Source organism: Sebastes umbrosus, chromosome 1, assembly GCF_015220745.1.
Source record: "Sebastes umbrosus isolate fSebUmb1 chromosome 1, fSebUmb1.pri, whole genome shotgun sequence".
Taxonomy (NCBI): Eukaryota; Metazoa; Chordata; class Actinopteri; order Perciformes; family Sebastidae; genus Sebastes; species Sebastes umbrosus.
The window spans coordinates 31,765,987-31,910,165 of NC_051269.1; the positions used below are offsets into that span (position 1 = coordinate 31,765,987).

Genomic DNA, 144,179 nt, shown 5'->3' on the forward strand with positions numbered 1-144,179 from the left:
CTTTTGCAACAAAATGTGTGCAGTGAGGCGTGTGCATTGGAGGGGTGTGTCTACTCTGCAGTACAGTGGTAGGCTGAGAGGAAGGCAGGCAGCAGCAGTGTGCCTCTGCATGCATGGCGATCTGCTTTGCAATGCATGACCGAGTAAGCTAAAAAAAACAAAACAATACACGATTAAACAACTACACCATCACACTGGGAAAATATTGCAGATGTTTTGTGCTATTCACCAAGATAAAATCAGTATTTTTTAGCAATCCACATATATATTTAGGTGGCATTTGTTCATTCACGCTTGTGTGCACATAAGAGCTCTGGTATGTGGTGTAAATGGTGTGTGTGTGTGTGTGTAATACAATACAAGATTAAACAACTACACCATCACACTGGGAAAACATTGCTGATGTTTTGTGCTATTCATTAATATAAAATCTCTGTTTTTTAGCACCCACATTTATATTTAGGTGGCATTTGTTCATTCACGCTTGTGTGCACATAAGAGCTCTGGTATGTGGTGTAAATGGTGTGTGTGTGTGGGGCCAGTGGAGGGGGCCTGGGTGAAGGTCAGGGGTGTGTCTATAATGTAAACACAGTAAAGGCGACAGATATGAAGGGGAGAGGGAAAGAGAGAGGAGGGCCTCATCCGGTTCTATATATCCTCTTCCAACTAATCGTTCTTAGCTCCCTGCAGCAGCCTGAAAAACAAGAGAGAGATCTGTGCAGACTGTAAAGAGAATACATTATGTAGGCTGTGCAAATTATTGAAAATATCTTGTGACCCATGCCATTCAAGCAGTACACATTTATTTCTGAGGTTTTACACGGCCTTAAGTGTTTTGTATAAAATGATATAGCTTTAAGGAAATACATTTCAAAAATAGATTTACCATGTCCCATCTTATATATCTAATAGCCTATGTTTGTGTTACTTTGACTTTAACTTTGAAAAAATAATTAAATTCTGGAAACAGCAGTGCACCAAAACAGATAGTGAGTCAATTTTCAAAAAACAGATTATCACCAATAAGATGTATAGGCGAGACGTTTGCTCCTATACTTTGGCTGTTCAGGGTGATATGGGTTGGATTCCTGACTCAGTGAGGCCAAAATGTGAAATGATAAGACTGTGGAATTGTTTTTAATATGTCATATATTATTAGATTAGATTAGATTCCACTTTATTGTCATTGCACATAATACAAGTACATCGCAATGTTGCATCTAACCAGAGTGCAAACTAGTAAAGTGCTGATTAAGACAATATATACAAATGAGGATATATGTGGTGTATGTCCTTTGTAAGGTGCAAAGGATCGACATGTACTATATTCTGATGAATAAGAGCTTAACCATAAGTTGCATACTGATTAGATATTGTATAAAAAAATGTGTATAAGAGTATTCTGATAATATGTCAGAATACAGGGTCAATAAGAAGGTTTTTCTTTGGAGTAAATCACATAATTCTCCATGGGCTGCAGAACTTCATGCTGTTTTTGAGGAAGCTCGTTACAATATATGTATAGTAATAATTTATCATGCAGCTTGAACACAATTAGAAGAAAGTTACTTGCTACATTTGAGGAAAAATGGTTGAAAGATATAGTGTAAAAATTACGAATATATATTCGAATCAAGCACAATTATGACACTGAATCTTATGTTATAGTAACCTTATCAAGGAGTCAAAGGTCTTTAGATGCACAGTTGAGAACAGGAATCCTTCTTCTGGCCTTTGAAGTTGGCAGATTTAAAGACATCTAGGAGGACAACACGTTGTGTGAATTGTACAAATTAGGAGAAGTTGAAAATGAATCATTATTTTCTTTTGTGTCGTACATACTATGATGAATTAAGAATGTCTATTTTAAATGAAATGTCTGTTCAAAATCAAGAAATGTTTCGATGCACCGACGATGACAGAATGGACAGAATTTGAATGCTTTAATTGGCTATACCTTTGTTTCTCAAGCTTGGAAAAAACATCAGGATTCGTTTAGTATTTACTCTTCTTCTTTATTTTCTAAATAATGGTATGCGCATATTCATCATCACACTACATCATGACACAATAATAATAGAAATCAAATCATGTAGGCTGGAACTATAGTTTATTGCGTCTACCCTTTTCTCAATTTACAGAATGTATGAACAAGCTACTAAGTCACCTCTGTTGTGTTTATCAAATGTGTATCAGGTTTATTGCGTTCTCACAAAACCTCCAATTAGGCCATCCCCTGCATTGAGCCGCACCATGCTGGAGCTACAGTGTGTCGTACAATGTTTTTCTGCGTTCTAAATACCCCGTTGGCACTGCCTTGCCTCTAAAATGACAAGAATTTTCACAACAAACATTCCCTAAATATCCCAGTCCACTCCACATTTCGTTATATATTTTGTACCCTCTATGTGGCTAAAGAGTACTGACCACTCAACAATTGCAGCCATGCCATAAACCCCAAGCATGCATGTGCAAAGTCTAGTGTCAACAAAACTTTGTTGTGTCCCTATTCTGTCTCAACCTCAAAATTAGCATAACCTGAGCACCTCAGATGTATGTCATAAGCTTGTTGACTGTTGATTAATGTACAGTAACTGTTAAGTAAAGTGTGTGTGGGTGTTTATGCTCGCGGAGAGTTGATCCTTGTCCTGCGGCTTGGGCGCTTTCGAAGTCTGGCACTAGCCCTGGATCAAGCCGTTCTGCTAACGGGGATTTATTTGGCTCCACAACACCCATGTCAGACATGTATCCTGGCACAGCCATTTTGTGTCCTCACATGCTCCGGGCCCTACACGGTAAGCCGGTGCACTGTTTGGAAACCAGGAGAGTGGTAATCATAAATCACTAAAACTATGGGAAGTAGTATTAGTGGCACCGGTGCAGGGAGATAAGTAATTTGCATAGATACAGAGCAGGACAGTACGTGTAAACATCAGTTGAACACACATATTATATCCACATCCAAGCAGTAATGTGGCTGCAGATTTAGAGGAGATGCATTTATTGTAAAGTGGAACATTGGTCCATTATGGTGCATTATGACGTTGTTACTCCTGCCACACTAAGATGAATTAAAACATTAAAGGTAAGGAGAATCATTTTCTGCAGTGGCAGACTGTGCAGAGTGAAATTACATAGGACTGCAGGTTTGCAAAATACTGCTCATGTATTTCAAAACTAAACAGCAAGGTCATAAACAGTAGCAGGATAACAGGAATAAAACAAGTTCTGTCAGTGAAAATAGTTTGTCAGGGTACAAAACTGTCATGTTGCACAAAAGCAATGTAGCACAAATCAGGTTTCACAAGGCTTTTAAGTCAGAGAAAAGCTGACGTACACATGCACACACATATACAGAACAGCTTTATCAGGTACAGGCACATCATATAAGATAAGAAATATAACAGTATGTTAATTCATCTCCAAGAAAAATGTGATCAAACATCATGTGTCTAAAATCTTTCTTGACTTTGTCAGCTGTATCCAATTCGACTGTTATCAGGCCATTAAATAGGCATTATCAATCGCTATAAGCTCTAATCGGCTGCGATTACTTACTGAGGACAAACACGAAGCCACAAAGGGGAAGCCCAGCTGTGAGTCACCTCCCTCCCTCCCAAATCAGCTGAACACATGTTTTGAGAATTACAGTAAGGATGACCCAGTATGTCTAAGAGCACTCACTGTGTCCAGAGCTAATGTGAGCAGAGCCCTCAGGTGCACCAACCCACCTTAAAGCACCTGAGAGCATCTCTGGCCAGATTGTGAAACCATGTGCTGATCAGCAGGCAGATGTCCCAGTGCGTACACTCAGTCTTTGCCCTTTACTCCAGTTTGTAATGTTTCAGTGCAATACAATATGCATTCATGTTGTGCCTATGGGATATCCTGCCTGAGGGACTACCACCCTGTTGCACTTACGTCTGTCATCATGGGATGCTGCTGGCTGCTGGTCATAACCCACATAGACTCACTTCCCCTGGGCTATCCATACAGTCTGCAGTTAGCAAATATATCAACTAGTTCCATCACCTTCTTCACCCCACACTGCTCTGCCACATCTGGATATAAAGCGCATATATGTGAGAATACTGTTGATTACAGCACAGCCTTCATATAATTCTCCTCATCCTCAGGGACTATATGTGCGAGCACCACCATGTGCAACTGAAAGATTGGCACTTTCTCCACTCGTTCTCAGCACTGCGGACATCCAAGACTGCGTGCCAAACTCATGCCATCACACATAACTGTGAGACACAGCACACTTTCATCAGTTTGAGAACGACACCACAGCCATCAGTACAGTCAAGTTTTCATGAAAGAAGACAGAAAATCTGATTATTTCTGGCTTGCAGTAATAGCCCGATGTCTGAAACATCCTCTACTAAACAGTAGGTTATTTGTAAAATTTAGACCCATGTTCAACATTAGGAATAATAGATTTCTTATATAACAAAATTCAGAATACACTTGCTGCTTGTAAGCAGAGGTTTAAGAGTAGGCTTGGCCTTCAGACTTACTCATTGGCACTTATTTATTTATAAGTCCTTCTTTGGTCTGCTCCCCTCCTATCTTTGTGGGTATATCTCCACTAAAACTAGTGATTATTGTGTGCACTCAAATGACACCCTCTTACTCTCTGTCCCTGTATGGCTCGCACATAAATGGGCAAACAGGCCTTTATGTTCTCTGCCGCTGCAGACTGGAACTGTTTGCAGACCGATTTAGAGATAGATAGGTTGATATCAATTACAGCTTTTAAAATTTAGTGAAGGGTCTGGAGGCCAAATCAATCCATAGCAAGATATGTTTCTTCTTGTCTGTCTTCCTGGGCACCTGACTTTGTAGTAGATACTGTATGTTGTGTTTTATTTGTTTTTAACATTTGTGTGTAGGTTGTATACTGTGACTTGACACTGCATGTTTGTTGTTTAAAATGTGTTTTAAAGCTGCAGTGGGTAGAAATGGAGCAAATATGATTAAAAAGGTTATTTTTATAAAACAGGTAGTCTGAAATAAAATCATGTGCCTCTGTGTCCTCCGGTGCTCCTAATGACATCTACAAGATTTCACAGACCGGAGGAAAACAACCAATCAGAGCCTGTGATTGGCCAAAGTCTCCCGTCACAGGCTAGATTTTTTAAAGCCTGAAAACAGAGCCATGAAGAGTGGTGCAGAAGTCTAGTTTTCTCTCAGGAAACTTGAATTACAATATGTTGAAAGGTCATTATGGATTTTTTTGCGCAATGATGCCAAAAACATTCTGCCTACTGCAGGTTTAAATGTTTGTGTGTATGTTATCTGAAATACATTATGGTTTGTTTAACGTCTTTTAAATGTTTGTGTGTATCTTGTTTGAAACTCCCCATTGCTGCTGTCTTGGGCAGGGCTCTCTTGAAAAAGAGATTTTCTAATCTAAATGAGTTTTCCCTGGTTAAATAAAGGTTAAATAAAATACAAAAAATAAAATTTGAATTTAGTGCATATAAACCCATTATTCTCTTTCTTGCAATATTTTCTAATAATCTAGTTTTGTGTGCTTATACAAACATCATATTTGACAGTGCCAAGTCTACATGTGAAGCAGAGGTGAGACTCTCAAATATGGTGCCAGGACAACAAGGTGAAAGAGATAATTGTGGACTTCAGGAAGCAGCAAAGACGAGGAAGAAACCCCCTCCTTCTCATCAATACACCCTCAGTGGAGACAATTTCAAGTTCCTTTAGATCAGCGATACTGCTTGATGCTGACATGTAAATAATTCAGCTTAGCTCTGTAGATCCTCACTACCTTCTACATGTGCTACATGGAGAGTCATCTGTAGCAGCGGCATCACTGTGTGATGTACAAGCAGCTCCGACCCTGGACTGTAAAGCTGTACAGCAGGTGATGTAAACAGCATTTCTCACAGGCAATAAACGATCAACCCTCCAGGACATTTGCCGCAGGAGATGCTTGAAGGAGGCCCACAGGATCATTCGAGACCACACTCTTCCTTGAGCCACAAACTATGCAGTCAGTCTTTTACCTTCTGGAAAACATTACCAGAGTATTATTTACAGAGCCAACAGGATCAGGACAGTTCGTCCTCAGTGCCATCAGACTGTTAAGTTTATAACCAAATGTCATTGTACTGTTTTGTACCATTTGTACTGTCTTCCACTGTATTGTATGTTCTTATAAAATAAAATAAAAGTTGATAAAATAAAAGTTGATAAAATAAAATAAAAGTTGATAAAATAAAGAAAGTTGATAAAATTAAATTAAATTAAATCAAATTAAATAAAAAAAAAATTGTAACACATAGTGGAGTTTATTACCATCTGAAATGTAGTGGAGTAAAACTATTAAGATTCACCAAATATTTAAATATTTAAATAAAGTACAAGAACCTCAAAACTGTACGAAACTGTAAGTAAACTACTACAATGTAAGGCTTAATAATATAAAATAATTAGTGGTGTCAATAAAATAATCAGTGAAGTAATGAAGTGTATCATAACAGAATTTTTTTCTCATGGCATTAATAATATACCAATACAAATTGTTAATAAAAAAAACAAGTAGGGAGTAGCCTTACTAGTGAATGATACACACAATGTGTTTAGTAGTACTGTGTGAGCTCATAGGGTTTTACTCATGTAAACAGATATCTCTTTCTTGTCTTCAAAGTTTTGTGTTGCAGCAAATATTGAGCATTGTTGGAATTCCTTTTTTTCTTCTTCCTCAAATATTGACTCAAGGGACCAAAGGTTATTTTTCTTTTTAATAATTCCTCAGAAGATATCCAAGAGGGGGGGGGGGGGTTGGGAGCTGTTCCTGGCCTCCTACAGTTCTTCATAAAGCACAGAAATAACAGGACTTGATTGAAAACAGGTATTACAGTTGCTACAGGATCCAGCTCTCAGATTTAGCGATGCAGCGGGACTGGCTGTGATCTTTCACTCAGAGGCAGAAAAATCTGAAACCTTATACCATTTTCCTCCAGAGGCTCGCTGGGAGCTGCAATATGGAGATCTGACTACCCAAGAGGATTAACTACACATGGTCCCTTTAGTTCCCTCTCCTGGGAGGATGAGGGACGACATGGCCACTGATTACTCTAATTTACTATACTGTATCCTCCTATCACACATGGGTCCCAAACATTACAGCGCCAAATCTTAGTGTTGCATTTTTTTTTTTTTTTTAAATGGCACGAGGAAGTCAGCCATGAAGGCGCCTGCCAATGAAATGTGCTGCTATGCAACCGGTTGAGCTGGTTCCAAGCACTCACACCAAATTGGAGTATTTATTGCTCCACAGCAAAACAGGAAAAATAAATAAGCATGATGATGTTATAATATTATAGTATATAATAAAGTGACTACCCCTCACTCATTACATCTCCCAACCCAGTCTGGATCAAGTGTTGAGAGAACAGATGGGCTTGAAAAACACTTAGTGTTTGGTTAATTATTAGGTGCTTTGGCACACTTACTAAAAGTAGGTCAAAAGTGGCCTGTTGGTTGTGTATAATGGACAAACCAACCAACCCAGGTACAATCTTTTACCCACAGCCACTGAGCAGCTGGGGGTTACTTAAAAGCACCTAGGTAGTTGGTGACTTTCTTATTTTGTTTTCCTAATCAGATGAAGGCTACTTTACTCAAGACTCCTTTTTTCCAAGGCAATGATATTTTTCTTTCCTAATTAGTTAAAGCAGCAGTGGGTAGAAATGGAGCAAAAATTATTAAAAAAAGTTATTTTTATAAAACGGTCACTATATCCTGACAGTAGTGCATGAAACCAGTAATCTGAAAAAACAACACGTGCCTCTGTGTCCTCTGGTGTCCTCAGGTGTCCTCAGGTGCTCCTAATGGCATCTGCAAGATTTCATAGACCGGAGGAAAACCCTCAATCAGAGCCGAGCTGGAGCCTTGCCATCTCTGAGCAGCTGTCAATCTCTCACAAACTCAAATCAACTACTAGGCAGCGCTGATCAAATATGAATCGATATTCTGTTACTGTAATAACTATTTCTCTCCTCAAATGTTTTCAGAAACATCTTGTAGTGAACTGTTTAGCTGTAAAGTGAGAAAGTTTGTGACCCGACATCCATGTTGAGATCAGTTGAGGTTCATACCAAGCACCGCCCACCAGCCGGAGCACAGCCAACAGGAACGCTCTCTCTGAAATGACCTGTGATTGGCCAAAGTCTCCCGTCACAGGCCAAATCAATCCGTAGCAAGATATGTTTTTTTCTTGTCTGTCTTCCTGGGCACCTGACTTTGTAGTAGATACTGTATGTTGTGTTTTGTGTATTTTTAACATTTGTGTTTGTGGTTGTATACTGTGACTTGACACTGCATGTTTGTTGTTTAAAATGTGATGTGTTTTAAAGCTGCAGTGGGTAGATATGGAGCAAATATGATTAAAAAAGGTCATTTTTATAAAATGGTCACAATATCTTGACAGTAATGCATGAGACAGGTAGTCTGAAATAAAATCATGTGCCTCTGTGTCCTCCGGTGCTTCTAATGGCATCTGCAAGATTTCAAAGACCGGAGGAAAACAACCAGTCAGAGCCTGTGATTGGCCAAAGTCTCCCGTCACAGGCTAGATTTTTTAATGTCTGAAAACAGAGCCACGAGGAGGTGCACAGGTCTAATTTTCTCTCAGAACACTTGAATTACAATATGCTGAAAGGGTTATTATGGAGTTTTTGCCCAATGATGCCAAAAACATTCTGCCTAATGCAGGTGTAAGCAATGCTTACATTTGGATGTTGCTTCCATGAAAAACAATGTTCAAATGTTTGCATCGCAATATTTTAGTCTATAAACTCACATAATTAATAAAATAGTTTGACACCTTTTAGCTCTTACATCCTCCTGGGAACCGATTAAAAAAAGTCTTCCAATTACTTTTTTGTGTGATTTCCTTCCTATTTAGGGTTAAAAGAAAATCTTACAATTTAGGCTTTTTGAACTTTATTTTTTATTTTGCAGCATGTCCACTTCAGTGGACCACAGGACCATTTCAGTGTGAAAAGACTAAAACAATGAACAGATTACGGCCGTAAAGTGATATTAAACCAAGAATACATTCAACTTGATTAAAAAAAAACACATGCCATAACACTGGAAAGCCCATGATGTCCTCTTTACAATACACCAGGGGTTGATAGAGTAAGTCAAAAGAGTAAAAGGATATGCATGTGGACAAAATGTCCATGGCCGAGGACACATGTGAATGGGCTGTGTCTCAGGAGGATATAATAATCCAAACCTTTATTTTGAAAAGAGAGCTTTTATTTTGAAAAGAGAGCTTTTATTTTGAGGAGCTGAAAACGGATATGGAGTAGCTAGCTATAGCAGCTAGCAGCTAGCATACATTCGTGAAAGTAATTGACGTGACCCTCAAACCTTCAGTAATTTATTTGATAACATATATATGCATCGGTCGGCTCGGTTAGACCTGACGTGGTCGACTGTCTGCACCTCCAGATGGATGCGTGTGTTAATAACAATCTACTTCTGATTCTGAGTTAGCTAGGTTAACCGTCGTTAGCTAACTAGCAATGACGAGAAATGTGGCAGTTGGCACTTTGATTTAAGAGTTTAATCTCTCTAATAGCGCACTGTTTGATGAGATAAAGACTCTGAGAGTTAACATCCTCAATCATAAACAACATAGACCTCAGAAAGAGACCAAAGCTTACTCATAACTACAGTCCTGTGGTTGACATAGGCGTGAATGGTCCCATGGTGTAATGGTTAGCACTCTGGACTTTGAATCCAGCGATCCGAGTTCAAATCTCGGTGGGACCTCATCCTTTTGACCCCGTCAACTTGTTAAAAGTTATGAACGCTTGTCATGAATTGAGTTGTTTCAAGTTGATAGGTAAGTGCAAACGCTGAGAATATGAGGGAAATCATACAAGAGTTTAATCTACCTACTACATTTACATGTGGTTTTAGCTGGTAACAACAAATATATGATTTGGTCTGCAAATACATAAAATATCTTAACATATTTTAAAGGAAGCCTTTAAATGATGAGGCATACACTTTGCATTTGATTCGTTGAGATTATGAGGGAAATGATACAAGACTTTAATTAGACCTACTATGTTTACATGCTCGTAGCTGGTAACTATAAAGGTAACAACAAATATATGATTGGGTCTGCAAATACTGAAAATATCTTAATATATTTTAAAGGAAGCCTTTAAATGATGAGGCATACACTTTAATTTGATTCGCTGAGAATATGAGGGAAATGATACAAGACTTTAATCAGACCTACTACATTTACATGCTCTTGGCTGGTAACAACAAATATATGATTTGGTCTGCAAATACTGAAAATATCTTAATATATTTTAAAGGAAGCCTTTAAATGATGAGGCATACACTTTAATTTGATTCGCTGAGAATATGAGGGAAATGATACAAGACTTTAATTAGACCTACTACATTTACATGCTCTTAGCTGGTAACTATAAAGGTAACAACAAATATATGATTGGGTCTGCAAATGCATAAAATATCTTAACATATTTTTACATGAAGCCTTTAAATGATGAGGCGTACACTTTGCATTTGATTCGCTGAGAATATGAGGGAAATGATACAAGACTTTAATCAGACCTACTACATTTACATGCTCTTAGCTGGTAACAACAAATATATGATTTGGTCTGTAAATACTGAAAATATCTTTAACATATTTTTACATGAAGCCTATAAATGATGAGGCACACACTTTTTTTGCATTTGATTTGATTTTTATTACTTAAAACTTCCTGTCAAATATGACATACACCGTTCTTCTCAGAGGCCTAAAATATATTACTTCTTTTTACATAAAAATCCATTATGAAAAATAATAATTGTGCTGAAGTCATCTAAATGATGTATCAGTTTATAGAAAACACACAAATACCAAACAACAAACATGTATTGAAAAAAAAACAACTTTAAAAAATATCTTAACACAATAATGAAGTCTTTGGCTTAAAGTGAAGCTCCATGCCGTGGATATTGGTTAGTTAAATATGGACTAATATGTGATATGGAAAGACTTTTCTGGTACCGACTCTTTTTATACTGACATCACCAACATTGCAGACATTGTATATTTTCTCACCACATTTTGAACTTCACAAAGTAAGTAAGTGTCCACATAGGTTTTTTTAATTATTATTATTTGCAGCTGTAGAAATGTTGTAAATATTCAGGTCCTGTCCACGATCTTTAAAATTACTTATTTGTTTACTCTGTTTTAATTAAGGTTGCCCTCCCTTTTACTTGCTTATGTAGTTTAGCCACATAACATTTTGTTTAGCAGGTTTAGCATAATACGCTACAACATCCGTGGTTATCACTCATCAACAAAAATACACTTATAATAGTATAGTTGCATCGAGAACAAAATGTAGATTTTTTAAAATATGTACCGATATCTAACCAACTGAGTTAAATTGTAGTCAAAGACACCCTCAGATTACTTCTTTTACTCTTTCTCACATTGCATAAGGTCCACTTTATGCCACTTTACACCTTAAAACATGGCTCTTATATTTTACTACTTAAAGACTTCTTAACGGTTTCTCCTTTACCTTTAACTGTTGATGTAGAGAAACTTTAATAACAGTGTGGTACATGGATTGTCACTTACGCAGCTTGTGAAGTTTGTTGTACATTATGAGAACTGTTTGAAACAGAATTACAAATAAAACAACTTTATCAACAGCAAAACAAACAAAAAAAAAACCCCAAACTCTTTTTTTAATCTCATTTGGCAAAGGTTACCAAAGTTCAGAGGTCAGTCTTTGGCTTATCAAACTATTTTTTTCTAACTGTTTGCTCTGTAAACTGGCATATAAACAATACATTGCGCTACAGAGCAGTGATTCTGTTATAAAAACAGTCATACAGCCGAGCACAGTGGTGCCACCTGCACTAATGCAAGAACAAAATGTAGTCACACGCACTTCATTAAAAATCATATTAACATCTTCCCCAGATCCCCAATAGTCCAGTTTTCAGATTCTCCTCCTCTCTCATCTGCGTAGCTGTGGTCCCAGCATGACTTTGTTGATAAAGTTGACAATGGCCACTGCAGGTTGCTCGGGGTCCATCTCTGCAAACAGGTGACATACGTTCTCCGTAGCGCTGCCTGTCCGCCTCGCCACGAAGCCAAACATCCTGCAGCAAAAAGGAGATGTGAGAGGTCAAGAGACGGGAGAGTTTATAATAATAATTGACACTGAAAGAATCCCAATTGAGCAACAAATCTGATTGTGATTAACTGCCATGCAAAGTAGCACACTGTACCAGTCGGTAATATCACTCGCCAAGAAAAAACACAGAGAAGCAAGCACTTACTTGCTTGACGTGCTATCAGAATTAGTCCACCTGAAGCACGGGCACACAAATAGAGACACGGAGACATAAACGTAGGAAAACATGAATGACAAAAGACATTCTCCTCTTAGAAAAGCAGACAAATCACAGAGGACTTATATTTACAAAATATAAGTCAATACAGGATGTATTTGTGCAGCAGCAGAAAGCACACAGATATCACTGCCTTAACTAAAGATAATCAGCAGTAACATGTACAAGCATGTATAGTTTTTTTTAATTAAATCATACTGTCATATGTCTCGGTGACCTACCTCTGGTCTTTGGGGTTGAGACTGCTGAAAGTCACGCTGTTGATTGGGTAGTGTCTCCTGAAAAATAGTCTGGATACACACACAAACAATATTATGACTCATTTGTCTTTGGCATTAGCTTTAAGTATCCTATTTAGAACATTTCCTGTCAAACTGGTGTACATACTGTGTCAGACCAGCCTGTTCTCATTCCCTGGGCGTCAAATACAGAGGCTTTGTCAGCGTTTAGTACCGCCGCACAAGACACCCTTTAGCGCCGGTATGAAACGCAACAGGCGTTTTTTATTAACTATAATATTAATTGTTTGTCAGTTTCACTCTCACTTTAGAATCAGTTGTTCGTTCGTGTCCTTTGTTCACAACATTCAGTGTCATTTTCAATGTTCAAACGTTGTAGTTTTAAGCCCAACCATGTCGTTCTTTCCTAAACCTAACTATAGTGGTTTTGATGCCAAAAATAAAGTGACGCCAAGCGGCGGGACAAAGTGGCGGTATGTGACGAGTTGGGATGAGAAAGTGTTGTACCTTCTTTTGCTGTCGGTGAGAGTGATGCCCTGAGAAGACACTTTGAAGTGGACCACTGTTGCCACTGGACGTGGACTGAGGGCCAAAGTACACTTGGTTGCCTTTGAGATTGCCTCAGGGCCCGTCAACGACTCGGTTTCCATAGAGTTCAGGTAGAGCACGTTGCAGGCTTGTGTACGAGAGAGATGAGAAAATATGGATTAACATAAACATGTATACTCTTATAGTTTTGGGAAACTATGAGGCTTGAGCAGTCTCTGCTGGTCAAAAGTAAGAACTGAAACTATATATACATATACATATACATATACATATATATATTTATTTTTTTCATATATATATATATATACATATATATATATATATGTATATATATATATATATTTTTTTTTTAATTAATTAATTTTATTTATTTATTTTTTATGTTTTATTTTTATTTACTTATTTTAGTGTATTTATTTAAATGTATTTATTTAGTATTTTTAGATTTCTATAAATTCATTTATTTATTAACATTTTTTTTTAAAATCTTTGTCTTTCTTGGTTATTGTTATTATTATTTCCAAGGGGGATGTGGGTGGGAGGGTTGTTCCATTTGGTTACTGTGCTTTTTCTTTCTTTCTTATTCTTAAAATCCCTCGGTATTGTGTGCTTTTCCACTATCGACTGTGGTGCCCTTTCTGTATTACACACGCATCAATAAAAAGGTTGAAACTAAGAACTGCAACTATTGCACTGCATGTGATATGTCCTCTATGTAAATCCATGTAACAGCAGAATCACTAAAAACAAAACAAGCCCATGTGCTACCTGCTCCTTGTTTGAGGAGATCAGCCGCCGTGCTGGTGTTTGTTGCACTCTGCGTCTCGTGAAGCTCCCCAACCAGATCTGAAACATGATAGTCTTCAGTTACATAACAATACCGTCTAAATTGTTGACGATCCAGTATATAGCTGTTATAATAACCTGCTATTTTTTGATGTGTTGAATTGTTCCCTCATAATAAATATGTCTTAGAAAGTCTTGGAATAAGAATCATGACATCTAAATGTAATGATAGTGATTTTACCTTTTTCTGGGACGCGAAGGGCACATGGCAGAGAGATGGGAGTGATTGAATGCTGGTACACCAGGGCAGATAAACTTCCTGAGACAAAGACAGGAAGAGAAAAGAGGTGAACACAGATGATGATTATGACAGATTAGAAGACATTAAAATGAAGATAACAGGGGACTGAGAAGGAAGTAAATAAAAACACTTTCTCTAGGTTTACAGGTAAAAAAAAAGATCAATTTCAATATCTCGTACATAATTAAAATATGTGAAATATATGCAGTTGTGTCTCTCCTATAACTGACCAAAGTAGGACTCGTTCTGACAGCCCTTGATCTTCACTCCCCGTGGCCCGGTCTCGATGAGGAAGTGTCTCACCAGCTGTTCAAGAGGGTCCCCTGGGAGAGAGGCGAGGAGGGTGAGAGGGAGGGAGTGAGGATGATAATAAAGACAGACTGTATAACGCAGAACATATTCTATAAGGATGCATGATCAAAAATACAAAAACGTGTACGATTCGAATCGGATGTTTTCTGTGATTTTTTACACTTATCTGATGGCAAGTATCTTCTTTGCAAACCCATCAGCAGTCATTTTTGGATGTTTAAACAGTCTGAATAAATGTATGAAAATCATGTAACTAATCAACCGTTGAAGTACACAATTTGGCATCAAATTTCTCTACATAGTTTGTTGAATGGGAGTGTGATGTGACCTTAGGCCTTTTTCACAGTAGGCATTTTGACTTGTCATAGTAGGAAAAGCACAGGTGTTGCTACTAACACTATCGATGGCTCTGTTGTATGCGGGTGTGAGGCATGGCGATGTGACAGTGAGCCAGCATGCAGAATACCAGGACCCTGGATCATGGATACCTTTGCTGCCGGTGATGTTGGCATTAGGAGGAGGCGTGGCCACCTTGAGGGCCAGGCCGTAGGCCCCCTGGAAGGAGTTACTGTCTCTGATGAGGAAAGTTCCTGGTCCCTTGTCCTTCAAAACAGCGATGGCTACGGTAGAGAAGATGCATTAGAGTATGGGTGTTGTCGTGTGAAATAAGAGACGCAACAATGACAACATATGGGTTACATGTCTTTTGTCACCCTGCTGTTATGATGTATGACGTTTCATTATACAGTATGACTTCATCATTAATGTTCAAACAAGATTGGATTGTTGCATATCCCTCATCATCCTCACCTTGGTCTCTGGAGATGCCTGGTTTGTACCAGTACTTGGAGCTGTCCTGGACAAACTTCGCATTGACCCTGATGTCTGATTCCTCCCTACAGTTGTGTTGTGAAGACCCGCGTCTCTGCTCTCCCACCAAGGGGGAGAAAGTAACGTGGTGCGTGGGGGAAGGAGCTGAGGAGCCCCGGTATAGTGAGTTGTGTCCGTTTAGGTATCCCGGTGTGGACGAAAGACGTTTCTTCTCGGGTAGCGGTGGCTGGACGGCGGGGATGGTGACTGCAGTGTACCCAGTGTATGGTACGTGAGGGACGTTTAGTAATGGGTAGTAATAGGATGCTAAGGGAAAGGTTGGTGTGTGATATCCGTCAGGCACAGGTGATGGTGGTTTGGTGTCGGCTGAGCTGTCTCTTTCCGGAGTCAGTCTTTGTCCCGCTGCGTCTGTAGAGCGCTGAGGAGAAGTCTGAAGGTCTGGGGAGCCAATAGGAGAATTTTGGGAAGTGGTGGAGGGGCTAGAACTGAGACTAGCAGAGGGGTTCATGGATACACTTCTGCTGCTGTCAGATGGGGTATCGCTAGGAAGGGCAGAGCCATTGAGCTGCACTTGGACCGGGGTGATGATGACGGTGGCATAGCTTGAAGGCTGTAATTTGTTAGATCCTTCTGCACTTCCTGTGATCTTGGCTGCTCCGTCAGAGCTCAAACTCTGCTCACTTGATGGTGTTGTGGAGTTTATAGATATGTTGGAGCTTTGTGTTTCTCTTGATACTGGTGTGACGGCTTTGCTGCTGTTTGTGCTGGACTCCAGATGTGGTGAAGTTGCTTGGCTTTGAAGAGGGCTATCAGCAGATACACTAAGGAAGAATGGACAAAATAAGATTATTAGCTACAAATCTGGATGAATTTTATTTTCAGCTAAAAAATATTCACCCACCTGTCTTCTGTGTGTGTGGGGCTGCTGCTACCAATGATTGTGTAGTCATGATCAGAGTCCAGTCCAGGGGTGCTTGACTGTCCATTAGAGTCTGATTTACCGTCTGAACCCTGGGATATGTCATCCTCCACATCAGCCTTGGCCTGTTCCCCTTCGAGAAGTGAGATAAAACAAGATGAGATGAAGATAGAGCAAAGAAATGAGAAAAATAAGAAGAACAAGCATGTTATTCCAGCGCGTTCTCATTCCCAGGGTGTCAAATACCGATGCTTTTTTACGGCCGTCGGCTTTTGATACCGCTGCACAAAGCACCCTTAAGGGCCAGTATGAGATGCACTGGGCTTTCCATTATCTACAATGTAAACCCATTCGCAGTAACAATAAACGCTCAGAGAAAGTGTTGTGGTGACGTAGTTTAAAGAGCAAAAGAGACACACTGGGTGGGTGTGAGGGGAGGTGGATGGGTCCAACAAACACAACGCTTTCAACAAGGAGTCCGCTGTTCATGTCCTGTGTGTTATGTTTTACTTTCACTTTACAATCAGCTGTTCATTCGTGTCACGTGTTTACAGCAGCACATTTTCACTGTAAAAGGCCCAAACATGTTGTTTCTCCTAAACCTAACTAAATAGTTTTGTTTGATTCACAACAATAAGCACGCGTTTACTGAGACCGAAAAGTGACGCTGAGGGGTCTGACAAAGCAAATGACGAGTTGGGATGAGAACGTGTTGGTTATTTCAATGTAAAAAAAAAGCAATCCCCACTGGATCCATCCATCTATCCAATCACCTTTGTGATGCTCAGCGTGCTGCTGTTCTCTAGATCCAGAGGGAGTCTCGGGCAGCCTGCCTCTCCCAGGAGAGGGGCTGCTAGCGGGCAAAGGCGAGGCTGATCCAGAGTGGTACCCCGAGGCGTAGCCCCGGCTCTCGTGGCTCTCGGCTGGGGAGGACTGATAAGGAGAGCAGGGACAGGAGTGGCGAGGCTGCGGAGGGGTGTGGTATCCACTGCTTGCTCCATCCCGCACATCCATCAGAGACTGGGGGCTGGGGTAGCCCTGATGAGGCCCGATGGCGTACCTAGGCTCCGGGGTTGGACTCTGATCCAAAGTGGAGTGGCAGACGCGAAACGCCGGCATGGCTGATTTGCACTGCCAGAACTCTGCCTCTCGCGCCACCTCCCATGGATTTTCACTTTCCCACAGCGGAGGCGCCTCTCTTGTTCGTTGTACTCCTTGGGACCAGTGTGGGCTTTCTGATTGGTCGGGGTGCAGTGGGTGGAATGCTCTAACTGAGGCTGATTGGTGCTCTCGCCTGCTGGAGCAGTCCCGACAGGGGCAACCAGAGGACGGTGGTGGAGAGCTGAAGTACATTTCCCTGTAGGGGCTAGAGGGCAGTGATTGATGGGAGAGATGAGAGGCCGGATTGTGGCTGGAATAATGGAGCAGGTGACACTCTTCCCCAGTGCAGAGTCTGTTTAAGGCTGGGAGGGTGTGGCTGTGTGGGTGGGTGTGTTCAGGGGTGGAGTAAGGGTAGCACGGCCTGAGGAGGCAGGGCAGGGGCGGGGGTGGCGGTGGACGTTCCCATGGTAACTCTGGCAAAGGATGGGCACTGTGTCGATGGCAGAGCTCCATATGAGTTGTATGAGGTGGCGGGGATTTGGATGGCAAGGCCGGCAGGGTTTGGCTTTTTGGATTCTTTTTGACGCTGTTGCAACGGCCAAGGCAATGACTGTCAGAAAGGCAGGGCTCTCGCTCCCTCTCCCATCCGCCATCGCCACACTTTGCTCGACCGCAACACGATTGCTCTCGCCTCAAACCCCCAGGACTTTGCGGGTCTCCGTCATCTAAAATCGCCGTCTCTCTATCCTTCTCTTTTCCTCTTCTTTTGTCTTTTGCCTCAACTTCCCCGTCTCCTTTCCTCGATGGACAGTCAGTGTTTTCTCTCTCCGGGCGTTTTATGGACGGAGTGGCGTCTTCCTGGTGATCAGAGGAGCGGCTAGAGTCAGAGGTGTAGGTGAGAGGCTGGGGCTGGCTGGGAGTTTGAGGCTTGACAGTTGGGCTGCTGGTGAGGCATCCGTTGGGTGACGGCACTGAAGCAGTCGAGCCCGGCCCGCGGCGCTTCCTCACCTGGGCATACAGGCTGCCGTCTAGAGGGCCCCTCGTATGAGAGATATCTGGTAGAAACAAGAAGGGAGTGTCATGTGATGTTTGACCCTCTTAACTTATTCTTCACACCCCTGTGTGTGTGTGCATGTTTCTTACTTTCAATGCTGTCTTGGTGGTGCAGGTTGAAGTTCTCATAAGAATCCCATCGGACCACAGGGTCCGAGGTGTTGTAGTCCACTTTGATGGAGGCGTCATTCTTGCGGTATTCTCGACCTTTGAAAGCAGACATTTAGTTATGAAGCATATGAAAATGTAAAAAGCAAGAGAAGCGGCGACAGTGTGATAATATTCACCTTTCATTTTTTCCGGCCCATTGGAGAAGATAAACTCGACTGTAGCGTCTGGAGGGAACCTGTCATCTGCAGAAAGATGAGCATAAAGGCAGCGACTAAAATATCCAGGCTGTAACTACAGAGACTGATAAAAAACATTCACAAGAAAGTGCTCTTATTCTGTGAAGTGGAAACACCAAAGTTAATAAATAAAGATCATCAACAAAGCATAACACTTTAAAGAATTGTATCTGAAATGAGTTTTTTCCTTTCGTGCACGAGTGTGGGTAATATTATTTATACATCGTATGCATGCGTCAGCATGTAGCACTTAGAGCATCTGTCATGAGACTGCTGCTTATTGAGCCATGTACAAGCATTTCTGTTTGATCTAAACTGACACTGTCTTTTGATATTTACCTCAAAATACAGACACAACACCACAATGGACTGAAAGATAAGTGGGTCTTGAATTATACAGCCGTGTAAACCATTTCAAGGAAGTAATAGAAATACACAGAAGGAAGTTCCTTTTATGCTTTCATTAGTTTACAATATTCACATTTTAGTGTAGTAAAGCACTAGTATAATTTAAACAACCTCCCTGCAGTGATGTAGTACCATAGTTTTCCTCATGCACATGTAGCATAAATACCCTTCAGTCTACTTTCTTCTGTAATGCCTTCATTCCATGCATTTCCTAAGAAACTATTGAGCCTCTGTTTTTTTATACCTGTGCAGGCCAGGTCCAGTTCAGTCTTGCCAAACCACAGCTGGGCTCCGTGGACAGTGCAGGTGTGGAACTGGACTCTGAACACCACCTCCCTCTCTGCTGCTCGACTCCGCCGGTCGTAGCACTTCACCTGCAGAGAAGGATGCAGGTAAGAGAGTGATGTACTTAAATACAAAGGCTCATTTCACATGAATTGTCCCAAAAAAGTTGATGTCGTAAATCAAATCTGAATGTGCTTTGGATCATATATTCTTTGGTGCGTGTCGCTGTTGTGGCAAGTTGGCAACTGATTACCCTCCGAGACAAAAAAAAGTACTTGCAAGTCTTTCTAGGTCGCTAAGGGCTCTGAATGTTTTTACCCTCTCAAAGAGACATGCAAAACAGCGTAAGAAAATAATTAAGCATGCATATTCATGGTCTACAGGGGATTTGGAGCTTAAGTGGTTTAAAAATAATCAAGCGCTTTTTCAAGGAAAAGTTACAAAAGTGCATCAAGGTGAGGAGAGAAGAAAAAATATATATATTTTTTTCAATTAAAGGGATAGTTTGGGTGCTTTGAAGTGGGGTTGTATGAGGTATTTATCCATAGTATGTGTATTACCTACACTAGATGATGGTCGGCACATCCTAGCTTGGAGATACAGATAGATGGACCGACACCAGTGCAAAGCAATACAGTGCTGTGGACGGGGCCAGCAGAAAAACGTATTTTAAACCACATAAAAGAAAGGCTCACGTAAAAAAAAAAAGATATACGTTTACACTATATTTAGAATATTGTCCAACGGCGAACTGAGCAGAAAGAGAAACGTATCTATACTGTTTTTGTCATCTGAGCCTGCTGGCTTTGGAGAGAGCATAGATAAGTTTCACTTTCAGTTCAGTTCCCCTTCGGAAAGGGCAGTCTGACGGAAAGATAAAGCGGTGAAAGTGTTGGTAAATATAGCGTACACTTAAACGGATATCGAGTTTTTGGGATGAGCCTTTCTTTTAGGTGGCTAAAATATGTTTTTCTGCCGTCCCCGTCCACAGCACTGTATTGCTTTGCTCCGGTGCCGCTACTCCTGTCTGTATCTCCAAGCTGTGAGATTGCCGACCGTCATCTACTGTAAATAATACACCTACTATGGATAAGTACCTCATTCAACCCCACTTCAAAACACCCGAACTATCCCTTTAAGGCCTTGCAGTTGTATTGCAGTGATATACTGTATGGATGGATATGGATAGGGTTTAAATCAAAATAAGGTTTCTAATTAGTGACACACAGTGCACAATAAGCTATTGCTCACCATAATGTCCCCCTTTAATAAAAGCGCTGGCTCCATAGTCACACACAGCTTCCTTGCCCTGGAGCTCTGGGGATCACTGGACAAACGCAGACATACACAGAATAAAAAAACAACTGCCACAGCAGCTCAAAACACACATAAAACCAGTAAAAACATGTCTCAGTTGGGTAAAACAGTGGTAAACAACATTAACTTTAACATAAGCACAGACCAACCTACACCTAAACACAGACAGCAGCCTGTATAGACAACATCTGTCAGTTGGACAGGGGAAGGAAAGAAGTCTGCCCGCAGGAGGTGAACTGAAAAAACACAGTGACTGGAGAACTTGTCATGTACTTACAAGATGCCTGAAGTGTAGACGAGCTGTAAGGACTGGTAGATTTTCAGGAATGGATAAAAACCTGCAGATACAGAAAAACTGTAAAGGGGGAGAGTTTGCTGACAAAGGCTTTATTGTTTTTTTCCCTTCAGCACTGTAAAACACTTGGTGTTCACTATTTGAAGCTAAGACTTACTGTAACTACACTGCAAGCTATTATACAACATTAGTTTGTGTAAAACTGACCTCCTCCCGCCTGGAAGTTTGGTAGTGATGGAATGAGGATCTGGTGGAGGAATAGAGGACTGCTGTTCATTTTGATGGTACCTGACAGCAACCCGCCAAAGTAGTAGATGTACCTGCAGAAGAGACGTGAGGAAACATAGTGATGAGAGCAGGGAGCCACTGAGGCGAGCAGCACAAGAGGAGGAGATACAAAGATATATGACTGTGTCTCACCTGTTCTGAGAGGGCTGTAGGGAAGAGGAGACTTTGTCCTCACAGAACTTTCTCATTGCTAGTGTGGTGAGAGCCTGGTCCGCTCTGTGGACACAACCAGAGGTGTATTAATACATGCTTTAATACAGATCTGTGCAAGCAAAAATTAGGAAGTGTTAGTGATGCTATAATAAACTAGAATATGGCTCGAGCATATTTCTAATAAATTGCATTGTGTGTACATTGTACATCCTAGTTTAAACGCTAGATGTAGACTCAATGTTGGGAAATTATCTCTGTCTTAACCTCTTGACAGAAACCAATACTTTACTTCTGCCTGTTCTGTTTGTTACATCTTAATGTGTTAACATTTGCATTGTAATCTTTTTAAGTGGGCACTTTGGCCATGAACACTGTATTAGAGTTTAAAAGTATTGAATTCATTTCAATTAAATTTATGAGCAGCAGATACAGAAATACTTTTTGTAATATGTGGGCACACCAACAAATTATTGTAATGTCAAATGTTATACTGTTTAGTAGTGTTGTAGTTATTTTGATAGCACAATGGGTTCGCTGGTGTAGAAACAGTGATTTTTTTGCAGTGTAACTGGTGAAAACTATGCATAAATTTACTATTGTTTGGCCCGTGACTCCTTCTATTTTTCTGTATATTAGTGTGTCTGGAGGTAATGAGGTGTATGCCTAAAGTAAATCATAACTGTTGTTGCTGACTTTGCCTACCAATATAATCTAATCTACAATAGGCATTTTTTACATTTACATTTCCTCTTTTAGAGCTCGCCAACAAAAATCAAGATGTGAAAGCACTGAGGACAGTGATCTAGAGCTGAAATGATGAGTCAATTAATTGATAAGTTGATTAACAGAAAATTAATCATCAACACATTTGATAATAAATTAATAATAAGTTAGTTTTTAAAGGAATAACGCCAAGAATTAATTGGTTTCAGCTTCCCTTGAATATTTGACAGTTTTTCTTAGTCTTTGTGATATTAACTGAATATATTTAGGGTTTGAACTATTGTTTGGACAAAACAAGCTATAGTTGCAGCCCTACAGTGATTACATTGACAGAACTACAAAAAGGTTTGGCCTTGATGACAACAAAATATAACTGTGAATAAAGACATTATGGAAACAAAAAGGTTGATTTGATTTCAGCACAAGAGAAATGTGTAACTCTAGTTATGCATGTTGGCAATTTTAGAGGTAGGTATCCAATTTTCCTTGATTGAAATGCAGCCTCGATGAAAATAGGTGAAAATTCGAAACGGATAATTGGTCTTCACACATGCTTGTATAACGAGTCTCTTGTTGGATCAATAATGATGCAGATTACCCTGCTGATATCTTGCTGTAGTGCATGTAGGCCGCCACAATGACCCCCGTCTTCCCTTTGTTTCCCTGTCAGGACACAGATCAAAGTGACGATGAAATAGCTTCTCCCACTGTTTTAAATTTTTCACAGCAAAAGCGAGCAGATGTGGATTCAGGTGGCACTGACCCTGCAGTGGAGGACCACCACGTTGTGGGGGTCAGAGGTCAGCCAGGTCTCCATGGCTTTACAAACAGCACAGATTCTGTCCAGGGGCGGGGCGTGAACATCAGGCCAGCCGTAGTCCTGCACCTGAACCGCAGAGGAAGACAGACGTTTTAAATTCTGCTTTTCGAATGAGTCAAACCTGTCCATTAACCGTAAAGTGTGATCTGTCATCTTTTAAAATGTAAATACCTTTGGGTTAAGTCTGGTGATGTCATGTCTCTTCTCTGATAAATTCAGTAGCTGGAAAAGGCAGAGACACATAAGAAGATATCACAAATCTATTTTTATAAATCAAGTGGGAGGAAATAAGGACTCAAAGCAATAACTTTTCTGAATAGTTGCACAAATATGCAATTAAAACCTGTTTAATTTGTTTTAATGAAACTTTTAATAGGAACCACGATCTCATTATTCAGTCTTTTTAATAGACCAGTCACGACATTAAGTTTATAACTCCTTATGTTTTCAGTTTTATGACTAACCAAGAACTTGTCTTGGTGCTTGGATTTCAGCATGGAGGCCACTTCCTGTAGGTTTCTGCGGTAGCGCTGCTCCTCCAGGTCCGGCAGGAAGAAGACAGAGATGATCCTCTCCGTGATGTAGGTGAGGTCAAAGTCGTAGTGGTGCTCCATCACGTGCTCCATCACTTGTTCCACACTTTTACTCCTGGACATTGTGAGAGAGTTCATTGTTTTAGTGCAGCCAAAACATCCATTAGGCGATTTAAGACTCCTTCATGTTTATTTTTACTACGCATTTCATTTCTGCATATCCATTTTACATATCAAATATCTTTTTTTTGAAGTGTGATTCAGGCTTCTCGGTACCTCGGTATGGAGCCTCTCTTCTTCTGAGATGTAGATTTAGTGGAGCCGTGCTGAGAAACAATCAGAGATGAGTAACTCTGCAACATGATTGGTTGCATTACATAATATAAAAACTACATGTACACACTCACCAGGTCTGGTGTTGAGGTGCAGGTGGGAGTCACCTGAAAGCAAATGAGCACATAGTTGGTGTTTGCAGCAGTTATATAACCAAATACACACACAGTGGGAATGAGCTAGCACATGCCAAGTCATGTGTTTGGTTTAACGCTCTTGGTCCTGCTCCAGCAGCGCAGATGAAGGGTTTGAAGGATGAATGGATGATGGAGAGAACGGTTAAGATTCACTCTCACTTGTCATCTGCTGCAGCTCGTCTGAAGAAGAGGCTGTCAGCACAGATCTGGCTGTTCCACATGATGTCAGACACACGCACACATACACACCCATACAGACTGGTGCACACTAACACACATGCACATAAAGTCAAACACTGCACGCATGTCTACAGAAATGTCAAGAACTGGAGGACGCTGCATTGAATTCTCTGAATTCTCCTTTTGCACACTGACTGGTGTTTATTGTGCTGACCAGGCAATTAAATAAGAAGAAGTGCTTAAAGATACGCAATAAAAATGATTGATTGTGTTTTGAGACTCGTAAAGAAGGAGAGGAGAGAGAGGGATAAAGTTTACTGGAGGAAGTCTCTACATGTGGCGTGCAGTCCTTGTACTCTGCCGGTGAGCCAATAGTAAATTGCCAAAACCACAAACACACGTATACACAGAGAAAGAGAGAGAGAGAGGGAAGCTAAGGTCATTCAAACCGGCTGCAGCCACTACTTCTGGATTGTTTATTATGAGGATAACAGTTGACCCTGAAGTGACAAACTAAGAGAAACTGGTATGTGTTACTTTTCCAACTCATTTTGATGGTCTCATGAGATGAAGTGATTTACAATGCAGATCACATCAAATGATTAAAAACAAGAAATGCATTAATAACGCGACCTAACTAACAGGAAATGAGCTGAGAAATGTAAACCTTGACAGGTGACACCCTGTCAACTTTTGACCTCTGACCTATTCCATGAGACTGATTGACAGCTGAGCCGCCCTCTGTGGGCGAGTGCTGACAGGTGTCAGGCAACAGGTTAACAAGTCAAATGCCTGCAATCACAACGATCTACAACTCAGGAACACAACAGCGACAGTGCAGAAAGTTTCCTGTTGACAGAACAAGGCAAGGCATACGATCAATACCGTGGGATATTTTCAAAACTACATTTTTGATTTCCATTTTTTTGATTGAGGTAATAATTTTAAGGATTAATTATCCCTGCTCTAACTTTGATAAAAAAATAAAGGCTCCTGATGCTCACTACGATTGATTGTCAAGCAAGTTTTAATCTGAGCACCAGAAAATGTAATTGTGAGGGTATCTGATGTCGGTCCCTGACAGTTCAGGTTGATTTTGTCTTTGTTCATCATGTCGGCAACACCAACATGATATTGTTGAAATAATAACATAGAAACTGAGGCAACCACTGATACATATATTTTATCATAGTGAGTGGCTGCTGCATCATGATCCTCATGCAGGACATGTGAGGGTTTCTGGACAATATTTGTCATTGTTTTGTGTTGTTAATTGATTTCCAATATTAAATATATACATACATTTGCATAAAGCAGCATATTTGCCCACTGCCATGTTGATAAGAGTATCAAATACTTGACTCCCTTGAAGGTACATATCATAACAGATCAAAAATGTGCAATTAATTTGTGATTAATCGCAATTAACTATGGACAATCATGGCCATGGACCATGAGAAATAGAACACAACTTATCATGAATCTTCAATTCATTTCGCTTCATTTTGGTGTTGTACATTTCCATGATAGGAGCAATGGCACCCTGGAACGTTACATTTGATTTGTTAGGTTTCTTTAAAAAAAAAAAAAATAGTTCAAAAAGATTTGCCATGAGAACAGGAGATGGGTTTTCTATTACATGACATAAACCCAAAGGATAGCTTTCTTATTTCATGGCACACACACTGTCAGGAGATGGCAAAAGACATTACAGAAGGGCACAAAGAAAGACTGGCAGAGTTTAGGAGAGAGTGATGATGGGGAAACATAAACAGACATGTGATCCAGGGAGGAATGACTAAAAGGAGGAATGAAGGAGAAAAGGGCATGCTGTAATTGGGTACTGCGTGGTAGAGAACAAACAACAAAATATGCAACTGCTAAACTGCCAAGATGATGTCATCATGTGATTGTTGTCATGCAGGTCTCACACAGACTGACAGCTGATATACTAATACTCTGTATTTGTTATTCAGCTGTTATTTGTTGGATCTGTAGTCAATCAGTTATTCTCACATTCCACCGCAGCACAAGCATAATCTGTACTTTCCAGTGTGTTAATGCACAACGACGGATTGCAAACATGTTATAAAACCTACGGTAGGAAATGAATGAGAACACAGAGATTCAGCCATAGGGGAGAGCTCCTCTCTTAATAGGTTTAATAATGGTAGTTAAGTGGATAAAGTGGTCGGCTCCAGGAAGGAACAGTAGGAGACAGACACAACATGCACATGTGTGTAAACACAAACATGCATCGTCACGCACACACACATGACGTGCACGCAGAAGACGACCAGGGTTGAACTGACACGCAGCATAAAGGCAGAGGAGGAAGACGCCAGAGTCAACAGGAAGCAATTTGTAACAGGATGTCAGCGCTGGTCAACCTGGGTCCAACACGTGCACACGCACATATAAACACACACACATGCAGAGTGTATGTGTACACGTGTCTTTGGTGGCTCTGCCAGCCTCAGGGTCTTCATTAATGCATGTGGACTGTACACTGTGGAGCCACTGGGAGCGGAGCCATCTGGTTCAGTTTATCCTGTTCATCAGCTAGAATTTACTGAGGTGCCAATGACAGCACTCAGGAGCTGACTGACTGACTGACTGACTGACTGACTGGATGCCTGCTCTGTTTAGTGCTGCAGATTGCAAGTAACACTTCATTCATTCATTCATTAAAGCAACAAATAGCATTCTCTATTTTCAGCTTCTCAAATGTGAGCGCGTGCTGTTTTTCTCTGTTATATTTTGATTATTCGCCAGGGGGTGAGATGGATATGAAGCTATGGCCAGCAGCCGGATGTGTTAGCTTAGCACAAAGACTGAAAACGAAGAAACTAGCTTTACTTTGTCACAAACTACAACTTCCACTGTACATTCCCTTGATATTCTCAAACTAACTCTGTCTTTTGCTCCTTTGCACACATTCACCGCCGCTCTCTCTCTCTCTTGCTTCATCACTCATTTCCAACGTACACACACACTGACTCTGCTATTCTCCAAATGACTTAAGCTACTCTTACAACTGCTCTAGATGGAAACATTCGCATATTCCCGTCGGCCATCGTAGTTCTTCTACAAGCTTGGCACACGGGAGAGGCTGCAATCTGCAACCTCACTGTGAGATGTCGCCAGATGTTACACACTGGACCTTTAAAGGTGCTGGTATGTGGATGTAGTTACATTTGCGCAGAGCCAGGCTAGCAGTTTTGCCCTGTTTTCAGTCTTTATGTAAAGCTAAGCTAACCAGCTGCTGGCTTGAACCGAGAGAGGTATCGATTTTCTCATCTAACTCTGGGATCAAAGACAAATACATGTTTTAGCCAAAATGTCTAACTAATGTTAAGACATCATCCTGTGCTCTGAGAAATTGTGATGGACTTTCTGACATTTACAGCCTATCTGATCAATTAAAAATGTGCTTGACTGATTGGAGTAATCAGCATCAATCTACATTAAATCAGAGTTTCCTGGCTGCTCCACAGCAGAGTGACTGTGGCACGAATCTTCAAAGTTGTCACTGCCACATCTTGACTCATCTCTCCTATTCCAGGGAGAGGAAATCCAACACAGAGATCTGCCGAGAGCGCAGCTGAGTCAGTTACGGGGAAGCTGCAGATAAATGTGAGTGTTTGAGACACGGGCGTCGGTACGCCGTCCAGGAGGAGCGAGTTTCATTCTGACAGTCGACTCTGAGCTGACATCACACTCTGGAGAGGGAGAAGTGAGTAAGCTTTCCCGATTTGAAAGTGGAAAAGCAAAATAACCACGGCTTTTTCCAAGTTCCATCGTCTCACAAAAAGACACTGAACGCCAAAGTCCACTGAAAGCTAAATAAAACTCTGAGGCTTTTTGTTTTCCTGTACAGACTGTTAACATTTCACCCAGGGTACCAGAGGGCAAATCTAGGAGCGGCTGTGATTTAGGAGGCTTCACATGAAAGCACGGCATCCCCTCTCCTTCTCTCATTATCGCTCTGCCTTTCTTCCGTTTTCTCTCATCTTTGAGCCCTCATTTCTGCATTTCCTAACCCCTGCAGTCTGTCACTCCCTTCTGCTGTTACCTCACACTCTGTCTCTCTCTCTTGCTTTACTTTCAGTGCCTGGGGACAGGATACCCACAATCATCCCTGCCGTGAGATACAACAAGTATGAGCTCCCCCTGAATAAACAACATCAGATGACACCTCGATAAGCATCACGCATAGCCGGGGCAAGTCCCTAACCAGCCCCGGAGAAGAAGGGAACAAGAGGAAGCACAACTCAAAGCAAATAAAACAAACTGTCCAGGGAGTGGAGATATAGACGGAGCTTAGAGAGGGAGAGAAAAAGGCATCGGGAGGACGGGAAGGAGGAAAGAGGAGAGGCAAACGCTGGATGGGAGACAGATGTCAACAGCTGAACACACTGGCCACTGACACACAGCAGAGAGATTTCACAGAGCTATTTTGATTGAGCTCCTTATTTTAGACCATACGTCCAACACTTAAAGGCTCATTTCGTCTATTCGTCCATCAGTCCTCTCACAAATCCACCAGCAGTAACACTGAAGTTTTCAAGAGATCTGGCAACTATGTCTGACAACATCATGGTACAACGTGCATTTGTATTTGGGCCTTGGCGCTTTGCCCAACAACATTTAGCATCCAATAATTGAAAAATAATACACATTTATCACAATTTACTGTCTTTATCGATCCAACACATGACTGTCAAAAGAAATATCTCATAAATGATGCTCAGATAAGCACCAATTGTTTTAAAGACATGCCAAAAAACCAGCAGCTGTATAATTCCTGGCTTGAATATTAAACAAGTCTTGCTCTGTACTTATCACTTTGCTCTCAGGAAATGAAAAGCAATGGGTAAATATAAACACTATGCATGCATCCATATGTGTGCACTCTCCCTTAATTATTGATAAGACAAGCAAAGCAGTAAAATCAAATTAACCATGAAAATTTTCTGTACATAGTGCATCATGCTGGTTATAAATAGCAACAACAACCTTAATGAAGTTACATAGATATTCATCTGACAGGATTTGCTATCCACAACATCCATTTCAACCTCCATCCTACTGAGTTCTCCAATGTCTATCGACTTAGTGCCGCTTCTATCTTCCAGTCGATGTGCCTTTGACACGTCGAGCTACCACAGGTCCACCCGGCCTCCCGTGGTGAGACCCAAACAAAACAGAAGAGGTTGAAAAACATGACACTTGTTGCCCAAGACACCTGATAGGAGAGAAGCAACAGAAATTCACAACATCTGGACAACATCTAGACCGATAAATGAGGCGATATTAGCATATATATATCGGTATCGTTCTAAATGACGGCTTATAAGTAACAAGAAATGTCAAAGTTTGAGGTAGAAACTGTTGCAGTTCCACTAGCACTAATTAGGACTAATGGACAACACTATTATGTACAACACTTGCTTATTACACAAGCACTTATTCCATAAAGCATCATAATTGCTATATCAATTCATATATCAGCATGAGACATTAGCAGGACAGCTGGTGTGTTTGTGTGAGCAGACACTGCAACCATCTGTATTTCACTAAGCAACATTAGGATCCATCAGATGATGTTTAGGACAGCTGAGTCTGGGATACAAACATTTGTCTCTGTCAGGTGCCCTTTGGTCATCGATGACAGTCCGTACTCACTACACAGACATGTATGCACAGTGCTGAAGTAGATAGATACAGTGGGAAATTGCATTCTCACAGCAGCACACACAAGCTGTATAGAGTAGATAAATGTTGATCAAATTAAAGGTGAGAAAAGTTGTGCATACAGATAGATGCATGCTGGTGTATGCAAACAAACACATCAAATCTATCCCCCAAACAGTCTGGCAAAGCTTTACAACTTTTTTTTACATTTACAGGCATGTACAGTAGCACATACAGAATAGGGTTTAGGTGCAGTTTCTGTAATTTGCCAACCTGCACAGATACTGAACTATCTCATTAAAAAGTAAATCTTTCACTCTCTAGTATTAAAAATTAAAATCTGTGTATTTTTTTTGTAGGTCACAGCAGGAGTCCTCCCCTTCATTTTCTGCACTTGCCTTAATCACAGTAAATGAAATCCTCTTTCCGGGAAAAAGCGAGAGCCTCTCTAGCTCCTTAATGGAATAATGTGCACACATGCATCACATGCCGCATTATCAGAGCAAACACTGTGGAGAGGCTTTAAGGGTTGTTAGATTGCGACTCAGTAGGAAAGAGAAATACAGAAATGAAAAGTCAAAACTGGCGTGCTGAGTATATATATGAATAAACTAAACCAACAGCTTTACTCAGTAAATACAGAGCGTGTTTTTACCTCTCAACAAGCAGCTTCAGTCTTTCCCTCTGCCTCTGAGCAGTCCTGTCTGTAGAGTGGGATACACCACCTCCCTCTCTCTGCTCTCTCTCTCTCTCACCAACTCCCTTTGCCTCCCTCCCTCCCTCCCTCTCTCACAATAACACACACACACTCCCACTGTGCCAGCAGCACATGCAACATAGCTTTCCCCTCTCTCTATGCCTGTGTCATTTACGCACAGAGACAGTAAAGCACGCCGGCAGTAAGAGTGCTTTCCCTCGCACGTGCACTCACGCACATCAATACGCCACATGCAAACACTGGGCAGCCCTGCAGAGTGCTGATGTCCAGTGACCTCTTCAGTGACCTCGCCAGTGGCCTGAGGCCGAGAGAGAGAGATGACAAGTGGCAGCAGGACAAAGAGGTAGAATTAGATGGACTGCAGGATGCAAAAAAAAAAAAGCTAGTGTTGACTGTTATGGAGATGGTACTAAGCTGGCACTGATGAAAGCATTTAAGACTTGAAAAGGAGATAAAAAAAACACCACGGAGAAGGTGGGAGAAGCTTTAACTGTGACTCTATAAAACATCAGGAAATCTAACAGAGATGAAAGGTAGAAAAAGATGATGACAGTGAGACACAAGAGATGAAAGAAGTAAAAAAGAGTGGACATATGAGCAGCACATAGAAACATACAGTGGGAGCATAGCGTGACACGAAGCAGACAGCAGCCTTGACCCAATGTTCCCCTTTATTTATGAATAACCCCAAACGGGACTGATTACACACACACACAGTCTGCCTCCCCCAGCTGCCTCTCGCTTATTTGCGTCAGCCCCCCGTGATCACTCACTGGCAGGCATCTACGGCACTCTTGTTATTTTCTATATTTACCCACTCAGGCTTCTCCTACCCAGATTGATCATCGTCCCGTGTGACGATGTCCACTCTCGTCCAGGGCGCCTGCCCTATCCTGAAGCCACCACGAGTTGTTTTTGGCTATCGCCGTGGCGACCAGAGGGACGAGTATGACAAAAATAATAATCCTCTTTTAATACATGCTGCTAAGGCACAACAGCTGGTAGTGCCCAGTTGTATACTATTACAGTGTGTGGAAGAGGAGGAGGAGGAAGAGGAGGAGGGGGGCAGGAAGGCAAACTCCCCCCCACCCCCTGTCATAAATCCCACAGGCTTGAGCTGTCCTGAAGGGCTGAGAAATAAAGAAGATGGGTTGCTGTTTTTCTCTGTCTGTGCTTTCGGACAGTGTAAGCACAGTTACAGCAAGGTCATGAACACACTCAGTGGTGTGTGACACTGAGCTGCTGTGAGCGGAGTCACGGGAGAGCAGAGGCAGCTACTCCCAGTGGTTTGATATAAGCTGTGGACAGAAAGAGAGCTTCTCTCTTACACAGCGCCTCTTATAATAAAATAAATCCACTCAAAAACAACAAAGATTAGGCTCCTTGCTCAAAACACAACTTTTTGCATGAAAGTCTGATCTATTGAGGTCACAGTCTGTGGACAAAAATGTGTCCCTGCCTCCTCTGTGATGGATTTTTACCCTGTATTATTGTTTAATGGCAGTGCAAAACGGTGACAAGAAGCTATTTCTCTTTGATGCTGAGGGACTGACAACAACACCTCACATTCACCACTGATGTAATGCGAGAAAATAATCTGCAATTGCACTTCATTATTGCAGCAAAGTGTTTTCAGATAATTTTTGGTATCTTTTAACGGTATCTTATATTTCCATTTTAGGCAATAAGCTCATGCTTACATTGTTGCTCATACATTGTGATGTGCAATGGCTGCAATATGAAAATCTGACTTATTTCACACACCTCATATATTAGATGTGAATAGTATGGAGCAGTGTTTCCCAAATAGTTTTTCTGGGGACCCACTTTTTAAAGATGACAAACCATTGCAACACAATTCACAATAACCTATAAATCAAATTTGTGCATAAATGAACCTTCCTGACCATTTCTACCACCATTTCTACATCACCATTCATTATCTTAATTAGGTAAACCAGCCATGTTGAAGAGATATACGTTTGATAAATCAAATAAATGCATTTAGGTGGAGTTAACAGGCTCTTGTGTGTTTCCTCACATTGGTAAAACAAACAAAATGCACGCTAGCCTTTCATATTAGATTCAATGTAAACCTGTGCGACCCGACACAGTCTTTGGGAAAGGCTAGTATGAAGTGTCAAAGGTTGAAGCTATAAAGCCCTGACAATACTGATACAAATACAGAGAAGTGAGATAAACAGAAAGAGCTATGTTGAGAAAAAGTAGGGATGCTGTGAGTAACATCCTAAAACAAGTGAAAATAATCTGTTCAGGGCCTGAGATAAACTTGTTTCAATGCAATTCTGCTGGCTTTCAGTATTTTTTCAAGTGTCGGAAATGCCACTAAAATCACTAGCACACCACTTCCTTTCTTTGCCTTGTTTCCAGAAGACATTTGCTGATTCAGTACAACATTACCAGTTGCCATGGACAATTCTTGCTATATTAAAGCCTTACATACATCTTGTAGTCACTAGTAGTAGTTAGTATTTCTCAGGGCTGTCAGGGACACAGTGAGGGAACTCAATGGGCTACAATGCTTCTATTTCGCAGTGATTGAAAGCATTCACAGGACTATTTCCTTTCCTATTTCCAACAAATGGACCATTGGAGGATTGTTCAACGTGCAATAGAAAGTGTATATCTTGCAAACAAGTACCTTCCAGTTCAGTTCTGTACTTGAGTTTCTTCTTCAGTAAAAGCTACTGATCTAGTACAACCAGCACAACACAGTCTTCCTCCTCCGGGTACCATCTCCCTGAGCTCTGCTGCCTCTGATAATCCTAAGAGCACTTCTCACAGACAATGCTAATGGGTATCAGAGTGTGGTGTAAAATATAATTCTTTAATAAGCACAAAATGCTTCATATCACGCTGTGTCATAGGGACTTCCCGGGTGTTCGAGGACTCCCAGGAGCTCCTGCTATGCCACGTTAACACATGACTGAGTTACTCATAGCAACCTGGCTGGTTGCAGTTCAGGAGGGGTGGCCTTCTTTAACCAGACATCTAGGTCAGTGCACATGGCTTACTCCACTTAAAACTCGCACCATATTAGCATCTGAACCTCTGACACACAATTTGCTCAGGACAGGAGGACGGTAAAGTGTGGTAAAGTGTACGGCTTACCTTGGCTTCACATGTCTTGTGAACTGCAACCTTGCACTCTGCACACAGAAAAGAAGAGTACATGTTTTAGTCTGACAGTGACAGGACCAGAGGACAGTCTGGGTGAACTCATCAATATCAGGTCTAGGTGTGTATCCACTCTTGCCGCGTCTCTGCCTGACCTGACAGAGACATGGACTCACCCTTGCAGAAAGCCCCAGGGTTGTCGATGTTCTGCTTGCAGACATCGCACATCCGTTTCCTCTTGAAGCTCTTCTCTGTGAAGGCATGGCTCCCGGCTTTGACAAGCTGCAGACACACAAATAAATAGAATTAGTCAAGAGGTGAAAACAATAAATCCTCATTCATTTAATCACTGAAAAGACTGAAACCTTATGAATGCGTATATGGTTTTGACATGTCTTTCCCATGTGTCTCAAGGCCTTTTATTTCAGCATTGGGCGGTCACCTGTCCCCTGTCTGGCTGCTGTCAGTACAGATGTGCACTGGGTCAGTGACACACCAGCATGATGCCTTTACCTGCTGTACATTCAGTTTCCTCCACTAAAAACTCCTGTCATATCACGCTGTGTTTTTGAGGCATCCCGTTGTCTCGTCTTTTAACTTGTCCTCATTCTGTCTCAGTCTGTGGTGCAGCTCAGATGATGAAAAACAAGCAGCTTTCTGTGCTGCCACCATCCTCTAATGTGCTGCTGTATGGTCACATGAAAGATAAATGTAACTGAATAGATGGGCATGGTGTTCATTTTTTTTTAGTGGTGTCCTTTTGTGATGCTGTTGGCTTTCTTCATGTCCCTGGACTGAATTATCTCAACAGCTATTACACGGTTTACCCTCAAATTTGGTACAGACATTCATGTTCCCCAGAGGATTAACTGTTTAGCTTGAAGACACATCTTTTGTCATATAACTACAGAGAAACTGCGAACATTCAAGCAATCCTAAAACAGGTTTCTAACCAAAACTATTAGGCAAATACTGTGGCTGTCTACTATTTAACATTTGCTAATTATTGATGCCATTTTAGTCTCTTTAAAGGGGAAATATTATAAAAAAGTGAGATTTTAATGTTTTTTTTATTATAAAGTATAGTATAAGTATTATATAAATACTGTGAAAGTTTTGAAACGCTCAATCCACAGGGAAATATACACAGCCCGTTTTCAGAAACTCTGCATTTGAAACAAGCTGTCGGGATTTCTGTCCATTTGTGATGTCACAAATATACAATATTTAGACCTTTTACGCAGTTTTTAACATAAACATTCTAAATGGGTCCCAGTTTATTCCTGGTTGCAGTGTATGTGAATGTCATCAACTGACAGGAAGTACACATGGACCCAAGCTGTTGCCTAGCAACGCAATCCTGTTGCAATTCCGTCAAAATGCGCTAAAACGGAGCGTTTAAGACAGAGGGTAAATACATGCCTATTCAGGCTGACAGTATGAGGAAAATAAAGTTTTTTTTTTAACATTACAGCATGTAAACATGTTCTAGTAGAAACACAAAATACAAGTATGAACCTGAAATGAGCATGATATGGGACCTTTAAATGTGGCTGAAGTAGCTGGCGTTTCTCCTTTTTGATAACAGGCTTATTGTAAGTTTCCTTTCCACAATGCAAGGTGGCACAGGACCACCATGGCAGCTGTGTAAACACGAGATATGAGCTTCTGTGGGCAAAGCAAAGATAGAGATGAAGGTAGACAGACCCGCTGTAACCGTTAGCTGTCGTTCTCAAAAAGTTGAACTTGAATCTCTTCTGATAGCTACTCTATTATCCTGCTGAAACAAGAGCGCCCCCTGCAGTTGCGCACATCGCAAATAACACCAGATAATGACATGTTAAACATGTAGAAACACATTAATTCTGCATACGTTACCCAAATAACGGGAAGAAACTCGGTTAAAAGCCAATATAATATATATGTTTTTACCGAAACGTAACTCAATTCCAACACCAAGAAACTAACGTGAGCAAATAATCAAAAACACCAAGGCCTATGAAAAGGAGACTGGGTCATGGGCGGACACGGGTCTTGAGGTTTGGGGTATAACACATGCGCAGTGTAACAGAAGCTGTGGTTGTGCGTTGCGATTGGCTCAATTTTGGCAAGTGCAGGCGAGATTGTACTGCGCATTTGTTGTACCCACGGAGATATGACGCGTGACCCAGCCTCCTTTATATAGGCCTTGCCGCACACACGATATGTCATTATGAAAGCTAAAAACATGCTAACGGTCACTGCACGTGCATAGTGGTGCTAGCAATTATGCAACTTCATGCTAACTAACCGTATTTCATGCTAACGTTACCCTCCAGCACACACACACCTAATGTCATTAAGAAAGCTATGAAAATCCGTCTGCTGGTTATGAAAAGTCATTAAACCAGCAGCCGAAGAAGAGACAAAAATAAACTTCTCTTTAAACAGCCATAACCATCAAAAAAGTCCTTCCTTTGCTGTTTTGTGATCAGAAGTTGTGTTCAAGGGCATATCAATGCTAATGGTTAACTACTTCAATGTCTCTGGGTCATTTTCTAGTTGATTCCTGCCATCTGTAGTCATTTGCATGGCATGGAGGGATTGCATTCTGCCTTTCACCAGCATAACATTTTCAAATGGCACAGATGGTACCCAAATGGCCAATTTGAAGATTGCACCATAACATGCCTCTCCTAAAACTAAACTACAACCTTGCTCTGTTTCACTTTATTAGCAATCTGTGCACAGGTAATGGTCAGATGTTGTAATATGGTCTGAAACAACTAAATTTTTATATCTTGTTTTTCACTGTTTACCTATTATACCTTTATTGATTACTTGCTTATTAGATCTTGTTGTTTACAGATGCCTTTTGTTGTTTTTGCTGTCCCCCTTTGCAGCTGTAATCCTGCAAATTTCCTCACTGTGGGACTAATAAAGGATTATCTTATCTTATCTTAGAGGTTTGGGCAGCAACTGCATCATTCCAAAGGGATATAGGCCTACACTCTAAAAGTGTACAGTTTTATTAGACGGAAATTAAATCTTTCATTTATTTTGTGTCCATCTTCATTTATTCTGACCGGGTAACATAATATAGTATGATGCTGTCAGTTCTGCAGAAATCGCACAAGTTTATTATGACACCACGATTATTGGCTGAAAGGTTTCATACACTAAGAATACCCTGAATTAACTGAATGATACTCTAGTATAAATTTAAATGATGGAGCAGATATGAAAATAAAGCTTTAACCCTGGAGAAAAAGCCATAAAATGCATGTTTTTGTGCACACACACATAGTCCCAGTGAGGGGTAGGGGCCTTAAAGGTAAATACATGTATTTCCCTGAGTCATAATCCATGGGTTTTTACTTTTTATAAAGCAATACTCAACTGTCCCAGTGAAAAGAAGCACAATGTTTATATAAAACTATTAATGCTGTCCCGAAGCAATGCCTTCTGACAGCATGAAGCACATTAAACCATTAAATCTTTCCTTGAGCAGAGAAGGAGGTGCCTGGAAACATCAGGGAGGAGAGGGTGTGTGTGTGTGTGTGTGTGTGTGTTTGAGGCAATGGGAGAGGTGGAGGGCCACAAACAGCGTACCTGCACACACTGGTGTTTCTTTTCCCGTTAAATGACTCGATGTATTTCTCTGGTCTTGAAAAAACATTTTTCCGCTCAGGCGTTTTTTTTTTTAGTTTTTCCGATGCCTGGTTTTTCCAAACAGGAGGGGCATTGAGTTCAACTCTGGAAGGTGAAGGTGCACACACACCGGTTTGGACTCACACTCCCTAAAACACTCTTTTTTTAACTATCCGACACCAGAGTCTCACTTCTCCACCATCTTGAAGTGAAAATGGAAGGAAACTCATTCTATTAACCACAATGTACTATAAAACAGCCATGTCTCTCAAGAGGAGAGTCTGCAGTCTAAATCCTTTATGACTAGAAATGTATAATTAATGTTTTATGTAGCCCTACCCTGAGCTTTGCGTGGTTACATAATGTGAACGTAAATGCAGCTGATTCGCTCTGACTACACTTTTCAACCCTCAACAGAACAAATCCACAGAATGTGTGGTTCATTAAAAACTATGAATGATTTTTTCATCTCTACTAAAATTCAGTTTTTTAGTTTTTAATGCATTATACATGTAGGTGATATTGGAAGGCTAATCACAACTTAATTAACTATATAGTCAACAAACTGAACTTTAAAGGAATACTTTGAAATTTTAGGGTATGCACACATATTTCAATATTCAATATTCCCATCTAACTATCAGCAAGAGAGCAAATATATGTCCCAAAATGTTCTTTAAAGGGATAGTTGAGATGTTTTGAAGTTGGGTCGTATGAGGTACTTATCCATAGTAGGTGTATTACTTTGATGGTCAGCGTGCCCCCAGCTTGGAGAAACAGACAGGAGTACCAACACCGGAGCAAAGCAATACAGTGCTGTGGACGGGGACGGCAGAAAAACAGTATTTAGCCACCTAAAAGAAAGGCTCACTTGAAAAAACATCAAAATCTGTTTAAGTGTACGATATATTTAGAATATTTTCACCGCTTTATCTTGCAGTCAGATCCTTTCCTTCCCTTTCCAACAGGGAACTGAACTGAAAGTGAAACTTATCTATGCTCTCTTCAAAGCCAGCTGGCTCAGATGACCGAATTTTTTTTTAAATATAGCGTACACTTAAACGGATATACATTTTTTTCGGGTGGCTAAAATACGATTTATTGCCGTCCACAGCACTGTATTGCTTTGCTCCGGTGTCGGTACTCCTGTCTGTGTCCCAAACTGGTGGCGTCCCGACCGTCATCTACTGTAGGTAATACACTGACTATGGATAAGTACCTCATACAACACCACTTCAAAACCCCCGAACTATCCCTTTAACTATACAGTCAACAAATCAAGGTATTCCTGCATTGGTGACCAAACAAAGAAATAATGTGGATTCGTAAAAACAGTTTGATTCTGTTAGCAACTGTAGCGAGAGTTACAGTAGATGGTTATTTGATGAACAATGCCCTGCATAACTTGTGTGTGCTGCAACTCTACGGACATGAAGACTGCACCATGTTGTTATTGTAAGGAAGGGTCACGCAGGGTGTCGTTGGATGGTGTGCTGATCAGACGCTCACAGGCATGGATGGGACACATTACCATTATGCTGTATGTATTGATCTTATAATCACAGCAGCACAGTAACATTGGACTATTGACACATGCACTCTGCTGTTATGATGAATGGATGAATGGAGCTGCTAAACCATGGCATCCACTGAATGTGTTGAATCTGGGTCTCTGTGTGTGTACTAGTGTGAGTGTGTGTGAGTGTGTATGGAGAGGGGGGATTTAGGAGGAGAGACGATAAGCCAGTGAACCTGACAAAAAGAGGGCATGTGAGGCGAGAGGAGGATCATCATCCCCTCCAGCCATTTACATTTTAAATGTCATTACATAACTCGGGAATTTTGGAGTTTGAATCGATTGGACTTATGTAATGACACACTGAGATGTTGTACGTGTTAACTGTGTACCTTCTTAAACCTGAGATCACCTGCAGGATAAAAAGTAGAGTTGTCAATAATAACACTGAGGACTCACAGTAAAAGTTATCAGAATGACTTTCTTTGCACGTGAAGAAAAATTAAGCACGATGAAATTCCACAATGTGCTGAATGCACAAAAATCTGAATCCTCTGCTACAAGAGAAAAGTTTAATAATGCTATTAAGGGTGTAATATAATATCAAAACACGTGAGTATCGCAATATTATGTTGTGCGATACTGTATCGATTCTCCAAAACACTGTATTGATATTTAATTAACCTCTTAAATATCCATAGAGTGAAGGTTACTGGCATCATATGAAACTATAAAACCTAAGGAATCAATTGGTACCAACCACGTCATACTGACTTGTTGATAAGAAAACTGGTATTTTACAGTTTTTTACAGTATTTTTAGAGTCCTTTGACCTCTGACCTCAAGTTATGTGAATGAAAACGGGTTCTATGGGTACCCACGAGTCTCCCCTTTATAGACATACACAGTTTATGATAATCACATGCAGTTTGGGGCAAAAACCATGCAGTTTTTTGCATGCAGTATGAATGGTATTTTTGCCTATTCCAAAAAAGGTGTATTTCTGGTGTGTTCTTTGACGGTTTTCCTAAAATTAAACAAAACAATCGCAATATGTCCTGCTTATACAGTATCTGTATACAGTATATATTGAATTGTTACCCCTGTATCATGATACGTATCGTATCGCCATTCTTGCCAATACACAGCCCTATTTGCTATATTATTTCTTAAAAACTATATATAATATTATGTGAATATAACAATATCAAAATATAAAGTATCAACATTAAATGTTAATATTAAGAATATTATTATACATTTTATATGACTAACAGTGTGACATTACAGGAATTAAAAATACCAAAATAAAATCAATAGCTCAATGTGACTGGACGCTGAATTGATTTTTCCTTTGCCATTTGCTTGGGGTCAACTAAATTACAAATGCTTTTCCATTTTTATACTATTTTGGGTTTTGTGGCTGCACATCTGAACCAAGTTGCGTGAATGTCACTAAAAACACAACAACCTAAGTGCATTGGTGTGTTGCAGAATGAGGTGAAGCTGAAACTAGCGGGGTTAATGACTTGGAGTTCAGTGTCATCTCCTTCTTAACGGCCTGTGAATTCTTTCAAAAGACAAACATCTCAGATGACAACTTTCACATTTCATTTTGGATGAGCATCATTTCATCAGTTGCATGTTGAAACCTGCACCGCAATTACTCATCTTTTCATGCCAGTGTGTCAGTTTGAAGTTCAAACTAGAAACACAGGATAAGTCAAGAGCACCATCTGGTGGACCAAGAGCAGTATAACTTTCTTTTTAATGACCCAATGTATGCACACTAATCTGTGTTGCAACTGCTGTCACAAGAAGATGACAAATGTCCCTTAAATAAGTGAATCATCTCTTAACCTACAAACACAACCCCACATGTTTAAATCCTTTTATTCCATATCCCTTACTTTGGAAGTTTAGGGGACAGGCTCCTTGATTTATAAACCTCACACCTCTTTTACCTTAAGTTAAATATTAAAGTTTTTCAGGCACAAACGTGATGAAAAATTGGCAATCTGTTCTGCAAATAAACAAAACTCTTACACATTATCACAGCATGTCACCAGAGTTGTTAGCAGTAGGTTGGTGAGTTAGCACTTAAATTAGTGCAATAATCATCTGTGTGGAAATCATCTGTCAATTAATGACAAATGGGATCAAAGGGCGGTCATTAAATTTAAAACTGACAAATGAAATGACTCATGGATCTCACAGCGTGGGGGCGTCTTTCTACATAATGGCGCTGCCCTTGCACTTTCCTCCCAGTTGTTGTTCTTTCCCTCCATTTCTCATCAGTATATTAGCACAGTAGAAGGAGAACGCAACAGCAATACAATCCAATAACAATGGTAGTATTTGTTTAATGCTCTATAATGTCCTCCAAAGGTCGGATTTTGTTGAGGATTTTTTTAAATTTGGAGTGAATATACACTGCATTGGACTGTACGGGTGTTTGTGACATGTATGTACTTTTGATACCAGTAAAAAGGAACTTCATTTGAGTGGACATTCAGTCTCCAGAGGCTCCCGTGACTATCAGCAGTGTTGCAGTATTGCACTGCAGTATTAAACAACCCCACCCCACTTGGAGTTTTGCAGCCAAAGCCGATGTCATTCTACAAGCATGCCTGACCACTGCAGAGAGCCCGAAGCACTTCCACTTCTAACATGGAGATGAGGAGCGGGTCAGGCACCAACAGAAGCATAATGGATTTCTTTATGGCTGCATGGGCTTTTTATTACTGTGAAGACGGCATCAGGAGCATTTTAAAGGAACAGTGTGTAACATTTCGGGGGGATCTATTAGCAGAAATGGAATATAATATTCATAACTATGTTTTCATTAGTGTATAATCACGTGAAACTAAGAATCGTCGTGTTTTCGTTAGCTTATAATGAGCCCTTCATGTCTACATAGGGAGTGGGTCCTCTTCAGGGAGTTCGTCATGTTGCACTGCCATGTTTCTACAGTAGCCCAGAACGGACAAACCAAACTCTGGCTCTAGAGAGAGCCTTCCACGTTTTTACGTAACCTGAAACACCGTAGTTCTCCGACATGCTTGTGAAACTGCAGTAATGTGAGCCGCAGAGTGCAAAACCGTGGTACTGCCAGTCGCCGTCTGACTTCCGTTGCTTCCAAAGTAGTGTTATTATGGTAAGGATGCTCTCTGAGAGAGGCAAACGACGTAACCACAATTTTACCACGTTACTGCACTCTTGGAAAGGGAGGAGTGAGCTGAGGGGTACTGAATTGGTTGCAATCTGCAGCCACACCACTAGATGTCACCACATCCTACACACTGTACCTTTAAGGGTATTATTCCAAAACAACTCAGGAAAGTTTTCTAAAACCGTCCCATTCAATCATAGTTTCATACATCTCTGTCACGTGTCTGAATGTATAAAAACATAAGTTTTATGAAATGTACACATTGTGCTAATTATTTCAAATGGTAATGATATACAGCTGCCACACACACACACACACACCCACTGTAAATTAATACAGTGTACAGTGACACACCCCCTCGGCACTAAATGCCTCGGTCTGCGTGAGTGTTTTTTCCAGTGACACCTCACTAGTGATGACATGCCGAATAGCAGGATCCACATCCTCTAACTTTGGTTAACACACACACACACACACGCGCACACAAACACAAACACACACAAACACACATACACACTCAGGAAGGGACGGGAGCAGGTGGCGAGCCAGGGGTATGCTCTAGTTCTGGCAGGGTATTTATAACCTGCATGAGTAGGGGCTGTCACCTCCAAACAGCTATGAAAATGCTGAAAATAGGTGCAGGAATGTGTGTGTCTGTGTTTGTGTGTGTGAGAGAGACAGAGAACAAAAAAACACTACAATCAACATAAAGAACTCCTGGACTGTTTGCATGTATGACATATTCCTTTCCTCCTCCACTGCGGAGTCCACCCATTCAGCTGGGACTATGTTATCATAATTTGGCATGGTCAGACACACACTCTGTCACACACAGAGAAATTCAGACAGACACACACAATCAGGGCTTCGGGGGATTTGAAGCCACATGTGATCTGAGTAATGTTTTTTGTTCCAGCAAGATCCAGACGTTCACTGAGCAGCACTGTGTGAACATAAAATGACATTACTTGAAGTGAATTCCCCCTTCTCTTTTGTCCTTTTACTCCGACATAGAGCATGCCAGACTGTGATTTACTCTGACATGTGAGAACGCACGCATTCTGGTGCACAGCCTTGATGCTGAACCAACAGGCACTTTTGTATTTTAAGTCTCTATAAAGGTCCTGCAGAGGCTTTACGTGGCTCGCTCCTAAATCCATACATGTTCCTAAATAGAGGCAGCAGCAGCCAGGCAGACGGCGGGTCAGAACCGGACGGTAACTTAAACCACTTCCTCTTGAACCTTGACCCCGGAGAGATCTGATTAACAGGGATCAAGTGGATCGTCCACTCACTGTCTGCAACTGTTTACCTCGTTCGTTGCCACTCATCCCGGTAGGAATGACAAATTAATGAGGCCATCAGAATCAAACTTTTGAAAAATCTCATTACTAGTGCATGCAACTCATGCGTCTGATCTAAATGGGACCTGCAAAACACATGTTTATTCTTCGGTATGCAACACATGTGCAGCACGAGATGCTTCTGTTGTATTTCACGCTGGCAAAAACAAAGAGGAGGAATATTTCGTAACAGAGAGAGAAAAAATGCTTTGGAGTAATCTGATTTGGAAACGTACTGGTAGCTCTTTGGATTCCTTTTGTTGATGTGTGATGACTAATACGAGGTGAATGTAGTGTATAACAATGAAACAAAGTTCAGCTTCTTCTGCTGAGTCAAATGACAAGAAGAAACAACTGCAACAACAATGTACATCCAAACATCAAGGACCACGACATTTTATAACTCTATCATACTCTGTTTATCCTCAAACTGCAGAATGCTCTTTTCCTTTAGCTCCTAATGGACTCAACATGATCATAAGCGAGACATTTCTGCCATGCACTGCCAGCATGTTTACAGTCCCCTAAAGGGCAGTCATGCACTTTACCTCAGCCAGTTGAAGGATTTCAGGATGCACCTCAGGGTCTGCCTTTATGGGGATTCCTCCTGTGTCAGTATCAGCTCCATGTGTCTTCATCCTGCCGGCGCTCATGCTGTGAATGCACCCCATACTTCCTGCGAAAGACCTCTTTTGACCTCTTTTATACTTTCCTCAACTCGTATCCGCTCCCTTCCACACTTTAAGTGCTTTACTCCAGATGATCCTCCTCCTCTTCTTCTTCTTCTCCTCCTCTCAGCGCTTCATGTCGTGAAGGGCCTCCTTATGTTTTCTGCGACAGCTAACGTCTTCCTCTCCAACATGCTCCTACTTCCCCAGTGACTCCTCACACCTCTTGCCCTTCTCTCTGACAGCTTGTCCGGCCTTGAAATCCACCCCAGATGACTTTTTTTCTCTTCTTCTCCCACCCCCCTCCCCAACTCTCCTCTTACAACCCCTCCAAAAAGTGTCACCAAGCACCTCTCCTCTTACACTCTTCCCTGTCCCTTGCTCCTTGGCTATCCTCACTCTGAAAGCATGCAAGCACACACTCACCACCTCTCTCTTACCCTTCCCCCCTTTCTCCACTTGCCAATACCTTCGTCTCTACGTTCTCTACAGACCCTCAAATGTCTCGCTCTCTCCCGCTCCACACTTTTACAGACACTCCAGTCTTCCCCCTCTCCCTCGCTCTCTCGCTCCATCCGGCTCCTCTTGCTGTCTCTCCATGGGGGAGAAGGGGGCAGCTGTTTTGGCTTGTTGATGTCAGGCCCTTCCCCTTTCCTTTGGCTTCACTTCAGCCCCTCTCCTCTTCCTCCTCATGGGGGGAGTGATTAGATAGAGCTCCTTTCACACACGTCATCCCTCTAGACTCTCTAACTTTGCACATGAGACCATCCCGTAAGCTTGATCCCACTTCTCCCTCCTGTCAGCTTGTCGTGAGGAAGTGAAGACTTTTCACTTCTTGTCTGGGTGTTTCGTAAACAGGATCTCTGCATCTCCCTTGGATGTGAAAAGACAAAACCCTGTTTGATAGGACACCAACATTAATGTCCTCTCTTTTATTCGCCCAATTGCTCTCCACTGGAATGAAAACAATGATCAGCTCTGTGCTTAAATCTAAGATCTGCTTCTCCCGTCGTTAAATTCCTTTAGACTACAGCTCTCTCTCTCTAACACACATAACTCTATTTCTCCAAACTGGGTTCTCCAGACAAAATACTGCTTTAAGCTGGGGGTTTTAGGGTTGTGAGGGGAAAAGCTCCAACAATAAGCTCTTTCTAAAACCATGTTTTTGGCCTCTGGTTAGACCATACAAAGCGCTCCTTGGTTTAAAGTGAGACAAATCTGCGGCTGCGGGCTAAATGAGGCGACAAAACCATCAACATGAGTGCATAACTAACATTTTCAGCGACTTCACAGACGCTTCTGTATTACAGATCCAGTGAGGACATCAGCAGACTGTGTAGTTGAGCATGACAGATTATATATACTTAAAGTGAGTATATGGTGACGGCCAATTTCATTTGATACATCACCTAGGGACCCGAATGACGCAAACTCGAGTCATGTTGTGGCTTGAAGTGGAAGGAAGGACCCTCCTGTGTGGACCAGCTGCTGATTTCACATGGCAACAGGGGTGAGATGGGGGAGGCGGGCTAATGGTGGGTGGGTGGTTAGGGTGCACAAACACACATTTAAACTCTATGATGCAGCCCTCTTTTTACTGACTCACACTGTAGAGAGGAAGTATTCAGATCTGTACTTAAGTAAAAGTAGCAATACTACAATGTAAAAATAGCATTCATTAATGTGTAAGACAGACAGGGCCTGGATAAATATATAGGGCCTAGATAGATACAGTGTGTGATAGATAGAGCTATTATAGAGCGATAGATAAAGAGATAGAGTTATTTTAGAGCGATAGATAAAGCAATAGATAGAGCAATCATAGAGTATAGATAAAGTGATAAATAGAGCTATTATAGAGCGATAGATGAAGCGCTAGAGCTATTATAGTGTGATAGATATAGCGATAGAGCAATAGATAGAGCAATAGTGATAAATCAAGCTATTATATATGATAGATAAAGCAATATATAGAGCTATTATAGAGCAAAAGATAAAGCGATAGAGCTATTATAGAGTGATAGATATAGTGATAGATAGAGCAATAGATAAAGTGATAGATTGATAGCAATAAGTAAAGCCAGAGCTATAATAGAGCGATAGATAGAGCTAATATAAAGCGATAGATAAAGCGATAGTTAGAGCTATTATAGAGCTATTATAGAGCGATAGATAGAGCTAATATAAAGCGATAGATAAAGCGATAGTTAGAGCTATTATAGAGCTATTATAGTGATAGATAAAGCGATCGATAGAGCAATAGAAAAAGTGATAGATTGATAGCAATAAGTAAAGCCATAGAGCTATTATAGAGCGATAGAGCTATTATAAAGCAATAGATAAAGTGATAGATAGAGCTTTTATAGAGCGATATACATACTGATAGACAGAGCTATTAAAGAGCAATAGATATAGCGATAGAGCTATTATAGAGCGATATAGTGATAGAGCTATTATAGAGCATATATATAGCAATAGTTATTATAGAGCGATATAGTGATAGAGCTATTATAGAGCATATACATAGCAATAGTTATTATAGAGCGATATAGCGATAAAGCTATTATAGAGCGATAGATAATACGATAGATAGCTATTATAGTGCAATAGATAACGTGATAGAGCAATAGAGGTATTATAAAGCAATAGATAAAGCTATTATATAGTGATAGATAAAGTGATAGATAGAGCAATAGAGCGATAGATAAAGCGATAGACCCATGGCATGCATTTTGTCTACTTTTTCTATGTTAACTGCATAGGCTGCATTTGATATGATTTTGTCCCAGGGTCCCCCAACTGATAGGATTTTTGCTTTTAGATGTTTTATTACAGAAAGAGTATGAAACCCATTACCAAAATAATCAATACATTCTGTCATTGTGTTACTTATGGATGGGATTGTAGAAACAATAAATGATTCCCCTTTTTGCTGGGGACCCCGCTGGAACCCACCACACTTTGAAAACCATTCATTGCCATAGAACCCCAATACATTTGTCTTTTAAAGAAGCACTAATTAAAACGGAAACAGAAAACATAGTATGACGTCATTAGGAACATTTTGATTGACAAAGTCATGAAAGTTGGAAAGATAGAATAAAAGCACCTGTGAGATATGACAATAAGTACTTCTGAGGTCCGTGGGGACCCCAGTTGGTATTTGGATGAGGGTTAAACACGTGTAAATCTGTATTAGACAAATGCTTGCTACCGGTCACCATTCCCACTGTCAGTCTCTAGTGTGCTGATGACAGTGGCATGCTGCTGAGGGGTTTAGATGAGTCCTATCTCACAGCTAAGTGGGTGCCCTCCTCTGTTTGTGTCTGTGTGGGATGTGAAGCTCAGCAGGATCCTAACCAGCTGCCACCAGGAGGTCGGCCCTCAGCAGGGAGTCGAGACTGAAGAAATACTGTGGAAACGTTCTGTCTCACGGACCACACCAGGGGAAAATATGTTGTTGTTGTTGCACATAAAAGAGATGCGTTTGATGATGCAACTCGCCATCCTGCTACTGACAGGGTTTGATGGTTGATTTAAAATGACACGCTGTAACAAAAGCGTGTAGGACCTAGTCATGTTAATACTGACAACACTTTAAAACAGTGATTTTCAAAGTGGGGTCCGGGGACCCCCAGGGGTCCTTGAGGAGGTTCCAAGGGGTCCCCAGCAAAAAGGGGAATCATTTATTTTCACTATAAGCAACACAATGACAGAATGTATGACCAGTCTGGTCGTGCATTTCACACTTTCTGTAATAGCACCGTCCTCAAACAAAAAAAACCCTAAAAATCTGCTTTAAATGTGCAGTTTTTCTTAAACCCCTGATCCCCTCCAGCAGTAATGCGTACATAAACAATGACCACATACTATTTGAATGCACGTAATGACCCCAATTTATTGCAAATTGGAAGACAGGTTCATGTAATCTCATGGAAATCCTCACATCCTGCTATAGGCAGACTTTCCCCAAATATTTGTATTCCTCCCTTCAGGAAGAGTGAATGATTTAGACAGCTGTGGAGAATCTTTAAGACGGCTGGAAACGACCATTATGAGCCTTTAATCGATTTGATTATTTCATCAGAAGGTGTAGAAATAGAGAGACATTGGTACAATGATTGGGGACAATAGTAATGGCACTTGATTGATTCTCTATGAGTGAGAATCATGCAGCGGCTGTTTTTTCTTCCGACATACCAGCAATACTTTAGTCCATCACACAGTCCTCTCTTGCAATACTGGGAATCAGTTTGGAACAAATTCAATCAATGCTTTGCTGAAAGGTGCACACATGATAAATGTTTTTAAATTAGTAACCAGTCTCAACATTCACGACTGTTAGTATCGGAAGACAGGATATTCTTGACCAATTTTCAGGAATAAATTTGATTTAAGATTTAAAAATAATACCAAATAATTTACTAATGAATAAAAAAGGGCTTTTAATGAATAGTAATGCATTTAATTTGGGAATTATGCAAGTCATTAAGTCAAAAGTTGATAAAAATTGAAAAACAGGTTCCACTTAGTAAACTACATCTTCTGTCATATCATCCACCACACCTGTGATCCACAAATATACAAATTCATTTTTTCCCCACTTTTTCCGTTTATTTATTACAATTAATTCAATGTTATCCATCACTTTTTCCATGTGTCAGCTACTCCTTTTTTCCCATTTAAAACAAGTCCAGTATGCGACTATTCTTAAGAAGCTGAATAGTCCTGAAGGTGTGGCCGGGGGGGGAGGGAGGGAGGATGGGAGGGCGGGTGTTTCGAAAGGAAAGGACAGGTTTTGTAGGAGGAAAGGAAGGAGGGAGTGATGTCCTCCCCAGGAGCCTCTTCCATGTGAGGAGTTTTTTCATAAGCTATGTGAGATTATTTTTTCTGCGGTCGTAGTTTTCCTCCTCTTCTTCTTCTTCTTGCGCCTTCGTGGCCTTCTCTTGTTATTTTCTCTCTATTCTACGTCCTCTGCGTCGTCTCCTTGGTCTCCGTCCATTAGCAAAGCGGCGTACTTACTGGCTGAGCTGAACTTCTGAAAGCAAAACAAAAAAGGAAGCTGGATCAGTACAGTTAGCTTCGGATGCTAAACAAATAGAGCGCAAACAAGGAAGGATGAAACAACATTAGGGAGGACGTTTTTTTTTTAACCTATCATACATGGGGGAGCACTGGTAAAACAAGTTAAGGCTTTAGGGAAACCCTTTAATGAAGAATAATTTAGGTGACGTCAAAGTCTGACTACTCCTTGGCAGTGAAGGACTTACGGGGGTTGGGGGCTCTCCGAATTTCTTTGGCTCTGGGGGTGGTCTGGAGTCTCGGTCTCTTCTGTTATCCTTTCTATAATCAGAGCGAACACTGAGGTTAAAATTTATTGGTAGACCTCAGTGCTGGAAAGTTGAGGCTTGCTGTGAATTCTCAAACACACACAGCTAAAAAGACAAACTAAAGGAGCACAAATTATGCTCATTTTCATCATCTGAAAATGTACATCTACAAGCTGCTTGGCACCCAGTTCACACCGTGCTCAGTTCTCATTTTCAGAAGGCCTCAAATAAAATTCAGATATGTCCCAAATTTCAGGTCCAATTTATGTTGTACTGTTGATGTTTTAGAGCTCAAATTGATAATTCCCCCGTGATACATCATGTGGATATTTGGAGTAGAAAAGCATTAAATTCGCACACCAGAAATCCTGGTGTCCTTGTGTTCCTAGTGTCCACAACACTAGGAACAACGAATGCATCAGCAGTTGTGTAACTGAGCATAGGCCATTCTTTACAGATGCCCAGTAAATGTCCTCCCTGTCTTATTGAGAACTCTGGAGTGGCTAGCTTTGCGTGGCTGACCTGTCGGCCTCCTTTCTTCGGTCTCTGTTGGGCCCCTCTCCTCGGCCCCGCCCTGCTCCAGGCCCTGCAGGACCCCCTCGTGCCCGCGGGGGCCCCCGGTCCCGGCGCACACCGTCAGCCTTGTTCTCATCTTAAGGGAGAATCCAGACAGTTGAGTGATGGGAGGTTGTTGGACTTTATACAGTCGACTACACTCACAACACACTGCAGCATAAGAAGCCACTGGGTTGGATTCAAAAAGGTGTTAGTCACTGATGTAGGGCCAAATGAGAGGTGCACAACTAACTCATTTCATTTCAATTTGATATTGGCTTTAAAGTTGTGCCAAAGGTTTCCAAAATAATAGTAAAAAAACACTAGTCCTATTCTGATGCAAATAATGTAGGTATCCAATGTTTTCACATTTGGCCACATTACTTGAGTCTAAACCTGATGTATATATTTTTTCAAGTCAAAATTAAAGTGCATGTGCGTATTATTCTGCACCATTTATGTCACTTTGATAATTTGTAGACCAATGCAGACTAATAATGTGAGACATATTTCAGTGCTCCCCTTGTAACGAATACTCTCTGCAGGAAGATGAATTCATGACCTGCTCCTATCACAGACGTTATCAAATATGTCCATTGTGATACGGTTATGAAGCTGTGAGAACAGTAAGGAGAACAGCTGCTGTTGCACCTCATCATAGAAATGAATCAGTCTCGATGAAAAACAGTGGAACTCTGTAATAACACTGCATATGTACAATAAGGAAGATACTTCCCGTCTGTAGTCAAGTTGTACCTTTTATGGACTTTACAGAGTGAATTGAAAACCACAGATCCCAGTTTTCATGCAAACCTCTGGCATTTTCTGGACCACACACGTTTGAACCCATTTTCATATCAGCATTTCAGCATCAATGTTCACAAAAAGAAATCCTCGAAAGAGTCTGCAATTTGCCAGAAAGAGCAACTTTCTGCAGGTACAGTTTAACTGAAGCTGCCAAGCAAGTCCACAATCAACAAGGACACTGTGTAGACTGAGGACCACAGTCCAAAATGCAATTTTAAAAAGGAGGGCTGTTGGATGTTTAAGGGCGCTTTCGAAAGCCAACATTTTAGTCCGTTTTAATCAAACTCGGGTTCGGTTTGTTTGGGCAGTTGTGAACGCAGAGACCGTATTACTGCGAGACTGCTTGCGAGAGGTGGTCTCGGACTGTTTCCAAGCCAACCAAAACGCTGGCTGCCTGTGTGGGCATTTGTTGAGATGGACACATGTAAACGACAGGTTAACATGAGTGGGAGAGGACGGACCTGGACTTCTGCAGAAGTCTGATGTTTGCTTGACGTCTGGGACAACATACAGAATATGCTAAATAAAGTCCACAAACAGTGACGTCATTCGAGATAAACTGAAGGAAAAGGGATTTGTGCGCACAGTAGATCAGAAACGAGTCAAAGTGAAAACACTGCGACAGCAACGTTCGTGATTCCCTGCATAGAAGTGGCAGCTCTCATGAAGAAAAAGATAAATTCTGTCCTTCATAAGCTACCGGCCCTCAGCAAATCATTGTTTTATTTGGTCGCCTTTAATTTGTGCACTGTGAAACCAAACAAACGTATCAATTTCACTCTGATTCAGACTAGCCAAACGGACTATGGCTTGTGAAAGCGCCCTAAAATATTACACTTCAACTTTTTAGCCAGGCAAGCATCGCAGCTCTAGAGAGTCAAACACTAGTCCACAGTTAAATATCTCAAAAACTGTTGGATGGACTGCCAAAGGAGAGGGCACTTCATGACAGGACCTCTAAAAACATCTAAAACTAATGACTGAATTCCAATCAGTTATTTAAAATCAATGCTGATGATTAATATGCTAACATTACAATGTCACCATACGACACGCGGTTAGCGTATTAATATCCATTAGTTGTTGCAAGCATGCTAACATTAGCTTTTAGCTCAAAGCACAGATGAGCAAACAACCAAGTCGAATAAATCTGAGCCTAATCTGAGCCAAGAGACGCACTTGATAAGAGTCTGAGATGTCCTTAAATGTCCACCGTACTGAGATTGAACAGCTTTGATTAAGATAACAAATTGGCCTTTACACTGGTCCCAAATTTTGCATTTTTGCTTCACTAGTAGTAGGGATTTAAGAACAGCAAAGTCCATTCACCAATTTGGATTTGTTTGTAATGACTATTACAGTCTCACAGGGTTGCTAATGTGGCTCACGACTTTGGGTCTCATTCAAATTCAAAGTCCCCATTATCACATAATGTTGCTAATGTATAGGAGTGTTCTCTGTTTACATAAAAGTTTCCTTCTTCAGTTTCCTTTGAGGTTTGGTTTGGGTAAAAATCCCCCAACTCATTAGTAGGTCTTACCTTTTCCAGATTCTATTTCATCCGCAGAACTCGGGGAGCTGAAGAGAGAGTAAGAATAGTCAGGGAAAGGTATATGAAAACGCTTGTTTGACTTTTCTACAAGCCTTTGATAGCTAATTCTGGGTGTGAAATGCAGCTGAAATGGCTGTTTCGGAGCAGCGTGTCTTCCTAACGTGCAGTATGTCTCACCTGAGTTTGGGAGGAGCTGAACCACCTGGGGAGACAGGAGAGACTGGAGGTCGTCCATCACCCTCGTTAGAGCTTGTGCTGGCTGCACTTCTCTTGGCCCAGGCGTTCTCCTTTGGAGGAGGAGCAGGCATCACCTTCAGCGGCTCCTTGGAGCAGATGGTAGAGGGGGGCAGCGGTGAGGTCCCGGGGGAGGAGGGCTCGCCTTCTCTCCCACTGAAAACCTCATTCTCCCCGGAGCGCTCGTTATCTCGACACCGGGAGCCTGGTGGATGGAAAGAGCAGCAGGTTGTTTTTACGTCATTGAAGATTATTTTCCAACGCTTTGACCACTTCATGAGATCAAGTATCATTATTTTTAGTTGGTCTTGGTTGCTTTGTTTTGTGGATTGTGGTGTGACTGATCTGAACAGAGGGCCTATGATGAAAAGTGTGTATTGATTGAAAGTTTTATGTAGAAAGAGACAACGATGGGATACACGGCCACCCAGAAGCACAATATAGCCTCTTTAGGTTTATAAGGAGAAACCAGATTCCTGAAGGAAAGCTTTATCAAAATCAAATGCAGAGATATCTCACCTCTTCCAGAAGTACTTCCTTGCTGTGAAGACTCACTTCCTGTGCGAGATCGCTGAGGATGAGATTCTTCAGTGCGCCAGCTTGGATCCCTGAAAACAGGAAGAAAGAAAAAGCTTACACAAGCCTGCAAACTCCAGTGGGATGAAAAAGGTGACAGTTCTGAGAGTAGGGCCAAATTCTGCTTTGCGGCGCAACGCTTTCAGTGTGTTGCTGCTGCTCTTGGGCCAAACAAAGCTCTAGTAGTTAAAGAGGAACTAAACAAAAGATTTCGTTTCACTGTACACATTATCATATAGATTCTTGTTGTCATATGATGTTAATACAGGGGACAAAATTCACAAGTGTAAATAATGGCTTTTTAATGGTCACCTTGACTTAAAGGTACAGTGTGTAGGATTTGGCGACATCTAGTAGTGTGGTTGCAGATTGCAACAATCTGAGTACCCCTCCGCTCACTCCTCCCTTTCCAAGACTGCGGTAACGTGAGCCGCCGAGTGCAAAACCGTGGAAATGCCGTTTGCCTCGCTCAGAGGCCATCCTTACCATAATAACACTACTTTAGGAGCAACAGAAGTCAGACGGGCGGTACCACGGTTTTGCACTCTGCGGCTCACGTTACAGCAGTCTCACAAGTAGTAACAATAATAGATAATAGATCCCCCGAAATGCTACCCACTGTTCCTTTAAGTGCAATGTGTCTGCCCAGGTGGACACATTGCAGATGGTTACAAAAGAATCTTTCTGAAATATATTTAAGCATTAATAATGTGTACTACTAGTATTTGAAAACTATGCTTCACAAATAACACAAATCAGGTTGTCACCATCTCTGATGACCATCCATGTCAACCCCTGACCTGTCTCGTATCTTTCGGTCAGATCCGCCGCGGCCTTTGTCCTCCTCCAGCTGCCTCTGCAGCCTCTCTTCCTCTTTCTTGAGCCTCTCCTCTACCTCCCTCTCCTTGGCTGCTGTGTCAACCGGCTTGGCCGCACCAAAGATGGATGAGGTCCTGCTGCCGGAGCTCGGAGCTGCAGCTGGGGAGACACCACCACTGCTGCTGCCGCCACCACTACCGCCGCCACCACCACCACCGCCGCCGCCACCGCTACCTTCCTCCTCCTTAGGCACGCTACGGGGCTTAAGGTTCAACTTGGGTCTCTGCCCACCAGCTGGTGTGAGAACAGGAAAGAATAATATTAATATGGAGTGGTGTGGCTGTAGAGATCTAAAGATTGTATCACAGTCAAACTTTACTCTTTGACAAAAAACAAACATAATTAATTACAGATTCTGAGGAGAGTGTATGTCAATATCTCAACATAAATCATAACTTCAAAAATGCCTTTTCATTTACATTACATTGAGGGCTGTCAATCGATTAAAATATTTATTTGTAGTTTATCGCATGATTGTCCATAATTCATCGCACATCTTCTATCGTTCAATCTGTACCTTAAAAAGGGAAATTTTTCGAGTATTTAATACTCTGATCAACATGGGAGAGGGCAAATATGCTTGCTTTATGCAAATTTATATATTTATTATTGGAAATCAATTAACACAAAACAATGACAAATATTGTGCAGAAACCCTCACAGGTACTACTTTTAGCATAAAAAAAACTTGACTATGACTTTCCCAAAACTGCATGTGATTAGCACAAAGTGTCTGTAAAGAACACATTTTCATTCACATATCTTGAGTCAGAGGTCAAGGGGATCTCTTTGAAAATGGCCATGACGGATTTTCCTCGCCAAAATTTAGCGCAAGTTTGGAGTGTTATTTAGCCGTATTCGCAACAAGCTAGTATGACATGGTTGGTAACAATAGATTAATTCAGTTTTTTAGTTCCATATGATGCCAGTATCTTCACTCTAGCTTTAGAACTGAGCCCGCTGGCGTTAAAATGAATTTGCGTTAACGCGTTATTGCGTTAACTTTGACAGCCCTAATTATATTAATTGAATTAGTGGTAAATATAGAACATCAAAATTACTCAAACTCTAACACTCAACCTTACTTGATATGATAAGTTAATGAATAATGAATATCGATTTTTCTCACCCTCACCTTCTCCGGGGCCGCCGCCGCCGCCACCACGTTCCTCGCGCCTCTCATCCCTTCTCTCGTACCGGTCCTCACGTTCCCCACCACGTTCCCCACCACGGTCACCCCCGTAACGATCCCGGTCCCGGTCACCCCCATAACGATCACTGCTGCCCCGATTGTCATCGTAATCGCGACGGAAGCCACTGCCAAAGGCACGACGACCTCCTCCACTACCACCACGAGAGTCAAAACCTAGAAGGATGGCAGAAGAGAAAACTGGTAAGAGATCAAAATGGAATTTTCTTAACAACTGTATACAAGTGTAATCAGAGTTGTAGGATGGATGGACAGGCTTTTATGATCAGGAAGGTTTAAGAGCTGCTGACACAGCCAGGTGGGTCTGAATCCCAACACGGGGTCCAAACAAGCACAACGACATACCTCCTCTATCGTAGTCTCTACGGTCCCTGTCGTCATAGCGATCCCTGAAGCGGTCTCTTCCTCCATCATAGCGGTCATTGCCCTGCCGTGCTCCATCTCTGAAACGATCCGACTCATAGCGGTCCCCCCGTGGTCCTGCAATAATTGAAAGAACAAAAATGCTGTTTCACTTATGGAGTTCCTCTGCTAATGAAACGTTCGTCTGACTGGGTTCTGACGTCAAATAGAGCCCGGAAGGAAGAAATGCTTTATTTTTTTTGCAGTCAAGTCAACATTTGGGATAAATATATAAATAGCACTATAAAGCTATATAAAGCTGTTCTCACAACCCTGAAGCAAAATCAGAGAAAACGTTTTTGCAAAGGAGGTGAATTCGGGCATTTTTGGTTGTTGGTTTAACAAATTGTTTCCATTAATATTCTCCTAGGACATGAAAGTAGTATCGGTTTTGTCCTAGTTAGGTTGGGATTGACACCAGTGATATGTAAGGGATAATGTACAGCGAGCAGGTCACTGTTGTGAAATATACCCCAACAGGTCTATTGCCCTGAAGGGGTTTATTTCACAATAATGACCTAGCCGTACATTATCCCGCTTATTACACGGCTACTTACTTAAGAAATCAATAACTTGACACAAAAATGGTTCGCCAGAGTCCCACATCAGAACTGCGCCCTTAGCAACGGTCTGTTATACGTAGCAACGGTCTGCTATAAAAAAAAATAACAGACCGTAGAACGCCGTGTTTGACCAATCAGAATCAAGTATTCCACAAAGCCGTGTAATAATAAAAAATAGGTCCCTTTTCTCCAAAACTGCTAACACATTAATTCTGCATTCACATGGAATCAGGCAGACAGTAGACGGCAGATGGATAACACCCTCTGAACGGCACAGGAAAAACAAACATCAGATGAAATGGCAGGACGGCAAAACGAAACAAGCATGAGGATATGTTGCTATGGAAATATATTAAATACAATTATTTCATGTTTAGTATTCCATGTAATTATTCTAGTAATGCATGCAGCTATAAATGACAGCTTTCTCTTAATATTGTATTGCAATAAAAACAACTTTCTCTGGGGTGAGGGAGCTCTGTAGCATCCGTTTGTAAATTAAATGTTAAAATATATTAATTTTGGACGCCAATGCTGTCTACCGTCACTGGTATTCTCTGCTGGCCACACCTACTTTTACCATCCTGCTCTCATCCACTAACATGATATCCGATTTGCCGTCTACCGTCTGCATGATTCCATGTGAATGCAGCATTATCCCGGGATCAATTGTGAAGTAAGTACGGATGTCGAAGCACAAACAAAGTCAATTCTGACTCACTCTCTCCAAAGGCATCATCTCTCTTGGGAGGTCCATCGTCGGCATCTGAACTGGGCCGAGCCCTCCAGTCAGTGTCCGTCTTGTCAGGCCCCAAGTCCGACATCCGTCCACCCCTGTCTCTGCCTCCCATAGATCCGTTGTCTCTCTCTGAGGTGCGAAGAACAAGAGGAGATATTAAGATTAATTATAGAATGTGAAGGTTGAGGGACATATTTCCCATTTGCTAAATGACTTTAAAAAGGCATAGTTGCCAGCAGCAGTCACAGCTACAAAATTTAGCGATGTACCTTTATCATTAGACTGGTCTGCAATATCTACACGGATCCTTCGGTTTCCCAGGTTCTGTTGGCATGAACAAATAGAAGGGAGAAACAGTTAGTCATTCACATTTTTTTGAGAGAAAGAAGAAGTCATTTATAGTACAACTGTAGATTTTTGTCATTTTGTGCAGTGAGGCCAACAAATAAATCCTAACCCAAGATTTTATTGTGTAATACAACTAAGGGGAAAGTCATACACTCATGTTAGTTCAGATCCAGGGGTTAAAATAAGAATACAATAATATAAAACAAGTTTTTGTTGCATCCTCTCACCTCCTCATTGAGACTCAGGGCCCTCAGGAGAGAGTCCACATCATCAAATTCAGCATAGCCAAAGCCCTTCAGCCTCTCTGGGTTACTGGGCTCTCGAGGCAGACGCACTGCACTGATCTGGTGATGGAGATAGTGACAGAATAATATTTAAAACACAGAATGCACTGATCCGGGTTCAGCACTGTACAGTTCACCCATACAACATCGGGAGAAACAAAGAGTAGTATGCAAATTATAAATATGGAAGAAATGGGTTGACTTTGGGATGAAGGAAATGCCAGATGGGAATGTTTGTCATCAATTTCTGCCCTAACCTTAAAGTGGCAGTAGGCAGTATATTTTTGGAATCATTGGGAAAAAAATTCCATAATAACCTTTCAGCATATTAATTAGTAATTCAAGTGTTCTGATAGATAACTAGACTTCTGCACCTCCTCATGGCTCTGTTTTCATACTTTAAAAAAATCTAGCCCATGACGGGAGACTTTGGCCAATCACAGGTCATTTCAGAGAGCGTTGCTATTGGCTGTGCTCCAGCTGGTGGGCGGTGCTTAGTATTTCTGATCTCAACATAGCTGCCAGGTCACAAACTCATTTATCAGATGTGTCTGAAAACATTTGAGGTGAGAAATAGGCATTACAGTAACAGAATATCGATATGTACTTTATCAGCGCTGCCTAGTTTGACCAGATTTTGTGAGTGATTGACCGCAGACTACAGATCAGCTCTGACTGGTTGTTTTCCTCTGGTCTACGAAATCTTGCAGATGCCATTAGGAGCACCGGAGGACACAGAGGCACATGATTTTTTCCAGATCACTCGTCTCATGCATTATTGTCAGGATATAGTGACCGTTTTATAAAAATAACCTGTAATCATATTTGCTCCATTTCTACCCACTGCTGCTTTAAAATAAAAATGTACAGGTGAGGACTTAAATGACAAATCAGCCAAGTTATTAGAGTTCGCTCGATACAAGCTTACACCAATTTGATTTTAGGCAAACTGGCATACGTTATAGCTGTGAACGTAGCAGTGTGTGTACAGTTCAGGCTATTTGTCGGTGAATAAATGCTACAACTCCTATAGACACAAGCCAAGTTTTTCATGTTTTGCTTGCCAACTGCTGATTAAAGTGAAGCAGGTTAAGTTAGCAACAACATAGGCCCAGGCTCACGTAAGGTGGCCTTTAAGGTGGGCCAGCTATTCTCATTTTAGTGACAAGCCGTTCCACCAAAACTTGCACAACAGACTGACTAAAATACAAACTTGAAGGCACATTGTAGCGGGCTCAAGCATGCTTTAATTTGGTATTTTCTACAATTGAGTGTGGTCGCATATCCACAGCGATCAACACTCTATAGCATTAGTTATTGCTTTGGCACGGTCAGAATCTCAGGTGAATGTTTGAAGTGTATCCACTAGCATGCTGCAGCTGATAGACAACTGGCGCACTGCCAAAACCGTCCGGGTAAAACTCACACTCTGGAATTCCTGTTTCAGGTGTGCGAGTAGTAGATATAAATAGACTACTTTGACAGTTATTGTTTGAGTCACAGAGTGTACCGAACCGAGGAAGTCGCATACCTAATCGAACGTCCTGTACCGAACAGTTCGGGACAAAAACACGCTCCGTTACACCCCTACCAAACATTTACAACTACTCGCACACACGGAACAGAAACAAGGTTGACCTGTGTGTGCTGTTCTTTATTACTCAACAAATTCACTGGTCGTGCAGTGTGTAAACAACAGCAATTACATCTGGAATTTAAATATCTAAAAATATTTAAATTACAGATGTAATTGAATGTAGACAAGACTGAGTAGCTTGACAAGGTGTTTAGATGAGCATTTAAGGCCCCTGTAAAGACCAATTAAGACTGCAACTGAAATGGAGTTGCAGTAGCTGTAACCACCAAGGGCTACGTTTCATATGCCCTACAATGCATGTGTGTGTTACACCTACTGCCAAGCCGCGGAAGAAGTCTTTGATCGAGTCCTCCGTGACATCATAGGGTAGGTTGCCCAGGAAGGCCGTGTAAGGCGGGCTGCGGGGCAGTCGGGACCGGTCGACATTGGGTTCACGAGCTGAGCGAGGTGCTGTGGGCAGGACGGACCGGTCAATGGCCGGTGCCCGGTATGAATCCTCATCAGTGTGCCACGAGGTCGTGACTAGAGGGATGAGAAGAGAGAAAATTTCAAACAAATACCACAACCGATCGTTTTCAATTTGAAACTTGGTCCTTCCATCCCTGGAGTTCTCCTATTCTGACATGCGAAAAAAGCATAAAGCAACAAAGACTTCACAACAATGACTCTTAATGGAAACATATATGCATTAGTCACATAACATCCAAATACATACAAGAAACAGCAAATCCCAAACTTCCATTCAAAAATGACTCACAGCGAGTTCACATTAATAAACGGAAAGACCGTGAAGCGCCGCGCTATGTTAATTGTCGCGCAAGCTGAAGCCTGGCTGTTCACATCAGGAGCGCATTTCTCTAGCTGGTCAACAAGCGATTCTGCTCCTCTGCTGTTTACTATAGAGCTCTCCGTCTCTGTTTCTGTCTGTCTGCTTGTTTGCGACTCTTGCGTGTAGTGTGTCTGCTCATCTCTGTTTAGAAACAACTGACAAATATGTGGAATAAGTAAGCTACATAATTAAAACCCCATGATCACAAACAGCAGTGACACTAGGCAATTTCTAATAAATATAGTGGATGGATTTAGAAATGTGATTGGTGGGAGGGACTGGGAGTAGGAATGTTAATAATTAACCGTTTCACCGTTAACCGGCATTAAGCATTTTAACCGATTAACGCTATCGGTTAAAACAAATATTAATAATTAATTAAAAAGCTGAGCGGCTCAGAGGCTTGTCACTTTAAGGACACTGGCTAAAGTTACGCAGACTGTACGTATGTGGTGGCGGCAAGCACGAAGCCTCCAGCAATGCTAGAGCTGCTAACGTAGCACAAAAACACACTGTTTGTCGGACACACAGCTGACAACCTGCTAAACTAAACTAGATGCGGTGGAGACTTTTACTGGGAAAGTGGCTGCATGTCCTCGACAATACACGCAACACCTTAGCCGTTAAGTTAACACTCCCAGACGGGTGAACTTGGGCACAAATCTTGTCAGTTAACGGTTAATAATTGGTTAACGAGGGTCGGTTATCGGTTAAGACATTTTTTCAAAATTTGCATCCCTTACTGGGAGGGAATCTGAGGAATTAAAACTCCAAGAGAAAAGCAGGGAGAGAGGGGAGGGAAGTCAAAGGTGTTTGTGGGGTGCATATTTTATCATCTTATCAGAATCAGATCATTTATATGACATAATATATCATTTATATTGTTTATAGTAGATTATCAGTGTGTTTTATTGCCAGATTCGCCCACGTTAAGGGGAGAAATTAGACCAGATGACGAAACCATCGCTGAAGATCGCGAGCTGGCTGCAGAGCTCCATGGCGCAGCGCGTCCTATGTGAACATCTAAATTGATTTACATGAGCGGCGAAAGGATACTGGCAGCGCCGTCAGTGTGACAAATAGTTACCGCTGAATAAACCCTTAATATGTCGCATTTCAGTTTAGCAGACACTTAACTGTTCTGACACAAGTGTATTAATATGATGTGTATTATGTTATTGTTCTGGGGTAGATATCGACAAAGCCAATCATTAGTATTAAAGCATGTGTCCACATAGCGACAGGGCGCTGGGAAGCACTTCATCAAAAAAGCTCTTTTGTTTTTATGACAACAATATCTTAACATATCCCCATTCTAACTACCGAGTATGATAGATTATTGCATCATCAAATAAATGATTAGTTGCCGGAAAAAAGGCAACAGCGATGACTTCTTAAAAGTAGAGATTTTCAACTAGAAGCACTCGGAACGGTGGCAAAAAAAAGGGAGGGCTCCGGAAAAAAAGACGCTGGGTACAGTACTTTTTCTTTAGGCCGCCGCATACGCCCTCTCCTCACTGAGAAGTTGAAAAAAGACGCTGGCGCTCAGAAATAAAACGCAATGTGGACACCCAGCCTTAGCTCAGATGCTAGCCAAAAACACTTGATCAGATTTTACAATAAATTCTATAGATATTACCTATCAGAAGTGAAACTACCTAGAAATGTCATGCAAGTACACGTATGGCGCCATTTTGTATGATCTACTGTAAAGAGAAATAGCTACACATCAAGTGACAACATGAGGTCATGTGATGTGTAGCTTGGTATGTTGCTCTACAAGGAGGAAAAAGCAGAATAGAAAATGTGCGATAGGAGCATTTGTAGGGTCACAATCTGTATTGTGAGGTTCAGCAGCACAAATTTGACAAAAACACGTACAGTATATGAATCATACAAAGGAATATGACGAAGTTATACAAGCCACAAAGGAAAATGGGCAAGGGTGCATGAGAAACTCCATCCAGAGAGCAATCGTTCATAGCTAATAAAAAAATCAATTAATTTATTTGACCAACCCTATCTTGCGGCTGATAAGAGTTTTTATGATTAATTTAACATCCAAGGCTTCTATTCACACGATGCAACCACCGTTTAATATTCAAAACAGACATACCAAATCTGTAAAAGCGAGTTAGTGGATTCCTTTCAAAACATTTGAAAAACAGGTCAGTGGTAAGTTAACGTGTCCAATGTCATTAATAAATCTGAAAAAAAAACAGCAGCGTTGCAGGCTGACCAGTTTAATAATAACCTGCAGCAGTTTTGCAAAACTGAGTTATGTTGTCATCTAAATGTACTTTATTAATTTGACAGCTGTCTTAGAAATTCAAAAGGGCTTAATAGACATTAAGACAAATATGAGTATCACCCTCGTATCAGCAGACACTCAATGTTGTGATATTTGATCAGACAAACTAAACTGTCTCTACATGGTTTTTACATGGTTACATTGGTGGAGAAAAGACCTAGAACGCTCTGCAACAACACATTCACACATAAACCAAGAACACAGTTGCTCATTTTGCGTTAAGTGACTGCATTCCTCAACTCATTTTCATTTCTGCCCACTCAACTAAGAGACAACCCAAGCAATAGAGTGCTGATATTGATCTTAATATCGTTGGATGGAAAAATACAAGACAGATGCAAGGTATGCAAGATAAAGACTTTGAGTGTGTATTTCAGTGTGCGCTCACCATCTCCGTCCAGGTCATCAGTCTCGTCGGCCCAGCTAGTGGACTTGGCTGGGTAGCTGGGGGGTGCGTTGCTGCTGCCTCCCTTGTCCTCTGCCAGGAAGTCAGTCAGAGTGAGGGTCTTCCCCTTCTTATTCTTCTTCTTAGCTAGAGGGAAGATGAAAAGAGTACATAGTAAGCCATGCAAGAAACATGCTAGACCATAGGTTCATTATCTATATGGATGTCTGTCAAGGAAGTCTTAAAAGTCTGTTTTCTTCATTTAAAAAAAGGAATTATATGTATTAAACAGCTATACAATTTACCTTCGTGACCTATTTGTTTGGAGGGCGAAAGAAAACACAGGGTGAGTTTGGGAATAGCGACAGGTGTTACAAATGGTTTATAAATTTATGACAATTCCAGTGTCAAAACTAGGGCTGCACCGATACCGGATCGGATATCTGGCCGATACTGACTCAAATAGCTGGATCGCATATCGGTGACAATGGGGGCGATCTATTCAATTAAATTCTATGTTTGCATACTATATACATTATATACTGGAATTATAATTCCAGTTTAAGTTTTGACCAATTTGTTGCTGCATTAAAAAGGTTTACACCTGAATTGTGATTTCTGTTAATTTTGAAGAATTTTTTGCCAAGTTGCTGGTGTACAATTTACTATTTTAATTATAAATGACAATTCACTTAATTTATGTGACATTTTGTTTTACAAAGTCAGTAAAGTAATGCTTAAGTCAAGCCTGATGTTGCCTTACACATAAAATAATGAACCCAGTCATTACCACACAGTGAGGCATACAACCGTTAAACACCGGTATCGAATCGGTACTCTGTATTGGCCGATGCCCAGGTATCGCTATCGGTATTGTGGCTGAAAAAGTCGGATCGGTGCATCCCTAGTCAAAACAGTGATGTCAGATTGCTTCACCAGCTTGTATTGGACATTATTTTGAACAACTCAGTTACAAAATATAGTCATTAAAGCAGTGAAATGCTGCACAACAGAGATTCATTCTTTAAACACAAACAGTCCGGGTTTGTGTGCGTCTCTTCTCCACTCATGTAGACAGCTGCATCTCTGCGTAGACAAACATTATTTGTAGTAGTGTCGTAATAGTAGTAGTAGTAGTGCGAGATGTTGTCCAACCAAGCCACACAAGAAGACTGCAATGTCTGAGCGACAGCAAAAAAAAACATGACTTTTCCTGTTGGAAAGTAAACACACAGGGAGTGGTCTGCCTGTCAAACAGGTCAGAAAAAAGGTTTGTCTGGATCTGTTTCAGCTCCAAGAATGCAATGCAAGGTGCATTAATTGGGGGACATGTTCAAACCCTCGGACCGCATGTTTTCCGCAATTTGGAAGAATATATACCTTGGGAGTCTGACTCAATGAGCCACGTCTCCATACATGGCAAGAACATTCCTCTTGTATAGTGTACATATATTCAAATGGCAAATAGTTGCCAGTTGCACATGGGGGATACACACAGCTATAACTCGCTCGAAGAATGCAGTGCAAGGTGCATTAATCAGGGTACATGTTCAAACCCTCGGACCGCATGTTTGCTGCATTTTGGAGGAATATACCTTGGGAGTCTGATTCAATGAGCCACGCTTACATGACTCTTAGTATATATTAAATGGCAAACAGTTGCCGGTTGCACATGCATGGGGGATTCACACCCAGCTATAACTCACAGAGTAGGTCTGGTTTGTTTTGGTCTGAGGCAGAGAAAAAGGGGAGCGACGACAAAGCTGGGCTGTGAGCTTTATTGTGAAAATCCCAGCTGTCAGGACATTCTTTACACACATTACAAAACCTGCTACACATACAGAGCAACAACAACTACTTTACCACTACATAATGCTATGTCATTGTTTACAACTGGCCTTGTACCCTCTAAAACCCCCCAAAACAACATACTGACATGCTTAATGGCTTTCTTAACGTGACATCAGCATGCTAAGGAGCTGCATAATATACACATAAAGAGCAACACACATGGCTAACAACTACTTTACCACTACATAATGCCATGTCATTGTTTACATTGTTGCCTTGTACCCTCCAAAACAACGTACTGACATGCTTAATCGCTTTCTTAACGTGACATCAGCATGCTAAAAGCTGTTAACTTTTAGCAGTACTAGGGTGCGTTCCAAATTGCATACTTTTTCTTTTTACTTTTAGTACATACTGCAGCTGTGTAGTGTTGCATGCAGTATGCATAACATTGTGCCTTTAGTACGTACTGTGTGTTCAAATACTCATACTACCCTACTATAAAAAAGATTTAGTATGTCCCAATACATAATATGTCAAATGCAGTATGCCAAAAAATACCAGGATGTCATACTACACCCGGTCACATTTTGCAGTATGCAAGTCAGCATGCTTTTCTGGCTATTCTGACCCACAATCCTCTGTGCAGAGGATATATGAGCAAGAGGGTCAGAGTTCAAGGTGCAATGTTATGAGGAAGTATAAAGTTGTATGTCCCAGTTGTATGCATATACTGCATGCAACAGTACATACTTTGTAAGGGCAGCTGCAGTACGTACTAGAAGTAAAAAGTATATATAATACTGCATTTGACATATGTATTGGGACATACTAAATATTTTAATGGCATACTAAATAGTATGGTAGTATGGGTATTGGAACGCACAATACGTACTAAAGGCACAATGTTATGCATACTGCATGCAACACTACACGGCTGCAGTATGTACTAAAAGTAAAAAGTATATATATAATACTGCATTTGACATATTATGTATACTACATTTTTTTCTGGCATACTAAATAGTAGGGTAGTATGGGTATTGGAACACAGTACTTACTAAAGGCACAATGTTATGCATATTGCATGCAACACTACACAGCTGCAGTATGTACTAAAAGTAAAAAGTATATATAATACTGCATTTGACATATGTATTGGGACATACTAAATCTTTTTCTGGCATACTAAATAGAAGTAGTATGGGTATTGGAACGCACAGTACGTACTAAAGGCACAACGTTGTGCATACTGCATGCAACACCACACAGCTGCAGTATGTACTAAAAGTAAAAAGTATATATAATACTGCATTTGACATATGTATTGGGACATACTAAATCTTTTTCTGGCATACTAAATAGAAGTAGTATGGGTATTGGAACGCACAGTACGTACTAAGGGCACAACGTTATGCATACTGCATGCAACACTACACATCTGCAGTATGTACAAAAAGTAAAAAGTATATATAATACTGCATTTGACATATGTATTGGGACATACTAAATCCTTTTCTGGCATACTAAATAGGGTAGTATGGGTATTGGAACACAGTACGTACTAAAGGCACATGTTATGCATACTGCATGCAACACTACACAGCTGCAGTACGTACTAAAAGTAAAAAGTATATATATATATATAACACTGCATTTGACATATGTATTGGGACATACTAAATCCTTTTCTGGCATACTAAATAGAAGTAGTATGGGTATTGGAACACAGTACGTACTAAAGGCACAATGTATGCATACTGCATGCAACACCACACAGCTGCAGTACGTACTAGAAGTAAAAAAGAAAAAGTATGCGATTTGGAACGCACCCCTGGACTTCTGCTAAAGCTAGCTTAGCATAACAACTACTAGTGCCGGGTTGTTTGTGTTTGCTTGCTCGGATCTACGCAGATCGCTTTTGTCTTTATGTCCTATGCGGGCTCAGTCAGCAGCAAAGGAGTGTGCTGACTGAGAGGTGGGGGTGGAGGGGGGAAGTATCCCTGCTTAGCTGGCTGTAGGATAGGGTTTTTTAGGGCCTAGTGTGCGTCGCAGCGCCACGATCCAAGTGCGCCATCATCCAAGACTTGGACCGGCTCAAAGTTGTGGAGCTTGTGCCAAAAGGAAAGTATTTCAGATTGCAAACCCTAACCAAGCTCAAGCTCTCAGTCCAGCTGCCTCGTTTCATCAAAAGCACAGATAACTAAAGGAGCAAGGCTGCACACGTGGGGAGACTCTCCTCGGACTTCTCCTCGGCCCAACCCCTCCTCCACTAAAGAAACGCGCTTGCGCCCAGCGATGCTTCTCTGCTCTGTGAGGCGCCACGGCGAGCTGCTGCTGCTACACCGCTACACAAATGTGCCAAGCTCTGCCCTGCACTAACACGCAGTTAGCAACATTTCACAACCTGCCACACAATATCCAACACATATAGGACTTAGTTTACCCAAAATAAGTCCACATAAACATCACAATAACACGTTTTAAGAGAGAAAGAAACCGCATGTTAGGTTACAAAAAAAAATGTGGAGAGATTGTGCAAGTCGTTCATTCGCAGTTACACCGTCTTTACCGGCGGCCAAAACAACCCGTAGAAACGACTTATAGACGCGGGACAACGACGCTAATGAACAAGACAAGGTATTAGTAGTCTTAAAAGTGCGTAAGTTTAATTAAATCGAGGTTAAATCGGCTAAAATTGCTTCCCAACCGACCCAGATCGTTCACCCTCATAAACCTCACCTGACGCCGCCATGTTGGAGAACGAGTTCGTTGAAGTTCCCGGATGAACGCGTCATAGGTTTATTGTCGGGAGCGCGCATCGCCGTTCACGCGTCTTGTCTCCTCCCTTGTTTGCTTCTTCACTCCTCAGCCACATCTGCTCTCATGCATCTGCTCTCATGCATCTGCTCTCATGCATCTGCTCGGCTAGAAATGACAAGATATTTTTTTCTCTAGTTTTTTTTTTTTTGTCATATTTAGTGACATAACTAACTTTAGCTGTAACTCTCAGTGTTGTTCATTTATTTACACTGCACTATACTCATTTTTAACAGTCTCTTCTGCACTATATCCTCCTGGGAACCGAGTTAAAAAAAAGTGTCTTCCAATTACTTTTTTTTGTGATTTCCTTCCTAGTTAGGGTTAAAAAGAAAATCTTAACAATTTAGGCTTGTTAAACTTTATTTTTATTGTCCATTGTAGTGGACTACAGGACTATTTCAGTGTGAAAAGACAAACAAAAAATGAACAGATTATGGCTGTAGAGTGATATTAAACCAAGAATACATTCAAATTGATTAAAAAAAAAACACATGGCACATCACTGGAAAGCCTAGGATGTCCTCTTTACAATACACCAGGGATTGATAGAGTAGGAAAAAAGAGTAAGAGGATGTGCATGTAGACAAAATGTCCACTACAGAGGACACATGTCAATGGGCTGGGATATTCCACAGCTGTTACCCTGCACTATATTCAGTTTTAACAGTTTTCTTCATCTCCTTGTATTTTTATATCTGGTATATTTTTTTGTACTTTATACTTTGCATTACTAACTTTTTTACTGCCTTTTTACTAACATGCTTTGCACTGTGGTACTGTGATGCTGGAAACTTGAATTTTCCTTGCGATCAATAAAGTTACTATCTATCTATCTATCTATCTATCTATCTATCTATCTATCTATCTATCTATCTATCTATCTATCTTTTATAGTAGTCTCAAAATCTTTGAACCAAAAATCTCTGCAGCTTTAAATGTTCATATTTATCAGAATCATTATCAGCTTTATTGCCATTTGCTGGGGTGGATTAATGCACAGGCTGGTCTAGGCTGCAGCCTAGGGGCCCCATGTTTGCAAGGGCCCCGGATTGGCCAGAATATTTTTAATCATTTAAATTAAAGAACAACCATGACCCCTATTGGCCCATAAACATTTTTTTTTTTACAAATTACGCAGCTGATTCGTCACTGCTGCAGGACAGAATAGCGGCAATATCATCACAGAGCACAAAAACCAAAAGCTGAAAGAACACCGTGTCCAAGATCTACTAAAGAAAATCCCTAAATTGCTAGATATTTCAAGGCTTAACGGCTGTCTCAATGTGTGTGTGCATGCTCTCTGAGTGTTTACCTGTGGGCTGTGTAACATTCCTAGCACACTTTTACACATGGCATGATGAGAAGGGGGCCCCACACAAAGAGTAGCCTAGGGGTCCCTGACCACCTTAATCTGCACTGACCATTTGACTCTGTTGTTTTTCATTACTCTCAGTGTACTTACACAGAAAAAGACATAACAGCTAAATAAAGAATAGACAGGACTATTATGTTCATGCGTGAAAAAATAGGTGTAGCTTGTAAATATAGGCAATAAAAAGCACAAATGACCACCAACAAAAATAAAATAAACACACTATATACAAGTCAATTGTTTTTTGTAAGTTGTAATGTAAATCATACAAATAGGTTAGTGCAAATAAATACATACTGAATGGATATACATGGAATGGTATGTCTACAGTATGTGCATATATGTCTACAGTAGGCCTATTTACAGTGTGCAGGATATACTGTATATTGACAGTGAATGATGATATGTATGTGTGCATTGTAAACTGTAAAAAATATAATTTATAATGAAAGAATGTGGATGTTTTGGTGTCACTTATTGACAGTGTTTGCAGTGGTGTAGTGGAGGATATACACGGATATATTGGGAATGCAAACCTCTTTTTCTGATGGTTAACAGCACCTATCAGCAAAAATGCCACTGGAATATATAAGAGAGTATTCTCACTTCGTCCACAGTAACCTACTATCCATCTACCACCTCATCAACGACCACTACACCACTGACTGATTTAAGTGTTCATCAGAGTGATGTCCCGAGGGATAATGTTCTTTTGTCTGGTCGTTCTGGCGTACAGTGCTCTGTAGCGCCTACCAGAGGAGAGAAGTTGGAACAGGTTGTGTCTAGGGTGTGAAAGGGTCCGCAGTGCTCATTTTTCTGACTCTGGAGGAGTATAGCTATAAGTCCTGGATGGACTGCAGGTTGGCACCAGTGATTTTCTCTGCAGTCCTGACTGTCCGTTGTAGTTTGTTCCTGTCCTGTCCTGTTTGGTGGCTGATCCAAACCCACACAGTGACGGACACAGTGGTGGAATGTAACTTACATTTACTGTACTTAAGTACAATTTTGACATACTTGTACTTTACTTGAGTATTTCCATTTTATGCTACTTTATACTTCTACACCTCTACATTTCACAGGTGTACTTTTTACTCCACTGCATTTATCTGACATCTGTAGATACCAGCATACATTTTACATGAAAAACACGTTCTGCTTAAATGATATGATGCAGTACTATACTAATAATACAACCGGTAGTATACAGAGTATCTAAAATTGTCTCCACGTTGACAAACTACAACATTAAAATGCTCTTACATGTATTTGTTAAAGATAAAATAGAATATTCTATAACATTGTGAAAGGAGCCATTCTGCATACTTTTACTTTTGATACATTAAGTACATTTTGCTGATAATACCTCTGCATTTTTACTTAAGTAATATTTTTAATTTAGGTCTTACGTATACTTGTAATAGCATGTTTTTAGACAATGGTATTTCTATGTTTACTTAAGTGAAAAATCTGAATACTTCTTCCACCACTGGATAGACGTTCAGAGACCAGACTGGATTATTGCAGTGTAGAATTGTATCAGCAGCTCCTGAGGCAGGTTGAACTTTCTGAGCTGGGGCAGGAAGTACATCATCTGCTGGGTCTTTTTCTTGATGGGCGCCCACTTTAGGTCCTGCGAGATGGTGGATCCCAGAAATCTGAAGGTTTCTTTCCACAGCAGACACAGTGCTGTTCAGTATGGAGATGAGGGGCAGTGTTGGAGGGGGGGGGGGGGGGGGGGGGGGGGGGGGGGGGTCCTTCAGAAGTCGACTGTCATCTCCACAGTTTTGAGCGTGTTCAGCTCCAGGTTGTATACTCCTCGTAAAAATGAGTGGTGAAATGATGAATTATGTGATTTAAAATCTTACAAGGCTAAGCCCAAACCTCGGTACTGTATATGTGTATTGAGGCATATTAAAGACACCCTTTCACACTGTTATATCATTATATTACTGGACTAATGCTTTAATGTGTGAGCAACATTTTGTTATAGCCGGTGATAGGCTACTGTTGCATAGTTAATCTATAACAATGCATCATATTTTTTCAATTCAATTCAAGAACTTTATTGTCAACGATGTTGTGTTTGCCCTCAAATGGTGCATTGTATTAAAAAAGACTACACATAAAAGGAATAAATAAGGCATGAATGAGAGAAAATATTAGTAATAAATATCAGCAATAAAAAGTGTGGAATCATGAGCAAGATAGATATAAAAATAATATGAGTATAATCAAATAACAATAAAATACAATTGTGTTTTTTTTATGTAAAATCATTACCTGAAAACTAGTAACCAGCGTACAGCTGTCAAATGAATGCAGTGGAGTAAAAAGATACAATTCTTCCTCTGAAATGTAAGTAGAAAGTAGCTTTACATAGAAATACTCAACTAAAGTACAAGAACCTGAAAAGTGTAGCGATACTTTAGTTACTTTCCACTGATGAGTATGTGTGTTTTGTTTTTCTTTTTTAAATAACTGGATAAGAACATGATTAAAAAGGATTAAATTATTCAAATTTTGAATTTAGGAGAGTATTTAAAGGGAGTTAACAAAAATTTAGGTTTGCACTGCATTTCGAATTACATTCTTCATATTATAAACCAGCTGAAGACAAGAGGAGTTGATTGAAACCAACCCAGAGCTAAAAGGCCAGTTAATTTTGTACTTTTGTCATTCTACCAGAAACCTGATTTTAATGGAAAGATAATATCAACAAAACAGATATATAAGGTGTCTCCTGGCTTGTTTCGACCTTCTGCTGCCCCCCAGTGGCCAAACATCAATTAAGACAGCTTTAAGCACCCGAAGGTGTGCATGGAGGACTGAACAAATGTTGGGCCTCATTCACCAATATCTTCCTAAGTTTCTTCTTAAATTTGTTCTTGAGAAAGGTTCTAAGATACGTCTATGTCAGATTCATGACATGTTGTTAAACCGCAGAGTTATTCGTACCTGTATTCTTACGATGATGAATCCCATTGTCTTCGCAAATTGAAGGCATGTGCCAGTTGAATTAGCAGGTAAACGCCGCGCCAATCCCCATAAAATGGCATGAGACTGCAAGACCGTGTGCACACAGAAATTGAAATGCCCATGCAAAAGTCTACAGAGGGTGGAGCACAGCACTCCAAAGGTTAAAAAAAACTTAAATAGTTCTGAGGTGGAGGTAGTTCTGCAGGAAGTGAACGCCAAACAAGCTGTCATATTTAACAGCGTCAGTAGTGGATATACAATAACACAAGGAAAGATGCATGGGATGCTATTACTTGTTAAGTGTTGAAGTGTTAGAATAGTGTTTATTTATAGTAGTAAAAATAATTATAAAAATATTATAAATGAGAAAAAATGTTATTGTAATTTAAATCCCATATTATACAACTATAGAATTGAAGAAAAATATATATATATTTTTCACATGTCAGCACTCAAATGTGTGTAATTGGGCTCTTGAGTGTGCCTAGATTATGTTCTTAACAAATCCCAAATAGGGAAACATTGGTGAATATCATAATCTGTGTGAAAACTGCATAAGTGGGTTTTAAGAAGAAATTTCTTTATAAGAACGGTTGGTGAATGAGGCTCAATAATACTAGCATTATTTCATTAATATGAATTATTACTAATTAATTATTTTCCTAATTAAGCCAGCAATAAAATCATGTCATATGTCAGACATTAATTTTTTTGGGGTGTGGCTGTTTTGTCAACAGAAGCTATATAATTATCTGTTAGTTAAAATCATGTAATTCATTTAGACTTTGTTTTTCAATCAACTAGGACTATGATGCAATTAATATGACAAAAACTAAACATAACATACACATTCTTATATGTAACATAACAAATGCACAAGAGAGAGCCATGACTGTGTGTCAACATGTGGTTTTATTCATTTTTATTTTGCTTTCAGGTCAGGCAACGGTTGCTTTTCAAATAGCCTGCCTGTTTCACTGCGGTGCCTTTACTCAGAATTGCTTAACTCATTTATGGCTTACACAGAATGTGGTTTTGGTTCAAAACTGGCTTTAGCTGATTGGACCAGCATGGAATGTTTTCCATAATGAATAGTTGTGGCTTTTTCTGCTTTCGATGTTGGGATGGACCCAGATTCTTTGTTCCAAATTAGCTTGTGGCTGCCAGCTCACCCAGGGCATCCTGGAGCCTGTACAAAACACAAATGAAACAGTTTCCAAAATATTCATGTTGAACTGTGAACTGACTGCCTCACTTTATGATGTAGTTGTGCTTGACCATGCAAACTGTGATACCAAGGTATTTTTTTGTATTCACCTCCACCACCATCAACACCTTGCTTGGATCTGTTTCTTTTCTCCAACACCTAACTCTTACTTGAAGTCATCACCATCCAGCAGGCTCTTGTAAGTGGCAATCTCGGCTTCCAGTTTCATCTTCATGTTGAGCAGCGCCTCGTAGTCTTGGGTCTGCTGCTGGATGTTTGCACGCAAGTTGGTCAGCTCCTCCTCCAGGCGCATAATGATGGTGTTGTACCTCTCCATTTCCATGTTGTTTCGGTGCTCTGTGTTGCGTAGTGTGTCCTCTAAGGAGGCTCTCTGATAAAGGATTGAAAAGGAGGAATCAGATGTCTGCCAAAGAGGATTTTAGACAAGTCTAATTTGGGAAAACATGCAAAACGTTATGTAACGGTCATGATATTTTAAAGAAAAAAGAAAATATATGCATGCTTACTAAGCTCTGTTGTGATGCAAGTTCAATTTCCAGGGTCTGTAACTGTCTGGATAGGTCACTCTTCTCCGTTTGGGCTCCCTGGAGAGCTTCTGTGTTCTGCGATACCTCCACCTGCACATCTGCAATCTGAAAGGGAGAGGGGTAAAAGGGTGTTAGCGAACAAACAAAATAGTTGCTGCAAATAATTATCCCTTTTCTAACACTGCATCACCTGATTTTCATGCCACCGTTTGAGGTCTTCTGCGTTCTTCACGGCGATCTTCTCATAGTTGCCCCTCACGTCCTGCATGACCTGGGCCAGGTCCTGACCTTTGGGAGCGTCAACGTCCACTTGCACGCCTGACTGCGAGATCTGATTCCTCAGCTCCATCACTTCCTATAGGACCGACAGAAAGAGAGAAATGAACAAACATATTCATGGCGCGTGACTTGCGAGCAGTGGGCAATGTCCAGGTCTGAAAAGTGAAGCCAATGAGGAAGTGCCTTAATCTTGCATTCTTTCTGATAGCCAGCAGGGGGCGACTCCTCTGGTTGCAAAAAGAAGTCAGATTGTATAGAAGTCTATGAGGAAATGAGCCTACTTCTCACTTGATTTATTACCTCAGTAAACATCATAAACATGAGTTTATGGTCTCAATTGCTAGTTTCAAGTCTTCTTCAATACAGCATGATTTTCATTTAGTAAATTATGGTCCCATTTAGAATCAAATAGACCATAAAGCAGGGTATGCTTTAGGGCGTGGCTACCTTGTGATTGACAGGTCGCTACCACGGCGTTGTCCGGTCTGGGAGTTGTCCGTGTTTTCATCTTACAACTTTAACATCTAACAACTTTCACTTCTTATATACAGTCTATGCTTGTGAGCCACTGCTCCAATAGTAAAGTGTGATGATTAATCTGGATGCACTGTGAACTCACGTTCTCATGGTTCTTCTTCAGGAAGGCGAGCTCCTCCCTCACGTTCTCAATCTCACTCTCGATGTTCATCCTGGTCATGTTGGTGTCATCTATGACTCTCTTCAGCCCAGCGATATCGGCCTCCACAGACTGGCGGATTGCCATCTCATTGTCGAACCTGTAGGAGTGCACAGACACATACGGTCATTCACTCTGTACTGTATTGTGTAAAGTTACGAAACGGCATGACTGAAGTGTCAAAGAAGTGTTTCAGACACAAACCTGTTCTACATAATAGGCCACATGCTCTGCACATACAAACTCTGCATGGGCTTCCATTTGAAAAGTCTATAATATCGTTTGACACCAAAGCATATCTTCCTTCAAACATGATGTACGATCTTAATATCTAAAAAGCATAAATAACTCTGAAATTCAATTTAAAACAACATACTTCACTTTGAAGTCGTCAGCAGCAAGACGGGCATTGTCGATCTGGAGCACAAAGCGAGCGTTCTCCAAAATCTTATCGAAGATCTGGACAGAAAAAAGAATATAAGCCAAAAGAAAGTTTTCATGGTTATAAAGAACACAGTTGTTTCACCAGAAGCCTCTTCCTCCAATGCTTCAATCATCATGTGCTATGAGATGGCAGTGATTCACACAGCCACAGTATATGAACATATGATTTGAATCACTATTTCCCTTATGAAACAATAGAAACCCCAGAGTCAGATTACATTGAATCCATGGTAACAGTTAGTGAAAAGAGGAACCACAAACTGAAGGACAGGAAAAGAGGATGTTCCTGTGCCAGAACTGAATCTGGTTTGTTTTAGCATTGTTGGAAACATGGATTTCCTGTTTGAATAACTCATACAGAGAGGATTTTTTTCTCTCTAATTCTCACACAGCTGCACTGTCTCCGTCTGTCTTTGTCTTTGTATATATCGCTCGATGTGTTTATGTGTGCATAGAATGAAAAATTCTTTGTGCGTGAGTGTGTTTGTGGGTTTGTGTGTAAACTGCCTCAGAGGAAAAGGGGAAATACTTGTGCCTTTATGTGTCCAGAAAGACAAAGTGCCTCCATCAATGTGTCATTATGTGACACTGAAGATTTGGAGTCTGCAGAGGAATGTGACATTTGACTCTACACAGTGGGGGCTGATTGTTACGCTCACACGCATCTGTGTGCACACTCACACTCAGTCCGAGATCCTTTGTGTGTGTGTGTTTTTACCACACATCTGTTTCACATTGGGGCCCTCCTCCTACACCAAAGAATGCTTGTAGAGTCGCCATTTGCAAGAAGCAGGGCCATTTGGAAAGGCTTTTGTGTGGCAGAGGTTTGTTTGAGAGCTTGAGAACTTGAGAACCCGCGTGTTGGTGAATCATCAGAGGAAGTTCTGGACACTTAAAACGAGTTTTATGGGGGAGGGTTTAGAGCCTTAGAGCAACCACACCCTTCATTCTCTTTTGAAATTTGATAACTTACAAAGGAAATGCTGCCCGTCCCAGGATCAGTGTTCTCAATCCTTATTTGCAACGTTAGGCAATGAATAAATAATCAATACACTGATAAAACTTACTGACACAAGTAGGTCTACATTTGAAACTTTGATTGGGAAGATGAGTGCCATCACATGCACTCATTGATTCAATAGTAGAGGCCCCATCAAGTATTTAAACACTCATATCTTTTACAACCCTCATTGTCTGTCTCACCTCGCTGTATCAAAGACCAACAACCACAACTTCCCACATTTCCAACTTCCCCCTTTTTCATCTCCATGATCATCATTCATTGTCATGCTTACCTGTCTGCGTAGGTCCTCGATGATGGGTTCGTACTTGCTGTAGTCTCTCGAGCTGGGCCCTCCCTTCTCCATAGCCTCCATGATCTTCATCTCCAGCTCCTGGTTGGCCTGTTCCAGGTTCCTCACCGTCTCCAGGTAGTTGGCCAGGCGGTCGTTCAGGTTCTGCATGGCTCCCCTCTCGTTGCCAATGATCCCAGCACCGGCACCGCCACCACCACCAGCCTTGGATGCACCGGCACCACCAAAACCTGAGCCCATACCACCACCCATACCACCACCCATACCACCACCCATTCCACTGCTCAGCTTGAAGGAAGATGAAGAGGTCATAGGGGCACCAGACCGCAGGGACGGTGAGGCCACAGAGGAGATGCGGGAGCCATATCCTCCAGCACCGCCAGAAATGCTGAAAGCACGGTGCTGGGGCTGGGAGCGGGTCTGCATCACGCTGGATCTTTTGAAGCTCATTGTGGAGAAGTTTTAGGCACCGCAGAGAATGAAGTGAAAAATGAGATGTGGAGACACACTGCTGGGCGGCTTAAAAAGTGACGCTGGCAGGGGGAAGTTGGGAACTTATACTCCTGCTTCTCTCATGCAATCACAGCTGGTCTCTCAGACCCTGCCCACTTCAGCATCGCCCCAGTCTCCCTTTCCTGCTCCCCCTCCCTGCTCTCTCATTCACCCACATGTTCCCTCTTTTTTTAACCGACAATGTATTTTCTGTCTCCAAGGAAATGTGTGAGCAATTTTTCTGTTGTGAAAACACATTTACGTTTGAACAACCTGAGCTAATTTATTTAATTAAACTATAAAGAGATCACATAAACCAGAGTTAACAACAAAAGAAAGAAGGTGGTATAAAAAGACATGTTGTCCATGCAGGGTAAAGTACATGCGCTAACGGAGAAGGCTGGAATAGAGTTAAAACTAAAAGTTAAAGGGTTGAATATTCGTTTCAAAATGAGGTTTACTTTGTAAGCAAACAAAATTCCTTTGGTTTGCCCATAAAAGGCAGAATGTCTACCATTTGCTGCATAGTTTCTAAGTTAGTGGTCAGCCATGACCCAAAATAAATAGATTTTGACGACCTTCCTATCTAGACTAAACTGAACGAGAGATACGGTGCAGCTGCAGCACTGATTGCTAAAACAGAGCAACAGGGGGGAACTATATTTCTTTTCTGGCTTCTACTCTTAAAGAGCTAAATGAATCACTGGAAATGAATGTTTATCAGAATAGCTGCAGTCAGAAAACTGAACTGATTTACTGATAAACAACAGTTGCCAATGGCATTTCAATTCAGACAATATACTGTAAAAGGAAACCTAAGAACGCCCAAGCTTCATATACACCCTGAAGACCCGAGAAGAGATAAGATGCCTGAAGAACAAAAGTAAGCCAATAGCACATTGTTCAGAACACAATCAAAAGGTAAGAAAAGCTGCCCTCATTCACCAATCATACTATAGGTGATCAAATCAGCTCTGTCTATTATCTTTGAAGCCTTATCCTGGTGTGTCGAGACCTTTGATATCTCAGTACGAAAAGTGCTCTTTTTGCATTAATCCTGTGTGAATCACAGGAAAAAAAACAACATAGAATCACAAGACCGTTCAACGTATAATCACGATTAATGTTACTGTCACTCATTTCAAAGTAAATGTGTTTTATTTTTGCATCAAAGTGACTAAATAAATGCCATGGTGCCATACTGTCCCTGGGAACTAAATTATATACAATTGGCATGAAACACTATCCAAAAAAGGGATAATTTTCCTAAATACCAAGCTGTAACATGCATTGTTCTGGCAGGACCTTGGAAAGGCTCATATAAGTTTAATTAGGGCTAAAGTTGTGGTCAGAGCGGATCTTCACACTGGGCCCCAGAGAGCTGGATAACAAAACCTAATGAACCACCCCAGGGGAATCTGGCAAAGTCTCAAACACCCTCCTGAGCTTCATACAACCTAGTTCTTTTCTTTCCTGATCTTACCTCACCTTCACGGTCGATCAAGTTTCAGTGTTTCTCACACTTCACTCCAGCCCCTCGCTGTTCATTTATTCACTGCTCTCTTTTAGCAGTACTCAATAAGAAGGGAAAAGCAGCACATACTAGAGGGAAGCAAAAAGCAAAGGAAACACTGATGAATCCAGCCCGTGACGAGGACAGGCAGATATAAAGAGGAACGATGAATTAAATCAGCATGACTCATAACTCATGACAGCGTCTCCGCCGTTGTGTTTGTTTGAATGTGTGTTGGCAACATTATGCCTCGCCCGCCAGGACAGCAAAAAAAACAAGAAATTGACAAATAGCAACAGGAACATACCTTGACCAATAGTTCTATTTAACATTTCTTGTAAATTGCACATTTGTCGCACATATCCTGCTTTTAATTGAAGATATTTTGTGTCCCTATGAGGACTTTTTTTCCGTGAATGATAACTTTTTTCCCTCACACGCGATGATCTTATCTGAATAGCACACCTCTTTCCCAGATAAGACAGGAAAAAAGCAGAGGAAAAGAGTAAAAGGCCGGAGTCTGTGAGTCATAGTCACACACAGCAGGAATCTGGAAACTACTAGAGGAGTTTTAGTGCTTCACGAATCTTGGACAACTCAGTTTATTACCGCTCTCAGCCTGGCGTGGCCTTGAATGAACTCCATTCCCCTCCCTCTTTCTCTTTGGTTTACTTTCGCCCAGCTGCAGTGCAGATTGTGAGCCCTCACATGCTTATATACAAACTCAAACAAATGTATTTGCATACATGCATATGCATGATTATGCATATGATTGTGGGCACCTTGACAGATGCACGAAGGAATGCGGACATGCATGTGAGTGATACACTCTCACACGCTCACTTTCCTACATCCTCCCTTCCTCTCTTGATCATCCGCTATTGACTCACACAAGATGATCAAAAGGCACAAAAAGAAGCATTTTGTTAATCTTTTTAATGTGTATCTATATTCAAGTTTTAAGGCCAGGATCGTCAACAAAGTGCAGGGGGTCACACATCAGAGGTTAGCGAAATGTGTCGACTAAGAGGCATTTTCTCTGTGGGATGTCATGTCCATTTCTAGCTCAAAGACTTTTCACAGGAAGACATAAAAGAAGCAGTGAGTTAGAACTGTTACAGCGGAGAGTCACCAATACCCCCATTTATCATGTGGTAACTTCACTACCTGATAGACTGTCTTTTAAAGATACGTATGAAGGAAATGTCTTATCTTTTGACACCTTTGAAAGCACGTTTAGTACCAGAACAAGCAAACAGCAGTATGCAATCATTTAAGACCAGCCCAGTGGTGGGAAGTAACGAAATACATTTACTCAAGTACTGTACTTAAGTACAAATTTCATGTAGGCTACTCGCAGCCTACTTTACTTTTTCCATTTTCTGCTACTTTATACTTCCACTCCACACATTTCAGAGGCACATATTGTACTTTTTAATCCACTATTTGATAACGAGGCAACTTTGTAGATTCGGATCAACCATATAATTAACAAATAAAATATGACACATTATTGTAAGATAAGATACAATATGTTAAGGAGGGAAATTCACAAGCTAGCTGTGTATAAAGTATGCCTATGCATTGAAATAGCTCCACCTTAACCAGCTGCAACATTACAGTGATGAGCACATTAATGCTTATAAATGATCCAATAATATAATGTACATATTTCTGAAATGGGCCATTCTTCATAAGGAGTACTTTTACTTTTGGTATTTAAAGTAGGCTATATTTTGATGCTATTAATTTTACACTTTTACAAAAGTAAAAGTTTTAACACAGGACTTTTACTTGTAACAGAGTATTTCTACCCTGTGGTATTGCTACTTTTACTTAAGTAAAAGGTCTGAATACTCCTTGCACCACTAGTTTAGCCTGTTGGCATGCTAACATTTGCATATTAGCACTAAATACAAAGTAGGCTTAGAATGGCTGTTTTGCAGGTATTTGCAAAATCATTTAAAATAGTTAATGGATCACCAAATTCATTCATCATTGAATTTATTCTCTAGGGCAGCGGTTCTCCACCAGGGGTCCGGGGACCCCTAGGGGGTATTTGAGGGAGTTCCAGGAGGTCCCCAGAAAAATGAGGAATAGTTTATCTTCACTATTTAATTCAGTGAGTAAGAGTCATATGAGTAATCTGATCATAGGTTTCACTTCCTCCATGGTTAACTCCTCAACTTTGACACCTATATAACTCTAGTCTTAATCATATATCTAACAACATAAATATTTTCAGATGGAGGTCCCTGAAGAGAAATCTCATCAAATGGGGGTTTGTGACCTAATGTGTATCAATTTAGGGGTCCTTGACACAAAAAGGTTTGAGAACCACTGCTCTATGGACCTTGACCTTAAGGTTTCTGGCCAAGCTAAAGGTCTATCTGTGTCCCAGAGATCTCGACAGAGTTACACATGCTTTTATTACCTCTCGGTTAGACTATTGTAATTCCTTGTATGTGGGTTTAGAACAGTCGTCTCTTCCCAAATGCAGCTGCTCGCTTTCTAACTGGAAAAAGTGATCACATATCACCAGTTCTGGCCTCCCTCCACTGGCTTCCTGTCCATTTCCGGATTCATTGTAAGATTTTATTGCTTGTTTTTAAGGCTTTAAATGGGCTGGCACCACCTTATCTATCAGAACTATTGCACCTTCATACTCCAGTTAGAGCACTGAGGTCGACCAATCAGATGCTCCTGGATGTCCCCAGAACTAGACTCAAAAACAGGGGCGACCGAGCCTCTGCGGTGGCCGCCCCTACTCTCTCTGGAACAGTTTACCTCTTCATATTAAAACTGCTCAGACCACAGAATCGTTTAAGTCGCTGCTGAAAGACTCACCTCTTCTCGCTGGCGTTTGATTAAGTTTATTTTCTGTTGTGCTGCTACTCTTTCTCTGCTGTTATGTGCACATTATGTTTATTGTTTTTCCTCTGTTCTTATTGTTGTTTGCTTTTTATTAATTTTTATCATGTACATATTCAGCACTTTGGTCAACTGCGGTTGTTTTTAAACGAGCTATACGAATAAAGTTTGACTTGACTATCCATAGCAAAATTCACAGAAATCCATCCAAAGGTTGTGAAGATATTTCACTCAGAATCACAAATGTCAACCTCATGGTGGCGCTAGAGGAAACATCAGGGGGAGACCAAAGTCAGTAGGCTTCATCCATGCAGGAATATGTACGTTTAAAACAAATTTCATGTTAATCCATTCAAACTTTGCTGGGATTTTTCCATCTGGGCTGACTAACACTGCCAACCCTAGAGTCATGCCTCTAGTGTGGTTACCAAATCAGCAACATCCTCCAGTATGGATCAAGTTTCATGCAGCAGATATAGCATAGTCAATGAGGAGCCGTGATGATAACATGTGACCACATCATGCCACTCCTCCTGTGAAAATGTCCTGGGCTGAAAACATACACTTCTATCTTCAGTCACCAGGGGGCACGAGTCTCAAAACAAACTAACCGACTGCACTGAGAGAAGAGTGAGGAGCCCACAGAACTGCATGTTCTGTACCTTTCTGCCTGACATGTTAATGTGTTCTCCCATTGTTAAACTCCATGCACCGTGTGTCGAAGTAGATTTCCTTCACGTGTGCACTGGAATCTCTGTTTGGACATGCATCACAGGGCGAGGCAGGAATTGACTTTCATAACTGATTTCACTGATAGTGGGTGCTTCTGATTACTGCAAAGTTCAATTTTAATACCACAACTGAAACCAACGCTATCTCATCTTTAAAACATTTAGGCTTTTATAATGTTTGTCTTTCCCTTTTAATTAGTTTTCTGCATTTCCCTGCTCTATTTGCACTACTTTTTCCTCAATTCCAGACTCTGATTTTGCATTGTTTATATTGTTCATAAAGCACTGCATGCAGCAAGTTCATTAAAACTACAGTGTGATGTAAAGATGCATGCAGGAGGGAAGTCATCCCCTTTGCTATGGCGTTCAGCCTGTTTAAGATTACTGTACCCCATCATGAATCCCAGCCCACATCTCAGTCAATCTGTCAATCATTGTGAAATAGGTTTGTTTCTTATCTCTGCTAATTGTCTTCTCGTACCCCCCACTCGCTCAGCTTTTCTCTCCACCACTCCTCTCTGTCTTGTAGCATGTACGTGTTTCTCTCAGCACATTCCTGACTTGATGTGTAATCTAGCAGCTTCATACAAACCAAAGCATCACCGGCCTCTTAAGGGACTTAAGGTCAGAGGGTGAGGTTGGCTTCTTAAGTTACCCTCTTACTCTCCTCATGCAAAAGAAATCAGGGGTTGTCTCATCTGGAGGAAGGAGATTTAATTTAATCATGTTTGAGTCATCAAACGTGAAATAAACACAGCTCCGTTCATCTGTTGGTGTAGCCTATTTGTCGGAGAGGCTGACTTAATGAAACAGCGCAAACTGGTTGACTTGTACATATATGGTTGCCTCCAAGTTTAGCACAGCAGCTCCATTGTGAAGAGTCACGTCACTGTTTGAGAGCAGCCAAGCAAAACATGCATTTTTCTGATTTGTCCAAAGCCTGAAAGTCCCTCTCAGGTTGTTAAGATGCACTTTCCACAACATGTGCCGCCTTTGCTGGTGAAGTTTTTTCATAACCGCATAAAACCTTGAGAACAAAGGGAGGGGAGCAAAGGGTTTATTCTGGTGAAAATTAGGCAACTTTCATGAGAAAAGATCATGAGTCATAAATCTGCCCATGCAGTGACAAATGAATCATGATTTCCACAGTATGAGATCTTGGTTGGGGGTTCATGTTTCAAATAAACTGTCATGAAATGACACCATCAAAAATGTGGTTTGATATTCAATATGTGCAACCATGGAAACAGAGATACACAAAAACACTATCTACTCTATCTATCTATCTACCTATCTACCTATCTATCTATCTATCTATCTATCTATCTATCTATCTATCTATCTATCCTTTTGAGAAATTCATTGCGTTTCAAACACTGGACCAGGACCAGGACCAGGACCAGGACCAGGACCAGGACCAGGACCGGGGTCTAAATTACAGTAAGTTTCAGGGATAATTTACGGGGCAATTCACAGGTCTTTAGACCGCGTCGGAAACACAGACAACAGTGGGCTGAAGGAACCTTTTAGTTCCTTGAAAAGTAGTTCCCGGGACTAAAAGGGAACTTTTGGTGGGAATCCGGCTTTAGTATTTTTTATGGTGTGTTTTTATGGGTGGGGAAACCTCTTGAAGACTAAGGTGGGGTTCATAGTAAAAGAAAAAGACAACCTCTGTTTGCTCTTTTCCTGGCTGATACGGAAGGAATGTTCACTAATAGTCCCTGTTTGTGTGTGTGTGTGGATGGGCATCGTCTGGTTTGGATCATTGATCACAGCTGATAATGGAAACCTCCTGCATGCTGCACCTTATAACTGTCCAACATGCAGTGCATTTTAAACACAGGCTTTTACTTTGAGGTTTCCGATGGTACTACCTGTAAAAGTCGACTTACCTTTCTTTGCTATTTCCATATTTTTTTCATGCAAGAATTTGTTGCAACACGCCTAACCAAAAACCGTTGGATCACACATATATAATATAGTGGAACATATTCAGTGAGTTAATCAGGTTCTCCCACAATTATGAGACATACAGTTCCAGCCCGCAAGCACATAAAGCACATCACACTGGATGCCCACAATTTACTCCGCAATATGTCACATCCATGAGAACTGTTGTAAAGTAGCAGAGAGAGGTCATAAAAATGATGTGCCTGTTCATTATACCCGAGGTTTGACTTTATATTGTGGTGTTGCATGTGTGTCTGTGTGTGCAGATGGTACAACAAAGATGTCTTTTTGAAATACAGTATAATTTTATGGATGTTTTTTTTTTTTACTGTAAAGCAATGTAATGTTTTAAGCTTTGGAAAATGCCATTTCATAAGTAAAAAAGGTCTTCCAGTGTTTCTGCAGTAGTTTTATAGAAACTGGCACAGCGACTATTATGTAATCCCTGTGCGCTCTCCAGCACGCTGTAAATGTGTAACACAATGTGATTTTCTTCCCTGACATTCCCTCATCCTTCACCCCCCTCCTGCTGAGGATACCAGCCAATCGCACCTCAGCATGGTCCCTCCCCTGCTCTGATAAATAGGGACCAGGGAGCGTCTATCTGCCTGACTCTCCTTGCCTCAGCAGAGTCTCTCCTCTCACACCTCCTCAGCACTACAGACACCCTCTGTAACCATGTCTGTCAGAACCATGAAGACCACCAACTACTCCTCCTCCTCCAGGGGCCCATCCCAGAGCTTCAGCAGCCGCTCCTTCTCCGGCTACGGTGGGCAGAGTGTGGGCAGTGGCGGGCAGAGCTACGCTGTCCGCAGCTCCTATGGGGGAGTGGGCAGCAGTGGTGCTGCTATGGGCGCTGGGGGGTTTAAAATGGGTGGTGGGTACATGGCTGGAGGGTCTGCACAGAGAGGAGGTGGAGGAGAGTTTGGCTATTTGGGCTTTGGTGGAGGTATGGGAGGTGGCATGGCCAATGGTATGGTGGCCCCCATCACAGCTGTGACCGTGAACAAGAGCCTGCTGGCCCCCCTGAACCTGGAGATTGACCCCAACATCCACATTGTCCGCACCGAGGAGAAGGAGCAGATCAAGACCCTGAACAACCGCTTTGCTTCCTTCATTGACAAGGTCAGTCAACTCAAGACTGAGATGAGATATTAAAGCTATTAAAGCATCATTTAAGTTTTATGATAAAAAAAAAATACATGGTGAAATTTGCAACAATAGCAACAAACAGCACATACAGTATTGTTGCTTTATCGGTTTCTGTTGCTAAAGTTGTGTTGGTTCCATGACTGTTGGGATATTAAATTCCACACAGAGTAGTAATATAAGCCAGGAACCTCAGAGGAAATTAGTGTATTGCAAGCCAAAATAGCCCAAGGTGAAAAAGATCTAATTTCAAAATGGAAATCATCCTTGAGACCATGTAGTTCCCAAACTGAGGGGCGTGACCCCTAAGGGGGGCTCAGAGTTATAAAAGAGGGGCGTGGCAGGGCTAAAATATCAATAATGCATGTCTGCACTGGAATTTGTATCTACAAAAGGGGGGGCCCTGCAGAAAAGGTTTGGGAACCACTGCTTGAGACAATCCCTGTAAAAACTGTATATATAACTGCTAAAAGCCACGCTGGGGAGGATAAAGGCTGTTTGGAGTTATGGCTTGGCTTCCTCACATGTTTCCACTCTTAGGTGAGATCATAGTGCTCAGATAAGAGGATCAACCTGAATAAAGAGTACAGCCCACAGGACTGCGATGAAAAGCAGAACACATTGTGCTTGAAGGGGTGCATCCCAGTGTGAACAAAAAAGAGATTGAGTGGTTATGAAAGTAGATAAGGTGCGAGGTGTTCTCTTGCATTTTTTGATTTTGCAAAATCTCATGTGTTGTGTTATTTTCAAATTAAGTTTCCTGAACAATCACAGCCTTCACAAACACTTGCAGAAGTATAAAGAGCGGACACGGTCGAGGAAAGCTTTGCATGAGACAAGCTTGTTAAATACTAAGTGGAGTAGTATCAGAGCAATACCCACTTTATGAGGCTGTATAATAGCTAATAAAGCAATTTTCTTGACAGTAGTATGAATCACTGTTATGCACCCACGATCAAAAAGAGATTACAGGAGCGGCTATCTTATCAGACGGAAGCTTGCCCTGTACTTCACCTGACATGGATCCGATTCTCACCCATTGTGACATTCTTGTTCAAGGAGGCACACTGGAGCAATGTAGGATACGAGTTAAGCTGTGAATCAATCCTGCCGAGACCAATTCTTCAGATCGTAAAACAAAGCTCGCATACCATCGTGATATGGCACACATACACTCAGAGCTGTGTGTCTCTCATCGTGTTTGCAGAGTGGTAGCAGCCGGACCCCACCCAGGGTCAGGGCGCTCAATAGGAGAGTTGTAAAGGGGAACTTGGGAAACAGTGCCTCTTTGTGTTGAAATGTGGCACTAGGGGTGAGAAGTGAGGAGTGAGGAGTAATTGATGTGACATTTAGAGGTGGGAGAAGCTCAATTAGTCATTTTTTTTTCAGTCGATCTTCATGCGGTTCTTTGTCCAGCAGCAAACAAAGTGAATCCATTCATGTTGTTTGAGTCACGCCCACCTTCCCTTCTTTACATTCTTTCTCTGTCCACACTGACCACCCTCCCCATACATTATAGAGACGTGTTTTCTTTTGCCATGACAAAACAAGGAGTGTAGTATCATCTTCCCATTGTTTTACGGTCATTTCTGTATTTCTTGATCATTCGTTTACTTTGTGCGTCTGCAGGTACGCTTCCTAGAGCAGCAGAACAAAATGCTCGAGACCAAGTGGAAACTTGTGCAGGAACAGACCTCGTCTCGCTCCAACATCGACGGCATGTTCGAAGCCTACATTGGTAACTTGCGTAAGCAGCTAGACAGCTTGGGCAATGAAAAAGTCAAACTTGAGTCCGACCTGAGAAACATGACGGGCCTGATCGAGGACTTCAAAACCAAGTGAGTGGAGAAGAGGATTTCAACCTTCAGTGATACCCATAACTCAATATTTGACAATGGATCAAATGACTACTTGTACATTAGAGGAGTTGCTGCCGTTCCCCTCAGCTCTATAGGTCATTTTGATGTCTGTCAGCTCAACTGTACAGTTTTGGTTCACTCTCACAGCTCTCATTTCTGTCACAGCAGGCAGATGTTTTCAACAAACAGCTGTCTGTACATTCACTTAAATCTCAGTTTACCTTCCACTGACAGAAATCTGTCCTTTAGATGCAGATTGCTGCGGAGGAAATCACATCTACATAATTACATTTTTCTTTTAAAGCTGCACTAATCGAAACAATTTGTTATAGTAGTAGCAATGAAAAAAAAATGAATACATGTAATGTGAAAGGTGTACCTCTCAGCTCCACAGAGCATTTTAACGTATTTCAGTTTGCTTTGATTGTACGACGTGCAACTTTACTGTTTTACTTCACGCTCATCGCCCTCAGCAGCATTGTTTTCAGCAGCAGCAGGCAGCTTTCAGCAAAAACGCTATAAAAACTCACTGGACGCAACCTGCCCAACACCAAACAGCACACAAAGTTTGCGACTAGCTGGTGAAAATAGTGGAACATTTAGCAGCTAAAGAGCCAGATATTTGCCCCAGGAGTTAGCATAGACCATAAAAGATAAAAGGAGTGTGATTATTGGACTTATGTGGCCAGAAACATGACAATAAATGTTGTTCCATATCTGCTATATGTGTAAATATACAACTGTTTGCTCTCATGCCTACCATATCAGCTTAAAAGGTGATGATCTATCAGTGTAGTATTTACAGCTTGTTTCTGCTGCCCCCAAGTGACAAAAAATATTATTGCAGGTTTTAGTAAATGTCAATTTTGATTGTTTTCACTGTGTGTATACGTCCTGCATGTGGATTAGATGAAATTGAAAAGATTAAAATATTTTTTGTAAAGAATTATAATTAATTATGATTTATAGGGTGTATATACATCTTAAAATTATCTTTTTTTTTTTTTTTTTTTCAGATATGAGGATGAGATCAACAAGCGCAATGATTGTGAGAACAACTTTGTCCTCATAAAGAAGGTCTGTTTAGGTTTTCTAACATATTCCACATCTTGAAACTATAATAAGCCTTCGAGCAGAACGAGCCCACACAATGGTCATTTGTACCTGCAGGGCCGGGGCTGCATGCAACGATGTGTATTCTCAATGTTGTCTTCTCCCGCGCAGGACACTGACGCCTCCTACATGCTCAAATTGGAGCTGGAAGCCAAACTGGATGGGCTCTCTGATGAGATTGAGTTCCTGAAGCAGATCTATGATGCAGTAATGACCTTATTTCACTTTTCAGTATAGCTATAGGTCACGTTAAAACAAAGAGCATTTTCAAAATGTTTCTCCATGCCCATGTCTTCTCTGCTTATGTTCATGTATTATCCTGTGTAGGAAATCCGTGAGCTGCAGGGCCAGATCAAGGACACATCTGTCGTGGTTGAGATGGACAACAGTCGTAACCTGGACATGGACGCCATTGTTGCTGAAGTGCGTGCCCAGTACGAAGATATCGCCAACCGTAACACAGCCGAGGCCGAGTCATGGTATCAGAATAAGGTGAGACCACTACGTGCCAAAAAAAAACACATCAACAACACCCGGTGTTACTCTGACAACTAAAATATACCTGGATTTTGCGTTTTGATGTGTCAGTCTGACTTGTCCCTGTCTGTATCAGTATGCAGAGATGCAGCAGTCTGCAAGTAGAAATGGTGACGACCTGAAGTCAACCAAGACTGAGATCTCCGACATGAACCGCATGATAATGAGGCTCCAGTCTGAAATTGAAAAGGTTAAAGCACAGGTGAGAATTACAGATTTCAGTTCTGTATGTTTCGACATATTTTACTGTAATGGAAATTCAGGAAAGTGTTAGTAGCACATGGCTATTAAGACTATAGGATGTTTGTGCGACACTTTCACTCTTTGCTTTTTTTCTTTAGCGAAACAATTTGGAAGCTCAGATCGCAGAGTCAGAGGAGCGCGGCGAGATCGCAGTACAAGACGCCAAACTCCGCATCAGAGACCTGCAGGAAGCTCTCCAGAGAGCCAAGCAGGACATGGCCCTCCAAGTCCGCCAGTACCAGGAACTGATGAATACGAAGCTGGCTCTGGACATTGAGATCGCCACCTACAGGAAGCTGCTGGAAGGAGAGGAATACAGGTAAGATGTTGCCGTGACAGCACCGCCCTGTGGAGGTGATGAGAAATTCTTTTGCAGGAATATCATTGCGTATATCTCATGGTATTCTGCTTGCTCCTGTCTTTTTCTCTACAGGCTAGCAACTGGAATCAAGACCAATATATCCAAGGGAACTTGTAAGTTCTTGTTCCACATTGGTACAAACATTTTAAGTGTTTCCCTGTTGATTTTTCTATATACAAAAATGAGGAGACAAAAAATAATCACATTTATGTACAATAAGTCTAACAGGATCATTCCTGTTCAGGGTCTCTGAGCAACAAAATAATTAATGTCATAAGATATGATGAATACACTATCAACTCTAACAACCAGTTGACACAGACGCACTGCATGAAGGGAATCTGCAGTTTTTATTCATTGCTTCGATGCATTGTCAGAAACAGAAACCAGGTTTTGAGACAAGGCAACACAAATAGCAAAACTGGGTTTCCATTTGCAAAACACCAAATGCATGCTCCAAAACGCATTACATTCTCAAAACTCTTCATGCAATCATCAAAATTACATCAAGTTATCCACATCACATATATGATATTATCTCTGGTCAGACAACTTTCTTCATTGTTTATGTAACAAATCCAACCAATGACTGCAGTGATGCTATCATAGGTGGCATGTTGGGCTGTCAAAGTTAACGCAAAATTCATTTTAATGCCACCAATTTCGTTAATGCATTAATGCAATTGATCTTCTGGAGGTTGTACCAACGATGTCATACTAGCTTGTCGCGAAGGGGGCTAAATAACGATCCAGACTTACACAAAATTTTGGCAAGGAAAAACTGTCATGGCTATTTTCGAAGGGGTCCCTTGACCTTTGACCTCAAGATATGTGAATGAAAATGGGTTCTATGGGTACCCACGAGTCTCCCCTTTACAGACATGCCCACTTTATGATAATCACATGCAGTTTGAGGCAAGTCATAGTCAAGTCAGCACACTGACATACTGACAGCTGTTGTTGCCTGTTAGGCTGCAGTTTGCTATGTTATGATTTGAGCATATATTGTTTTTATTACTTGTGAGGGTTTCTGAACAATATTTGTCATTGTTTTGTGTTGTTACATGATTTCCAATAATAAATATATACATACATTTGCATAAAGCAGCATATTTGCCCACTCCCATGTTGAGGAGATTATAAAATATTTGACAAATCTCCCTTTAAGGTACATTTTGAACAGATAAAAAATGTGCTATTAATTTACAATTAATCACGATTAATCATGGACAATCATACGATTAATCGTGATTAAATATTTTAATCCATTGACAGCCTTTCTCTTAAGATTTCCGCGCCTTTCAACCACACATCACTTCATCACACCTGCAAACCTGCTCTCTGTCTCCGCACTTCTGTTAAATGTTCGGCAAACCAGATTTTCTATATGATGAGTGTGTGAAAAGTAAAGAGAACTGCATTTGCTGTCATAGATGACAATTAAATGCAAGTTAATTTGGATAGACTTAAATCACATTCAACATCTTTTAGGCCCACATCAGCTACGGAGATCTCTAAGAAGACGAGTAAACACTCCTACGAAGCCTTTGCAGACACAAAAAGATATTCCAATCATTCTAAACACATGTACATCCAAATGTCTCCTCTTTTACCACCCTTTACCCCACTACTGTATGCCCGTGTTAATGATTGCCTTTTACTTCTGAATTAGCAGCTGGGAAATACAATGCCTACGGCCTGGAGAGCTCCCGAACCCCGTCCTACGTCAGCTGCTCCTTCGGTGGAATGAAGGCCAGCAGCGGTACTGTCGGTGACTTCGATGGAGCAACAGTGAAGAACACCACAATCATCAAGACAGAAACCCTTGTGGTCAAGACCGAGGAGACGATGGAGGAGATGAAAGAGGAGGAGAAGGAGGAGGAGAAGGTGGAGGAGATTGAGGAGGAGAAAGAGGAGCAGCAGCAGGTAGAAATCGAGGAGCCAGCTGCTGAGGAGGAGCATGGGGAGCAGGAGCAGGTGGAGGTGGAGGCTGAAGCTGTGGCTGAAGCTGTGGCTGAGGAGTGATGTGTTTGTTCCTGTTCTGTCAGATTTATGATTTTGGTCTTGGAAGTTAAGAAAAAGCACACTGACTCTGCTTTATTATCCACTTCTTTAATGATTCCCTCACCAAGGTGCCTTCACCACATACTGTTTCCACTGTAAAGAGGTGTAAACACAACTTTCCTTCTTTAATAAAGAGGTGCTAATGGATGAGTCTTCATGGGTTCTTTACTGTCAACTGTAGTCTGTGTCACTGCCCGTGGTTCAGAGGTCACTGCACCACACTTGTCTAGCCAGCAGGTGGCACTATTGTATGTGTTTTCCTCTGCTGCACTGTCTTGTCGTTTTGACCTAAAGCACTGCTGTTACATCATGTGTACTGCTGTTAGGAGTAAATTGGGGAATATAAACCATCGCCATGTGAAACTCCTTATGCTAAACCTGCTGTACTTTAAGTAAGATGAAAGCCTGTCACAAAAGTCTTCATGATTTCTGCTTAAAAAAACCTGTTTTGGTGTGCTACCATTGGCAACGCCTGGAGTCCTGTTTGCTCGACAATAAATCTTCTTCAAACAGTATTTTACATGGTGTTCTGTTGTGTTGTGTTGGATTGTAAGGTTCCATATGTGTTTTATGTAGTTGCGCTGCAGTGAAAAACATTTTTTTTTACAATTGTTAACATCCTTTTGTCCAATATGAGGTCACATCTTCAAAACTATAAAGACAATTAACACAACATCGGTCTGTTGTGGACCAGACGATTACGTAAGAGAAACATTTAAGAACACAAAGAAAGACAGTGTTGGGAAAACATTTGTAATCCTCCTGGAGGGACTTGCTATGCTGCTGTGTCAACACACACACGCACACACACGCACACACACGCACACACACACTTTGCGTGCTTTGTACTGTTAACAGTTCAATGAAGAAACTTACATGATATACTGGGCATTTCTCTGACTAGTATCAGCCTGCCTCCGTCCGGGTACACGTTAATTACAGGTGTTTCTCTTTAACAAAATGATTGGAAGGTCATGCATTCCTATAAGCAAATGTCATGTTACCTAACTGTAAAAAAAAAATATGAATCTAAAGGTTTCACAAAACAAACGGATCCAACATGCAGTTTAATTCAAATACGCCAAGAGCTGTATCGATGAATACAACATGGTAATTCATGCAAAAGCTAATATGTGAGAGTGAACTGAAGTAACATATGTCATTTATCTGAGATATTTTTCTCTTTCACTAGATGATTACCTATGAGACCTTTTCAGCTTTACAGGAACAAGTTTGAACATGAATTATGGGTGGTGATGCCACACCCAAGGCTATACAACCTCTCACGAAGTTTAAGACTGAAAACTGCACAAATCCCACAATACCACCCACCGCTCATCGCAGTTAACAGAACTCTACACAGACCGGAGCGTTTTCAGGTTAGAAGGCTTGACTAGTTCATTGTATTAATAGGATAATACAGAGAGCAGTCGGTACACACAAATATGTTCACAGCAGTAGCTGCAACAGCTTGAATGAGAACTCCACCTCTGGTCTTGTCGTGCTTAAAATATTCTGCTCAGAACACAAATTGTGCCTGTATGAAAAGCTGTGTTGATTTACCTTTAAAGGATTAGAGCATCTATTTGCATCAGAGCTGGAAGAAGGACTCCTATTATTTACTAGGCTAAAAGCAATATCACTGTGTTAAAAAACAACCAAATATAGAAACGCTGCAAGTTGCACAGAGCACAATCGAAATGAGTTACAAAGCAGTTTAATTCACTTAAAGGAAATAAGATAAGTTTTGTCTTAGTTTAAATATTATGATTGCATGATTCAGATATTATATACCATTATTTGAACTGATAAACCTGTAATCAGCAAAAGATAGATACTAGTGGGCAGATTAACAGCGAATACCAACAATAATATCTGAATCGTGCAATCAGAATGTTTAAAACTTTGTCAACTTCAGTAACCTCATGAGCCACAAACCATCACAAGCTGGCAACAAATACCAGGTGTGTCTGGGCGTGTTCACTTTAGTGCTCCCTAAAACATCTGTGGTTTTCTGTAGAGTTATGCGCGACTCGCAGCTTTCCCATATTTAGTTTTCTAATTGTGTAACATGTTTTTTCATTTGCTTGTGTTTTCTTGAAGGTATTCTATGTAGGCTAACCGTTGTCGGTTGCTGCTTGTAAACACATGGCATTTAAAGTTGGCCCCTCCTCCGATGGATCAACAAGCGAGCAAGGGAGAGATAGCAGCGATGGTCAAGCGAGCTATAGAGTGAATGAAGAGAGGGAACGGCGTTTATGAGAACAAAGCAGTGAATCAGGGGAATAAAACGTTATTGCTGAAACCCAGAAACATCCTGAACACAGTAAAATAATAAGAAAAGAGAAAACACAGACAGAGGGCAGGGTGTCTGCAGATATAGACACCTCCACACACTTTTAGTGGGGCATAAGTGATGATTGGGAGGATCATTTTTGTATCAGTATATATGTTGGTTTTTTTTTTTAATTCCTGCATGTTATACCTTTAAGTTGCAGTGTGTTGAGCTTAGATTCATTAGCTTGTTAGATTAGATAAGAATGAATAGGACCACCAGAAATTTGTCTGTTAAATATGAGGTTAGCTAGCTAGTGTATCCTAGCCCAGTCGCACTAAATGGTGTGTGAATGATGCGGTAATTTGCAAGTCATTTCACATGCAATAAGAATGCCATTCTTGCTTTTGGCTTATCAGGATTTTGTTATCTTTGGACAGAGCCAGACTAGCTGTTTCCTAAGAATGGTATCTTCTCATCATCTAACTTTACCAGAGAACAACTAAGCTTGTTGACCAAAACTCTTGCTTTAAGGCAGTAAAGGTAACTATAGGTATCAAAAGTAGAAGATTAGTAGATTTTAATGTCGAAGCTGCTGCATCTAAGCCGTCATATACTGCTGATAATTTTACAGTGCATCATATTTTATCATGTTTTCTGTGTGTAAAAGTTGTAACTGTGAAGTAACTACAGCTATTAGATAAATGTAAGAGCTAAATGCACAAGCACAAACTCAAAATAGTCAAGGAAAGTGCCTTTAAATTCTACAACTAAAAAGTATCTGGTAGCCATTGTTCAGATTGCACTTTTGACTAATTTTGTGTCGCCAACTTGCACAATCCTAATCAAACTGTGAGCCTCTCCAAACTGCTACCCCACATGGTCAGCTGATGAACAGTACAGATGCTTTCATAGTAGGCCTAATGACATTGTGGTCAAAGGTTATAAAATGCATGACTGCAATCAGTGTCCACAGAATCTGTTTACAGTTGATGATGGTCAGTACAAATGAAAACATATTGACACTCTCTGTATTGCATTGTTTGGCATGAGGCGTAACATATATCTTACCCTGTAACTCATTTAATCATGCTCCATGTCTTACTTTGTCTTATTATCTAACCATGTTAGTGATTGAGGCCTGAACCTTTGAGTGTCTTTAGGGGGCCGGTCTGATTGTTTGCCCTGCAGAGGAATCTGCTCTGACAGCCTCTTCTAAACAGACATACTGTTCTGTAACGCATACTTATCTACTCTGCTGCAGCTGCTGGTGCTTCTGCAAGTAGGTCTGCTATTTACAGTAGATGCAAACCACTTGCTGGATCCAGAATCTCATTCATTCATTCATGCATTCATTCATTAAAAACATTCAATAACAGTTCACAGTCCAATCGGCCCATATAGGAGGCATGGTACAACTCTACTCTACTCTACAGATGACAATGAAGCCTCCTCCTCTCTGCACTCCTCCTGTGCACTAATGCACACTGTTCTTGTTGGAGCAGGCCGATTGTCCATGCCATAGGCCGCACTAAACCTGTCAATGGCCAACCGATGTTTGCTGTTTCCCACCCTATCCAAATCTACTCTTGTGAATTAAACCTTTGTTGTAGTTGCACGTACATTACCAAAACAGAAGTTCTAACAAATAAACACTGAAACAACATGCAGATTTACCAGATAAGTAAGTGCGAGGTATGGGGTGAGGCAAAATGGGAACATTGAGAGAAACTTGGCTGCTTTACTCTGATTGATTGACAAGCAGCCCACATTCCTCAGCCTAACTTGGGGTTAACAGCTTGTCATGTAGTCACAGGTTCCAGTTTTAAGTTTATGTTATGTAATCTGTACAATCCGCCTCTGTACAGTATGTTAGAATCCAGAGTGAACCCGTCCACACCTCAGAGAGAAAAGAAAATCAAGTGAGGGCTTTTCTCTCTTCTTTATCAAACCGCCTGCAGGTAAATGTTGTACCACTGCACAACTGTACCACTGTTCTCTTTTTGAGAACATTATCTTGACAGTGCATACAAGTTTTCATGCACGTCATAGCAGCATATGTAATCCAACACACAAACATGCAGTCAGTGTATGATTACCGAAAGACCAAACAGGTGAGTATGAGCACCTGAGTTGGCAATGAGACAGTCCATGAGCTTATCAAAGAAAATCTTTTGTCTCAGTGAGACGCATTAAAATGTCTGACACAAACTTTGGCATGCTAGTATGCTATCAAATGTGAAATTTGTTTTGATTCACTTGTATAATGCCAATAAAGAAACAGGATGACTTACTTGTTAAAAAAAATATATTAATGTTTGATGTCTCTCCAGGCTTTTATGAGTTAGTCGTGTGAACTGTCAGATTTAATCGTCTCATTACACTAAAACTACACCAGCGGCAATATATTTAATCATCACTTCAATATGTCTGAGCCGGGATTTGTCTATACAAGATTTTATATCAAGAGTAAGCTACAAGACTGACAAATGTTTTTAAACCATTACAAAAAAAAAGAAAAAAAGATGTTCTCCCAGCTCGAGTAACTGGTCTGAATTCCTCTGCAGGCCCGGGGCGGAGACGCTGACAGATAAAGGATCAAAATCCGGTGGCAAGGAAGAGCATTAAACTCTCTGGATGCCTGGTTGAGGTGTGCCCCTTATCTTGTTGTTTAAACCAAAGCATGCAACAACAACAACAATAGCTGTGGCTTTCTGAAGAAGTCAGGCTTTTTATGTTAGGCTGCATTTAAGCAGAATTAATGGCAGAGTTGTTGTAATGTATTGTTCAGGTGTACCTAATAAAGTGGCCTGTGCGTGTATACAAAGCTATAATTGAATTCCACTGGTTGCATAATATCAACACAGGCTGAGAGGAAGTCTCTCATCTGGTCTGCCATCAAAAATCCCTAATTCTTTATTTTCAGATTCACCAGGTACATCTCCCTTCTGAAAAATAGTCCACTGAAGCCATTTAATTAGCTGATTTTGTCTGACAGCACAGGTTTGAATCATAATTTCAGAGATGAAATGAAGATCAAACACTTGTGGAGCCCCTGTGTTAAGTAGGGTTTTTTCAGACATGGATCCGTTGAGACAGACTCAATGCAGTCCGGGTCAAAAGCAGAATCTGAAACCTATCTCTGAAAAATGCATTAGACAGGTCGAGATTTAGGGTTACAAGGCCTTCTCAAAATCGGCCATACTTTGTACAAAATGTTCTCTTTATTTGTCTTCATCACCCAACAATTTCTTACTTCTAATGCACTGGTACAACACGCTTTCTTCATCAACCCTTTTTATTGATCTTGCCTTCATTTGAATATGTATAGTAAGACAAATTCTTAAAAACTCCTCTCAAGAAGTCTTCACTCTTCAATTCTTTTGGGACACATATTGTTCTGTGCAAGATCGCATTGTCCAAAACAGGTACCAAGCCGGACATTAGTGTGGCTCAGAAGCCCGCCTAGCTTCTAAATTGTGAAAAGTGAAACAATAAATACAACAGATCAACGACTAAAGGGCCACTCATAAGAGATGTACCCAATAATAAGACCAATAAAACAGGCAATTCATGCGAAACACCTGTCAAAAACAAAAAAAAAACATCCAATATCACAGAAACCATGCAAGTATCATGTCATTCATCAGTTTCACAGCGAGTGCAATGAATTGCAAATTATTGCAAGAATTACAAGTATTTACAACTCTGAAGTATCTGAAGTATCTGAAGTAGCCTAACAATGCAGGTCCTGCACTGTTACTTAATCGTGGGGCCCTGAGGGGGTCCGTGTCAGATTTAGGATTAATACCTTAATTTGTTTAGTTACAGTTTTTCTCATTGGCTTTGGCTTGATTCTTGAATTGAAAAGATGTGAATTGCTCATCCATTCAAGCAAATTACACGTGTTTTGGCTCATGTCTGCAAAGGGTAAGTACAATTGTCTACAATTTGCACAATAACCACTTGCATGTGGCTGCTGATGAGTTGATTAGCAGTGAAATTGTCGTACTCTTCACAACTTCTAAACAGTCTTCATTCGTTTGAGCCATGACATGCAAAATTATCCATTAAATCATCAAAATCTAGTATCTTCCATAAATATCTATGACATGCTGTTACGTACTGTGAGGAGGTACAATTTGTTTTTGTTTTTACTCAACTACTACAGGTTTTGTTCGTATAGATGTATAGATAGATAGATATCCCTGATAACCTGAGAGGTCTGGATGGTTCATAATGTCGCAGAAGATCAGACATGTTTTTTGGCACTAAACCATTCAGTGCTTTATAAACCAACAGTAGTATTTAAACAGAAGAGGCCCCAGGTTAAAGCCATGGGGAACTCTGCATGTCATATTTGTCCGCTCAGATGTGTAATTACCTATTGACTCAAAGTAGTACCTGACCTTTAAATATGATTCAAACCAGTTTGTGCCAGAAAGTCCCACCCTGTTTTCCATTTGGTCTAGTGATATGTTGTGCTCGACCGTGTCAAATGCAGCACTGAGATCCAGTAATAGTAAGCCTTCCTGTGTACAGCAGCACCGTCAAATATATTGCAAGTTTAAGTTGTTTAATTTAAATTAAGTTGTTTCTGTAACTTGCCAATTACCTTCCCTGCAATGCTAACAATCTTGGAGAGCTTGATTTTACTCTTTGCGCTGAATTTGCCGTACCATGCTGTTATGTCAAATGATAAAATGCTTTCAACCAAGCTTCTGTATGCCATTTCACGTGTTGGCTAATGCCAAAGCACATCAGCTTCCTGATTAACAACAATCGCTTATTGACTCTCTTAAAATGCTCTCAATAAAAGTTCTGATCAATAATTGTGCTGTGTTGTGCCTGTGTTCAACTATTCCAACATGCTGATTATTGAGTATGACAGGGAAGATGTTACTGGTCCACTTATTTTTGTTTTAATTATACGTTCTTTTGTTTTGGCCACATTCATTTCCAGTTTACTTGCCTGACACCAGTCCTGAAGTACAGTGGCCTTGCTAAAGTAAGCCTCCTCATGTATGGCATTGTCTTTCAGGAGAAGACCTCAAGCTCGAGCTACCTCAATTTCTGAGCTCTCAATTCGCGTGACGAAGCGGCGGTATGTGAGCTGTCAGGAGAGAGGGACCGCTGGCAAGCTGCTGCCGCGCCTCCTCAGTGATTTGTTTGTTTATTTGTTTATTTGATTGTTTTGCCTCAACCTGTCTGCTGCATAGTGCTGAGACTGTCTGCTTCTTGGCAGAAGTAGTGCAAGAGTTTGGTTGTTCATGTGTGTTTGGCGCTACTGTGTTTTACTTTACACCCGGTAGCTTGGAGCTAATTTCGCCGGTAAAGGGGTTCACCTGTATGGGACTGTCGGGTCTCCCCTGTGCTTACCGTGGCTGGATTCCCTGATCTGGCACACGCCTGGTCGAAGCTGTCTGCTGTCTATCCTGCCTGCTTTCCTGGGTTCCAAGTGATCCTGTGGTTCACAGCACAGTGTGGTCTCGCCCACTGGCTAACCAGCTAACCTGCTAACCGGCTGCACGTCTCAGCGGCGTGTTTTGGTCTCCTCGCCCGGGTGTAGCCTGCAGCGCTACGGCTACAGCCAACACACTCAACCGCTCCACCTCTACCTGGCTGGCTTCGTAGCCTCATCATCATCATCTGGATTACAAAACTCTTGGATTACAGACAACTCTCCACTTCATCATGTTGGGCATCAAACTCCTCATCTGGATCGCTCTGTGTTTCACCGTCACAAGCGCCACCCTGCCGCTGAAATACTCTGCAACGGAGCTGCTGTCTCTCCGATCCCACTACACGATCCCTCCAGCTCTGCTTCCACATCGGGACATCCTCAAACGACCCAGATACGTGCATCGTGGATCAAGACGGAACTTTCAGTCCACCAAGCACTACAACAACAACAACAACAACAACAACAACAACAACAACAACAACAACAACAACACAAGCATTCCCTCCTTCTGGTCCACTAAACCCCGCCCCCCTCGCACTGCCACTCGTCCTGTCAATCATAGTGTGTTGTCCCCCCTGCACAAAGCAGCCACCTATACACCACTGGTCTGTTTAAAACTGGCTCTTTTTAACATTAGATCCCTCACTAGCAAGGGTTTGCTGATTAATGAATTTATTATGGACAACAAACTGGACTTCTTATGCCTCACTGAGACCTGGCAACAGCTAGATGATTTCTCCCAGCTCAATGAAGCTGTCCCACCTGGCTTTAATTACACCAGCAAACCCCGTGCTTCAGGGAGGGGGGGCGGTCTTGCTGTACTTTATCGTGACAGCATTAAAGTCTGTACAGTCACCGTCCCCCCTCATTCCACCTTTGAATGCTTAGCCATACAACTCACAGGCTCCACACCCATCATCATTATCACCATCTACAGACCCCCAAAGCCCTCTGCCCTCTTTATCACTGAACTGTCAGCATTATTAACCTCTGTGTGTGCCATGTCCCCTACTGTCATCCTTCTAGGAGACTTCAACATCCACATTGACAATTCTTCTGGTTTTACAAATGATTTCACCTCACTCCTTGAATGTCTAGATATCACCCAATATGTCAATTTCCCAACCCATAACAAAGGACACATACTTGATCTAATCTGCTGCACTGGTATCACCCCTCATAACCTCACTAATGCTGACCTCCCCATCTCTGACCACAAAGTCATCCTGTTTGAAATCGACGTCCCCCTATCCAAAATAAAAGAGCAACGGACCATCTCCTTCAGAAACATCAAGCATATCAACCCCACAGATCTCATCACCCTTATTAACTCCTCCCCCAGTCCTCCCCCATCCTCCTCCCCTGCTGAACTGGTGAATCACTACAACAACTGTCTCTCCTCTTCCCTGGATACCCTGGCTCCCGTGAAAACCCGCACAGTCTCCTTCACCCACACCGCTCCCTGGTACACCCCTTACCTCCGCCATCTCAAAACCACCGGCCGTCAACTAGAGCGGTTATACAAAAAGACTGGACTTTCAGTGCACATCCAACTCTACACAGAACACCTCCACCGTTACAAGAACGCTCTCTCCACCGCCAAATCCTCCTACTACTCCAACCTCATCAGTACCGGTCAAGGTAACACCAGAACCCTCTTCTCAACAGTAAACCACCTTCTTCAGCCTCCGAGAACCCTCCCCCAAAATACCTCCACTGATCACTGCACTGCCTTTCTGGAATTCTTTGAAAACAAAATCAACACCATCCACCAACAGCTGGCCTCATCCTGCACCTCCCCATGTGACCCACCCTGGATGGCAACCTCCTGCCAACCACTCATCAGCACCCTCTCTAACTTCACACCCACAACGGAATTAACCATCACTGAGCTCATCCATAAAGCCAAACCCACTACCTGTCAGCTCGATCCCCTCCCCACCATCCTCGTCAAAGCCTGTCTGCCCTCCATCTCCCCCATGATCACAAGAATAATTAACTCCTCCCTCACCACTGGTACTGTACCCCCCACCCTCAAAACTGCTGCAATTACACCAACCCTCAAAAAACCTGGTGCTGACCCAGCTGATCTGAACAACTACAGGCCCATCTCCAACCTCACCTTCATCTCCAAAACCCTTGAGAGAGTGGTCGCCGCCCAACTTCAGTCCCACCTCAACTCAAACAACCTCCATGAACCCTTCCAATCTGGTTTCCGCCCCAAACACAGTACTGAAACAGCCCTGGTCAAAATCACCAACGACCTCCTCCGTGCAGCTGACTCTGGATTGCTTACCATCCTCATCCTCCTCGATCTTACTGCTGCCTTTGACACCATCTCCCACCCACTACTCATCACACGTCTGACTGATATTGGTATCACTGGTGTTGCACTCACATGGTTCTCCTCATACCTCACCGACAGACAACAATTTGTAAAACTGGACAATCACAGATCAAGGTGTTCCGCTGTTTCACTGGGTGTCCCCCAGGGGTCAGTATTGGGTCCCCTCCTGTTTATCATTTACCTCCTTCCTCTCGGCACTATCCTCCGTCATCACAATGTCCTATTCCACTGTTATGCCGACGACACCCAGGTCTACATTTCAACTACACCCACTGCTGCCCTCCCACCCGCCTCACTCACCGCCTGCCTACAACACATCAAGAGCTGGATGAGCAGGAACTTTTTAAAACTAAACAGCAATAAAACCGAGGCCCTGCTCATCGGCTCCAAAAACAACATCTCCAAATCTCAACCCACCACTGCTCAAAACCTCACCATTGATGGCTTTTCAGTACCATTCTCAAACCACGTCAAGAGCCTTGGGGTCACCCTGGACAGCACCCTCTCCTTTACATCCCACATAAAAAACGTCACCCGGACTGCCTTCTTCCACCTCCGCAACATCTCCAGACTCCGCTCATCCCTGTCCCACTCCAGCACTGAAATCCTGGTTCACGCTTTTGTCACATCCCGAATCGACTATTGCAACGCTGTCCTCTCTGGCATTCCCATCAAACTACTCAACAGACTCCAAATCATTCAGAACTCTGCCGCCCGGATCATCACCCGCACCAAATCCTCCGACCACATCACCCCCATCCTCATCCAACTGCACTGGCTCCCTGTTAAATCCCGGATTGACTACAAAAACCTCCTGCTCACCTACAAAGCCCTCCATAACCTCGCCCCCACCTACCTCACAGACCTCCTCCAGGAGTACGCCCCCTCCCGTTCCCTCCGCTCATCATCAGCCGGACTTCTGACTACCCCCACCTCACGCCTCAGCACCATGGGAGCCAGGGCATTCAGCTGCTCTGCTCCCAGGCTCTGGAACTCACTCCCCCCACACATCCGGCAGTCTGACAATATCACATCATTCAAATCCCTCCTCAAAACCCACCTGTTTAAACTGGCATACTCTCTCTAGCACTCATCATCACCCATCCTATGTGTCTGTACAAATATGTCTCTGTCATGTCCTGCTGTTTTTATATTGTTTTATCTGTCTATGTTTTAATTAATTCTTGTAAGGTGTCCTTGGGTGTCCAGAAAGGCGCCACCAAATAAAATGTATTATTATTATTATTATTACCAACAAGGGCCATATCATCAGCATATTTGGAGACCTTGACATTACTGCTGTGAACAGTCATTTCATTTTTGTCAACGGAAAACAGCAGTGTGGACAGCACACAGCCTTGTGGTGCCTCAGTGTTTGGGAACATGCTTGTGACAGGATGCATACAAATGCCTTATGCAGTTATACAGATTATTTCGGCCATTGCAGATACATAAATGTTATTCGTACAATTTAAGGTCTAAATGTCAAACCTTTGCAGTATGTTAATCACACCTTTGCTGCTGCTGCTGCAGGCTGGCTGCACCCCTCTCAACCATTCGAAACATCTCTTGTTTGGTTTCTATGACCTTTCAGAGACGCTGACTGGTTGAAGGACGCTATCATCTGTCATCTTCCTATAAACTGATTGACAGGTTGTTTAGTCCCTGCAGGGCATCTCTTGAAGGCAAAAGACACTATTAGGTAAAATACTTCATAACTCTGGGACACCTGACAGCTGGATTAACCTCACAGCTCGACCAACTGGTCTTGTTCCCACTATATATCTAAGTTATGATCTGACAGAACTCAGCTGCTCCCTGCCCCGAGGGTGATGCCTGGGTGTGTAGCTCTTAATGGTAGATCGTATCCGACCACAGGAGATTTCCAGATTTCCTTCGAATCACAACTCGACAGTGTGCCAATCACAACTTGTTAGATCAACAGTCATTTTACTCGACAGATATAACAACACAGTAGTAATTACTTTACCCTGTTTGTTTTGTCTGAATAATTACAGTTAATATGAAAGAAAAGCTTTTGGCTACAACAAAAGATCATATGTTTTCCTTACTAATTCTTGGTTATACTGTATCTTTTAAACTTGGTTGTAAAGAATTTCTGCATGCAGCAGGATTGCGCTCTACTATTTGAAATGTCAAATATGTTCCACACATGCCAACAGAAAAACACTCTCAACAAAAGCTATTTGTCAAAATGCCAACAAGTGGCATTAACAGGATGGTGGTGTGACTGTGAGATGCAGCTCATCATCATTGGGTAGCTCCCGGTCACTGGATATTATAAGGTGAATGTGCCATGAAAGGTTTGTTTCATTTTATAATCTTTCTCATAGTGAGATACCCGAGATGTGGGGTTGCACTGCAGACTTAATCGCTGATGTCTGACCTTGATAGAAATGCTTGTGGGTGTGTACAAACAGTCTGTCTGCGTCTGTCACACACAACTTTCACTGTGAAGAATGCACAGGTGTGTCAGACTGAATTCTCATGGTCCTGCAAAAACCTTTGAAGACTTTAGTACGAGTAGTTGGTTTAATGATTTTTTAAAGTAAAATTTATATGTTTAAAAATGTGCAGAGAATAGATGATATGAGATGATATCTTTTGCACAAGCTTAAAATACTTGCTGGAAATGTGATATGGTGCATGTTGATGGCAGCTCCCTAAAATAATATTAGTGTGGATGAAGATGTTGTCATTTATACCTTGGATCTATCCAAAACATTCTTCTTATGAAGGGAATTACCCTTGTTTAGGTGACCAAAGTGGCGAGGGCTGAAGACTCTGGACATTTAAGTATCGGACATGAGGTAATCAGGGAGAGAACCAGGAAATTCCACCAACAAATGACTTTATTCTGATGAGTTTCCCCTTTAATCTCATCAAGTGGTGTATTTTAGACGCACTGGATGAAAGCAAGGGATCATGTCTGGCTGGTAGCATGCAATGCAAACAGAGAAGTGTTCTTCTCTGTTCAGCTCTCAGCTCTCTTCAGATTGGGCTCACCTGTGCTGTTCAGAGTCAACTAGGCACAGGTGAGCCTGTAGCTGCTCTCATAGCTCATTAAGATGATGGCAGACATGAAAGAATTTCCAACAACCCTTTAAGGGGAAGCTTGCAGGATTTACTATTGCTTTACATTCTTTTTCATTGTGTCTTAAACCAAGTCCACGCTTACCTTAACAAATCCAAGTTCAACCCAAAGATCTTCAACAAAATAGTTAGTGTTGATGTCAAGCATCATTAGAGTTGATTCTTGAAACTTCAGAGAAGGTTTCAGTGGGTTATTAGATGAAGTTTAATGATTGCCCCCGTAAAAATGTCTCTTCTACCCCCCGTACTGCACTCCAACAACTGTGCTGCTTTATGGTGTCAATTTTTAAAGTTATCAATCTTTGTTCTTCATACTTTCTTAGACTATCTTGTGTGAATCAAGTATCGCAACTTAAATGCCAATAAGTGTGCCAGCAACAATATTCTGACTTACGCTTGGCAGAATGTGATTTATGAGTACAAGTTAATAATTTCCTACTATCAAAAGTTGTGTTCTGGAGGCCAAAAGGGTGGGGTGGTTTGATGGCACATTCTCAATGTTCGTTCACGAGTTCCAACTTGCAAGTATGCAGGTATGTGCCAAGTAGTCTGCTGTTAGAGGCTGCAGTTCTCTATTGTTTCCCCTCTTTTTTTTTAATATGAGCATTTACACCATATTTACTTAACTAAATCATTATTGCACAATGTTCACAGATTCTCACATGAATGACATTGAGTGGTGGCTTTATCTGGGGATATATTTCTCACACACACGCGCGCACACACACACACAGTCGTGTTTTCATGACTTTTGAGGACAACCCTAACTGTAACTGCTACTTGCTTAATCCTAACCCTTACCCGAACCCTGAAATATAATGATTTACATTATGGGGAGGTGCATTTTGATCCCATATGGAAGGCGTATCTCCACAATGTGACTGTGTAAACAGGTTTATGTCCCCACAACGTGGGTAATACAGGCCACACACACACACACACACACACACACACACACACACACACACACACACGCACACACACACACACACACACACAAAGGGAGTTACAGAGATAATAAGTATGTGATGAATGACAAGACAGTGGTTGCTAGGCACTGCAGGAACAATAACAAAAGGTGACTACACATCTTTGATAGTGAATTATGGGAAGAAAATGTAGTCTGATTTTCTCTATATACTCAACTGTTTTAGGATATTCAGACACTTTACCATTTAATCTGCCTGCTTGAATGCAAACATCCAAATAACACTCTAAGATAAAACTCTAACACATTGAAAACAACACATGAAAAGCTATATGACACAGTTAAGTGTAAATGCGTACAAATAACCTACATGTCATTGTGATTCTTACATAACCAGCCACAAATCATCATGTCATGTCTAGAACTCTCTCAGATCTTACGAATGGGAGGTACAGTTGCAACACCAAACAGGTTTCACACCCTATAGGGGCCTTCAACCCATGACTGTGTTGACTGAGTAGCCACACCCTTTAACAACTTCAGCAGATCCTGTAGTATTCGGTGTATGTAAAGAGCGTACTGCAGTAAATTCTATCAATTTCTATTGAAACCAGTGATAGATGTGTAGACCGAGGCAAGTGGCATGCCTTCCTCAGTATGCTGCATTGAGTCACTATGAGGTGATAGTGATTGGGTGGGTGGAGTCCGAGGAATGTGTTGGCTACAGGCACAACAGACCTGCTTAGACAAGCTGTCTGTGTGTTATAACGACTGCTCAGGGCCACAGCCCACTCAAAGAATGGAAAGCAGAATGACTTACAATAGTACAAACTTAAAAACAATTCAACTTTATTACAATTATCATATACATACATAGGTACATACATGAAATTTGACCTCTGCATTTAAGCATTTAGGAGCAGTGGGCTGCTGTGAAGCACCCGGGAAGCAACTTGGGGTTCAGTGTTTTGCTCAAGGACACTTCAACATGCTGACAATAGGAGCCGGGGATCGAACTACCAAAGCAAATCAAAAGATTATCATAACATTCTGCTTAGAGGGAGTTTCTATGCCACTTTTGTTTAAAAAAAAGACTAAGCGGGCATAGTGACATGCAGTTTGAGGTACTGGTGAGACAGTGAAATACCATCCAGGAAGGACAGATATTCAATTTAAATGATCATCACACAAGGGGCAAACTGCTTATCACGATCTAACGCTCATTTACACACACACTCATACACCGATGTATCTTGCCCAAGGACACTGCGATAAGCGGATTTTTATGGAGCCGGGGATTGAACCACAGATCTTCCGATCAGTGGATTAGTGGACCTCCTGAGCCACAGCCTCCCAAAGTGCGGCGTTCAAGTTACAAAGTAATCCACCAGGTATGTGGACTTTCATGTATTTGATTGGTCAACGCAGGTGCTAACATGCTGATGTTTAGCGGGTAATATTTTGCTTAGTTTAGCCTGTTGACAGTCAGCCAGTCTAACAAAAGTTGTAGACTGACATTGCCATCCGTAGAATCATACTGCATCCCCTAGCATGACAAAAAACTGACAAACAAGCAAATTAATGCAAATAAATCTGTTTGATATTATTCTTTAGCTCAGCTATTCTCAACCACTGGGCCGGGGCCCACTGGTGGGCCTCAGAGAGCTGCCTAGTGGGCCGCGAAGGTGCTGCCAAATGGTTAGATTAACCGTTATTCTGTATTTCAGAGGTTATAGCGGGCTTTTAAAGCTAGGTATCAAATGAAACTAGAAAACCTAAAGAATCCATCGGTACCAACCATGTCATACTAGCTTGTCGGGAAGGAGGCTAAATAACGCTCCCGCATAAAGTTATGCAAAATTTTGGTGAGGAAAAACTGGCATGGCCATTTTCAAAGGGGTCCCTTGACCTCTGACCTCAAGATATGTGAATGAAAATGGGTTCTATGGTTACCCATGAGTCTCCCCTTTACAGACATATATGTCACAGATGCAGTGACACAAAATCGAGCAATTTTTGGGAAGGTGGTCCTCGAAAAAACGTTAACAATCGGACGTGGGCCTCGAGTTACAAAAGGTTGAGAACCCCTGCTTTAGCTAATCTGTGAAACTGACTGATTATTTCTCCGCCAGCATTGACAAAATTGGTGATTATTAATATAGTACAGCTCTTTAAACAAAAAACAGGAAATCAGAAAGAACACTGTACAACCACAGATGCTGTTTGTCGTTCGGTACCACCGCACACGGCACCCTTTAGCGCCAGTATGAAACGCACCGGGCGTTCCATTAACTGTAATGTAAAGCCATCCGCGACAATAGTAAACGCCCTTAGGAAATGTGCCGGGAGTGTTGTGATGTAGTTTAAAGAGCGAAAGAGACTCACAGGGCGTTTGGAGGGGAGGTGGATGGGTCCAACAAAGGCTTTAATCCAGGAGACCGTTGTTCATGTACTGTGCGTCATGTTACAATCAGCCATTTGTTCGTTTCCCGTTTTCACAACGTTCAGTGTCATTTTCATGTACAAACGTAGTAGTTTTAAGCCCAACCATGTAGTGACGCCAAGGAGCGTGACAAAGCAGCGTCATGTAATGGGATGAGAACATGTCGTCAATTGAGCACAGCTGTTTCGACAAAAGAACATGAAACCAGAAAAACTGAATCAGAGCTACTGTATGTGACTTCATGCAAGAGCAGGTGTTGTTAAATGTCCACTAACACAAGCAAGCATTGGATTATGTTGCTATGTTTTTATTTGGCTAGATGTGCAAGACCTTCCCTGTCTGACGGGGAATGAGTCATGTAGGCAGAGTTCCCATGCCCGACTTCTTCCCATAATTGCAGCGAGGCGGTGTGTGTGGGCCATAAGCAAGGTGTTAAAGTCCAGAATTGTAAAGTAATATCTCATGGCGATTTTCAAGCAAGCAGTGTGGATGTGTTTGGAAATGTGTTAGCATGCCAACAATCTGTTGACTTTACAACCCTGTGTAAAATCCGTAAATACTGGCAACTCTGTTAGTCAGTGAGACATTCTCTGGGAGACGTTCATTTCATTGACATGCTCATTGATACCTTTTATTCTACACATTCATTGCAGGTTAACCACATTCTCTTCACTTTGCTCCGCAACATATTTTCATGACTCGCGGCCGCTGTGTTGTATGGGTGTGTACCTTTTTGCAGGTGGTGAAACTGTGAGGCGCAGATTAAAATCCAATCCAACAACACTCCCTCATAATGAACACACCCACAACCTTACGAGGATGCCAAAACAAGTACGGAGGGGTGTGGTTGTGTGTCTAAAGGCTTCAGATTTTCTCTTCTGTGTTTGTTGATTATTATTCATGTGGTCAAAGAATAGTTTGATTATACTCATTCAGATCTGATAGGACGTCTGGCCTTCTGAACTTCCTGTATGAAGCACAGTTAAACCCCTTCTGTGATGTTACAGGGAAAATACACGTGAATATGACTGCACACGGCATGGATAAAGTGTGCTATAATATGCCATTGAAAAAAAGGAACGCTTAATTACTATTATACCACAGTCATGCAGCAAGAGTTCTCTTCACTGGAAAAGCACCACAGATACCAGTCTAACCAGATCCCGTTCTCATAATTAAAGTTTTTTAAATGTAAAATATGTTGCTGTAAGCTCAATAATTATGAAGATCATTTTAAAAAGAGCATTGAACTTCTACTATGATTAGTCAAATCCTTTACAGGTTTTCTCAACTGTTGTTTTTTCAGAAGCGAAAGTCACTGTCCCATGATGTTTGCAAAGATTCATGACTTTCAAACGTTCACAAGCTGTGGCTTATTTTGACAAGAATGTGCTCCACCCAAAGATGATGCACATCAGATATGAAGGTGACTGGATCAACAGTCTAAGAGAATTTGCAAAAGCTATGTTCTCAAAATTTTTTAAACGAAGGACATACAGTATATGTGGTGCAGCACTTGTGATTAGAAATATGTAGCACCAAGTTGTGGTATTATTTTAACTATGGAAAATAGCTGTGGATAATGATCACTGGCCTCCCCTGTTGTTACCAGACTGCTGCATTAACAACTAGTGAGTATGCCTTATGTTAACTAAACAAATTGATTTAAACAAACAAGAAAGAAAAGTAAATTACCCCGAGACATGGGAGGCTGGAGCTGTTCAACAGGTTTCAGCATCCAGAGGCAAAGCTGTTAAAACAGCAAAGGAAAGTTAAGATCACTGCGCCTAAAGCTAGAGACAGGAATCCATCAAACACTTGACATGTGGAATTCAGTCACGCAGTGGCCTTTGGGTGTGAAGAAATTGGCAACCATAAAACAGCACCTTCATTGTTTGCTTTTACTACAACAAATTCTTTCAAGAAAAATGCAAAGAATATTAAGGAGCGTGAGAGCAGCAGCTACATTCAACTGTTTGTGTGGATTAATTTTAGTGCTGATACAAAATCCATCAAGTACACTGCATTACTACAAACTACCTAGTATATTTAGAGACATATTTTGCAGTACGAACTGCTTACTTTTAAGAGTAACAGAATAGCTTTTTGTATTTCCAACATCCTGTAATTAACTTGATTTTTAGTGATGCATAGTCAATAGAAGTGGGTGTGGATGACAGCAGTTACAGTGCATGAGCAGGTGTAGAACGATGTCCATAGCTAGATGATGAAAGACGTTTGCGTGTTTGTGTGTGTGTGCGGGTATTACTCACATTGTGGGGACCGAAATCTATTTACACAGTCACATTGTGGGGACTCGCCTTCCTTTTGGGGACAAAATGCAAGTCCCCATAACGTAAATCATTGCATTTTAGCGTGAAGACTTGGTTTGAGGTTAAGGCAAGGTTAGGTTAAGGTTAAGGTTAAGGTTAAGGTTAAGGTTAAGGTTAGGGTAACGGCTGGGCCACACAGGGAAGGTCACAGCGCGTGGCGGCTGCAGAACCTGTTGTTTTTTATTTCAGCGCCCATGTTAACAGGTTAGAGTAGCCACACTGCCCGCGTGAGCAGCACGGCTCGATTGCAGCTCGGCTGCATGTCAGCTGCGTCTCTTTTTGATTTTCTAGGTCTTGCCTATTTTTGCAGTGTGCCACGCGCGGTTCACAGCATCAACAGACAGTGAAAGTGATCGTTTGACAGTATATTGACATCATACCAGCAACACTACTACAGTTTCAATGTCTATATCTGTAGAATACGTCACAGACAAGAAATATTTTTACAATTCCTGTCTTTATTTCAAAATAAAAACCCTATAGCGTTTTTCGGTGGAAAGAATCAAACCATTCGTTAACACAATGCAAAAAACAATTAACCCACTTGCAGGTCTTACTGCCAACTTTTAATATTGTAAACACAGTCATAGCAGAAACCCCAGGTATATGTTATATGCTCATGCGGACTGTGTGGCCCGGCCGTAAGGGTTAGAATTAGGCAAGTAGCGGTTATGGTTAGAATCAGGCTTCAAGTCTCCAGTAAATGAATGTAAGTCAATATAATGTACTCTTAAGTGACGGAAACACAACTGTATGTGTGAATGTTTCTTACTGCCTCCATGTATGATAATACACAAAAGTATTCATGCATTGCAAGGATGACAAAACCCTCAGTCACTTCATCTGCACCCCATAACAATGCATTTTGCTGTGAACAGTAGTATACTAGACTCCAGCTGCACAAATGTAAATTTGTCACATGAATATGACATAGAGATGCTAGCTGCACCTTTTTGACCTTTGACCTGACCTAGCTTTTAAAATGAACTCCTCAAGACTGAACTTAATCCTTCAATTTGTTTTTGTACTTTAACACTAAGAGGAAAAGAATGTCAGGTGTCACCTTAAATTACATTCACAACCTGTTGTGTACATTCTACAGACATTTCTGACCCATTCACAGATTGAACATTGCTCTTCACACTGTAAACTTTCACTGACTCAGTCTGTGTCATTTCAGTGTTCTGCAACTACTCATTCACATAGTTAAAGAAGCATGACCTACCAAACTACACCTCAGCCATTGTAAAGGGCCCACACCCAGTTTACATATACTGCAGAGGCACAAAAGGAAAGTCCAAGTGACTTAGTTTTAGACAAAAGCTTTAAGACAGTTCACCTTCCCAAAAGAAATAATGCAAACAAATTAACAGTTGGACGCAGCATTGTTAGATACTGCATGAAGTAATCACCCTCACCCTGCCCCACCTACTGACACACATGGCCACATTTTAATTTATTACTCATAAACCTTTGCAAAAACACGCCCACCATCATCTCACACATCTAGTTACATGAACTTTTAACTTGGTGAATGAGGTCTTGCATGTTGACTTGCTTAAGAAAATCCAGACTTGACCAGGCTTGAGTGCCTGATTTATGATAGATATGACTGATGACTTTTCAGACAAGCACAGACACAGCTCCTAACGAATGTGATCTGTGTCAACCTATTCTCAGAATACATCAGCAAGGAGATTTTCTCTAGATTTCAATCTTTGCTGCTCCAGTGAAAACGATTAATCCATGTTTATTGAACTTTTCAATACTGAGACTGTTTGGGTAGCCAGGGCCTCACCCTGCATGCTGATCGCTATTGTGTGGTTGTGATTTATTGGCATCACATGGCACTCAGATATGTGCATTGAGTACTGGTGTTAAAGACTGGCAAAGCATGAGAGAGCAGTGTGAGAGATACAGGTATCTGCATGTGTGTGCATGGGTGGTTATTAATAAGTAAAAGGTCAAACAATTCTCAGTTTCTCATCGAGTTCTGTGCAGCGGCAAAACTAGCACATCAATTTTCCCCAAATAGCTGTTGGACAGCAGAGATTTGAGCTTTCGAGTAAAGTTCCACACCATGGTAGAAATTAAAGGCATGTGCATGTGAAAAGTTGGGGAAGAACGAAAAAGAATGCAGGCCTCACCTACACCAAAGGTGCAGAGGAGAGAAACAAGTGAGGTAGCGTTTGAGTATGGAACAACTCTTTGTGGTGAAATGCATCAAATGCAAAAAAAAACACTTCCCCGATTCATGTGCAAGATTGTTTTCAACAGAACAAGGATGCAAAACAAAACCCATTATTCTGTCAGTCTGAAGCATGTAATTTGTGTGGCATCTTTCTGGCAGCAATAAAGAAATTGTTTTGCTCTCTGTTAAAACAAGAATCTAATGAGACATAACTTTGCCTAGGGCATTTGGTTGGGTAACCTGTAATAATACCTTATGCTTGTAGTTTAGTCCTTTGTTTGTATTAATCCATGCTTGGCTGTTCTATGTCGACTAAAAAACTACTGATACGTATGGGTTAAGATGTCCAGATTTCAGTTCAATATACAACAGAGCAGAAGTTATCATGTTTTCACCACTGGAAGTGCACTTTATAGGGCACTTCATCATGTTTTTTCCTCTGGAAAGGCACCCTAGAAGGCATTTCATCCCGTTTTCTCCACTGGAAGGGCACCTTAGAGGGCACTTTATCACATTGTCATTATCACATCAATCTTTCACATCAAAGAGAACACTTTTGCTGAGGTGTGTTCGAACATGGGGGCACCAAGGAAAGGCCTTTTTCTGACACTTCTGTAGTGTGGCGTGACCTGTGAGCTAGCCAGTTGAGCAGAGTGCCGGTCCTGGCATGAAGCCACGCCACACTAACATTCCAAAAAGTGTGGGCGGCTAGAGCACACGCAAAGACCAAACCAAAAGTTCACAGAACTGCAGATGGCAATGCGATCGCGGAGAAGACATTAAAAAATTGCAAAAGTCTGTATTATTATTATGCATGCATTAACATATAAGCAGCATTTTAATGTTGAAGTTGGTTATTATGTAGCCAAACTTAACTCCTTTATATATTAGTAGGTAGATTAATGAATAATATAGTCCGATTTATCTGTTTAGCTCTAATGAAGAAGACACTGAAAAATAACTCGTAACTTCAGCTGCTGTCAAATAAATGTGTTAACAGAACAATACTTCCCTCTGAAATATAGTGGAGGAAGAGTACAATGTAACAATGTGTAACATGGAAATACTAGTTGAGTAAAAATACTTGGTAACTTTTCCCCACTGGTAATATGTTTGGTAACTTCAAAATACAGGAAGTTGATACATTTGTATGTGAAACCAAGCAGTATTGAGGACAACAGAAAAAAAAAATGGGGACAGCCGCGATCCGGGGACCTGTGTGCCTGGGATAATTACACATTTTTCAAGGTCTTAATAATTGAATTTCCAGCTAAGCTAAACTAGCATAATTAACTATAGTTGGCATGTGACAGTCGATATGTACTGCAAGGAGAGAGTATCCTTTCATGCTGAAATGTTTCAGCTAAACCTGTTAAATTTTTGCTGTGAGAAATTAAAAGACTGACATTTTTTTTGTTTACTGTTACTGGTTACTGTTTACTCTGAATTAAATAAAAATTAACTTGTAGCATGTCTTCTAATTTAGCTGCTAATTGAGTAGGCTACTCTTGCACTATTGCAGAAGGGTGTTAAAATCTATGCACTGCACCATGGCTGTTCCGGTTATGTACCGCCAGTGTTAAAAACATTTGTGCATAGGGAGAGAATACACCTTAGTTTTTCTTACTATTTGGTGCATCCAAAAATAAAACTGACCCAAAATGACTTAAACTGAGGAAACCTGAACATACCAAAGGAGAACTAAACTTTGACTGCTTCATATGGATTGTACAGTATGTTCTAACATGGTTTATGTTCAAGCCTACTGTGAAAACATGAGTGCACTAAAAAGGCATTTGTTTGGTTATTGGAAGGTATTAATGTTGGCTTAGGTTGTAATATTTATTTATGTTTTCTAAAAAAGGGATTTCCATAAATGTTAACCTTTTTGCCCTTTACTCATCCACAACCCCTCCCTACAAGCCTCGAATACTAATTTCACTGCGCTGTGACCAAGCAGGCGACACACTCAAAGAGTTTCTTTTTCCTTACATAGTCACATTTTCACTCTACTTCTTTACTTCTCGTTCTCTCTCACTCCCCTTCAGCATGTGGCAGGGTGTGTCACGGCTTATCTCCTGACAATCCCTCCCTACCTGTTTTACAGGATTGGCCACTCCTGTCATTCAGAGCCAGAGGCGTGTAGCCTGAGTAGGCTGGACGGCAAAAGTGAGAGTCCAGGTTGAGGTGGCGGAAGAGGATCCTCCCCCTCGCTCGGCAGACATAAAAGCTGGCAGAGTGTACAGTCAGACACTCAGAGGGACTCGGCTCTCCTTTTGACAACTGCTCAACTTCTGTTCTCCTTTTCTCAGAGAGTTGATAACCTTTACCACTGCAAACATGAGCACCAGGAGGACACAATCAGTCTATGGTGGCAGCACCAGGAGGTCATTTGCTCCAACTAGCAGCTACTCTGTAAAGCAAACCAGTTATGGTTCTGCAGCTGGTGGTGGTGGTGGCAGTAGAGCTAGTTTTGGTTATGGTATGTCTTCAGGGGGTGGTGGAGGAATGGGAATGGGTGGTGGTTTTGGAGGGGGAATGGGTGGTGGTATGGGAATGGGAATGGGTGGTGGTGGTGGTTATGGCTCCAGTTTTAGCCAAGGCGGCGGCGGCGGCGGCGGCGGCGGCTTCGGCTTCGCTCCGATCACAGCTGTTACAACCAACCAGAGCCTGCTGGCCCCTCTGAACCTGGCAATTGACCCATCCATCCAGGTTGTCCGCACCCAGGAGAAGGAGCAGATCAAGACCCTCAACAACCGCTTCGCCTCCTTCATCGACAAGGTATGTTCCTGTGCTTTCTGTGTGACTGTCTTATGAACAATTTACTGTAGGTCTCATTATCTTTGTACGGACGACTTGCATGCTCTCCCTGGGCTACATTTACTTCTAGCAGCTGTCAAAAGTGAATCATCTTATTTTCCTGCTTAAACCTGTAATTGACAAGAAATGACTAAAAAGTTTAAACTTTAGCATATAGTACTATATAGTAAAAACAATTTGCTGACTAAATGTAAAGCTGACAAAGCAGCTGTGAATCTTATCTCTGTGATGTTGTATCCGTCAATGAGTTACAGCCTCTGGGATTAGGAAAGATTATAAAAATATCAGTCTGTCGCTGATTGTGACCCAATTTTACACTGGCAACACTATCCAAAATCTACCTAAAGTAACAGTTGGCCTGTTGGCCTGTCTGGGCCTGTCCAAGCCTCTCAGCCCACTATCTAAACATGAGTGTGGATTATAGTACAGTGACTTACCTGGAGACTGGCAGAGAGATCTATCTGCACTATGCCCACAGAGTCCAAAGTCTTTCATTTGCACATTGAACCTATCACCTGGTTGTTATTGGCAACAAGAATGCTAAGTGCAGAACAGTACAATCACACGTCTGTGTTAATGTTTGCATGCAAGCTATATGGGGAGTTGTCCTTTATGAAGAGTGAGACTCTCCAAACACATTGTTTAGTTGAGTTGGCTGAGTTGGCACTCAGTCAAAAACTCACAAGACAAAGCACTCATCCCATAATACTGCTCTGCTTTGTCTTCTTTATCTGCCACACCTAGTTTTTTTTTTTTTACGGCCGGAGTGACTGTGTGGCTTCATAGCTCAACAGAGCATGCATGATGACTCATAGGCAAAGAAGAGATACAATAGGTGAAACACTTAAAGCCACATACACAGGAAACATCTGGATAGAACATACTATATTTTAATAATAATAAAGAATAATTGAATATTTGTATTCTGTGAGCATTAAAAGAATCAAGCCTTACCTTTTACATGTTTTAGTATTAAAATTGCTTGAACAGCAAGCAGGCAAAGATATGCCGTCATGAGTTACAGTTGTTGTGACTAGGGTGTGGCAATCCAGATAGGCAACTATCTACGCAGTCATGTAGATAAAGGTGTGGCTTTTTAAAACCTCATACCACAATGACACGCCCTTTGTGCACTAATTGCTCCAATTAAAAATTATACAAAATTTTAAAAGTCACTATTGAGTCCAGAAACAATTCAACATTTTGAAACGACATCTGACAATTTTCACTGGTTTTGTGTCTCCACAGGTCCGTTTCCTGGAGCAGCAGAACAAGATGCTGGAGACCAAATGGAGCCTCCTGCAGGACCAGACCACCACCCGCTCCAACATCGATGGCATGTTCGAGGCTTACATTGCCAACCTGCGCAGACAGCTCGACGGGCTGGGCAATGAGAAGGTCAAGCTGGAGGGAGAGCTGAGGAACATGCAGGGCCTGGTTGAGGACTTCAAGAATAAGTGAGTGCTTGCATGACATGGTCACTATTTATAACATACAGTATACCTTGATATAGTGAGCAGAAGTTCAAAATGGAGCAGATGTACTAAAGCGTTGCCTTCTGTTCCAACAGATATGAAGATGAAATCAACAAACGTGCAGCTGCAGAGAACGAGTTTGTGCTCCTGAAGAAGGTGCGAATACATCAAGATGGCCATTAAATGTTTTTTTCAATCCTTGGGTTTGATAAAACATGGCCAGTTATAACACTTCCTGTTTCTATATGATTTTCCTTCCAGGACGTTGATGCTGCCTACATGAACAAGGTGGAGCTGGAAGCCAGGGCTGATGCTCTTCAGGATGAGATCAACTTCCTCAGGGCTGTCTATGAGGCTGTATGTATCTATAATATCTAATATTTCATAACCATTTGATTTAAAGCTGATGATCATCCACTCCTTGTGTAAATCAGCTATAAAGGACAAAGAGTTAACTGTTGTGCAACAACCATTGGTTCTGTAGGAGCTTCGTGAGCTGCAAGGCCAGATCAAGGACACCTCCGTCATCGTGGAGATGGACAACAGCCGTACCCTGGATATGGATTCTATTGTTGCTGAAGTGCGTGCTCAGTATGAGGACATTGCCAACCGCAGCAAGAATGAAGCAGAGACCTGGTACAAACAGAAGGTGAGTGAAAAGAAAACTTTAGGTTTATACCCTGTCTTTTATATACACTTGCAACACCTCTCCCAACCATGTTCTTGATACACCTTGTTGTATTTTTTATAATAGTATGAGGAGATGCAGTCCTCTGCTGGACAGTATGGTGACGACCTGCGCACAACCAAGGCTGAGATTTCTGAGCTGAACCGCATGATCGCCCGTCTTCAAAATGAGATTGAGTCTGTCAAGGGACAGGTATATTTCAAGACCTTCTCATGGATGATTCTGTATTATTAACACACTTCATTGTTTAAGAGAATTTGCAGTTATTAAACCATCAACATAATTTTCCACAGAGGGCCAGCCTTGAGGCTCAGATCGCAGAGGCTGAGGAGCGTGGTGAGCTGGCAGTGAAGGATGCCAAGCTCCGCATCAGGGACCTGGAGGATGCTCTGCAGAGAGCCAAGCAGGACATGGCCCGCCAGGTGCGCGAATACCAGGAGCTGATGAACGTCAAGCTGGCCCTGGACATCGAAATCGCCACCTACAGGAAACTGCTGGAAGGAGAGGAGTGCAGGTGGGATAGACTTGAATATTCAATGTAGTTTAACGGCTGCAGCATTAGCTTCAACTCTGAATTAAACACTAACTCGTCATTATTCCACCACTAGACTGAACAGCGGAGGCGCAAGCGCAACCATCCACGTGCAGCAGACCTCTGGTGGTAAGTTTCAGATTTTATACATCATCAATCATCATCAAAAGTGATACCTGAACCAACAGACCACACTGACTGATGGATGGATAAATGATAACATTCATGTTTTTTTTTACTCCAGGAGTATCCAGCAGCGGCGGCGGCGGTGGATACAGCTCCGGCGGTGGATACGGCTCCGGCGGTGGATTCGGCTACGGTGGTGGCAGCAGCATGTCTGGTGGTTATGGTGGAAGTTTGTCGAGTGGTTATGGTGGTGGTGGTACTATTACCAAGTCCTCATCCACATCAATCAGCAGCTCCAGGAGAAATTATTAAAAAGGAGAGCCGTCCCTCATCCCCTCCAGAAGCTCTTAAATTTGATCTCAGTCTGAACCCATTCATGGTGCTATGCAATACTGTTAAGCATGTTCAACAAGACAGCTGAATATATTGTGTTACACTGCTACCAGTTTCAAAGATCACTGGCAGCTTTTCTTACTGTTCTGTTTAACATAATTCAACAAGAGTTTCTGAAAGTAAACATGGCCTTAAACACACAACGGCCAGGTCAGTTCTTTCTGCACTTACGTCCAACAAATAAGGAAAAAAGGAAAAAACACAAAGGTTGTGATGAAGTGTTAAAACTAAACAAGGAAAACATTTGAAAACCTGTACTCAACCTTGTCAACTTGGATGCCTTTTATACTGTAGAGCAATGATGAACTACTCTGAAATAAACACATCTGAATGCTGATATTAGTAATGAGAGCAAGTCACTGACCACATCTGATCACTGGAGAAATACAAAAGAAATGTAATTTCTGTGACTTTACATGTTTACAGTTTCCCTTTGAACTGATTGGCTACTGGCTTGTTCTTTTAACTGTTTTGTGAAATGGTTCCATGTTTAGTTTTACATTTCCCTGCCTTCACGATAAAACCACGCTGAAACCAGATTTATTTTGTCAAAACCTTCCTACCAACATGACTGATGAATGTTGCAGCAAATGAATCTGAAAAAAATAAATCCGAGAACTAAAATGATTGCCTCTCACTCTCATTATTGCTGTGATAAATGAAAGAAAAAGCTTAGGAAGGTTGTACATACAGTACAGTAAATGGCAAAATGTAATTTCACATGAGGGCAGTGATGTGCCACTTTTCTACTACTCACTTCCTGCTTGGTTTAGCAGTCTGCCATGATATGCATGTATACAGTATGTCAACTTTACATATGAAAATCATGATTCTTATAGGTTTTGAATCCACAAAGCCTTACACATTGCTACTCGGTGAGATCACACAAAAAACTGAAGAAATAAACCTCGACAGCTTTTGCAGTTCAAACGTTAGCTGCTGTGGACACACTTAGTTTCGCTAGATCTCACAGTGGTTGTAGTGTGTTGCACAACAATGCAAATGCTCTGCAACCTGCTGGATAATGTTAATAGTACATTATTGTAAATCTGAATCTGCTTGAAGGATTCTCTATCAAAAACAAAACCCAAGCAGTTCTATGCCCTCTGATTGACAGCTCAAACCTTAACAGGCAGTTTTTTAAACTCACAGAGCCGCCATGGAGAGATAGGACATTATCCCCTCTGTACTGTACATAGCTGATGTGATCACCTGTGAGAAATAAACGCAAGTATGTATCATGGCAAGGAAATGGTGACTGAAGCTTTTGCAACCCATCAGCCGCATTCTCAGTTGACTGAAAGTATGTTGAAAGTAGTTGGTGATATGAGAGTGTTAAGATCGGTAGGGAATTCTTCAGAAGCAAGCCCCTGTTGGGTAGGATCTGTAATCACATGGCTCACACAGAGAGAGACTGGGAAGAGGGAGGGACATTGGCTGAGGCCATACAGACTCCATGATAGTAACAAACTGACAGCAACTTCATCTGACTACCAAACATAAAGAACAAAGTATTTAAGCCTAAAGACAATTCATAGGTTTACCTGCTTCACATCCAGGGCCAAGCCAAGTTTATGTGTACTGTGACTGTAAGCAGCCGGGATACTGCCCACACTCTGGTGGTCAAACACAGCCAGGAGGACACATAGAGTAAGCACTACTCCACCCTGTGCCACTCACAATATAGGGAAAGAAACCTATGTTACCAGTGACCATATTTACACTCTTATGCTCGTAAAGGGGAACTACGCGCATTTACAAAATTCATACATGTTATTCCTATAGTCTAAGACAGGGGTTCTCAACCTTTTGTAACTCGAGGCCCACTTCCGATTGTTAAAAAATTTCCGAGGACCACCTTCCCAAATAAATAACAAACTGGCCTGTAAATATGTGTTATGCCACTGTCAGGTGTAATGACCCATATAGATATTCAGCTTACCCTCACCCATCACTGCCTGTCATTATGATTCCAAAGTATTCAGGGTCATATTTCCTCACCACACACTTTTACTGGTTTCAAAAATTGCTCAATTTTGTGTCACTGCATCTGTGACATATATGTCTGTAAAGAGGAGACTCGTGGGTACCCATAGAACTTATTTTCATTCACATATCTTTAGGTCAGAGGTCAAGGGACCCCTTTGAAAATGGCCATGCCAGTTTTTCCTCACCAAAATTTAGCGTAATTTTGGAGCATTATTTAGCCTCCTTCCCGACAAGCTAGTATGACATGGTTGGTAACAAAGGATTCATTAGGTTTTTCTAGTTTCATATGATGCCAGTATCTTCACTCTAGCTTTAAAAGTGAGCCCACTATAACCTCTGAAATACAGAATAGCTGTTAATCTAAACATTAGGCAGCACCTTCGCGGCCCACTGGGTGGCTCTCCGAGGCCCACTAGTTGAGAATAGCTGGTCTAAGACAGTCCAAAAAATATTAGTGAACATTAACAACTCTCTCCCAAATCCAAATACTAAAGTGCTAAAACTCATAGGGTAAAAAGTCTGGAACTGCTCCATAGACAATGAATTAGGAAACATGTTATAGATGACACTAAGAGCACCCAGGGTAATATTATATGGGAGTATATGGGTGCATTTTCTGTTTCAGAATGGAGAATACCTCAATATGATGAATGTTATTTGGGTATAAAAAATGAGTCTCCCATTCATTGTCGATAGACCAGCTCCAGATTTTATACCCTATGACATCACAAGTTTGAGTCTTACTTCTCTGGTTTCTGGCGTTGAGAGAGAGTAGCTCATGGGCTTAATTTGGGTGGTGTTCCACTTTAATCAAAAAAAAAGCACAATGTATGCTTTTGTGCTTAGACCTGTATCACATATGTCTAACGGGTAAAAAAAAATGTACCATGTTGATTGATCTGCATTATTTTCTGCACACACAATGATGTATTTTTAAATGTGCCCTGAGCACTCAAAGTCTGTATTGGCAGGTTAACAAAAACTATCCTTTCTTCATCTTCATCTAAGGCTGACACAGAGAGTGACCGGGAAGAGAGAGGGACATTGGCTCACGCCATACAAACTTCACCACTTACAAACTGACAGCAACTTCATGTGACTACCAAACAGGATCAAAGTATTTAACCATAAAGATAATACATAGGCCTAGGCCTAAGCAGAATGTATGCTTTTGTGCTTAGACCTGTATCACGCGTGTCTATTTTTAAATGTGCCCTGTGCACACAATGTTTGTATTGGCAGTTAATAGGGTAAGAAAAAAGATCCTTTCTTCATCTTCACCTAAGGCTGAGAGCGCTGGCAGTGATCCTGAATTTAATTGTTAAATTTGGTTCCAGAGGAATAAAAGTTGAGTCATAATATTACTACAAGGCACATGCCAACTTGTGAAGTGTAAACATTCATGTTTCCACAAAACCAGTCACATCATCATTAGAGCTATTACGGGTGACGCATCTTTTCTCCCGAGAAAGGAAATTACTCCTGTTGTTACAAATCCAGCATTAAACTCCGCTGACAAACCAGCAGTCTCAAACTCCTTATTAACAATATATTATCACTTGTACAAGGCATGTGGCCCTGTTGTTGTTCTCCTGTGTTGTGCACCAGTATTACTGTCATTATTGATACTTGAAATGTACAATTGACTCTTCCCTAAGTCATTCCCTAAGTCCCACTCCTCGAACTCAGACTTGCCAATCATAGCATAGCTTCGGCCAGCTCCTCTGACCAGGGTCCGTGTCAGGGTTTCTATGGCTGGACCCAAATGCAGACACAAGACAACGTTGATGAAAAGGTAAGTATTATGTTGAGTTTTTGATATTGCAGGCTGGTGTTTAGAGTGTGGAGGTTTCCGGGGATGTAATATGGAAGGCGGGCAGGAAGAGAACTGACTGGCGGGCTGGATGAGCTGAAGCCGCAGGTAGGTTTTTCCTGGAAGATGGCAAGGCCGTTAGTTTTGTCGGAGAAGCTTGCTTGATTGGTGTGCTGATTGCAGGAGACTGGCAAGAGCATTGATTGCAGATTATGTCTAGGTGACAAGTGAAAAAGAAAGAGGACAAGAAGGGGGATGGAAACAAGCAAACAGACAGACAAAACCAAACCACACCAAGCACACGTCACTCATACTAAAAGCCAAAAAAATAATTAAAACACACTCACAACAGGCAGGCAGATGTCATGGAGGACAACCCACCGGGCTTGTCAGGGTGCCGCTGATGGAACTCCCAGATGAGGGCGGGGTCCAGGATAAGGTGGCAATGAGGCCAACACCTCCCCTTCGGGTCGTAACCCTGTGTAGGCAGGGTGGTCGTCAATGATGCAAGGAAGAGGAGGAGGAACTAGGGGGCTGGAGGAGACAGGTTTGAGGTGGGAAACATGGAAAGAGGAGTGGATCTAGAGGGTACGGGGAAGTTTCAGGTGGACAACTGATGGGTTGATTATCCTCTCCACGGCAAAGGGACCAATGAACCTGGGGGGACAGTTTTTGTGAGCCAGTTTTGAAAGGCATATCCTGAGTTGAAAACCATACCTTGTCTCCAGGGATGTAGCTGGGTGCTGGGGTGCGATGGCAGTTGGCCTGTCATTGGTATTGGCCTGAGGCTCTCAACAGCATACTCCACTCAGGGGAGTTGGGAGGCCCAGGTGGCAGGGTTGGTGGACACCAGGCAGCGAAGGGTGGATTCAAGCTTTTGATTAGCTCTTTCAGCTTGGCCGTTGGGCAAACTTACTGAAACAGTCCACCACAGTGAGGATGACTGTCATGCCACCAGAAGCAGGCAAACCAGAGACAAAGTCGAGAGCCAGGTGTGACCAGGGGAGGCAGGGAATAGGCAGAGGGTGGAGCAGACTGGAACTGGGCTGGGTGGAAGTGATATTTTAGGCACAGACAAAAGACTTAGTGTCCATCTCCATGAACGGCCACTAGAACCGTCTACAGAGAAAGGCCAAGGTGCGGTTAATACCAGGGTGGCAGGTCAGGTTAGAGGAATGAGCCCATTGCAGTACACAAGATTTTACAGAATCTGGGACAAACAGGTGACCCGGAAGGCCGTTACCTGGATCAAGTGGTTTGGGACCTGTATGTGAGCATGAATTTAAAGAAAAAGAAATGCCAAAGAAGACTGCCCACCTGGCTTGATGGGCGTTGAGGCACTTAGCAGTCTGGATATACGCCAGGTTTTTGCGATCTGTTCACACCAGACCAAAGTCTTGCCACATATCCGTGTTGTTCTCGTCCGTCGTTCTCCTCCGGTGTGTCTGAAAACATTCCTGCTGCCGTCCCACAATTTGTTTATGAGCCACGGCGACCTTTGGCAGTTAACTCACGGACTGTGCGCCCTCATTTGCAACCGAATAGGTTTGTCCCGCCCCGTTTGTTAGCAACCCAGGTCCATGCAATTCACATCGAAATCAACCCTGATCTGACCCACCTCTTGAACTGGCTCGCAAAGGCGAGTTGATCAACACGGGTTAACCCTTTCATACACACAACCAACCCTGGTTCAACCCTGGTTGAGTCATCGGTGTGACTCTGGCTAAAAGCCACCAATCCAGAGCATTAGTTTCTAAGGGCCGGTCCAGACGTTCAGTGGAAAGACCCAGCTGCTGAACCAGCACCAGAGTCAATTAAAGCGAGACGTCCAGTGGACTGACCTTTCCAAATGAGGGAAACATGCAGCTGGGTTTGATGGCGGGGAGACAAAGGTAAGGCGCCATGGCTCGTTAGGGTCCTTCCCTCTCCTGACGAGCCTGCTATTTTAACAGACGCTGGGGACAGGAAGCAAGGAAGTGACCAGACCCAGTCATTATTTGTGGGCTGTCTAGATCAGGAAACATGTGATTCAACAAGCCACTCAGATCTGGCTCCCCTTTCAAAGTCACATGCAGGCTCATTAGAATATATCACCCACAGCTTGAGAACTACCTTTGCAAAGGTGCTCCTTCAGTGGTGGAAGAAATACTGAGATCGTTGACTTGAGTAAAAGTAACTAAAAGTAAATACTCTGTTACAAGTAAAAGTCCTGCATTCAAAATCTGGTGGGACTGATTTTAACTACTTTATATAAAACTGGGTACCTTTATCCATAATATACATCATAATTTATTTGTTGATTATGCTTTATATTTTGTATTGATAACTTGAATCTGCTAAGTAACTAGTAACTAAAGCTGCCAAACAAATGTAGTGGAGTAGAAGTATAAAGTAACATGAAATGGAAATACTCAAGTAAAGTACAAGCAACTGAAAATTGTATTTAAATAGAGTACTTGAGTAAATGAACTTGGTTACATACCACCACTGAGCACCTTATTTTTCTCACAAGCCAATCAGAGCAGACTGGGCTTTTTTAGGAGGGGGGCTTAAAGAGACAGGCGCTAAATCGGAGCGCTTCAGACAGAGGGTGAATACAGGTATATGCAGACAGACAGTATGGGAAAAATAATGTGTTTTTTGAAGATTAAAGCATGTAAACATGTTCTAGCAGAAACCCAAAATACAAGTATGAACCTGGAAATGAGCGTGATATGTCCCCTTTAAACACTAAAATGTAATTGCCGTGGGTCTTTCAATGGTTTGTACATGCATATCTGGCAGACTGCTAAACCAAGCAGGAAGTGAGTAGTAGAAAAGTGGCAATAAAACCCTCCTTTTTCTTTCATTTAACACAACAATAATGAAAGTGAGAGGCAATCATTTTGGTTCTCAGATTTATTTATTTTTGTATTCATTTGATGTCATTTGCTGCAACATTCATCAGTCATGTTGCTATGAAGTCTTTTACAAAATAAATCTGGTTATAGTTGTATCTTGAAGTGCAAAAAGTAAACATAGAAACATTTGAAAGAACAGTAAAAAGAACAAGCCAGTAGCCAATCAAAGTTCAAAGAGAAACTGTAAACAGTTAAAGTTACACAAATTCAAAATTTCTGTATTTCTCTGGTGATTAGATCTGGTCAGTGACTTGCTCTTCTTACTAATATCAGCATTCAGATGTGTGTATTTCAGGGCATTTAAGCATACACTCCAGTACAAACACTATGTAAATTGACAAGATAGAGTACAGGTTTTCAAATATTTTCCTTGTTTAGTTTTAACACTTCATCAAAACCCTTGTGTTTTGTTGCCATGTTTACCTTCAGAATCTCTTGTTGAATTATGTTATACAGAACAGTAAGAAAAGCTGCCAGTGATATTTGAAACAGAACTGGTAGCAGTGTAACACAATATATTCAGCTGTCTTGTTGAACATGCTTAACAGTATTGCATAGCACCATTAATGGGTTCAGACTGAGATCAAATTCAAGAGTTTCTGAATGGGATGAGGGACGGCTCTCCTTTTTAATAGACTCTGCTGGAGCTGGATGATGTGACTGACTTGGTAATAATGCCACCATAACCACCAGACCCACCACCATAACCACCAGACGAGCTGCTGCCACCGTAGCCGAATCCACCGCTGGAGCTGCCGCTGGAGAATCCTGGAGTGGAAAAAAAACATGTAAGTGTTATCATTTATCCATCCATCAGTTAGTGTGGTCTGTTGGTTCAGGTATCACTTTTGATGATGATGTATAAAATCTGAAACTTACCACCAGAGGTCTGCTGCACGTGGATGGTTGCGCTTGCGCCTCCGCTGGCCAGTCTAGTGGTGGAATAATGACGAGTTAGTGTTTAATTCAGAGTTGAAGCTAATGCTGCAGCCGTTAAACTACATTGAATATTCAAGTATATCCCACCTGCTCTCCTCTCCTTCCAGCAGTTTCCTGTAGGTGGCGATTTCGATGTCCAGGGCCAGCTTGACGTTCATCAGGTCCTGGTATTCGCGCACCTGGCGGGCCATGTCCTGCTTGGCTCTCTGCAGAGCATCCTCCAGGTCCCTGATGCGGAGCTTGGCATCCTTCACTGCCAGCTCACCACGCTCCTCAGCCTCTGTGATCTGAGCCTCAAGGCTGGCCCTCTGTGGAAAATTATGTTGATGGTTTAATAACTGCAAATCCTCTTAAACAATGAAGTGTTGAATATGGAATCATCCATGAAAAGGTCTTGAAATATACCTGTCCCTTGACAGACTCAATCTCATTCTGAAGACGGGCGATCATGCGGTTCAGCTCAGAAATCTCAGTCTTGGTTGCGCGAAGGTCGTCACCATACTGTCCAGCAGAGGACTGCATCTCCTCATACTATTATAAAAATACAACAAGGTGTATCAAGAACATGGTTGGGAGAGGTGTTGCAAGTGTATATAAAAGACACGGGATAAATCTCAAGTTTTCTTTTCACTCACCTTCTGTGTGTACCAGGACTCTGCTTCATTCTTGCTGCGGTTGGCAATGTCCTCATACTGAGCACGCACTTCAGCCACAATAGAATCCATGTCCAGGTTACGGCTGTTGTCCATCTCCACGACGACGGAGGTGTCCTTGATCTGGCCCTGCAGCTCACGAAGCTCCTACAGAACCAATGGTTGTTGCACAACAGTTAACTCTTTGTCCTTCATAGCTGATTTACACAAGGAGTGGATGATCATCAGCTTTAAATCAAATGGTTATGAAATATTAGATATTATAGATACATACAGCCTCATAGATGGCCCTGAGGAAGTTGATCTCATCCTGAAGAGCATCAGCCCTGGCTTCCAGCTCCACCTTGTTCATGTAGGCAGCATCAACGTCCTGGAAAGAAAATCATGTAGAAACAAGAAGTGTTATAACTGGCCACATTGTAATAAACCCCAAGATTGACAAAAACATTTAATGGCCATATTGATGTATTCACACCTTCTTCAGGATCACAAACTCGTTCTCTGCAACTGCACGTTTGTTGATTTCATCTTCATACCTGTTGGAAGACAAGGCAACGCTTTAGTACATCTGCTCCATTTTGAACAAGGTATATGTTATAAATAATGACCATGTCATGCAAGCACTCACTTCCTCTTGAAGTCCTCAACCAGGCCCTGCATGTTCCTCAGCTCTCCCTCCAGCTTGACCTTCTCATTGCCCAGCCCGTCGAGCTGTCTGCGCAGGTTGGCAATGTAAGCCTCGAACATGCCATCGATGTTGGAGCGAGTGGTGGTCTGGTCCTGCAGGAGGCTCCATTTGGTCTCCAGCATCTTGTTCTGCTGCTCTAGGAAACGGACCTGTGGAGACACAAAACCAGTTTTAGCTTTGTAGTCCAGGGAGAATGTAGCCCAGGGAGAGCATACAGATCCCCTGTACTAAGATATTGAAGCCTACAGTAAATTGTACATAAGACAGTCACACAGAAAGCACAGGAACATACCTTGTCGATGAAGGAGGCGAAGCGGTTGTTGAGGGTCTTGATCTGCTCCTTCTCATGGGTGCGGACAACCTGGATGTTTGGGTCAATTGCCAGGTTCAGAGGGGCCAGCAGGCTCTGGTTGACTGTAACAGCTGTGATTTGTGGAGCGATGAAGTTGCCGCCTGCTTGGCTAGAACCAAAGCCATAACCACCACCACCACCCATTCCCATTCCCATACCACCACCCATTGACATACCAGAACCACCAGAAAACATGCCAAAAGCAGCTCCAGATCCAGCACCAGCACCAGCTCCAGCACCATAACTGCTTCTCTTTACAGAGTAGCTGTTAGTTGGTGCAAATGACCTCCTGGTGCTGCCACCAGAGCTTGTGACTGAGTATGCCTTCCTCATGTTTGCAGTGGTTAAGTTTGTCAATTCTCTGAGAAGAGGAGAACAGAAGATGAGCAGTCGTCAAAGGAGAGCCGAGTTCTTCTGAGTGTCTGGCTGAAGACTCTGCTGGCTTTTATGTCTGTGCCAAGCGAAGGGGAGGACCCTCTTCAGCCACCTCAACCTGGACTCATTTTTGCTGTCCAGCCTCTTCAGGCTACACGCCTCTGGCTCTGAATGTCAGGAATGGCCTGCAAAACAGGTAGGGAGGGAATGTCAGAAGATATGCTGTGACACACCCTGCACTCGGACATGCTGAAGGGGAAGATAGCAAGAGATGAACAAGTCGAGCGAAAATGTGACTATGCATGGAAAAAGAGCCTATTCAAGTGTGTAACCCCTGTAGTGGTCACAGGGCAGTGAAATTAATTTCAAAAGGGACAAAAAGTAAACATGTATGGAAATCTCCTTTTCAAAAATAAAAATAGAGAATACAAATAAATCAATCAATTAATATTACAATCTAAGCCAGCATTAGTACCTTTCAATAGCCAAACAAACTATTTTTTGAGTGCACTCAAATAGTTTCATAGTAGGCTTGAACATAAACCATATTAGAATATACTGTATAATCCATATGAAGCAGTCAAAGCTCAGTTCTCCTTTGGTATGTTCATCATGTAAACCATGTCTTACACACCTCACATTTTTATAATAAATGTAACATTTAGGTGCATATATTTTTCGTATACTCTCCCTGTGCACAAATGTTTGTAACACTGGTGGTACATAACCAGCCAGGGTGCAGTGCATAGAGAACACCCTTCTGCAATAGTCGCAGAGTAGCCTACTCAATTAGCAGCAAAATTAAAAGAATTAAGATACAATTTACATTCCCTTTTTTATTCATTCCAAATTCTAGTGTTTTCATATCTAACAGCAGTCAAATTTAACAGGTGTAGCTCACATATTTCAGCATGAAAAGATGCTCTCTCCCTGCAGTACCACATGTCGGCTGTCACACGCCGACTACAGTAATTAATTACTCTAGTTTGGCTTAGCTGGAAATTTAATCGTTAAGACGTAGCAAAATGAGTAATTAACCGACGGCACAAAGATCCCTGGGTCGTCTCGGTCACTGTTGTCCTCAATACTGCTGGGTTACACATGCAAATTTATCAACTTCATATATTTTTTTACCAAACATATGACCAGTGGGGAAAAGATACCTGTTACACATTGTTACACTGTACTCTTCCATATATTACAAAGAGAGGAGGGCATGATGTTGTGAGTCCAGGAATGACCTTGTGGCCCATTCGCCATTTTCTCCACTATGCAGAGATCACAGGGATGATATAGCGTCTTCCATGCTGATATGTTTCAGAAAGTCCTGCAGCCATTTATTTAAGTTAAAACAATAGACATTTCTAAATTTCCAGTTCATAAGAATTATGCATTTTGTGGCAAAGCATGCTAAAACTACAATTATTTGTGCAGATGGACAATTGATGCCATTGAGTTTGATGCCCAGCAAGTATGTAGCTGCGCTGGACATAGAACTACGTCCATGTTCAAGATCTTTGAGAGTGTATCTGTAACTACATCTCAGAAGACCTTAACAGCTAGACCTAACCATAGAGAGTGCACAAAGGTGCAACAATCCTGGCGTTAGTCTGTGAGGGTTTGATCCATCTTTTTAAGTCTAAGTCTTAAACATTTGGACAGTGATGCTGACTTATGCTCCAAATCCTGTCCCACTGAAGTGAGGTGAGTGAATCTTTTCTGTCTCTCAATATTGCTATTGGAGGAGGAAAGGAGAATACGTTTATATTTGTCTGAAAGCATTCCCCTCTCATTTGCAAGTTTTTAGGCTGTTATGGTGGACAGATGGTCTAGGCAATTTATATACAGTAGGTACATTTTCAGATTATTTTCGTGATGATAACTTTTAAATAAGAGAGAAAGGAGTATTCATTTTGATTGAATTTTGGTATCACCAAAAAGTTGGTATAGCCCTGTCCACAGTTATGGAGGTCACATGTAGGCTCCATTTTGGGACCACTGTTGTTTTTAATTTCTATTAATGATATGCCAGTAGCAGTGACATCTAAAATGATGCTTTATGCAGATGACTATACCTTATTAGTATCCACTAAAGATACGAGAGTAATACAGTAAACACTTAATAGAGAACTGTCTCTGGTAAGAAACTGGCTGATTGGCAACCATTGGAAAAGTGAGGGTCCTTTTTATTTGGCAATAAATGCAAGTCTTTTCTATGTCTCAATATTGCTGTTAGAGGAGGAAAGGAGAAACACGTTTATATATGTCTGAAAGCATTCCCCTCTCATTTGCAAGTTTTAAAGTTGTTATCTAGATGTTCATGGCAACCTATATAGGTATTTTCAGATTATTGTTGTGATAATAACTTTTAACTGCAAATAAGAGAGAAAGGAGGATTCATTTAGATTGAATGTTGTTATCATTACTGAAAATGGCATTATGGCATTGTCCTTCACAATTTGACCCATCTGATGCATTGGTGTCTTGATCAACGGGACATTATTGGTCTCATCACTGGGATCATGTCTGAAAAGTAAATTAAAAAAAGTATATGTATGTGCAGGAGCAAGGCATGTATTTATGTAAGAGCATATGCATGCACGTGTCCCTACAGGGTCACACATGTGTTAAATAGAAACATTCCTAAAATAATTTAACACTGCAACCCTCCGCCTCCCTCCTTCTACTGGTTTGTCTTGTCTGTGCGATACCTTTGGCCTTGTATTGTCATAAGTCTTTTTTGTTATGTCTATCTATTAAATCTAATAAAATCTAAATGGAAAACACACATTGTACTCTTCCTCCATTACATTTCGGAGGGAAATATTCTGTTTGAAATTACATTTATTTGGCAGCAGCTATTAGTTACTTTTCAGTACTCTTCAAGACAGACAGATAAATCGGGCTATTAACCTAATAATAGGCTATATGAAGAAGTTCAAGTTGGCTACAACATAACCTGCTACAACATTAAAATGCTTCCATGTTAACACATACATAATAATCCAGGAATATAATAATTATAATAAGCCAGCTGTAAGAATCCATTCTGGGTAATGAGTAGGCTATTTTTACTTTTGATACTAAAGGGAGAGTGGGTCAGTTTGGACAAGGGGACAGTAGGGACAATGGCTTTTTAACAAGTTACAAAACAACTATGCCTATGCAATTCACCATGCTCATACTCAGCCACACCCTCTTCACTTTCAACCTCACACTTGAGACCTTCTGACTATTCCTCACATTTTATTCAGTTTTGAAATATACAGCATGTAAATAAATTTTTGGCTCTTTTGTTATTTTGTGAAACAGTATTTTTCTCCAGTCTTTGTGTCAAATTATGATCACTTTACTCTTGTCAGCATTAAATCTGATATCAAAATCAGTAGCATATTTGGGAGAATACAGTATATTTAACAGATGTTGAAGACCAGCACTGCAGGTAGAAAATCTTACCAAATCATCTGCATAGATTCATTAGATTACCAAAACATAACCTGAAAAAATCAAACACAATACGTAAAAGTGCTTTTAACAGAAACAATTCAGCCAGTGTTAGCACAATAAGGAAATCAGTGACTATGTATTTTCAGTATGCAAGTGACTGAAATTAATGTTAAGAAATAAATGCACAAAATGACTTCTGTCTATGTCTATTTGTCTGATTTAATGGTTTATTTGTTGTATGCTAGACACTTCATATGTTTATTGCTGGGTGGATTTCGAACCCAAAAGCAGAACTCGGACAGAGGGTTGCAAAAGTTCACAGTCAGCATTATTTGAGATAGGAACGGTGAGTTGATCCGGGGATGCGGTGGAGCGGGGCAGGCTGAAAGAGCTGACAAGGCGTTGGGCGAGGCAGGCAGGTATGGATCTCAGGCAGGGAATGAACCTGAGGCACAGGTAGAAAAACAGTTAAACAGGATTTGGGTAAGGAAAAAGTTGACTAGAGGTTAGTTAGGCCGAGGCGTTTGTAGCTACCACGTTGGTGAGCTGAACGATGTGGCGAAGACTGGTAGATATACTGCAGGAGTTTGAAGAATGGATTGGTCTCAGGTGTGCAGGTTGATTGTCAGCAGGAGTCAGATGAGTGCCACGCCCAGACGAACACACACAGACAGAGAGAGCACAAACAAGAAACACGAGGAAGGGGGAAACAACAGAACACACTAGGAATGAGGGAGAGGCAAAGCTGGACCATGATATCATACATATCAAAACATTGTTTATGAGGGCTCGTAAAATTCACTATATGTGTTTTTGCAATTGTGGCATTGCTGGCTTTTTTTGCACAGACCCTTTCCTTTCCTTTGCACTATGTCTTTCAGATTATCCTCTAAATCACAGACTGTAGGTTTACATCCAGCTACACTATGTTGAAGAAATGGCTTTTAGGGGGCCAAGCACCAAATATCCAACTGACTGCCTGTTGTTTTGTTCCTTTTTGTGTCTTTGTTTGAAAGGAATCTTAATATTCTTGATCATCGGAATTTCAAAATGATCTCACACGATTATACTGGTTGGACTGGATTCAATTCTGATCTGATCTGAAAATTGGGTATATCAAAGCAGATCCAAAGATTTCTGATCCTGAAGGATTCAAATTTGGTAATCCAATCCTATCTTTAATCCGGACAAAATGCTGCATTTTATATGCAAATATTTCAAAATTTAAGGTGGAAATGGATCAATTTGATGCCAAAATGTGGGATCCCACCTCAGAGGTGGATTTGATACAGATTGCATATTAAACAAAGCCAAACAACGGCAATTTTTCAAAAGTTAAGGGCGGATCTGTGGGGAATGTTGATGGTTCACTTTTAAGGCAGGGAGTTTGAATCATGGGTGTGGAGTTGCAAGGGGGACTAGACGGTGCACCTTGTTGAGCAATGCAGCACACCTGGGCAGAGCTACTTGAGAGGGAAAAGGGAAAACAGCATGGGGAACACATACAGCCGTAACAACCACTATGGAAATAAGTTTTTTTAGTAAGGCTTTTATTTGCAATCCTCTGGGAAATGTTTTGTGTCATGATAGTCTTTTGTGTTGTGATACTTTTAAATTCCTAACTAAAATCAAATCTAATCAAATCAAGCCTATAGTTTCACTTGTGGCTAGCCAACTGGGAGTCAGGCTCGGAATCAGGGGTGTTTCTAAAGTCCTGAAGCCAGCCAGGTAATGAACTCCTCAGTTTCCCGACGAGACATCTTCAGTGCAGCCTCTTTGTACCCCCCACTAGATGCTTTTTTCCAGTTCCCATACAGGCACATGAGAGAATAAGACAAATCAAACAGTTCATCTTCAAATTAGTCTGTTGGTTGCTTTGTTCCATCACAGTTTGAAGAGCAGGACAAGCAGGAGGGACCCAAAAGCAGACTCAGAGATGGGCAATGAAGATACTTTAAACACCCAGAACCGCCATGGAGAGATAGGACATTTTTTATCCCCTATGTACTGTACGTACTATAGTTTATGAGCACAGGACACCCGTGGAAGGGGAACACAAGAGGAGTAAGCATGATGGCAGGGAAATGGTGAATGAGGCTTTTGCAACCCTACAGCCACGTTCTGCGTTGGCTGAAAGTGTGTAGTATTTGGTGAAATAAGAGTGTCAGCATCGGCAGGGAATTCTTGGATCTGTAATCACATGGCTCACACAGAGAGTGACCGGGAAGAGAGAGGGACATTGGCTCACGCCATACAAACTTCACCACTTACAAACTGACAGCAACTTCATGTGACTACCAAACAGGATCAAAGTATTTAACCATAAAGATAATACATAGGCCTAGGCCTAAGCAGAATGTATGCTTTTGTGCTTAGACCTGTATCACGCGTGTCTATTTTTAAATGTGCCCTGTGCACACAATGTTTGTATTGGCAGTTAATAGGGTAAGAAAAAAGATCCTTTCTTCATCTTCACCTAAGGCTGAGAGCGCTGGCAGTGATCATGCATTTAATTTTTGAATTTGGTCCCAGAGGAATTAAAGTTGAGTCATAATATTGCTGCAAGGCACATGCCAAGTTCTGAAGTTGTAACCATTCATGTTTCCACAAAAGCAGTTACATCATCATTAGAGCAATTACGGGTGACGCATCTTTTCTCCCAGAGAAAAGAAATTACTCCTGTTTTTACAAATCCAGCTTTAATCCTCAGTGACAAACAAGCAGTCTCAAACTCCAACCTATTATTACTTGTACAAGGCATGAATATGACAAAACAAGGACATAGGTTTTGCACAGACAAGACAAACCAGTGCAAGTAGGGAGTGGGAGGGTTACTGTGTTCAATTATTTTAGGAATGTGTTTCTTTTTAGCACAGTGTTACTATAGGGACACATGCATGCATATGCTCTTACATCAAAACAAGTCCAATAATGTCCCGTTGATCAACATTCCAATAGGACATAAAATACATCGATAAGTGAAATTGTGAAGGACAACACCATAATTAAATTTTCAGAAATTATTTGTTATTTATTTTATTAGGAATTTAAAAGCATCACAATTCAAAAGAGTATCATGACCGAAAAAATCTCAGAGGACAGCACTTGAAAGCATTACTCGTCCAAAGTGGTCCTCGATGGAAACGACAAACTCAATGGAAACATAAAAATCTATGGAAACAAACAAATTACAACATAAACCTACTATTCCCGCTTGCAGGTCCACACCCATGATTCAAACTCCCTGCCTTAAAAGTGAACCATCAACATTCCCCACAGATCCGCCTAACTTTTGCTTTAAAAATTGCCTTGGTTTGGCTGTGTTTAATATGCCGAGGCAGGTTGTTCCATAAGGAGAACCCAGTATAGAAAAAAGAGCTTCTCGCTATTCTACTTTTAACACAAGGAACACTGTATGACATTATGCTTGCTTTTGTGTTGAAATTATTCCGGCTTCCATCCATGTCAATTGGACAGTTCATATATTCTGGGGCTTTTTCTGTGAATAATATCAAACATACAGTATGATGAAGTTTCAGTTATTTAACTCAATCTTCAACAAGTAATAATCCAACTTGCTTCATATCTACTGGCTCAATATGAGTCCTAGGAGGAGCATTGAGCACGTATCTGATAACCTTATTTTAGGCTACCCGCAATTTGTTTTTAAGCTTTTGGGAAAGTCCATTATACCATGCGGCGCAGTCATAGTCGAAGTGGCACTGGATTGATGTGGCAACTAAAAGTTTCTTCACCTTAAAGTTAAAAAAACGAGTGTAATGTTATAAAAACTTAAGCTTTTTGTAATTTTAGACAAGGTTGTAGCTGCAATATTCTCTCCAGAAATAGATTACTATAGATAGTAAATAAATAGAGACTGCAAGATATTTGGCATCGGTTTTGAATTCAATTATATTTCTTTAACACTGTACCTTAATTGTATCACTTTTCTTAAGTTTGTGTTTAGTGCCAAATAAAATGGACTCTGTCTTTTCCCAATTGTTGTTTATCAGCCAGTTCCTTACCAGGGACAGTTAAGTGTTCCCTGTATTACTCTGGTATCTTTACTGGATATTAATAAGGTAGAGTCATCTGCGTAAAGCATGATTTTAGATATCACAGCTACCGGCATATCATCAATATGAATTAAAAAAAACAGTGGTCTCAAAATGGAGCCTACATGTGACCTCCATAACTGTGGACAGGGATATACTAACTTTTTGTTGATAACAAAATTCAATATAAATGAATACTCTTCTCTCTCTTATTTGCAGTCATAAATTATTATCACGGAAAAAGTTAAGGTCTTCTGGGATGTAGTTACAGATACACTCTCAAAGATCTTGAACATGGACATAGTTCTATGTCCAGCACAGCTACATGCTTGCATCTAGCTCAATGGCATCAACTGCACAAAAATGTTTAGTTTTAGCATGCCTTGCCACAAAATGCATAATTCTTATGAACTGAAAAATTTGAAAGGCCAATTGTTTCAACTTAAATAAATGGCTGCAGGACCTTCTGAACCATATAAGCATGGAAGAAGTTGCATCATCCCCGGCATATCTGGATGGCGCAGAAAATGGCGAATGGGCCACAAGGTCATTCCTGGACTCACAACGTCATGCCCTCCTCTCTTTGTAATATATGGAAGAGTACAGTGTTACAATGTGTAACATGGAAATACTAGTTGAGTAAAAGTACTTTGTGACTTTTCCCCACTGGTCATATGTTTGGTAACTTCAAAAAACATATTAGAAGTTGATACATTTGCATGTGAAAACAAGCAGTATTGAGGACAAACACAGTGACCGAGGCGATCCAGGGACCTTTGTGCCGTGGGTTAATTACTAATTTTGCTATCTTAACGATTCAAGTTCCAGCTAAGCCAAACTAGCGTAATTAATTACTGTAGTCGGCGTGGGACAGCCAACATGTGGTACTGCAGGGAGAGAGTATCTTGTTATGCTGAAATGTGTGAACTACACCTGTTGAATTTTACTGCTGTTAGATATTAAAACACAATTTTCTGCACTCTTTACACTGAATGAAAAAGGGGAATGTAAATTGTAGATCATTTCTATTAATTTTGCTGTGAATTGAGATTATTACAGAAGGGTGTTAAAATCTATGCTGCACCCTGGCTGTTCTGGTTATGTTCCACCAGTGTTAAAAACATTTGTGCATAGGGAGAAATTATGAAAAACATATTCACCTAAATGTTACATTTATTATAAAATGTGAGGTGTGTAAGGCATGGTTCATGACAAGATGAAAAACCCCAAGTTCCTTTTGTTTTTCTTATCATTAAGTGCATCCAGAACTAAAACTGAGGAAGCTTGAACAAAAGGAGAGCTGAGCCTTGACTGCTTCATATGAATTATACAGTATGTTCTAACATGGTTTATGTTCAAGCCTACTGTGAAACTATTTGAGTGCACTAAATAGGGTATTTGCTTGGCTATTGAAAGGTACTAATGCTGGCTTAGGTTATAATATTTATATATTTATTTTTTCTAAAAAGGGGATTTCAATACATTTTTAAGTTTTTGCCCTTTACTCATTTGCAACACCTCCTGAGTAGCCTCTAATGTTCATTTCACTTGACCACTAAGCAGGCTACAGGGGTTACACACCCCAAGAGGCTCTTTTTCCTTACATAATAACATTTTCAGTCCACCTGTTCATCTCTTGCTATCTTCCCCTCCAGCCTTTCTGGGTGCAGGGTGTGCCACTGCATATCTTCTGACATTCCTTCCCTACCTGTTTTACAGGCTACTCCTGTCATTCAGAGGTGGAGGGGAGGCTGGGCCGCAAAAATGAGAGTCCAGGTTGAGGTGGCTGAAGAGGATCCTCCCCTTCGCTCGGCACAGACATAAAAGCCGGCAGAGTCTTCAGTCAGACACTCAGAGGAACTCGGCTCTCCTTTGACGACTGCTCATCTTCTGTTCTCCTCTTCTCAGAGAATTGACAACCTTAACCACTGCAAACATGATGAGGAAGGCATACTCAGTCTCAAGCTCTGGTGGCAGCACCAGGAGGTCATTTGCACCAACTAACAGCTACTCTGTAAAGAGAAGCAGTTATGGTGCTGGAGCTGGTGCTAGTGCTGGATCTGGAGCTGCTTTTGGCATGTTTTCTGGTGGTTCTGGTATGTCAATGGGTGGTGGTATGGGAATGGGAATGGGTGGTGGTGGTGGTTATGGCTTTGGTTCTAGCCAAGCAGGCGGCAACTTCATCGCTCCACAAATCACAGCTGTTACAGTCAACCAGAGCCTGCTGGCCCCTCTGAACCTGGCAATTGACCCAACCATCCAGGTTGTCCGCACCCAGGAGAAGGAGCAGATCAAGACCCTCAACAACCGCTTCGCCTCCTTCATCGACAAGGTATGTTCCTGTGCATTCTGTGTGACTGACTTATGTACAATTTACTGTAGGCCTCATTATCTTTGTACGGACGACCTGTATGCTCTCCTTGGGCTACATTCTCCCTGGACTACAAAGTTAAAACTGGTTTTGTGTCTCCACAGGTCCGTTTCCTAGAGCAGCAGAACAAGATGCTGGAGACCAAATGGAGCCTCCTGCAGGACCAGACCACCACTCGCTCCAACATCGATAGCATGTTCGAGGCCTACATTGCCAACCTGCGCAGACAGCTCGACGGGCTGGGCAATGAGAAGGTCAAGCTGGAGGGAGAGCTGAGGAACATGCAGGGCCTGGTTGAGGACTTCAAGAGGAAGTGAGTGCTTGCATGACATGGTCATTATTTATAACATACCTTCAAATTGGAGCAGATGTACTAAAGCGTTGCCTTGTGTTCCAACAGGTATGAAGATGAAATCAACAAACGTGCAGTTGCAGAGAACGAGTTTGTGATCCTGAAGAAGGTGTGAATACATCAAGATGGCCATTAAATGTTTTTTTAATCCTGGAGTTTGATACGTGGCCAGTTATAACACTTCCTGTTTCTACATGATTTTCTTTCCAGGACGTTGATGCTGCCTACATGAACAAGGTGGAGCTGGAAGCCAGGGCTGATGCTCTTCAGGATGAGATCAACTTCCTCAGGGCCATCTATGAGGCTGTATGTATCTATAATATCTAATATTTCATAACCATTTGATTTAAAGCTGATGATCATCCACTCCTTGTGTAAATCAGCTATAAAGGACAAAGAGTTAACTGTTGTGCAACAACCATTGGTTCTGTAGGAGCTTCGTGAGCTGCAGGGCCAGATCAAGGACACCTCCGTCGTCGTGGAGATGGACAACAGCCGTAACCTGGACATGGATTCTATTGTTGCTGAAGTGCGTGCTCAGTATGAGGACATTGCCAACCGCAGCAAGAATGAAGCAGAGTCCTGGTACACACAGAAGGTGAGTGAAAAGAAAACTTGAGATTTATCCCGTGTCTTTTATATACACTTGCAACACCTCTCCCAACCATGTTCTTGATACACCTTGTTTTATTTTTATAATAGTATGAGGAGATGCAGAGCACTGCTGGACAGTATGGTGACGACCTGCGCACAACCAAGACTGAGATTTCTGAGCTGAACCGCATGATCGCCCGTCTTCAGAATGAGATTGAGGCTGTCAAGGGACAGGTATATTTCAAGACCTTCTCATGGATGATTCTGTATTATTAACACACTTTATTGTTTAAGATGATTTACAGTTATTAAACCATCAACATAATTTTCCACAGAGGGCCAGCCTTGAGGCTCAGATCGCAGAGGCTGAGGAGCGTGGTGAGCTGGCAGTGAAGGATGCCAAGCTCCGCATCAGGGACCTGGAGGATGCTCTGCAGAGAGCCAAGCAGGACATGGCCCGCCAGGTGCGCGAATACCAGGAGCTGATGAACGTCAAGCTGGCCCTGGACATCGAAATCGCCACCTACAGGAAACTGCTGGAAGGAGAGGAGAGCAGGTGGGATAGACTTGAATATTCAATGTAGTTTAACGGCTGCAGCATTAGCTTCAACTCTGAATTAAACACTAACTCCTCATTATTCCACCACTAGACTGAACAGCGGAGGCGCAAGCGCAACCATCCACGTGCAGCAGACCTCTGGTGGTAAGTTTCAGATTTTATACATCATCATCAAAAGTGATACCTGAACCAACAGACCACACTAACTGATGGATGGATAAATGATAACACTTACATGTTTTTTTTCCACTCCAGGATTCTCCAGCGGCAGCTCCAGCGGTGGATTCGGCTACGGTGGCAGCAGCTCGTCTGGTGGTTATGGTGGTGTGTCTGGTGGTTATGGTGGTTCGTCTGGTGGCATTATTACCAAGTCAGTCACATCATCCAGCTCCAGGAGAGTCTATTAAAAAGGAGAGCCGTCCCTCATCCCCTTCAGAAACTCTTGAATTTGATCTCAGTCTGAACCCATTAATGGTGCTATGCAATACTGTTAAGCATGTTCAACAAGACAGCTGAATATATTGTGTTACACTGCTACCAGTTTCAAAGATCACTGCAGCTTTTCTTACTGTTCTGTATAACATAATTCAACAAGGGTTTCTGAAGGTAAACATGGCCTTAAACACACAACGGCCAGGTCAGTTCTTTCTGCACTTACGTCCAAGGAAAAAAGGTTTTGATGAAGTGTTAAAACTAAGCAAGGAAAATATTTGAAAACCTGTACTCAATGTTGTCAATTTACATAGTTTTTGTACTGTAGTGCTCTGATGAACTGCTAATTTACCAGATCTGATCATCAGAGAAATATGAAAACTTTGAATTTGTGCAACTTTAAATGTTTCTCTTTGAACTTTGATTGGCTACTGGCTTGTACTTTTTAGTGCTCTTTCAAATGTTTCCATGTTTACTTTTTACATTTCCTTGCCTTCAAGATACAACTATAACCAGATTTATTTTGTAAAGCCTTCATAACAACATGGCTGATGACTGCTGCAGCAAATGACATCAAATGAATCAGAAAAATAAATAAATCTGAGAACTAAAATGATTGCCTCTCACTCATTATTATTGTGATAAATTAAAGAAAAAGCTTTGGAGGGTTTTACTGCCACGTTTCTACTACTGGCTTCCTGCTTGGTTTAGCAGTCTGCCAAATATGCATGTACAGATCCCTTAAAGACCCATGGCAATTACAGTTTTTTTTATGTTTAACGGAGACATACAGTATTATGCTCATTTCCAGGTTCATACTTGTATTTCGAGTTTTTTACTATAACAAGTTTTCATGCTTTAATATGCAAAAAACATTATTTTTCTCATACTGTCTCTCTGAATATACCTGCTTTCACCCTTTGTTTGAAATGCTGTATTACCGCCTGTCTCTTTAAGCCCCCCTCTCAAATATTGAGAGCTCTGATTGGCTTGTGTAAAAAATATGGTGCACCTTTGCAAAGGTAGTTCTCAAGCTGTGGGCGACATATTCTAATGAGCCTGCAAGTGACACAGAAAGGGAAGCCAAATCTGCATGGCTTTTCACAGTTTGTGTGTTGGTACGCACTGCAGATACTCAAATATATGTGCACAAGCAATGAAAAAGTGATTTTTTCACGATATGTCTCCTTTAAGTAAGTTTACATTTTTTTTTGTATAAAAAGGGGACTTAAACAATTGGCTGCAGTGGAATGTATACAGTATGTGTGTATATGTGTTTTCATTTCTCATTCTGGCATCTTACTTATATTATAGTGTTTTTTTCTCCCATACAATGTGGAACATCCCAATCCTGTACTACAGATAGCTACCATACTAAACAGTTTGGAAATCTGACTACGTCTATGAAAAAACATCTTTCTCTCTATGGAAGATACAGGAAGGTGCCATGATCTATTTTCCCAGGGAGTCCCATTTGATCACTTTCGAGCTTTACCGCTGAGTTATAGGTGTTTATTTTTGTGTATATGTTATAGGGATAGTATATTGCAAGTTATGCACAGCAAGTTGCATACATATAATCAAAACTTGATCATTTGCATTGAAAAAGGGAATATGTAAATCACTGATTCGGTCAGTATTGTCGTATGTTGCTCCAATTGCAAACTATCCATCCATCCATTCATCCATCCATCCATCTATCCATCGTCTACCGCTTATCTGGGGCCTCCAAAACCTCCAAAGGGAGGCGTCCAGGAGGCATCCTGATCAGATGCCCGAGCCAGCTCAGCTGGTCCCTTCTGACGCGAATGTGCAGCGGCTCTACTACGAGTTCCCTACGGATGTCTGAGCTCCTCACCCTATCTCTAAGGCTGAGCCCAGCCACCCTATGCCTCCAGGCTCAGCTCCACCTTCACCAAAACAATCCGGTACAATGCCCGCTTAACTCCTGATGCTGCACAGAACCGCCTGTCTATCTCCCGCTCCATTTTACCCTCAATCATGAACAAGACCCCGAGATAGTTGAACTCCCTCGCTTGGGGCAGTGACCTCACTCCCAACCCGGAGGGCACAATCCACCGTTTTCCGGCAGAGAACCATGGCCTCAGATTTGAAGGTACTGACTCTCATCCCGACCACTTCACACTTGGCTGCAAACCGCCCAAGTGCGTGCTGAAGGTCACGGTCTGATGGAGCCAACAGAACCACATAATCTGCAAAGAGCAGAGATGCAATTCTGAGGTCCCCAAAGTGGACACTCTCCTCAGCTGCACCTTGAGATCCTGTCCATGAGTATCAGAACAGAATCAGTGACAAAGGACTACCCTGGCGGAGGCCAACACCCACTGGAAACGTATTTTACTTTGTGCCGTGTATACAGACACAGCTCTCACTTTGGTTATACAAGGACCAGATGGCTCATAGCAACGACCCTGGAACCCCATATTCCCGCAGTACCCCCCCCAGGACTCCCCGGAGGACATGGTCGTTAGCCTTTTTCAAGTCCACAAAACACTTGTAGACATGATGGGCAAACTCCCCACGAGGGTAAAGTGCTGGTCCACTGTTCCATGGCTAGGATGGAATCCAAATTGCTCCTCGGAGCCTCCTTTCCAGCCCCCTGGAATAACCTTCCCAGGGAGGCTGAGCAGTGTGATACCCTGATAATTGGAGTACACCGTCCAGTCCCCCTTTTTAAAAATAGGAACCATCACCCCGGTCTGCCACTCCACTGACACTGTCCCCAACCTCCATGAGACACTGAAGAGGCATGTCAAGACAGTCAAACAATGTCCAGAGCCTTCAGCATCTCAGGGCAAATCTCATCCACCCCTGGCGCCTTGCCATCAAGGAGCTTTTTGACTACCACAGCGGCCTCTGCTAGGGATATGAATAAGTCTTCCCAGGAGTCTTCAACATCCACAGAGAACGTTTTGGTCAGGTTCAGGAGTTCCTCATAGTGCTCTTTCCACCGCTCAACAATGTTCCCAGTCCGGGTCCATAGTTCTCCTCCCCTGCTGAACACAGACTGAACCAAGCCCTGCATTCCCTTTCTGAGTCGTTGGTTTGCCAGAACTTCCTTGAGGCCAACCGAAAGTCCTTCTCCATAGTCTCCCCAAACTCCTCCCACACCCAGGTTTTTGCTTTGGCGACCACCGACCGCAGCTGCAGCCCTTCTGGCCAGCTGGTACCTGTCTGTTTACCATGACAGCCACAGTTCAAGCTGACTGTGAAACTATTTGACTGCACAAAATAAGGCATTTGTTTGGTAATTGAAAGGTACTAATGCTGGCTTAGATTGTAATATTTATTTATTTATTTTTCTAATAAGGGCATTTTCATACATTTTTACCTTTTTGCCCTTTACTCATCCACATCCCCTCCCGAGTAGCCTCCAATATTAATTTCTCTCTTTTTCCTATTCCATTTTATCTCTCACTCTTTCCCTTCAGCCTGTCCGGGTGCAGGGTGTGTCACGGCTTATCTTCTAACATTCCTTCCCTACCTGTTTTGCAGGCCACTCCTGTCATTCAGAGTCAGAGGCGTGTAGCCTGAGGGGGCTGGACAAAAAAAGTTAGAGTCCAGGTTGAAGGGGCTGAAGGGGATCCTCCCCCTCGCTCGGCACGGACATAAAACCCGGCAGAGTGTACAGTCAGACACTCAGAGGAACTCGGCTCTCCTTTTGAAGACTGCTCAACTTCTGTTCTCCTACCACCTACAACCTTTACCACTGCAAACAAGATGAGGAAGGCATACTCAGTCTCAAGCTCTGGTGGCAGCACCAGGAGGTCATTTGCTCCAACTAACAGCTACTCTGTAAAGAGAAGCAGTTATGGTGTTGGTTCTGGAGCTGGTTCTGGAGCTGGAGCTGGTGGTCTTGGTTTTGGTTATGGTATGTCTTCAATGAGTGGTTCTGGTATGTCTTCTATGGGTGGTTCTGGTAGTTATGGCTTTACTTCTAGCCAACCAGCAGGCTGCTACATCCCTCCACCGATCACAGCTGTTACAACCAACCAGAGCCTGCTGGCCCCTCTGAACCTGGCAATTGACCCATCCATCCAGGTTGTCCGCACCCAGGAGAAGGAGCAGATCAAGACCCTCAACAACCGCTTCGCCTCCTTCATCGACAAAGTATGTTCCTGTGCTTTCTGTGTGACTGTCTTATGAACAATTTACTGTAGGCCTCATTATCTTTGTACGGGCGATCTGCATGTTCTCCCTGGGCTACAATAACTTCTAGCAGCTATGAAAAGTGAATCATCTTATTTTCCTGCTTAAACCTGTAATTGACGAGAAATTACCAAAAAGTTTAAACTTTAGCATATAGTACTATATAGTAGCAACAAATTGCTCACTAGATGCAAAGCTGACAAAGC

At 41.6% G+C, this 144,179-nt stretch overlaps 7 protein-coding genes, 1 long non-coding RNA gene and 1 other non-coding gene across 22 annotated transcripts in view; 5 read left to right on the forward strand and 4 right to left on the reverse strand.

Annotated features, from left to right (window-relative positions):
• Nucleotides 1-9,744: 9,744 nt before the first annotated feature.
• trnaq-uug lies at nt 9,745-9,816 on the forward strand. The gene has a single exon. It is a non-coding gene; the product is annotated as a tRNA-Gln (tRNA).
• Nucleotides 9,817-10,761: 945 nt separating this feature from the next.
• LOC119491069 (tensin-2-like) lies at nt 10,762-45,018 on the reverse strand. 3 transcript variants are annotated; one of them, XM_037774696.1, is made up of 27 exons: nt 44,123-45,018; nt 34,090-34,195; nt 33,908-33,945; nt 24,118-24,150; nt 23,987-24,036; nt 23,642-23,825; nt 23,349-23,399; nt 23,121-23,243; nt 22,956-23,020; nt 21,614-21,697; nt 21,401-21,513; nt 21,176-21,236; nt 20,833-20,908; nt 19,541-19,670; nt 18,829-18,894; nt 18,632-18,748; nt 17,161-18,543; nt 16,370-16,520; nt 15,448-16,289; nt 15,126-15,257; nt 14,556-14,648; nt 14,266-14,343; nt 14,007-14,084; nt 13,197-13,365; nt 12,672-12,740; nt 12,379-12,408; nt 10,762-12,198 (listed from the first exon to the last, which is right to left on the reverse strand). In XM_037774696.1, exons 1-27 carry the CDS (start codon nt 44,243-44,245, stop codon nt 12,054-12,056), a joined length of 4,590 nt encoding a protein of 1,529 aa, XP_037630624.1. In that variant the 5' UTR covers nt 44,246-45,018; the 3' UTR covers nt 10,762-12,053. The 3 variants fall into 3 exon arrangements, with proteins under 3 accessions (XP_037630624.1, XP_037630634.1, XP_037630643.1); XM_037774706.1 differs by lacking the exon at nt 12,379-12,408 and having other exon boundaries at nt 44,123-45,017; XM_037774715.1 differs by lacking the exons at nt 33,908-33,945; nt 34,090-34,195; nt 44,123-45,018 and adding an exon at nt 30,713-30,746.
• A 3,102-nt stretch (nt 45,019-48,120) lies between these two features.
• eif4ba (eukaryotic translation initiation factor 4Ba) lies at nt 48,121-67,525 on the reverse strand. 6 transcript variants are annotated; one of them, XM_037781668.1, is made up of 16 exons: nt 67,377-67,404; nt 63,149-63,157; nt 62,847-62,990; nt 59,635-59,840; nt 57,665-57,781; nt 57,359-57,413; nt 57,072-57,218; nt 55,731-55,865; nt 55,305-55,541; nt 54,097-54,409; nt 53,240-53,328; nt 52,664-52,925; nt 52,475-52,512; nt 50,095-50,224; nt 49,513-49,585; nt 48,121-49,280 (listed from the first exon to the last, which is right to left on the reverse strand). In XM_037781668.1, exons 1-16 carry the CDS (start codon nt 67,387-67,389, stop codon nt 49,203-49,205), a joined length of 2,046 nt encoding a protein of 681 aa, XP_037637596.1. In that variant the 5' UTR covers nt 67,390-67,404; the 3' UTR covers nt 48,121-49,202. The 6 variants fall into 6 exon arrangements, with proteins under 6 accessions (XP_037637596.1, XP_037637515.1, XP_037637443.1 ...); XM_037781587.1 differs by lacking the exon at nt 67,377-67,404 and adding an exon at nt 64,550-65,006 and having other exon boundaries at nt 55,311-55,541; XM_037781515.1 differs by lacking the exon at nt 67,377-67,404 and adding an exon at nt 64,550-65,005.
• A 5,173-nt stretch (nt 67,526-72,698) lies between these two features.
• Nucleotides 72,699-76,819, reverse strand: LOC119495488 (keratin, type I cytoskeletal 18-like). Of its 2 annotated transcripts, none has more exons than XR_005208506.1 (7): nt 76,255-76,819; nt 74,892-74,974; nt 74,459-74,615; nt 73,751-73,915; nt 73,540-73,665; nt 73,123-73,403; nt 72,699-72,994 (listed from the first exon to the last, which is right to left on the reverse strand). XR_005208506.1 is itself a non-coding variant. In XM_037782034.1 (7 exons), the coding sequence occupies exons 1-7, from the start codon at nt 76,720-76,722 to the stop codon at nt 72,955-72,957; spliced, it is 1,260 nt and encodes a 419-aa protein (XP_037637962.1). In that variant the 5' UTR covers nt 76,723-76,819; the 3' UTR covers nt 72,699-72,954. The 2 variants fall into 2 exon arrangements, 1 of the variants encoding a protein (XP_037637962.1); XM_037782034.1 differs by having other exon boundaries at nt 73,183-73,403.
• A 7,611-nt stretch (nt 76,820-84,430) lies between these two features.
• On the forward strand, nt 84,431-91,670 carry LOC119481894 (keratin, type II cytoskeletal 8-like). Of its 2 annotated transcripts, none has more exons than XM_037759243.1 (9): nt 84,431-84,954; nt 86,608-86,816; nt 87,854-87,914; nt 88,062-88,157; nt 88,278-88,442; nt 88,564-88,689; nt 88,829-89,049; nt 89,164-89,204; nt 90,764-91,670. In XM_037759243.1, exons 1-9 carry the CDS (start codon nt 84,508-84,510, stop codon nt 91,114-91,116), a joined length of 1,719 nt encoding a protein of 572 aa, XP_037615171.1. In that variant the 5' UTR covers nt 84,431-84,507; the 3' UTR covers nt 91,117-91,670. The 2 variants fall into 2 exon arrangements, with proteins under 2 accessions (XP_037615171.1, XP_037615249.1); XM_037759321.1 differs by having other exon boundaries at nt 90,767-91,670.
• A 14,923-nt stretch (nt 91,671-106,593) lies between these two features.
• LOC119482520 lies at nt 106,594-125,614 on the forward strand. The gene is made up of 3 exons (XR_005205452.1): nt 106,594-106,604; nt 121,006-121,010; nt 125,479-125,614. It is a non-coding gene; the product is annotated as an uncharacterized LOC119482520 (long non-coding RNA).
• On the forward strand, nt 114,458-118,911 carry LOC119482025 (intermediate filament protein ON3-like). The gene is made up of 9 exons (XM_037759425.1): nt 114,458-115,031; nt 116,319-116,527; nt 116,641-116,701; nt 116,807-116,902; nt 117,030-117,194; nt 117,300-117,425; nt 117,527-117,747; nt 117,842-117,894; nt 118,010-118,911. Exons 1-9 carry the CDS (start codon nt 114,591-114,593, stop codon nt 118,201-118,203), a joined length of 1,566 nt encoding a protein of 521 aa, XP_037615353.1. The 5' UTR covers nt 114,458-114,590; the 3' UTR covers nt 118,204-118,911.
• Nucleotides 125,600-127,966, reverse strand: LOC119482412 (keratin, type II cytoskeletal 8-like). Its single transcript, XM_037759915.1, has 9 exons — nt 127,559-127,966; nt 127,207-127,415; nt 127,054-127,114; nt 126,853-126,948; nt 126,561-126,725; nt 126,331-126,456; nt 126,013-126,233; nt 125,866-125,918; nt 125,600-125,754 (listed from the first exon to the last, which is right to left on the reverse strand). Exons 1-9 carry the CDS (start codon nt 127,949-127,951, stop codon nt 125,615-125,617), a joined length of 1,464 nt encoding a protein of 487 aa, XP_037615843.1. The 5' UTR covers nt 127,952-127,966; the 3' UTR covers nt 125,600-125,614.
• Nucleotides 127,967-137,407: 9,441 nt separating this feature from the next.
• The window catches only part of LOC119482101 (keratin, type II cytoskeletal 8-like), a 9,345-nt gene continuing 2,573 nt past the window's right edge, over nt 137,408-144,179 (forward strand). Inside the window, exons 1-8 of one of the 5 annotated variants that reach the window (XM_037759615.1) lie at nt 137,417-137,827; nt 137,971-138,179; nt 138,267-138,327; nt 138,429-138,524; nt 138,652-138,816; nt 138,921-139,046; nt 139,148-139,368; nt 139,463-139,515. In XM_037759615.1, coding sequence (XP_037615543.1) covers nt 137,432-137,827; nt 137,971-138,179; nt 138,267-138,327; nt 138,429-138,524; nt 138,652-138,816; nt 138,921-139,046; nt 139,148-139,368; nt 139,463-139,515 — 1,327 coding nt within the window. In that variant the 5' untranslated portion in view covers nt 137,417-137,431. Of the gene's footprint in view, nt 137,828-137,970; nt 138,180-138,266; nt 138,328-138,428; nt 138,525-138,651; nt 138,817-138,920; nt 139,047-139,147; nt 139,369-139,462; nt 139,516-143,485; nt 143,935-144,179 lie in introns of those variants that run through there. The other 4 variants (XM_037759695.1, XM_037759545.1, XM_037759801.1 and 1 more) reach the window with 4 other exon arrangements.

Bases quoted from the DNA above. Each gene is read 5' to 3' on its own strand.
- LOC119495488 (XM_037782034.1), bottom strand. From the start codon at position 76,722: ATGAGCTTCAAAAGATCCAGCGTGATGCAGACCCGCTCCCAGCCCCAG. The intron at 74,975-76,254 runs GTAAGCATGACA...TTTTCTGTCCAG, and splicing joins TCGAGGACCTACGCAGACAG to ATCTTCGATAAGATTTTGGA. The intron at 72,995-73,182 runs GTAAGAGTTAGG...TGTTTTGTACAG, and splicing joins CTGGATGGTGATGACTTCAA to GCTCCAGGATGCCCTGGGTG.
- eif4ba (XM_037781515.1), bottom strand. From the start codon at position 64,682: ATGTGTAGCAGGTTTTGTAATGTGTGTAAAGAATGTCCTGACAGCTGG. The intron at 59,841-62,846 runs GTGAGCGCACAC...TCATCCCTCTAG, and splicing joins TGATGACCTGGACGGAGATG to TCACGACCTCGTGGCACACT. The intron at 52,513-52,663 runs GTGAGACATACT...CTCTCTCTTCAG, and splicing joins TCAGCTCCTCCCAAACTCAG to CTCCCCGAGTTCTGCGGATG.
- LOC119482412 (XM_037759915.1), bottom strand. From the start codon at position 127,951: ATGAGGAAGGCATACTCAGTCACAAGCTCTGGTGGCAGCACCAGGAGG. The intron at 126,457-126,560 runs GTGAGTGAAAAG...TTTTTATAATAG, and splicing joins AGTCCTGGTACACACAGAAG to TATGAGGAGATGCAGTCCTC. The intron at 125,755-125,865 runs GTAAGTTTCAGA...TTTCCACTCCAG, and splicing joins CGTGCAGCAGACCTCTGGTG to GATTCTCCAGCGGCAGCTCC.
- LOC119491069 (XM_037774696.1), bottom strand. From the start codon at position 44,245: ATGGGGTGCATTCACAGCATGAGCGCCGGCAGGATGAAGACACATGGA. The intron at 24,151-33,907 runs GTAAGCCGTACA...ATTTGCTTTCAG, and splicing joins ACAAGACATGTGAAGCCAAG to GTGACTCCCACCTGCACCTC. The intron at 13,366-14,006 runs GTAGCACATGGG...CTCGTACACAAG, and splicing joins TCTCCTCAAACAAGGAGCAG to CCTGCAACGTGCTCTACCTG.
- LOC119482025 (XM_037759425.1), top strand. From the start codon at position 114,591: ATGAGCACCAGGAGGACACAATCAGTCTATGGTGGCAGCACCAGGAGG. The intron at 116,528-116,640 runs GTGAGTGCTTGC...CTGTTCCAACAG, and splicing joins GTTGAGGACTTCAAGAATAA to ATATGAAGATGAAATCAACA. The intron at 117,895-118,009 runs GTAAGTTTCAGA...TTTTTACTCCAG, and splicing joins CGTGCAGCAGACCTCTGGTG to GAGTATCCAGCAGCGGCGGC.
- LOC119481894 (XM_037759243.1), top strand. From the start codon at position 84,508: ATGTCTGTCAGAACCATGAAGACCACCAACTACTCCTCCTCCTCCAGG. The intron at 86,817-87,853 runs GTGAGTGGAGAA...TTTTTTTTTCAG, and splicing joins ATCGAGGACTTCAAAACCAA to ATATGAGGATGAGATCAACA. The intron at 89,205-90,763 runs GTAAGTTCTTGT...CTTCTGAATTAG, and splicing joins CAATATATCCAAGGGAACTT to CAGCTGGGAAATACAATGCC.